The sequence below is a fragment of the Camelus dromedarius genome, unplaced genomic scaffold, assembly GCF_036321535.1.
Source record: "Camelus dromedarius isolate mCamDro1 unplaced genomic scaffold, mCamDro1.pat HAP1_SCAFFOLD_114, whole genome shotgun sequence".
In the NCBI taxonomy this organism is placed as follows: domain Eukaryota; kingdom Metazoa; phylum Chordata; class Mammalia; order Artiodactyla; family Camelidae; genus Camelus; species Camelus dromedarius.
Window position 1 is genome coordinate 3118430 of NW_026989787.1, and position 105217 is coordinate 3223646.

A 105217-nucleotide genomic window follows, 5' to 3' on the forward strand; every position below is an offset into this window, starting at 1 on the left:
AAGGGCTGTTACGTTTACTGCACGAGTCCCTTCCAGGGCTTAACACCAGCTATAAACAACAGGTTTGAGTTGGTGTTGCTCTTCTTGGAAAGGCACTGGGAGTCCACGTGCAAAGCCAGCTCTTCTTTTTTCTGCGTGGTCTGTGCGCTGGACTCACCTGTGATAGGCAGCCTCTCGAGGGGTCCCTCACTCTCAGCCCCCTGTCAGCGGGGCGCCCATTTCTTGATGTTCCCACACTTCCCACGAGGGGCTTCAGTTGGGTGACTCTCAGGGAACATGTCTCCAGATTTGGTGCTGACAATTTCCCATGCTCGGGTGGATTGTGTGTGTTCTTGAAGGCTCTTTCTTGGAGGGTCTCCAAGGAGTTGAGCTCACCAGTCCGATTAGGACAACTTCTGTGGCCTGGGCTGTCCGGCCTTCCAGGACAGCTGCACGGTGACTTGTCTGGAGAGCCAGCTTGGCCCACTTTTAGGATCTGGCTGTGGTGGGCCCACTCTCTGCTTGGAGGTGGGCTCCTAGTGGGCTCAGGAAGTCAGGACCCCACCCCTCTCTCAAGAGTAAGTGCCACTGTGAGAAACATGGCATTTCTTTGGAGCCAAGAATGGTACCTAACTTTGAGGGAAGTTTAGGAAGTAAATCTGAAGGATGCGGGGCCATAACTGCAAGGCCTCTGAGAGTGGGGTGGGGTAGCTGGTCTGGAAAGGAAACTGGTACCCAGGGCAGCAGGGGTTCTGCAGCCCTTTAAAGCAACCAGACAGCACCTGAGTCTTCAATTCATCCACTTGCTTGTTTCTCTAGTGATATTGTATTAACAGTCAAGGCAGGCACTTAGTTTAAAAAAAAATCTTTTGCATATAACTAGTCCCAGCAATTTCACTTCTGGGAATACAGCCTAAGGAAATAATCGTGAATTTACAGGAAATTAGATAAACAGATATTCACTCCAGCTTTGTTTTGTTATGGAAACAACAGGCCAGCCAAGAAACAAGCACCACTCGGAGGGTTGGAGTACTCAGATTTATTACGCCGGCGGGCTCAGAGGGGCTTCTGCTCCAAAGCTCTGAGCACCTCCAAGACATGCGCATGAGGTTTTATAGGGTTAATTACAAGTATGGGGCTATTAGCCAATAAGGCTCAAACAACAAAAAGCAAGGAATCAGTACACTGGAGCTTATCAATTCAGAACAGATCACGTTACTGACACTTGTTGAGCTTGGATTTATGAGTTAGCTTGTTAGCCCAGTAAACTGACACTAAACTTCAGATTTATGAGTTAGCCTGGCAGAACTTAGATCAGTAAGCCGACACTTATCACACTTAGAATTGTGACTTAGCTTTTTAGCCCAGCTGGGCTTTTCCTTCACAGTTTCATAGTAAAATATTGGAAACTAGCAGTAAGTGGAGAGTGGATACATTCATTATGATACAGCAGTTTGTAAAAAAATACACATCCATTACAAAGACGAAATTTCAGTATTTATAATGCTACAGAAAGGTGTTCCTATTATTTTAAGTGGAGGAAGCAGGCTGTAAAACAGGATACACAGTGTGGTCCCCTTTCCCTGAAGCTGCTGAGCAGAGGGCAGTCAGGAAGGACCCCCGGGGCCAGGGAGGGAGGGGCTGTTCTCCCAGTGGCATCTGCACCTTGCTGGGGCAGTGGGGTCTCTTTTACCACAGTCTGCACTACCCAGAGCCCCCGGGGGCTCTCTCTGGGCTGTTCCCTGAGCTGTCAACAAGGCCTTTGCACCGGTCTTGCCAGTGTGTGCTCCTAGGTTATCGAGGGTCACTTCCCACTCGGCACTTCCTCAGTGAGTGGGCTCCATCACTCCCCTACCTCCCTACCTCCTGGTTGCCGGCTAGTGAATCACAGGCTTTACACACTCACATGTGGGTGTGTGGTCCCCACGTCTGCTGGTGTAACTGGCTTTTACTGAGCTCTTGGTGCCACGTGCCCTGCGGAGCATGGTATGTGCACTGGCTTGTTTGCAGCACGAGCCCCACGAGGCCAGCCCCTTGGATAAGGGGCCAACCCAGGAGGAGGGTCAGTCCTGCGTGGGCTCTGGCCCAGCTGGATTGTAGCCACGGCCCTCAGGGCCCATCGCGGCTGTGCGGTGTGTCTGGGTCCGGGCGGGGTGCCGCATGCAGTGCTTGCTGAGCGAGGGGACAAAATCAAATACTGACACTCCTTATCTGGGGACGCGGAGCCTGGAGGTGGTTTTGGTTTCTTTTTCCTTTTTCTCTATTTGGCCTCAGGTCAAAGAAAGTCCCAGACAAAGTGGCCTCAGCAGGACTGTTAGCTCCTGATGAGGCTGGGGTAGAATGTGTGAGAACCAGGGTTCTCCTCGCCTTCCTGCTCTGCGGCTCTCTCAGTGGTGGCTTGACCCCCCGCATTGCAGAGGGCCATCACCATTCAAGGCTGTCACTCTCAGGTGTGACAGCTGGCGGAGCAGGGGGACTTGTCCCTTGCTGAGGTCCCCGAGCTGCCATATCAAAGACCCTCTGGAGCATGTGTGCAGAAACAGAGCACAGGTTGTCCTCAGCTCAGGTCAGTTCAGGGGAGGCTTTCTTGGTCCCCAGAATGGTCGTTCTGCAACCAGGCTCTTCCTGCCTTGTGGTTTTGCCACTGTCACCCTGATCCAGCCCAGAGGGGGGCAAGCTGGGGTGCATGTGGGCTCTTCTGCTCCAGCTCCCTTGGCCTCTGTCCTGTGCATGCTGGCCTCAAGGCCTCAAGGGAGGCAGGGAAGATGCAGAAGGAGGTTGTGGTGGGCTGTTCTGTGAAGCCTTCCTGGTTTCATCTTTGGAGTGAAGAGATCTCACCTGGAAGTTCCTCAGAAGTGCTTCCCTCCTGCTCTGTCATGCCGGACCAGGTGTAGCAGGAAGGATGGGACCATCATTGGGGTTTAGATTAATCTTAAGGCAACTTTGGGCTGAGCTGCGCCTGGTGCCCTGAGGCCACGTGGAGGAGGCCCAGCCCTGGGGGCCAAACCCACTTCTCTTAGAAATCAGGAGGGGGTGGCTCTTTGGTTATTTACTAACAATGTCTAGTACGCAGCTGTTCTGGATTTATAAACTGCCTAGGGCATGTAACACATGTAATTTAATGTCTTAAAGGAAACTTTATGCATCTTTCTGGTAAAGATTTCAAAGATATTATAAAATAAATAGGACAGAGAAGCACCTTCTGAGGACCCACTGAACCCAGTGTTGAGAGTCCCCCTTTGCTCCTTCAATCGCAGGGTCATTGTCCGATGGATTCACTTGTCTGTCCATCAGGATTCTCTGCTCACAGCTTCCAGAAACTCTGGCTAACGCTAGCACCACAGAATCCACAGGAGCTACCGGAAGGACCTGGACCAGCCTCTGTCATGAGGGAAGGTAGGAGCCCTGTGGCAGGTCCTTTGGGAGCCTCTCCGCACTCTGTCTTGTCCTTGCTCTGCCAGGTCAAGCATCCACGGGCTGCTCTCTTCCACCCTGAGGTGTGCAGGACACGTGGATGGGGTGGCACTGGGCCAGGCAGACCTACCCAGTCTGTTCTGTGGCCCCAGGGGATAACCCGTACCTGGCCTTGAACACTGCAGTGCAGCCTGAGGGAAGGGATGATGTCAGGTCATCATCCTAGAGCGTGTCTGGTTCTGTTAAGACAGATGCCACTTAGGCTGGCAGGTGAGACCAGGGTCGTTGGTACTGAAGTGCAGGGGTGTCCCCGGAGACCACTCAGCTTGCTGTGGGCATGCACATGCCATTCTTGGGCGCTACCTCTGAGCCACTGTCCCTCCTTTATAGTTCCCTCTGTTCTAGGTTGAGGGTGTGCTTTGCAGGGTATTTAGTGTTTTCCCGGGAAGCCAGAATAGCCAAACCCGGAGGTCAATGTTTTGTTGTCAGAATGGGTAACTCTTTTCCTTGGCTCCCAGATCTTCTCCTTGTCATGTTTGTCCCACTTTTGGAAGCTCGTCGTCTTTATCTTCCCAGCCTGCCTTATTTAACAGAGCCCTTGTCCATTTTACCTTGCTTGCTTTAGTTGTCTGTCTGTGAACCTTCTCCAGCTTTGCTTTTAATGAAACATGTAGCTAGAACTGCGTCCGTTACCCTGCGGTCAGGAAGCACCATAATTTTTACCCAGACAGGGTGATGCTTTCTGATTTATTCCAAATACCTCTTTTGATGAGGGCTAGCATTTTGTTTATGTTTTGGAGGCTGTCGTATTTCCTCAGTTAGCCTGAGAGAGAGGTGAGTTTTTCACTTTTACTCATCCGACTTGCTGAGCTCCAGCAAATGGGTCATACCTGTTACCATGTTCGAGGTGTTAGCAGAGGTGGCTGCTGGAAGTGGTTACAGGTCTCTGTACTGCACAGTAAGTGGGTTTAGCTGAATCAGAGACCCTCCTGTCCCCAGTGTGACTTGTGAGTTGCCGTGTTGTGGTTTCCAAAGAACTAAACTTAGTATGATACACTTGGATTGAGAATCTGTCCTATAGGTTATCAATAATAAACTAAATAACCAGTGGTCATCAACTATCTTGTATATAAAAGACACACATGATGGATTGATATTTTAATGACAGAAACAGAACTTTTGTCTGTGTCAGGCCAGATTTAGGCAAAGCTTAGCATTTCTGTTGGTGATACTGAAACTCCAACTGCTGCTCTGAGTCTCTTACTGTCTCTCACCTGTTTATCATAATTAGAAGGTGGCTCATAAACTTATCCCGTGTAGCATGTTAGCTGATAATCCCTTAAAATATGTTATTCTTTGGCATATTTGCATTTCACTGCTAGTCCAAGAAATAATCAAATTGGTGACTCCCTGGTGCTGGAATGATTTTGGAGAGTTGGATGGGAGAAGTAGACACACACCCTTCTGCTTCCTTATGAGGCTGGTTCTACTAAGTTGATGCTCTCAGATCGTCAAGTAACAAAAATGTCATATCGATGCTTTGCTCTCATAACCTCACACACTGAATTTTTCTAGTGTTTTTTTTAATTGAGGTATGGTCAGTTACAGTGTGTCAATTTCTGGTGTACAGCATAATGTCCCAGTCATGCATATATATACATATGTTCATTTTCATATTCTTTTCCATTAAAGGTTACTAAAAGATTGAATATAGTCTCCTGTGCTATATGGAAGAATTTGTTTTTTAATGTGTTTTTAACACTTGCAAATCTCAAACTCCCAAATTTACTAAAGTTGTCCAAATTCACTGCTGTAGCTCAACTTGCTCATCATGAGCATGAGCCCAGTGATCCACTGAGGTTTTCTCTGAAACTCAGACTGTTTGAGTGGAAGGTGCTCAGTGGGAAACACCTGGACTGTGCTAGTGCATCCAGCCCTCCACATGTGCACCCGCTGTGGGCAGCCTGCCATTTTCATGTGATTTAAATTTGTATGGCATAAACATCTGAATTCAGTAGACTGTTAACGAAGCATCTGAATTTTCTTTCAACAGGATAGCTAGATGGCCATAAGCAGTGAATTAAAAAAAAAAACAAAACCTTCAAACTCCATAATTGGAAGATATTGAAAATTCTTCATACCAGCGGTCTGAAATCAGGGAAAGGACTGGGAGGCCCTCCCTGAGTGTGGCCTGGCAGGGGGCCCTGTCACGGATTCTGCATGGGTAACGCTGGCCGTGGAGAAGTTTTGGAAGGGGAAACCAAAAAGCTTTGGATCTTTTCCTGAATTTTTTTGATGTGCTTCTAAAGCAAGAAAAACCATCTGTAAAAAGGTGAGAATAATACTGAATGGCCTCTACTATTATGCAGATCTTTGCTGTCTTTTCAAGGTCCTTTGCAGCTCACTTAGGACTTACACCTTTTTGGAGAAGAGATCTGTGAGACGTGTTTTGGATGGAACTTTGCAGTGCTGGCCACTTGACAGTTGAAATATCTCTTTAAGACCACTAGTTTAAGGCTTAAAACCCTTTTTATGATTTAAGGGGCCTAGTTTACATTTAAAATGATACCCTAGGATATATTTTAAACTTTCACGGTGGGGTGTTTCCAGATCTTGGGAAAGGTCTCAAACAGAGAAAGAGCTTTTCCTAATGGATGAGTGAGCTGGAGAGAGCAAAGCTGACACTTATCCCTGTTTTACTCCAGACCAGGATAGGTGGACAGCAGAACAGTGTGGTCCTGCAGAAGCTGAAGCCTGACACTCCTTACACCATCACTCTGTCCTCCCTGTATCCTGATGCAGAAGGAGGTTGGATGACAGGAAGAGGTGAGACCAATAAGTGAACCTGGACTCCTGTGGCTTTTATAGTAACCATCATGGGGATGGAATCACATCTTCCACTTGGAACACTGGGGTGACACAGAGTTTTGCTAGACTTTTAAAATGCATGTTAATAATGCTCTTCTTTTATTCTTTCTTTTCTTTCTTTTTTTTTTTTTTTTTTTTTTTTTTTGGTCTCTGTTGGAGGTGGGGGTAATTAGGTTTTATTTATTTTTTAATGGAGGTACTGGGGGTTGAACCCAGGACCTCGTGCACACTAAGCATGCACTCTACCCTTGAGCTATACCCTCCCCGCAAGATCTAAATTGTTTTTAATATCCTTACTGGAGTTATCTGCCTCTGGTCTTGGAAAAAGTTGTTTATTACCTTCTAGGATAACACAGACAAAAAAAAATTGTGTAATCTGAGGCTACAATACCATGTGGAGGGATGAGACATGTACCCGATGATCACAGACATTTTTTCCTTTATTCACTACTTCAACAGATAATTGTGGGGCACCTACTAAAGGGATCCTGTGTTCTAGGGTTCCCAGGACCCCTGAGTAAACCTGGTCTTTGTGTGTGCTGGTTTGTTAGGGTCACGCATGATGTGCTTTCTGTGCATTTCAGAACCTTTGAATACAGTGAGGAACCTCAGTGTATGACCCTTCCACCAGCACTTTGCACGTTCGCTGGGAGCACACAGAGCAAAATCCTGGTCAGTATAAGCTCTTATATGCACCCGCAGCAGGTGGTATGAAGGAACTGGTCACTATTTCTGTAAGGAAAAGTGTGTGTTAGTTTCAACTGTAGATTGCAAAGTAGAGATCAAGAGTTAACCAGTTTACTGTAGCCCTGAAGAAGTTCATGTTCCTTCAGTAGAACTTGATGGAGGGTGGTCGGTTGGGGCCTCAGAGCCTGGGTGATGGGGGCTTTTGGGGGACTGGGGCTGGGGGATCAAATCATTCCAGGGGCTTTTCAAATAGGAGTTGGGCGTGTGCAGAGAGGTCATCATCACCTCTTAAAACAGTTCATATGGGGGCATATCCTTAGGTCCCAATACTCCGGAACCTCCTTCGTGACTTGGTCTTGAGTTAGTATTTTGAGTATTCGGTTGTTCAAAGTATTATTTCTTGTACAAGGTTTTCAAATCAAGTACTTTACATTTTATTAAAATCTTTAGGTGCCAATCCCTGGGAACACCAATGATGTCGTTCTAAGGAATCAGCAGCCGGATGCCCCAGACACCATTACAGTGGTTCCCCTCTATCCTGAGGGTGATGGAGTGCATACACCAGATACTGGAAGGACATGGAAGTAAGAAGACAGACAAATTTAGCGTTTTCATGATGCATTTTGCTTTTTAGTATAGCATTAAGTTTAAAGTATAAAGAAAATTTGGGTAATTCATAATGATGGAATAAAAATGTAACAATTACACATAGTTTACCTCCCAACCCCCACCAATCGTTAATATTTTAGTGTATGAAATAAAGATGGCATTCTGAAATGGTAACTTCAGGATTTGTAAATGTGTACATAGTTATCAGTATTCTCTGTCACTGACAAAAGTTCATGAGTTTTGCTTTGTGCTTGATAAATTTGAAGCAGCGTTTTGTTACTGGATTTCAGTGTCAGTTGTTGAAATCTTGGTCATGTTACTCGATAGCACATTTCTCTGCTGATGAACTGTTTTTTTTGCATTGAAAATCTCTGCTTTCATTTGCTATTAACATCTCGAGAAACCAGTTTATAGTGGTTTTGCAATTCTTTGTAGTATTGTTTAAAGGCTTTGGTGCATACATCTAATTTTTTTTTTTTTGGCTTAAAAATATATGTGCTGTGGCTAAAAGAAAACAAGTGTGGATGAATTCTTTTGGCAAAAGATTAGTGGTCTAGAAAAATGATGTTATTGCTAAAGTGGGGTTTGGGGATAATATATGGATTTAATTTGCATGTTTTCCTAAGTCCCTATTGGGGCAGTTAATTGAGAACTGAGTGTATCTTTGATTTCTCCCTATGTTGCCTTTTCTTTGAATCACAGAAGACATTCAGTGTCTGTCTGTTCAATGAGAAGAAACGAATGATCGAAGCCAGGTAACCTAGCTGCCAGTTAGTTGGGCGTCCTCGGTGTTGTCAGTTCTCATTTAGAGGCAGAGGTGGTAGAATCCTCTTGTCTCTCTCTCCATGACCTGTGCTGGAAAACTGAAGCTTCTTTTCCAATTTCTTGCCCTTGACCCTTGTCCTTTTGTGGCCAACCAAGTACTACTAATTTTACTCCTTTGTTTTTTATTGGCAACAACTTAGCATCCGTAGAGACCAAGACCCTAGTTGGCAAAGTTTGGCTAAATGTGGATTTGGAGAGTTTTCATCTGCTTTTTTATGCAGGTAATTCAAAGTTTAAGGAGGACAGTATTTTATCCTGCTACAGAGCGAAAGTTCAGGAGAAGTGATTACAAAATCTTGACATGTATAAATAGACGTAAGAAATACATGTTGGCTTTTCTTTCCTCAGTGGTGAGAAGAGTGGCCAGAGATGCCCAAGTGTACAGTCTGACCCCAAACAGCCAGGCTGTTGGCTGGGCCCCGCCCCTGGCCAGGGCCTCAGCACCGCGCTGTGTGTGCTCCCCTGGCTGGCAAAAGGCCCCCGAACCTGTAAGTACTGTTGTCATGTTAGAGCTGGCAGAAGAATTTTGTAGATTTTATGGCGCCTCCTGCTGTAGTTGCTGGCGCAGGACAGTAGGTCAGGTGTTGTGGCCCTGTGTCACGTGCACACTCATTTCCTGATGAATTTAGTCCCATGTTTGTGTTGTGCTCAGCAGCCTGTGAGAATGCAGGCCACAAACATGCCCGCGTACAATGCTTAAGTGATTGCTTTTCATGAATTAAATTGTAAGGGTATGAACTGCAGGGTTAGTAAGCAAAAATGAATTTGGGGAAAATGTAAATTAGCTATATGAGTTAAAAAACCCCAGTAGTAAATGCAAGTCATTGATAGACCTTGTCAATATGGGCTTTCATTGTAACACACACGTCTTTGTTAGGAACCTACCTGAAAGTTTGCCTTCATTGGCTCTTAATAGACTGCCCAATCTGTCTTAGTACTATTCTATTTTCTAAGTAAGTTAATAATATAAAGAGCAGAAATTACTAATTTGAGTAGGGAGAGTGTCAGAAAACCTGAGGGAAAGTAAATTTATTAGACTTTACAAAAAGAAGCAGTGACCGTAAACAAACATAAGCACACGAGGAGCCTGTCCGAGTGTTGATTTACACCCTTGTGTGCGGCAGGACGTGTTCAGAGAGCACTGGCCTTGTCCATCGCATGGAGTAGCTCTTATTTTAATAGAAAAACCTCTCCCTGAGAAGTGTCTCTAACACTCGGGGTGCTTTGGGGTCACTATCATAAGCCCTGGATGTTGTATTTGAGAACCTTCCCCAGGAACATAAATGGGAGGTTGTTGAGGATGCCAAGGGCCAAGTGTGAACTCACATTTAGTGGAGAGGGGATTTCTGAGGGAAAAGTGCATGTAATGCTGTGGCCTGGGCAGATGTCACAAAGTAGCACAGAGGTTGCCTTCTGCTGAGTCTGGGCTCAGTCCTTTACTATAAACATTATTCTGCTAATAAAAGTGTGAGTAAGCATTTGGGTTGTTACCAGACAGAATTTGGCATGTCCTCCCCTCCAGGTTGTGGTGCCAGGAAACACCCCCACGGTGCACTTCGAGCAGCTGGTTCCAGACGCACCCTATTCCGTGAACATCACTGCGCTCTACTTGGATGGAGGGGGAATCCCAGCCCCAGGCGGGGCCAAACACATGAGGCTGAAATCCTTCCCGTCCAGTTCCCTTGTGACTCAGTGAGGAAGGCTGGGCAGGTGGGTGGTGAGGGGGGTGCTGAGAGCCTCCGCCACCTTGCGCAGGTGAGGGGAGGCCTGGCGCCCACTTCTGCCCCGGTTCCCACGTTCACATTCAGTCTGAGGGCCCTCTGGGCTGAGTGAGTGTCATTGGGCTGTTTTCTCATCTGGGGCCTGGGTTAAGGAGAGGTTTCTTCCCTTCTCCTGCCCTGCGTTGGGTCTTCTCACCAACTGAGCACTTTTGAAACGTGAGGGCTCAGCCTCTGTGTTTCATTCAGCGGGAAGTGGTCAGCGTAGTTAAAATCCTTTTCTCTCCCAGTCTGTACATTTAGGCTCCAACCCAGTCTCTGTCCCGAAAAGCTCAGCACGTAACTGTAGCTCTGAATGGAGCACTTTCTGCTGTCTAGGGGTCTACGTGAGAAAGGTAGGAGATGCGGATTTTATCACAGGGGTGGAAATACCCCAGAGTGGTGACATCCCTGGATGCAGTTACTCTGACCTGTGTACAGTTCTTTTATAACCCTCCCTCCAACCCCATGCCCACCTGCTCACAGACAGGCCACTAACTCTATTGTGTTGCTTTATTTAGGACCATGCAGCAGACCGAGGAATCTGAGTCTTTGGAGAGACAACCATCAGCCTGTCCGCGCACTGGGATCACGCTGATGGGCCAGCTCAGCAGCACAGGGTCATTTTTTCTCCCACCGCTGGTGACTCAGTTGATGAATATGTGAGTCTGATACTCGTTCATTTGAGCATTTTGCAACTTCTTGCCTGGTTGGACGCTGAAATTAAGCTTTCTTCTTTAGAAGTGCTGTGATGACAGTTGAGTCCTGTCTCTTGTGTGACAGACTGACAGTGTCCAGTTTGACTCTTGTGTGACAGCCACATTTTATATGACTTTCTCTGACCTGGCCAATCAGAATCCTCCCCAGCTTGGGGGTGGTGATGTGGGGCTGTGCTTGGTGATGCAGTGGGGGCCGAGACTGAGGCAGAAGACCTGGGGTCCCCACTGGAAGTCCTGGACCCGGACCCTCCCACAGCAGGGGGCGCTGTCACCTCCCTGGTGGTCCTGCCTCCTGGCTTCCTGTCCTGGGCTCCACTGGGATCCTCTCACCTGGACCTGCATCAGGGGATTTACCTTTTAGAAAGTCTGTCAGCCTCCTGGGCTTATTTTCCTTCATACTGCCTGCTCACTTTCCTGTTGGTTTTTTGTGTTTTTCTTACATTGATTGTTTTTAAAATTTCTATCACCCAGAGCACCTTGGCAAAGAGGCACTGGACATCTGACCAGGGCCAGTGTGGTGAGAGCGCCAGCTGCAAAGGGAGGCCGATGTTGGGCCCCTGCCGGCCTATGCACAGCGCCCCGCAGCCCGGGCTGGACCCAGACTGGCTGGGGAGACCTCACGGCCCCTGTGGTTTGGGCAGGCCAGGCCTCACAAGGCCTGAAGCTTTTTTTTTTTAATGTTGTATAAGTTAATCCTGTATTGATTCTTTTTCCTGTTGATACTTGTTTGCCGGTCTGGTGTTTGCAGGTTAATTTTATTTCATTTCTTTCTTGCTCGTGCAGAATAATCCAGTTGATTTTATACACTGATCCTCAACGCAGTAACCATGCCCTAATTCACTTCCTAATTGTGAATGTCTCTGGATTATGATGGGTTTTCCATGCATATAATAATGCCATGCACACACAGTGGCAATTCTCTCACTTAAAGTTTGATCTTTATGCTTCCTATTTTGTTGTTGTTATTGCATTATTATCCTGACAGTGTCTTCAGTACAGTATTGAATAGAAGAGGTGAAAGCTGGCATCTGGTTCATTACAGAGAAAACTCTTCCAGTATTTGCTCATTAATTGTATTGTTGGTTATTGTTACTGAATCCAAACTCATTCTGCTCACTGCATGACAGGCCAGTAAATCAGGAGATGAGGTATAAGGGCAAAGAATAGTGACTTTATTCAGAAAGTTGGCTGACCCAGGAGATGGTAGACTGATGTCCTGGAGAACCATCTTCTCCAAGTCAGAATTCAGGCTCCTTTTGTACTACAAAGGAGGGGGAGTGCTTGGTTGCTGCAAACTTCTTGATGTAGGAATTCTTTGTTCTTGGAATCCTGTGTTCTTGCAGCTGTCCAGGTGGGTGAGATCATGGTGTCCATGTAAGCCTCCAACAAAACAAATGTTGTTTTTTATTGCAACTTGTTATCTTCACATGAATGGAAAAGTGTAAATATCCTTAAAGGTCAGAGCCTTGGGAACAGGCTCTCCTGTATATTTCAGACTATTGGCAACATTGTTTTACAAAAGGTGCAGAGCCGGCAAGTCTGAGCCTAGGAAACAGGGCACAGGGTTAAAATCAAAGGAACAGGTCTAGTATGGAGTCACATTTATTCTTTTCTATTCCATCATCAGTTCACTTAGATAATCAGATTCAGAAAGCTCCCTTCTTTCCTTTTATTTTTTTTTTTTCCCAGTTCATGTTGCTCTGAATGTGTTTCTTCCTGTCTGGATTCTAAATATTGTTGGACTCATCATGCTCACTCATGTTAGATTCAGTTTTCTGTTTCCTTTGTCTGCACCTCACTTTGCATTTCCGTCTAGTAAAAAGCCAGTTTTCAGTCTCTTTCCTTCCAAAGAATATGGACAATACTTTGAGTGGAATTTCTATTGGTAAAGAAATAAAGATGGAAATCTTTATTAGAGTTCTTCCACAGGAGGAGGAGTAACTACAGCTGAAGTGACCTGGATAATCGCAACTGCCTGCAGGACCTGCCTGAATGGTTGCAGATTTCTGTAAAGCAGAATTGAACTGTCTTTATGTTTTTGAACAAAAGACAAGAACTTGCTGCCTTTTTATGTTCCTCTGCTGTGCTGTTTGCATTTTCTTAGACTGCTGAGTGTGTGATTCCTGTACTTGGGCACCTGGGCTCTATGAAACTTAATGCCTGGTGCAGGATGCCTTCTCTTTATTCCCACATTGCTCATCCTACAGTGCTGCACTGACTCATCAGAAAAGGGTGTTAGTGTGGACATACGTTACTGTGCCATAGAGTAAGCCCGTCCCTGCCACCCCCACCTTCCTCACCCACTCCAGAAATTGCAAGAATAGGACCCAAAATATATTTTTACTACAGAACCACAATTAGACAGTTGCTCAGAGTTAATAATAGCAGCCCTCTTCTGTGTAGCAAAACAAAACAGACACACACATCAAACCCTCAACACTTTTAATGAGCTGATTCTGGATGTGCTGTACTCTTTTCAGTTACATTTAGATATTTTTACTTAGCAGGAAGATCCCTAAGAACAATGTGCAGAGATGATAACTCACCTGTGCTGATGCTCTTACCAGGCTGCTGTGGCTGGTGGTACCACCACGCTGTGGCGACTGCCTGTCCTCCTTGTATCTATCCATCTTATTATAGTTTTCAAAGCAACGTTAACACTGTTCTTTCTCAGTACAACTTTGCAGGATAGGCAGTGCAGGTTTTCGTATCCTGTTTTGTATATAAATGAACACTGAAGTTTAGAGACTTGAAGTGTCCGGAATCAGAAGTGATTAGGTGGCAAGACGTAGTCTAGTAGGATGAAAATCAGTCTGTGCACTTTTGTTCTGGTTCCAGGTTCTAGCTGCTTGAAAGATAGGGCTGAGTTCTGGCTCTGCCACTGGCTGTCTTGGGAAAATTGCTTAACTTTTCCAAGCCACAACTTCATTCTTTGTAAAATTGTTTGATACAGATCTTTTTATGATTGATGGTCTTGTAAGTGAGATAATGTGAGTTAAGCCAGCACAATGATCACCAAAGGAAGTGCCCACGGTTACCATTATTATATTATTATTATATTATATTATATTATATTATTATTATTATTATTATTATTAATTATTACTAATGTTGCTAAATGTTCACATTATCCCAAGTATATCCTTTTACAAATTGTATAGCATTTTTATTTGTTTTGTGTTTGTTTTTATTGAGATATAATAGGCATATAACTTTATATTAGGTTCTGGTATACAACATGATTTGATAGTTACATATATTGTGAAGTGATAACCACAGTAAATTTAGTTAACTTCCATCATTGTATATATTTACATTTTTTTCTTGTGATAAGATTCTATTCCCTTAGTAATACCAAATATTTTATGTGGTATTATTACTTATAGTCACCAAACTGTATGTGTCATGACCTCATGTTATTTATTTTGTAAATGTAACTTTGTATGTACTGGCCCCATTCACCAATGTTTCCCCTCTTCTCCTCCCCACGCCTGGCAACCACTAGTCTGTTCTCTGTATCTATGAGCTTTTTTTGATTTTGTCTTATTTAGCTCCAACCTATAAATGAAGCCATGCATGTTTATCTCTGTCTGATTTATCTCATTTAGCATAATGAATGCCCTTAGGGTCAATCCATGTTGATGCAGATAGCAAGATTTCATTCTTTTTAATGACTTAACGGTATTTTGTTGGATATATACACACATACCAGATTTTCTCTGTCCATTCACCCACTGATGGATGCTTAAGTTGTTTCCGTATCTTGATTATTGAATTAATGCTGCAGTGAAAATGAGCGTGCAGATCTCCTCTCAAATTAGTGTTTTCATTTCTTTCAGAAAAATAAGGGTGGAATTGCTGGATCATATAGTAGCCCTACTTTTAGTATTTTGGGAAAATTCCATGTCGTTTAAATTTGTGGCTCCACTAATTTACGTTCCCAACAGTCACAGGTTTCCCTGTTCTCCATGTCTTGCCAACACTTGTTATGTCTTAACTTTTTGATAACAGTCTTCCTAACACATGAAAGGTGATACCTTGTGGTACTGATTTCTGTTTCCCTGATGACTAGTGATACTGGTCCTTTTCATGTGTAATCAGATTGGGTTTTTTTAATGTTGTTATTATTGAGTTGTAGGAGCTTTTTTATATATTTTGTATATCAGCCCCTTTTCAGTTATATTATTTGCAGTCCTTTTCTCCCATTCAGTTAGGTACCTTTTCATGTTTTTGTTAATTTCCTTTGCTGTGCAGAAGCTTTTTAGTTTGATATAATCCCACTTGCTTATCTTTATTTTTGTTTCCTTTGCTTTTGGTGTCAAATCCAAAATCTCATCAGCAAGATTGATGTCAGGGAGCTTACTGCCTACATTTTCTTAACAGTAGTTTTATGGTTTCTTCATTCATTTTGAGTTGACTTTGTTTGGTAATAAGATAGGTGCCCATTTTCATTTGTCTGCATATACTTATACAGATTTCCCAACACTGATTAGTAAAGAAACTGCTCTTTCCCCATTATATATTTTTGGCTCCCTTGCCATAAATTGTTGATATATGCACAGGTTTATTTATGAGCTTTATTCTGTTCCATTGATATACGTGTCTGTTTCCAAGCCAGCACTATACTGTTTTGGTTATTTTCACTTTGTCATGGAAGTTGCTTTCTTTCACAGTTTTGCTAAGAGTTATTTTCATGACTAGTCAGTGAGTCTTATTAAATATCTTTTTACACTTATCCTACTTAATCATTATTTTATCATTGTACTTTTCTGTTAAGGGGATAATTCACAGTAATTTTTTAAATATTAAAAATACATGTTTAATGAAGTCATATACTTATTGAACATTTAAATTGCTACATAATTACTGTACAGGTATTAGTAACAATATAATGATGACTACATTTTTAACTATTTAGTAAGCCACTGTAGTTTAGTTATATTACCATATTTTAATTTCATAGTAGGACTACAATGTGATTAATAATAGTATTCTCAATTTTAATATGTGGAAAATGAGATTTATATGGATTAAGTCACCTGCCTAACAAATAGAGTATTGAACATATCAATTCATGATGGTCTGGCTCTCATTCCATCTCCTACGCTCTGAACCGTATGAACAAGAAAGTGACTGAAGTTATTTTGGGGATCTCAAAATGTTTTGCATATTTATTTAATTATTTTTATTGTTTACCTACTTTTTAAAAATTTTTATGTTATTGAGTTATAGTCAGTTTAAAACGTGTCAGTTTCCAGTGTACAGTACAATTTTTCAGTGATACATGCACATACATGTATTCATTGTCACAATCTTTTTCACCAAGAGCTACCACAAGATCTTGTATACATTTCCTTGTGCTGTACGGTGTAATCTTGTTTATCTATTCTATATATAACTGTCAGTATCTAAAATTTCGAACTCCCAGTCTGTCCCTTCCCACCCCCCTCCCCCCAGCAACCACAAGCTTGTATTCTATGCCTATGATTCTGTTTCTGTTTTGTGTTGATGTTCATTTGTCTTTTTCTTTTCTTTTTTTAAGACCGCATATATGAGCAATCTCATATGGTATTTTTCTTTCTCTTTCTGGCTTACTTCACTTAGAATGACATTCTTCAGGGACATCCATGTTGCTGCAAATGGTGTTACGTTGTCTTTTTAATGGCTAAATAGTATTCCATTGTATAAATATACCACATCTTCTTTATCATCTATCAGTGAACATTTAGGCTGTTTCCATATCTTGGCTATTGCAAATAGTGCTGCTATGAATATTGGGGTGCAGGTGTCTTGTTGAAGTAGGATTCCTTGTGGATATATACCCAGGAGTGGGGATTACTGGGTCATATGATAAGTCTGTTCCTAGTCTTTTGAGGAATCTCCATACTGTTTTCCAGAGTCGCTGCACTCCCACCAGCAGTGTAGGAGGGTTCCCTTTTCTCCACAGCCTCTAAAGCATTTTTCATTTGGAGACTTTTGAATGATGGCCATTCTGACACGTGTGAGATGATACCTCATTGTAGTTTTAATTTGCATTTCTCTGATAATTAGTGATATTGAGCATTTTTTGATGTGCCTATTGATCATTTGTACTTACTTCTTGGAGAATTGCTTGTTTAGGTCTTCTGCCCATTTTTGGGTTGGGTTGTTTGGTTTTTTTTTTTCTTATTAAGTCATGTGAGCTGCTTGTATATTCTGGAGATCAAGCCTTTGTTAGTTTCATCTTTAGCAAAAATTTTCTCCCAGATGTAGGTTGTTGTTTTGTTTTGCTTATGGTTTCCTTTGCTGTGCAAAAGCTTGTAAGTTTAATTACGTCCCATTTGTTTATTCTTGCTTTTATTTCTATTGCTTGGGTAGACTGCCCTAGGAGAATATTTTTGAGATAATGTTTTTCCTATGTTCTCTTCTAGGTTTATTGTATCTTGTCTTATGTTTAAGTCTTTGATCCATTTTGAGTTTATTTTTGTGTATGGTGTAAGGGAGTGTTCTAGCTTCATTGATTTACATGCTGCTGTCCAGTTTTCCCAACACCATTTGCTGAAGAAACTGTATTCTTTTGTATATTCTTGCCTCCTTTGTTGAAGATTAGTTGATCAAACGTTTGTGGGTTCATTTCTGGGCTCTCTATTCTGTTCCATTGGTCCATATGTCTGTTTTCTACCAATGCTGTTTTGATGACTGTAGCGCTGTAGTATTTTCTGAAGTCTGGGAGAGTTAATCCTCCAGACTTTTTTCCTTCAGTAATGCTTTGGCAATTCTGGGTGTTTTGTGATTCCATATAAATTTTTTATTATGATGTGTTCTATTTCTGTGAAATATGTCCTGGGTAATTTGAAAGAGATTGCATTAAATCTGTAGATTACCTTGGGAAGTATGACCATTTTAGCAGTATTGATTATTACAATCCAGGAGCATGGGATATCTTTCCATTTTTTTAAGGGTTCTTTAATTTACTTAATCAATGTTTTAGAGTTTTCTGTGTATAAGCCTTTCACCTCCATGGTTAGATTTATTCCTAGGTATTTTATTAGTTTGGGTGCTATTTTAAAAGGGATTGTTTCTTTACCTGTTGATTCATCATTACTGTAAAGAAATGCAACTGCTTTTTGAACATTAGTCTTGTAACCTGCTACCTTGCTGAATTCTGTGATTAGTTCTAGTAGATTTTGTGTGGAATTTTTAGGATTTTCTATATGTGGTATCATATCTGCATATAGTGAGATTTTTACTTCTTCTTTTCCAATTTGGATCCCTTTTATTTCTCTCTTGCCTGATTGCTGTGGCCAGGACATCCAAGACTATGTTGAATAGGAGTGGTGATAGTGGGCATCCTTGTCTTGTCCCAGATTTTAGTGGGAATGTTTTGAGTTTCTCACCATTGAGTACTATGCTGGCTGTAGGTTTGTCATATATAGCTTTTATTATGTTGAGATATGTTCCCTCTATACCCACTTTGGTGAGAATTTTTATCATAAGTGGGTGTTGAACAGTTATTTTTGAATCTTGACCAGTACTGCATTTTCAATATAGTCTACTGTTATTCTGTTATGTTTATATAATGGCTTAATTCAGATAATAATATTTTGTTTGAATATGTACAGCATAGTCCTTTAGATAGATAGATAGATAGATAGATAGATAGATAGATAGATAGATAGATAGATATGCATATATATTCCTTTTCTTATTCTTTTTCATTATGGTTTATTACAGGATATTGAAAAAGTTTCCCTGTGTTATACAGGAGGACCTTCTTTTTATTTTTATTTTATATGTAGTAGTTTATATCTATTGGAGTTTCTATCTGCTCGTCTAAAACATCTAATTTATCCCCCTTCCTGCTTTCCACTTGGTAATCTTAAGGTTGTCTTTTAAGTCTGTGAGTCTGTTTCTGTTTTGTAAATAAGTTCACTTGTGGCATGTTTTAAATTCCACATAAAAATGATATCATACGGTATTTGTCTTTCTGTAACCAACTTAATTAGTACAATTTCTAGATCCATGCATTTTGCTGCAAATAGTATCATTTCATTATTTTTTATGGCTGAGTAGTATTCTAGTATGTATATATAAAATACTTTTTCTTTATCCATTTATCTGACAAGGGACATTTAGGTTGTTTTCATGTCTTGGCTCTTGTAAATAGTGCTGTTTGAACATTGGGATGCATGTATCTTTTTAATTTAGTGTTTTCTCTGGATAAGCCCAACAATGGGATTGTTGGATCACGTGGCAGCCTACTTTTAGTTTTTTAAGGAAATTCCATAGAATTTTCCATAGTGGTTTACCAATTTGCAGTCCCACCAACAGTGCCAGAATGTTCCCATTGCCCAAAGTCTCCACATTTGTTATTTGTAGACATTTCAATGATGGCCATTCTGACTGGTGTGAGGTGATACCTCATTGTAGTTTTGTTGTGAATTTCTCCAGTAATTAGCAACATTGAGCATCTTTTCATGTGCCTGTTGGCCATTTGTAGTTTTCTTTGGAGAAATGACTAGGTCTTCACACTGTTTTGGGATTTGTGTCATTTGTTTTGTTGTCATTGTTACTGAGCTTTATGTGCTATTTGTATATTTTGGAAATTAAGCCCTTTTTGGTCACATTGTGAATATTTTCTTCGATTTCATATTTTGTCTTTTCATTTTCTTTATGGTTTGCTTTGCTGTGCAAAAACTTACAAGTTTGATTAGATCCCATCTGTTTATTTGTGCTTTTATTTCTTGCCTTGGGAGACTGACCTAAGAACACATTGCTACAATTTATGTCAGAATGCTTTGCCTGTGTTCACTTCTAGGAGCTTTATGGTGTCATGTCTTACATTTTGATCTTTAAGCCATTGTGAGTTTATTTTTTATGTATGGTGTGAGGGAGTGCACTAACTTCAGTCATTTATATGCTGTTGTCCAGTTTTCCCAACACCACTTGCTGAAGAGGTTTTCTTTTCTCCATTATGTATCTTGCCTCCTTTGCCAAAGATTAATTGTAGGTCTGTGTGTTTATTTCTGGGATCCTTATTCTGTTCCATTGATCCATGTATCTGTTTTTATGACAGTACCACATTGTTTTGATGACTGTAGCTCTGTAATATTGTCTGAAGTTTGGGAAGGTCATTCCTCCAGCTTTATTCTTTTTCTTCAGTAATGCTTTGGCAATTCTGTATCTTTTATGATTCTATATAAATTTTAGGATTATTTGTTTTAGTTCTGTGAAAAATGTCCCGGGTAACTTGATAGGGATTGCATTAACTCTGTAGATTGCCTTGGACAGTACGGCCATTTTAACAATATTAATTCTTCCAATCCAAGAGTATGTGATATCTTTCCATTTCTTTAAGTTCTCTTTAATTTTTTTAATCAATGTTTTGTAGTTCTCCATGTATGTCTTTCACCTGCGTGGCCAGATTTATTCCTAAGTATTTTATTGTTTTGAATGTGATTTTAAAAGGGATTATTTATTTATTTATTTATTTATTTGCTTTCTTTTCCTATCATTTCATTGTTAGTGTAAAGAAATGCAACTGATTTCTGTATGTTAATGTTTTATCCTTCTACATTGCCAAATGGTTTTGTAGTTCTTCTCTGTCCTTCCTTCATGCTCTTCTCTTATGGTTGGTTGATTTTCTTTATTGTTATATCTGTGTTTCTCTCACTTGCCTTTGCATATCTAACGTAGGTATTTGATTTGTGGTTACCATGAGGTTCATATATTTCGCTCTGTTACAGTATCTAATTTCCTTAAAGTAATTGTTATTTAAGGACATATAAGTTCTAAAAGATTTACTGTTTTACTCCTCTCCCTTTTTTTGCTTTTGCTTTTATTTTTTATATCTTCATATGCCTTGTATAAGTGTTTGCTGTAATTATAGTTGTTGTTACAATTTTTGTCCTTTAGTCTTTGAAGTGGCTTATTTAAGTGATTGATTCACAGCCATTGCTTCATTTTTGCCCTAAAAGTGGGATTTTCCCCCTTCATACAAGTTCTTATTTTTTGGTCTTTTTCAGGTAAAGAAAACCTTTCTTTCAATACTTCCTATAAGGTCAGTTTAGGATTGATGAACTCAGGTTTTGCTTATCTGAGAAACTCTTGAACTGTGTGTCAATTGTGATTAATAACTTAGCTGACTAGGTAGCCTAAGTTCTAGGTTTTTCCCGTTAATTACTTTAAATATATCATGGCTGTTCCTTCTGGCCTGCAGTGACACTTTGCTGAAAAACAGCTGATAGGCCTCCATGAGCTCTCCTGTCCTCGCGATTACAGTGAAACCACAGCTGACTGCTAAACAAGCATCAAAAAAATGAACCTAGCAAAAAAGATCTTCAACTGGAAACATAAAGAGGGGACCACAGCAGGATGGTAGGAAGGGCATGCTCATAGTATAATCAAGCCTTATACCCGCCTGGGTGGGCTATCCACAGGCTGGAGAGTGAATCACAAAGACCCTCCCACAGGAGTTCTAAGCCCCATGTCAGGCTCCCCAGCCTGGGATTCCAGCATTGGGAGGAGGAGGAGGCCCCAGGACATCTGGTTTTGAAGGCCAGGGGTGCTTAGCTCTAGGAGCCCCATGGGACTGGGGGAAACAGAGACTTCATACTCTTGGGAAGTGTATGCAGAATCTCACGTGTGCCAGGTTCAAGGGCAGAACTAGTGATTTCATAGGAACCAGGGCCAGGCCTGCCTGGTGGTTTTGGAATGTCTCCTGGGGACATAGGGGAAGGCTGTGGCTCACCCAGGGGATATAAAAGCTGGTGCCTGATATTCCAGGAGTGTTCATCTGTGTGAGCTTTCCTGGAGGCTGACATCTTGATTGGATCATTAGCACCAAAACCCAGCCCCACCCGACAACCTGTAGGCTTAAGGGCCGGGAAGCCTCAGGCCAAACATACTGGGTGGGAACACAGCCCCACCTGTCAGTGGACTTGCTGACCTAAAAATACATCTAGACAAGGCCCTACCCACCAGAGGTCCAGGAACAATCTACAGCCAGCAGTGGGCAGACACTGACTTCTCCTGCCAAGAAACCTGCACAAGCCTCTAGTCTAGCCTCATCCACCAGGGAGCAGATATCAGAAGGAAGAAAACAATCCCAAAGCCTGTGGCAGGAGCCCACAAACACAGGCCAGAGTCTACAGTGGGACTGGCTGGACCCTGGCTCTTGGGTGACACGACAGAAGTGCATTGCTGGGACACATAAGATGTCTCCCACAGAGGGCCACTTCTCCAAGGTTGAGAAACATAACTATCCTACCTAAAAATATAAATAGAAAGACATACAGAATGAGGCAACAGAGGAGTATCTCCTAGGCCAAGGTACAAGGTAAAATCCCAGAAGAAATAAGTGAAGAGATAGACAATTTATCTGAGAAAGAAGTTAAAGTAATGATGGTGAAGACGCTCAGAGAACTCAAGAGGAGTACAGATGCACAGAGCAAATTTTTAGCAAAAAAGTTGGAAAATATAAAGAATACCCAGAGTTGAAGGATAAAATCACTGACATGATTTTAATGATCTAACACACTAGAAGAAACTAATAGACTAAATGAAGCAGAACAGGTCAGTGAGCTAGAAGACAGATTAGTGGAAATCACTACTGCAGAACAGAAGAAAAATGAAGAGGAATGAGGATAGTTTAAGAGAACTCTGGGACAGCATGAAATGCACTAATATTCACATTATAGGGGTCTCAGAAAGAGGAGAGAGAGAGAAAGGATGTGAGAGAATTTTGGGAGAGATAATAACCAAAAACTTACCCAACTTGGGAGAGGAAACAATTACCCAAGTCCAGGAAGCACAGAGTACCACACAGGATCGGCACAGAGAGGAACATGTGAAGGCACATAGTCATCAAATTGACAAAATCAAGGATAAAGAGAAAATGTTAAAATCAGCAAGAGAAAAGCAACAAAATGACATACAAGGGAGCTCCCATAAGGTTATGTCAGCTGATTTCTCAGCAGAAAGTCCACAGGCCAGAATAGAGTGGCACGACACATTTAAACTGATGAAAGAGAAAAATTTACAACTAAGACTATTCTATCCAGCAAGGCTCTTGTTCAGATTTGATGGAGAAATCAAAAGCTTCACAGATAAACAAAAGCTAAAAGGATTCAGCACCACCAAGCCAGCTTTACAACAAATGTTAAAGGAATTTCTCTAGTCATCAAATCATAAGAAAAGAGAACAAAAAGAAGAAAGAGAGGGGGAAAAAAAGACATATACAAGATTGCTGTGGTTGTCCAGGGTCTTTTATGGTTTCATATAAATTTTGGAATCGTTTGTTCTAGTTCTGTGAAAAATGCCGTGAGTGTTTTGACAGTTGTTTGCTTTGGGTAGATGGCCATTTTGATAATGTTGATGCTTCCAGTCCAAGAGCACAAGATATCTTTCCATTTCTTTGTATCATCTTCAGTTTCCTTCATCAGTGTGTTTTACAGTTTTCAGAGTATCTGTAACCTCCTTGGTTATATCTTTCTAAGTTTATTTCTAGGTGTTTTGTTGTTTTTGATGCAATGGAAATGTTTATGCCAGTTATAAAATTCTGGTTTTTGAAGTGAAAAAAGTGAATGAAAAGCCAAAATCGCAAAATCTCCTTCTCTCTTATGGGTGAGTTGTGCTCCATTACCTGTATGTGGGGCATCTTCTTTATCCAGTCATCTGTTGATGTGTACTTGGGATGCTTTCACATCTTAGCAATTGTAAATAGTGTCGCTGTTAATAGCGGGGTGTATATATATTTTTGAATTAATTCTTATTTTGTGGTTGACTTTATTCCTTTAATAACTATGTAAGTTAAAAAAGCTAAGGCTCTAAACCTTCTTAGACAATGAACAGCAGATACATGCAAATTTTAAAAATACATGCAGTAAGAAGAGCTGATAGGCTTATGAGGGATTTCCTTTGATGTGACATTTCCCTCTTGCTGCCTTTAGAATTCTGTCATTGTCTTTAAATTTCACTTTTTGAATAATGATATGTCTTGGTGTGAGTCTGTTTGAGCTGATCCCTTTTGGGACTCTCTGATTCCTGTGCCTGGATATCCGCTTCCTTCCTCAGATTAGGGGAGTTTTCAGCCACAATTTTATCAAAGATTTTCTCACCCTTTCTCTCTCTTCCTTCAGGGACCCTTATAATTTGAGTGTTACTCTGCTTGGTCTGCCTCAGAAGTTCCTTAACCTTGTGTAGCATGCTTTTTCTTCTTGCTTTTCTGATTGGGTGCTTCTCATTATTCTATCTTCCGGGTTGCTAATGGGTCATCTGTGTTGCCTAATCTTCTGTATTACCTATACTTCTGCTCTGGCTGGTTCTTTTTTTATATTTTCTAGTTCTTTTTAAAACTTCTCCCTGTGTTCTTCTGTTCTTTTTCCCAGTTCAGCTATCATTCTTACTACTATTGTTTTGACCTCTTTGTCAGGTAAATTACTTATTTCTATTCATTATGGTGATTTTCTTATTCTTTCACATAAAACATGTTCCTGTCTTCTCATTTTAACTTTCTGTATCTCTGTGAAATTAGGTGAAACAGTTACCTGTCAGAGTTAAAGATGTGTCCTTGTGTGAGCGTGTTCCTGTGCAGTCTGCTGTGCCCAGCGGGCTGGTTGGGAAGAGCTGGACCTGAAGTGATCCTGGGCTGCGCTCTTCCCCGGGACATGCTGGCAGCCCCTGCAATGGGGGCCACAGGGCTGGAGTCAGGGGGACTGGAGCCAGTTCCAGGTTCAAGCAGGGGCTTCTCCTCTGCTCAGTGACTGTTCCAGCCCTATCAGGTGGCACGGTGTCCCATGGGGCTGAAGCACGATCTCTGTGGGAGTTGGGGTCTCCTGGGTGTGATGGCAGTCTCTGCTTTGGTTTAGGATGTGGCTGAGGCCTGACGGCTTGCAGTGGCCCTTCTGTACTTTAGTACAGAAGGATCTGTATAAAGGTTATGTATAACCTTTTCTCCGGCGTGAGCAGCTTGGCTAGAGGGTGGGTCAGGGCCGGAGATATTGGGGCTGCAGCCCTGAGCTGCCCCCCCGCCTGTCAGGTGTGCACAGGAAAGTGAGTTCTGGGGATGGCAGGCCCTGCACTGGTGCTAGTGCTGTCCCCTGCAGAGGGTGTGCAGGGACACACTAGCTGGCCGTGACTGCCGGCTGTCTTTTCAGAGGCAGGGCCACACCCAGGCCAGTGCCACTTTCTCCCACAATGCACACGCTCACTGGCAGTGGAAGCCTCCGCCTGAGTGGGGAGCAGCACCGAACAAGGAGGGTGGGGCCAGGAGCCTGGGGGAGTCCAGGGGGCCCGCCTGAGCCACCCCTGACAGCCGGCCGGAGCCCAGGCAGCGTTCAGCCTGCTGTGTCCCTGCCATGATGGGGAGTCAGTGGGTCTCTGCCCAGGCTCTTCAAGAGCAGGGGCTCAGCTTCTCACAGCCCTCCAGCAAGCCCACTGGTTTTCATCCCAGCTGAGGGGGCTCCTCGTCCCAGTGCTGAACCCTGTGCCTGGGGTGCCTGATGCGTGGTTCAAACTGTGACTTAAGGCGCAGGTGATTGTCAGGGCTGGAGCACCACTGTGACCTCATGCTGTCTGCACACGGATGCCCACAGCTCCTAGTGTGTGTGATTGGTGGGGGGCCCTGCGGGGAGCGGCTGTAGGTCTGTCTGGCACAGACAGATGGGGCTTGTCATGATTATTCCTCACAAAGATGGTATAAGGCCAGGATATGCCGTCTCATTTTCCAAGGGCTTGAATATTATAATGTGTGATGTGCCTCAGCTGCCTAGTGTGAGCAGCATGACTGCAGGTGCTCTGGGTCCAGGAAAGCAAACTCCAGTTATGCTCTTGGGAATCAAAGGAGCTGGTCCTAAAGGGGGCATATTTACCATAAACGCTTACACATGTCAGTCATGGGGAAACCAGATTAAGAAATGGATGCTGCCTGAGTTTAGTATTGAATGATTAGAGAATGTAACGAACCTATAAGATTCTGAATCAAAATTAGAGGGGAAGGTATAGCTCAAGTGGTTGAATATGTTCTTAGCATGCACGAGGTCCTGGGTTCAATCCCCGGTACCTCCACCATAAATATAGATAGATAGATAGATAGATAGATAGATAGATAGATAGATAGATAGATAGATAGATAGATAGATAACCCCTCCCCCAAAAAAGATTCTGGATCAAACTTAGTGCAATGGCAAGTGGAAGTGATCCAAGGAGTACTTACAGTAAGAAATAAAGTCCTGAACTTAATCATCTTGTTTGATTTTCCCAGTGGGTAAACAATGATTACGGTTTTGACTGTTGTTTTGATTTAACTATAGAATGTGACCAATTGTGAAGTGTGAAATCTAAGGATACTTGTAGTAAGATTAGCATTGTGATGATGTGGTTTTGGGGGTTAATGATTTCTGGGATAGATGAAATTACTGGCTACGTGTGCTGGGGGAAGAAGACAAGTTGCTGATGGGAGAGGAGGCACTGACAAATAGAGACGAAGGCTTGTGAAAAATGAAGGCGGGGACCACTAGTAATACGCCAGCTAATGTAGAATGGGTGCTGAGCATGGTGACAGTTGCTGTAATGAATAACGGTGATATTATGCCATCTAAGCATAGTAACGGGGATATTAAATGTGATCGTATGTTAGTATCTATATAGGATGCTGTAAATGCAAAAATGATAGTAGTGTAGACTAATGCCATTTGATAATTATGAAGTTAATTATAATTTTATGAGTCAAAATATTTTTATTTAAACTAATTATCATACATTCATTCTAATCCTTTTAAATTCATTCATAGGCCACCCTTATGGCTACTAGTAATGAGATTACAGTTTGTGGGATGAAAACTTTAGTTTTTTAGGTTATTCTTTTGAGATGTTCAGGGTAGGGGTAGGAGGAGGCCAATTTCTAGGTCAAATAACAGAAAAGTAGTGACCACTGAGAGTAAATAAATGGAGAAGGGTGGGTGTACTGACACTGTAGAGTCAAATCCACATGTGTGTGGGCTTGATTTTTCTCAACAGACACTTACTAGAGGAGGTCAGAGTGTGATCAGGACAAGCTGTGAGTCTACAAAAAGCCATAGGTTGGAAGTCAGTTGTATTGTTTAAGTCTAAAGAATAAAATGATCACCAATAGATAGCGACCTATAGGACAATCACACTTCATCTACAAAACGCTGTATCAGGCCGCTGATTGAAATCCAAACTGATTAGATGTAAAGGGAAATTTTAGCTGGCATAGAAAGCACAGAATGAGAAAAGTAGAGCCAATAATTTTGTGTGGTCAGTGGGAGCTTTTAGCCATGAAAACTACTGAGCCAAAACTCCATCTGAAATTGTGAATTTTATATTCTGACACTTGCAATAATAGAAAATAAGTTCCTAGAGGAACTGTGATGAATCAGACTTGAAATATTGTTTATGATTTCTATCTGTTAGCTGATGGTGAGCGCAAGTGAGGGGAACTTCAGAGGCTCACAGAACTGAAGTATTAAGAAGGTATTAGGGGACCTGTATGTGTGGTCAGTGTGGTGGTGTTAGGTGGTGTGTGCATGTATTTTTATCATTTTTCTGATCAGGAGGTAGATTGTAATTTTAGGATCTATGTGCATTTGCCTGTGTGTGTGGGTGTGTGTGTGTGTCTGGTGAGAGTTTGGTCGTGGGGTGAAACATTGTAAACATACCCGCTCTGTACTGAGAGCTGTAGGACCTCCTTCCCTGCTAATAATAACCCTGTTCTTGTCACCACATTCCCATCCATCACAGCACTACTTTCAAATGAATATATGTGATGTCCTGTTTGTCATGTATCAAAGCAGTGCACCCATTTATAGTTCGTAAAGTTATTTATATTTTAAATTAAAAGTATTCATATATATGATGGATTTTATATTTTTATGCTTATTTACTTTGATGCTCGGCTTAATGATAATAGAGGACCCATTTCCTGAGACAAAGTTGACTTGCCGTTAGGAGTCAGGAGCGCTCATGAACACATCCTCACTCTGTTTGTCCTGACTGCTGCGTGACTTAATGTCATTGGAAGGAGTTTACCAAGACAAAGCCAATGGTCTCCCTCAGAACCTCAGGGAGCAGGTCACAGGACGGGCTCCAGGTGGATCCCTTTCCAAGGTAGACCTTGGTTCAAGGCAGAGTTACAGCACTAACCACCCCTGAGACCCATAGGTGATTCACATCCCCTCTGTCTTCTCGTCCATAAAATGGGTTATTGACAGTGTTGTGTAGTTGGAACACTGCACTTTGAATTTGGTCCGTTGGTACATTTTATTGCTTAGTGTGAGACCTCAATACATTTGACATGATGTTAATTGGTAATTTATAGGGGGCCCCAACTCCTGAGGGTTGGAGGGAATTCTGATTGACAGTAGGAGGAGACCCAGGATCCCTGAAGCCTACTCACCCTGGATGGGACTCAGTCCCTACAGGCTGGGGGACCCTGGGGCCAGCACAGTGCCAGAAGCCCGGCTGTGGGACCAGGAAGGCCCACGGTGTGGTTGGAAACACAACCCCACTGGGTCTGTGAGGAGTCGGTGTCAACTCCCCACAGGGCAGGCTCCAGAGTTCGCTCCCCAAGGACAGCCCATGCTCCTGGAAGTCAGCCCCAACAGGGACAGACACAGGCTGCAACCAGCAGTCCCAAGAAAAGTGGGAGGTACCAGTGTTTGCAAGTATGGTGACCCCTGGGGACCTCAGCTCCAGGGAGGTCAGAGCCTCAGAGCAGGAGGGCCTGTGAGGCCAGGGTTCCTGCCTTTTCTGCTGCCTCCACTCTGGGCCCCTTCCCAGAGTCAGGCCACCCTGGCCCTTCATCCCCCACCATGCACCCTGGGCTGGCTCCCTCTTTCCTTCCTGCCTCCTCTTGTCTCTGCTTCTCCCTACCCAGTGCCTGCTCACCGTCTGTCACTCTCTAGGACTTGACCCCCACCTCTCTCTCCAATTCACTCACACACTGTCTCTCTCCCTGCCTGTCTCTCTGTCTCTCCCCCCAGATCTCCAGGCCCTGGGCTCTGGTCCAGCCCTGTCCAGGACCACAGGGCCCCACCTCTCCGAGCCCCCCCACCCTCACCGGCAAGTTGTGGCCCCGGCCCTGCTCACAGTGGAGGAGCCCGGTTACAGAGGCTGCTCCTGCTGGTACTTACTGCTGCACCACTGTATCCCCGGTTCCTGGGCAGCACAGTCTCCCCTTGACCTGTTGGTGACCTTTGACCTGTTGGTGGCCCAGCCTGGACAACAGAGCTGCTGCAGGGCTGGCCACCTGCCCCAGCTGGAAGGAGGGAGGGCCCTGCGGGCTTAAGGGGCTCCTGGGGGATTGGATTGAGGGGCATCTAAGGAGCCAGGTATTTTCACCCAACTCTTTGTGAGTGGCAGAGCGTCCCAGACCACTGACTGCCCCCTGCCCGTTTCTCACTAAGAAAACTGCTGGCAGGTTGGGGAGCTCCTGAGACTTAGGAGGGAGCTGCTGCCTGGAAATGGGGCACCTGAGGGCAGCTGGGAGGGCAGGGCAGGGGCCCAAAGCCTGGATGAGTGCGGGGCCCTCTCACTGGACTCCCACGGCCACTCCAGGCACCTCACTCCTTCCTCGCTGTCAGCAGTTGGCCACTTCACGGGGACAGATATGAGGGTCTCTCTGACCCTTGAGACTGGCAGGCCCCACGTGCTCAGTATTCCCCGACTGAGTGAACCCCAGCCCCCGCATCTAGACACCAAGTCTTCCCACCGCCCCAGAAGGGTTTCTCAGGCCCCCTCGCAGCCAGTACTGCCCCAAAGCACAACTTTGTTTCTGCACCCCCCCCCGGGGTAGGTTTCCGCCTCCTTGGACCTGTGCGTACGTGAATCACTGAAGTGCAGAGTAGAAGGCATGACAGTATATAGTTATACTGTATAGTTATATATATATATTTGGCAAAACTAATACGGCTTATTTTTATGTATGTATCACGTATTTTAAAGTAATGTGTCGTCTACAGGTGTACTACCAATAATAAAGGCCATATGGGTGTGGTGATGTGATTAAGATGGTTTGCTCTTAAGGTCTTCTCTGTCTTGTGGACATTCTCTCTGCCTTTTGTATGAAGTGCTGAGTGAGGGGGAGTGAAGACCTCCCGCTCTGCTTGTGCAGGTGATTCCTCTTGGTTCTGTCATTCTTTACCCCACAAGTTTTTCAGCCACTGCCCAAGGGAGACCCTGGGAATTTGGAGAAGGAGGAGGGAGCACCCAGCAGTAGCGGACAGGGGACCTGGGTTGGGCAGGACCAGAAAGCATAAGGTCAGAAAAGTTTGCAAAGAGGACCCAGGGTTGGATGGCAGTTGGTGGTGGGGGATCAGGTAGGTGGGACACATTCTAAAAGTGAGGTCACCCGGAATGCCCACTGTGAGGTGCCGGGGCAAAGGCAGGTGATTGGTCAAGAGAGGGCATAAAGCACTGGCGTTGCCAAGGCAGCGTTCAGACAGGAGAAGGCTTGGAGGGAGGTGGCTCATCCCCTCCAGCCGCTCTTAAGAGTCCGCTTGACCTGCCGTTTGTTTTCCTGAACTGCTGACCTTCTGACCTGACTGAACCCTCCTTCCTCCCCTCAGGAGCTTGATTAACCCTCATCCTTCCTGTGACCCCCTTCTCCTCCCAAGTGCCCAACCCCTCTTCCTGTCACACTCCCTCCCCAATCCCATCTCCAACCCCTCCCCACCCCACCCTGTCCCTGTCCCTCCCCACCTCCCCACCTCCTGCCTGGGGACTCAGGGCCCTGAGAGGACCAGGACATGGAGGTCATGAGGCTGCTGTTCTGGCCCCACGTGCTGGGGTATATTGGATACGGAAACACAAATGTGAGTAAACATTGGGCATCAGGTGTCCTCCTTTTTCTTGGGCTCCTTCACACTGTGCTTAACTCACTGCTTTCTCACGGGGTCCTTGATGGTAACTCATCATTGGTGGAGACCGAGGCCCTCAGGGCAGGTTTCTTGACCAGCCTGCAGCGGCTCTGGCCACCAGCATCCTCAGCAAGATCTGGGTCCTGTCAGGACCTCTTAGACCAAACACGGCAGGTTGACAAGATGAAATCTGAAATAGTTACTTTATTGCATCAAAGAAGGAAGTGTAAATGTACTAAAAGCCATTGAGTTGTATACCTAAAATGGGGGAATGTGTGAATTATATCTCAATAAAGCTGTTTTTTAAAAAGTGAGAAACTCTTATTTACTAGAAGTCATAGTGAGACTGGCTCCTGGAAAGCTTGTCAGGATCCTGCTTCAAGCTGTGCACGTTCGGGTCCAGTCCCCATGCAGTGCACTCTCCTGTGCATGCGCCCTTCCTGGTGGTGATATCTGGGAGCAGTGGGGTCTCAGAATTGGGTTGGTGCTGGTCTGTTAAACAGTGAAGTGTCATCTGTTCTCTGTGGTTTCTGGTTTGTTAAATTCTAGCAACTTTTTTTTCTTTGAAGTGTATTCTTTTTAGAAATTTAAATATAACAAAAATATTCAATAGCCTTATAATTTTTAAAAATATTTTTATTAAAGTATCGTCAGTTTACAGTGTGTCAGTTTCTGGTGTACAACAGAATGCTTCAGTCATATAGGAACATAAATGTATTCATTTTCATATACTTAATTTTACCATAAATTACTACAACATATTGAATATAGTTACCTATGTTGTACAGTATAAACTAGTTGTTCATCTACTTTATATAGATTAGTGTCTGCAAATCTCAAACTCCCAATTATTCCCTCCCAACTCCCTTCCACCCTGGTAACCATAAGTTTGTTTTCTATGTCTCTGAATCTGTTTTCATTTTGTAAATAATATTGTCTTTTTTTTTTTAAGATTCCACATATGAGTGATATCATATGGTATTTTTCTTTTGCTTTCTGACTACTTCACTTAGAGTGACATTTTCCAGGTCCATCCATGTTTCTGCAAATGACATCATTGTATTATTTTTTATGGCTGAGTAGTATTCCATTGTATAAATATACCACAGCTTCTTTATCCCATCATCTATCAATGGACATTTAGTGTCCATGTCTTGGCTATTGTAAATAGTGCTGCTATGAACATTGTGATGGATGTATCTTTTTGAATTAAGGTTCCTTCTGGATATATACCCAGGAGTGGGATTGCTGGATCATATAGTAAATCTATTTTTAGTCTTTTGAGGAATCTCCATACTGTTTTCCATAATGGCTGCACCTAACTACATTACCACCAGCAGTGTAGGAGGGTTCCCTGTTTTCCTCAGCCTCTCCAGCATTTATTGTTTGTGGACTTTTGAATGATGGCCATTCTGACTGGTGTGAGGTGATTCCTCATTGTAGTTTGGATTTGCATTTCTCTTGATAATTAGTTATATTGAGCATCTTTTCACTTGCCTATTGATCATTTGTATGTCTTCATTGGAGAATTGCTTGTTTAGATCTTCTGCCCATTTTTGGATTGAGTTGTTTGTTTTATCTTATTCAGGTTTATTAGCTGTTTATATATTCTGGCAGTTAAGCCCATGTCAATCTCATCTTTTGCAAATATTTTATCCTACTTTGTCGGTTCTCTTTTTGTTTTGCTTATGGTTTCCTTTGCTGTGCAAAGGCTTCCAAGTTTAATTAGGTATCATTTGTTTATTTTTGCTTTTATTTCTATTAGACTTCTAGTAAATTCTGAGTTATCCCTTTCCTTCTCATCTTGGAGGCTGCCCCCAGGGTCTTTGTGTCTAACTAGGTTGACGGGAGCCCTGACAGCCCAGCCGATGCGAAAGTGAGTGGCTGCAGCCTGCTGGGATGTTTATAATGGGGAAATGCCTAGGAACGACATGACCAGGAGGTGGACAAGTTGTTGTACTTTCTTTAGTGAAGTGTCCATGTGCAGAGTGTTGATTTCCCCAAAGCTGAAAGGGTCCTGCCTGTCCTTAGAATTGTCCAAATATAAAGAAAATTCCGGTACATACTGTGAAATTTTCACTCTCAAGAAGAAATACCTCCACATCCAAGAAAAAGAAAGACTGAGAACACAGCCCATGGATGTAAGAGGGTTTGTTGTGATGGGCGTGCACCGGATTGTTAGAGACCTGGAAAGAACTCATGTCGGGAACAACCTCGGCGCTGAGGCAGAATCATGCCACGTGGACCCTCCACTCAAGGAAGAGTCTGTTCTGTGTCTTCTGAGCCCACTGAGGGTGTTTATAGGTGATCTTTGTTAGAATTTTTTCCCTCAAAGGGAATGAGGATGAGTTCTCATAGGTTAGTAAAGCTCTCTTTCCTACCACATCTTTGAGCATTTGGATAAACTTGTCCTCCTCCACCGTTGCTCATGGCCGCTGACTGTCCGAACCTGAGTCCACCGGCCCTGGTGGGTAGAGTCTAGGTAGGAGGCAGCCACTGACGCCAGCGCTCAGTGCCATGTGTGACAAGCATGCCCACTACTGAGGGGGTTTTACCAGTTAGCGACTAGATGCTGTTTGTCTCTCTGTGCCTTTGATCTGCGTGTCTGTCCTTTGTGCTGAGACCCACTGCTCTCTCAGACAGCGGCTACGCAAAGACAGTGCATGTTTCCCACCAGCAGACATTTTACTGATCTCAGCTGTGAGAGCAGCTGGCAATGACAATGTTACCGATTTCAGAGGTTGCTTTCTAGAGAGGTTTTATTTGCACAAAATGGAAGCTTGGTGTCTAGATTAGTACAAATTACATTGTGTGTTTATTTCCTCCTATAATACTTAGAAATCTAGCTTTTACAAAACTATGTGTTTGCCTTCTGTTTTGGTAACTGTACATTCCAGAAATACAAATTAATTTTTGTGGTGGCTGTTAATGGACGTAGGTGCAATACTGTGAAATATGCATGTGAATGATTTGTACTGATTATTTTGAATTCTCTTTTTATGTAACTTCATTTTCATAGTTTTGAAAATATTATACAAGATTATTCAATTGTACAAATGCTTATTTATTTCAGAAGTCTGACATTACATGCTCTGGTTCAGAAACAAAGTGAACATTGAAAGAAAACCTCCACGGTTTTTAGAAAGTTGGGCTAAAATAAATCATTAATTTTTGCCAGAATAGTAATTTTGTCATTATTGTAAGAGCTGATTGGCTTTCTCATTCATGTCTAATCTATAAATGTACAAATACATCTCTGTACATCTCTCTGTATTTGAACACATATCTTCATTGCTCTTACCCCATACATTTTGGGTGTATTTTTGAGGATATTTCATAGGAGTCTGTCCAGGTACTTAATGAACATACAATAGAAGATGTAGGCTTCCCATGCCCTGTAGGTTTGTATTAGCTTATTTTTTTATTTCAAGTTGGCTTTGCCTTTGTAAGTTAAGTTTTGTTAACTATTTTAAAAATATTTGCAATATATCTGCCAGCAAAGTCAAATCTCTAACATTTTGTGTGTCAGATATTTGACATACGTGAGCAGCAATGAAACTATCACCAAATGAAGGCAGTAAACATGCGCACACTCCCAAAAGCATCCTCCTGCCCCTTTTGAACTCAAGTATCCCTTCTCGCCTCTCTGAGGAGCTGTTTGAGGGTGTAGTTTAGGGTTTTTAAAGATGATTCCCTGTGACAGATGTACTGCAAGCGTCTTTGAGGTTCCTCATTGTCTCCAATATCTTTTCAGGTCCTCCATACTCTGGTTCTCCTTTTCCATCCTCGGTCTGATCTTTATGAACTTCTGTGGAAGCTTACTCTTATTACTGCCTTCTGGGGAGTTTTTGGTTTTCTCATGTTCATCTGGAGGACCATCCTCGCTGTATTACTAAAGTACCTGATAGTGTCCTTTTAGTCACACATAACAGGAAATTTTATAGTCACTGGACATTTTATTTTCATGCCTGGGCCAGAATCCAGGAGTCCAACCCTTTTCTTTTTTCCTTTTAGATTACTAACTTGGACAGAAATTAGTTTTGAAATGGAAATTTGTTGCAAAATACTATCTTTATAGTAAGAATCCAATGAACAAAACCACAATATGTTCTCATTGAGAAAATGACAATTTATAAACCCTTCTCTTCAATAGCAAGCAAGAAATACTAAGTATTTGGTGAGCCCATCTCTCTGCCCACCTGCCCCTGCCTGTGTGTTGGGTGACGGGACAGGGACGCTCAGTGTACCCTGAGCAACATGTGAAAAGGGAACACCCATGATTTCCTGTTTACCCTCCATAGATGCATTCTTCTACAGCCACATTGTAGCCACTGGAGTGTTGACACTGATGATATTCCAATAGATTGCCAAGGTTGGGGGCAGGCCTCAGTCTCTGGTAATCATTTAAAGTTTTGAATGAAGAAGTATGTTTTAAGGGTCAGGAAAATGTGTCTTTACATGGTATTACAGTGGAGTCCTGCCTGGATCTTACTGAGCTGTAATTCCTCACATGATGACTCGTGTCTGAGTCAGGAAGCATGTCCACTTCCTGACAATGGTCGCTGTCTGTCCTGCTGCTGGTGCTCTTTTCTGTCATCCTACTGTCCTGTTCCATGTGCTCTGTAAGGGGCCTAGATGCACAGCAAGGTTCCTAGAGAAAAAACAAATCTCTTCTGTACAGCACAGAGGACTCTAGTTGATATCTTACAGTAAGTTATAGTGAGAAAGAATGTGAAAACAGACATAGGTACATACACGTGTGACTGAAACATGATGCTGTATGCCAGAGACTGACACATAGTGACTGACTACACTGCAATAAAAAAACAAATGTCGTAGATGTAAGGCACCACTTTCTGTATTAGTGGAAGGGGTCACACACAAGATACGTTTGGCTAGCAGTGTAATGAATATTTGTAAATTCTGTTTCCTTTATTACATATTTGTATAGACAGATGAATGACGCAAAGAAATGCTTAGAGGAGGCCATTAGGCAAAATAAGATGCTCTTTGATGAAGCACTGAAGTTTAAGGCAGAAACCTCTTCTTTTCCCAGATTACATTCTGAAAACGGAAATGAAAGTAATGGGTAATTGTTACCGATTCAGTATGTTTTGTTGAAGGAGAACTTGAAAACCATTGAGAGGGATAATGAATACTTCAATGACATCATTCTGATTGCTCGAGCTTAGCTGCAGGCAGCGAGGGGTCAGGATGCCAAGCGTCCACGCTCAGTGAGAGTTTGGCTGCTACGTTGACCACAGCTGGGCTTCTGAGGCTCTTTGTGCCCTGGGCGAGCTGCACGCTCCCGCTCCTCCTGCTTTTGGCCACAGCAGAGTGTGGGAGCCTGGGAGCGGAACCTCCATGTGAACAATGACCCAGAATTTCACGGACTAAAGCCTCTGTGACTTTTTAACTTCAGAGACTAGGAAATACGTCTTATTTCCACAACTTAGGGAGATTTCTCTCCACTCACACCGCTTTCCAAGATACATAGAAAATGCCAGGAAACTCCTGAGAGGTGAAGGAAGTTACTAGCCGAGCTGTGCAGCCCCTTGCCTTGTTTATGTTAAACAGAACTTTCCATGTGAATTTGGGAAAACTTTATATTCCACTAGGAACACTCATTTGTGAGACCTTTGGCATGAGCAGTTTCCCACCCTTGCTTTCCTTTTGTCGTCCAGTCATGTCTTCCATTGTCCAGTGAGGAGGAAGTTTGTGGAGGCGAGGAAATATTTGTGCCTGAAGGTCTCTCTTTGTTCTACATTTCTTCATGGGCTTGACATTTGTCCTGGGCCCAGCCTGGGTCAGCTGCTATCACAGGAAACTTAGGGGTGGCTGTTGATACTGGCTGAGAAGGGACATGATTCCAGTTGGGTTAAAGAGAAGCAACTGCCCATCAGAACAAACCAAGACTTGCTGGAAGAGCTTGACAGGCTGGCAATGGAAGAGGACCAGCTGAATAAGGAAACACAAGATGCAGGGGGTCAGAACGAGCTGCTAGGATGCCCAGTGCTAGTACTTGTAGGAAGCGGCCCTGTCTGTTGTAAATGGAGCAGACGCTGTCTTTGACCCCAAACCGAAATTCAGGGAAAGTCCCAGATGCTTTCAAGCTTGTGTAAGGGGACGTATGACACTTGTATTCTTTTCTCTTTTTTTTTTTTAACATTTTTATTGATTTATAATCACTTTAAATGTTGTGTCAAATTCCAGTGTTCAGCACAATTCTTCAGTCATTCATGGACATACACACACTCATTGTCACATTTTTTCTCTGTGAGTTATCATAACATTTTGTGTATATTTCCCTGTGCTGTACAGTGTAATCTTGTTTATCTATTCTACAATTTTGAAATCCCAGTCTATCCCTTCCCACCCTCCACCCCCCTGGCAACCACAAGTCTGTATTCTCTGTCTATGAGTCTGTTTCTGTCCTGTATTTACGCTTTGTTTTTGTTTGTTTTTGTTTTTGTTTTTTAGATTCCACATATAAGCGATCTCATAAGGTATTTTTCTTTCTCTTTCTGGCTTACTTCACTTAGAATGACATTCTCCAGAAGCATCCACGTTGCTGCAAATGGCATTATGTTGTCGGGTTTTATGGCTGAGTAGTATTCCATTGTATAAATATACCATCTCTTCTTTATCCAGTCACCTGTTGATGGACATTTAGGCTATTTCCATTTTTTGGCTATTGTAAATAGTGCTGCTATGAACATTGGGGTGCAGGTGTCATCCTGAAGTAGATTTCCTTCTGGATACAAGCCCAGGAGTGGGATTCCTGGGTCATATGATAAGTCTATTCCTAGTCTTTTGAGGAATCTCCACACTATTTTCCATAGTGGCTGCATCAAACTGCATTCCCACCAGCAGTGTAGGAGGGTTCCTTTTTCTCCACAGCCTCTCCAGCATTTGTCACTTGTGGATTTTTGAATGATGGCCATTCTGACTGGTGTGAGGTGATACCTCATTGTAGTTTTGATTTGCATTTCTCTGATAATTAGTGATATTGAGCATTTTTTCATGTGCCTTTTGATCATTTGTATGTCTTCCTTGGAGAATTGCTTGTTTAGATCTTCTGCCCATTTTTGGATTGGGTTGTTTATTTTTTTCTTATTCAGTCATATGAGCTGCTTATATATTCTGGAGATGAAGCCTTTGTCGGTTTCATTTGCAAAACTTTTCTCCCATTCCGTAGGTTTTCTTCCTGTTTTACTTCTGGTTTCCTTTGCTGTGCAGAAGCTTGCAAGTTTCATTAGGTCGCATTTGTTTATTCTTGCTTTTATTTCTTCTAGGAGAAAATTTTTGAAGTGTATGTCAGATAATGTTTTACCTATGTTTTCCTCTAGGAAATTTATTGTATCTTGTCTTATGTTTAAGTCTTTGATCCATTTTGAGTTGGTTTTTGTATATGGTGTAAGGGAGTGTTCTAGCTTCATTGTTTTCCATGCTGCTGTCCAGTTTTCCCAACACCATTTGCTGAAGAGACTGTCTTTATTCCATTGTATATTCTTGCCTCCTTTGTCGAAGATGAGTTGACCAAAAGTGTGTGGGTTCATTTCTGGGCTCTCTATTCTGTTCCATTGGTCCATATGTCTGTTTTGGTACCAATACCATGCTGTCTTGATGACTGTAGCTCTATAGTATTGTCTCAAGTCTGGGAGAGTTATTCCTCCAGCCTCTTTCTTTCTCTTCAGTAATGCTTTGGCAATTCTAGGTCTTTGATGGTTCCATATAAATTTTATGATTTGTTCTAGTTCTGTGAAATATGTCCTGGGTAATTTGATAGGGATTGCATTAAATCTGTAGATTGCTTTGGGCAGTGTGACCATTTTAACAATATTAATTCTTCCAATCCAAGAGCATGGAATATCTTCCCATTTTTTAAAGTCTTCTTTAATTTCCTTCATCAATGGTTTATAGTTTTCTGTGTATAATTTTTTCACCTCCTTGGTTAGATTTATTCCCAGATATTTTATTACTTTGGGTGCTATTTTAAAGGGGATTGTTTCTTTACTTTCTTTTCTCTTTAAAATGTGTATGTTCAGAATCATTTCACTGCCTTAATGTCTTCTAGAGAGAATGCTCACCGAAGTCTTTGGACGTGTACCAGAGCTAATATATTTATTTTCTATGGTTTGTTTTGCACTTAACAAAATAACTTGGTTTTGAAAAAAGTAAGTTACACTTTTTAAGTATATCACCCTGAGTTTTCATTGAAATCTTAGTACATGCTTTGTTTTGTCCTGTGTGAAGATATTGGAAAAAGGAACATCTCCAGAGAACTTGAAAGATGCTGTTTCAGTGAGCACTTCAGGAGTTTCAGAGGAAAATGCCTCCATTAGCAGCAGGATTTCCACTGTACACATTAGCTTTCACAAGGAAAAAAATTTCATATCTTAGAAGATTAAATGTTGATACCTGTTCAGATTATTTTTGTTGGGAATTTAGTCATCAATGGAAATGTTTCATTTTAGGTTGAAATTGCTCTTAATAAAGCTCATGTCCACGAAGCCACAGTGGAACCTGAAGAAGTGCGTGTGCAGGAGGATGTCCAGCTCAGCAGCGAGAGGAGAGTAAGAGACGTTCCTCACCCTTTAGATGCTTACCTCAGAGGACTGATCGTCACTTTGTCAATGTTTAATTGTACTGTAATGCACGTAAAGAAGATGACCCATCTTAGCCGTTTCCAAGTGTACGATCCTCTTGTGTTAAGTACGTTCACATTGCTGTGGATCAGTACTTCCTGAAAGTCTTTTCTCACGTCTGTCTTGCAGCCAGGCATTTTGAAGCCCAGATCGAGGGTCCGATGCAGAGCGCCATGATGACTGAGGACTGCAGCCTGGAAGGTATGTTGCTTATTGGGAAGAAAACCTCATATGCAGGCTTCCTGGGAGATGTTGTGGCTTCAGTTCTAGACCCCTAGAATAAAGTAAATAAATATAATAGAATCAAATGATATTTTTGGTTTTCCAATGCATGTACCAGTTATGTTTACACTACACTGTAGCCTATTAAGCGAGCAATACCACTGTGTCTAAAAACCCCAATGTTCATAACTTAATGAAAATATATTTTATTACTAAAAACTACTAGCCATCATCAGAGCCTTCAGTGAGGTGTTGTCTTTTCGTTGGTGGATGGTCTTGAATTGATGTTGGTGGCTGCTGACTGATCATTGTGGCGGTTGCTGAAGATTGGTGTGGCTTTTGCAACTTCTTAACATAAGACCACAGTAAAGTTTGTCACAGTGTAAACTCTTCCTTTCAGGAACAAGTCCTCTGTAGCAGGCAATGCTGTTTGATACATTTTACACACAGGAGAACTTCTTTCCAAATTGGAGTCAGTCCTCTCAAACTCTGTGGTAATTTATCAGCTAAGTTCATGCACTCTTCTAAGTCCTTTGTGATTTCAGCCTTCTTCACAGCATCTTCACCAGTAGATTCCATCTGAAGAAAACAATTTCTTTGCTCATCCGTAAAAAGCAGCTCCTTATTCTTGCACCTTTATCATGAGGTTGCAGCCATTCAGTCACATCTTCAGGCTCCACTTCTCTCTTGCTATTTTCAGCACATCTGCAGTTCCTTCCTGCACTGAACTCTTGAGCCCCTCTAAGTCACACATCAAGATTGGAATCAATTCCTTCTAAACCCTGGTTCATGTTGATATTTTGACTTCTTCCCAAGAATCATGAATGTTCTTAATGGCCTCTAAAATGGTGAATCCTTTCCAGAAAGTTTTCCATTCATTTGCCCAGACCCATCAGTGGTATCACTATCTGTGGCAGTCAAACCTCCCAAAATGTATTTCTTAAATAATGAGACTTAAAAGTCGTAATTACTCCTGGTCCATGGGCTGCAGAATGGATGTTGTGTTAAGCATGGAAACAGCATTCATCTCATGCATCTCTATCAGAGCTCCTGGGTGACTGGTGCATTGTCCATGAGCAGTAATACTTTGAAAGAAATGGTTTTTTGTTTGCTTTGGTTTTTTTTTTCTTAGCAGTGGGTCTCAACAGTGGGCTAAAATATTCATGTTGTAAACAGATGTGCTGCCATCCAGGCTTTGTTCCATTTATAGAGCACAGAGTAGTTTTCCCATGATTCTCGTGGGACATAGGATTTTCAGAATGTTAAATGAACACTGACTTCAACTTACAGTCACCAGCTGCGTTAGCCCCTAGCAAGAAAATCAGCCTGTCCATTGAAGCCTTGATGCCAGGTGCTGACTTCTCTCCAGCTATGAAATTGCCGGATGGCCTCCCTTTGTAATTTTCTGCATTGAAAATCTGTTTAGTGCAGCCACCTTCATTAGCTGCCTTAGCTTCATCTCCTGGAGAACTTGCAGCAGCTTCTGGGTCTGCTCTTCCCGCCTTACCTTTCACAGGTATGCAGTGGAGATGAAATCTTGCCTTAAACTTCATGGGCCAACCCCTGCTGGCTTCACTCTTTTCTTCTGAAACCTCTTCACCTCTCTCAGGGTTTGTGGAATTGCTGAGAATTAGGGACTTATGCTAGATTAGGGTTTGCCTTAAAAGAATGTCATGGTTGTCTTAATTAAAGTGATAAAGAATGAAATATTTCAAGAATTACCAAAATGTGACACAGAGGTAAGAAATGAGCAAATGCTGTCAGAAAAAAAGGTCATTGATAAAATTGCTGGACTCATTGTTCCTACAAATCTTCAATTTGTTAAACAAAAAAAAAATGCGTTACCGTGAAGGGCAATAAAGTGAGACACACCTGTAGTAAAAATGAGTTTGCACTGGGAAGGTAACAAATGGGTTCCTGCCTTCAGGATTCTCTCCTTTCTTCACTCCCCACCACAACCAAGCTCTTGAGTGCACAGTGCACACACAAAGACAATTGTTTTATGTTTCCAGAACATAAAAAGAAAGCACAAGACCACCATGCTGCGTCTGGATCTGTGCAAGTGGGCGAGGGAGCCAACTTCCAAAGGCTGCGGCAAAGCACACGCTTCCCTAGAGATACTTGTGGACAGACGAACAGGCGCGTGGAAGAGTAAGACGCTCCCGTGTTAATTATGACACATAATGTCGTGTGAATGAATGTGTGAAATTAAGTAGATATTTTAATATGTTTCAGAATACTTACCACCATATTTTCTTTACCATATTCAATCAGTACAGATTTGCATTTATTTTTCGACCTTGATTTCTGTAATCTGCTGCTTCTGTTCATCCTAACTGGTTACCAGAGTCTTGTTTGTATTTAGTTTGAGGTTTTAGTGGGTTCTTGGACCAGATTTAGTCACTTCATTATCCGGATCCCCCAGATCCATTTTTATTGTCCTTAGGTTTCAACCACATCAAAGTGTCATGACCTGCCATGTGTCTGTCATTTTTATTAAACTCTAGGCATTGGGTAGAAAATAGGAAAATTTGAGGCCTCGTGTGAGGTTAACTTGCTGCAGAGAAGGTGGGCGTTATAGCTGGCAGGTGATCAGGGCACCAGCAGCGCTGCATCCTGTTAACCCAGTTAGCAGCTGAGATCAGTCAGTGCAGCCAGCCCTCCTGAGGCCCGTGTGTCTCCTGTCCACTTTTGTTCCTGGCATGTAGCGCTCGTGGATCCCAGCTAAGGCCTGTGGGTCTCTCTAGGGATCACCTTTTCTGACGGGCTGTGAGCTCCAGCTGCCTTGACTGTGGTCCCCATGCATGGGGGGCACCGGCTTCGGGGCTGCTCTGCATCTCAGTCATTTCCTCTGACCCCCGGGGAAGGTGGACCCAGTTCGGGGCTTCCTTCTCCATCTTGGCCTCATGTTCCTTCCTGGCTTTTTAGCAATTTGGTACGTTCTATCATGGATTTCATAATTTGCCCAGATTTTCCTGTCATTCTCAGGGAGAGGTCATGGAATTCACACCTATTAACCTGCTTTCAAAAGAAAACATTTTCTTATATTTGCTAAAGAACCAGGTTTTGCCCCAGGCTTTGACTGAAGTCAGGGCTCTCAGTGGGAGAAATCAGGTAAGTCATGGGCTCCTGCTCCATCCTGTGTGTTCTGTTGTGATGACTTGGTCAGGCCCTTATTCCCACGTTGAAACACAGTGAGCCCGCGCTGTCCCCGTCACAGGAGCCTGAGCCTGGGGGGGCACAGAGCACACCTCCCGTGGGCTTTTCCTGTGTGTTTACATTATGCACAAATGAGTAGGGGTGGGGACGCTGAAGGAAAGCCCTGATACCAAACTCTTGCCAGAGGCCTGAGTGTAGTTTTCTCATATTTATTAGTGGGGGACCTTTAATTCTTTCCTGTGTATTTATGAGCCTGAGCATTTATGGGGAAGGGCGAAAGGAACATGGAATTCTTCCCCTCCAATTTCTGGGAGGGATACTGGCAGAATTTCACAGAGTTTCTTTCCCCTCTCAGGAAGATGACATGAAAGGATGTGAGCGGGTGGAAAAGAAGCAGCTGTTGGCCTCAGAGGAGAAGGTGAAACTGGCTGAAGAGGAAACACGGCAGTACAAGTGAGTTCAGCTCCTCAACACCCGCAGCTCCGAAAACCGCTGTTGGATTTTTTAAAAACTTTTCTAAAATATTTAGACACAATATCACACACAGACCAAAACAAATGTTCAGAAGACATTTGTATACATGCTTCACACAGGAGAAAAAATGTTATGTTTACACGTGTTAAGTTAAAGGTTTAACTTCACAAAATATTAAGTTGCTAAGAATTTCCTGGTCCCCAGTGCTGGCCAGACTGTGTGGAAGGACTGTTCACAGAGATGTTTCTGAAGGTGCTATAAACTCTTCTCAACCTGAGAACAGCAGTTTGGTGTAGCGTCAGTCGGACCAATAAATATGCCCGTGCCACTGTGGAGACCGACGTGTTGTAAGGCTGAGAAATAGAGTCAGGTGTAAGGAAAGGAAGAATCAAGCTTTATGATGAAAGACGCTCAGCACAGGACACGTGAGGGAAATGCTGAGAACGGGACAGGGAATTGTGTCCGCGCAGGACCCGGCAGGCGTTCAACAACAGTGACGGGAGGAGTGGCTGCGGCGACAGCTTGGCACCCGCTGTGCTGCTGCAGCCGTGTGCAGTGCGCCGTATGCGGTGAGATGCTGTGTGTGAGTGTGCAGTGCGGATAACGTGGGATGGGGCAGGGTATTTAACAGCATACCCAGCGTTGTGTCTTCTCTGATGGAACAATTTGTAACTCGTAGGAGAAGACTTGAAGAATGTCACTGGCAAATGCGGGAAGCAGAGATCACTTGGAGACACCAGGTAATCTGCCTTCCTCCTGACACACTGAGTCCTCAGCACCTGAAGCAGACGGTTATCGTGGCCCTGAGAACCCCTCACCATGGGGTGTTTCTTGATGTGTTGACTTTTTAAGGTTGCTCTTGCTGAGAAGAAGGCCCAAGACAACTGGGTAAGAATTTGTTAACTTCCTTCCTTTTGTGCACAGTTGGCCACAACTGAACCCAAGACAACTGGGTAAGAATTTGTTTCCTTCCTTTTGTGCACAGTCGGCCACAACTGAACGTGGATGTGTTTTTCTCCCACAGCTCAGGGCTCAGGAGCTGGAGAGGGAAAATGCTGAGTTGAGAAGGGAGAATGCCCACCTGAAACAAAGGTACAGAATTTTGACACATTTTGAAGGGTGTTTTGAGATTCTTAAGGATTGGCTGTTTTGTATCTAGTAGAGGAACTGATGATGTAATACTTATTGAAGCCATTCTTTCTCCATCATTAAGACTGGACATAACATTCAGAGAGAGGCAGGCAGAGGAATACATGAGGCAGGAGCCCACCCCAGGAGGACCACACAGGCTGTCTCCTCCCCTGAGAGGTAAGGAGCGCACTGTGAAGTGTGGCAGCTTCATTTCTGCTGCAGAAGCCACCGAATGGGCTTCTTGTCCCCGTGGGTAATTGTTGGCTTTCCTGGACACCACACCACACACTCACCACAGGGAACAGTGTCTCAGCTGGTTGACAGGATGCTGTTTTCTTCACTTGCCACCACCTAGCTGGGCTCTGTCCTCTGTGCCTCTGGAGCTCATGCCCCTCCAGGGACTGTGAACTGCCCCCCAGGCCCTTGGGTGGCTGGCGTGGCTGGTTTCTGTGCGCTGGAAGACATGAGCGTCAGCACCCTCTTCCATCCTGGACACAATATTGAAGGCTGAATTCTCCTTGTCATTGAGAAAAATAACATGCACAGGGTTTTAGAATGAAGGCAGTGTGTCCTGGTGAGAAAAAATTTTCTCTTCACTTGTCTTGGTGGATAACTAACTATTCTATCCAAGATCTGCTTTAAGACAGCAGGCATTTCATCACTAATTTTGCAGGTCCCTTTGTTCTTATAAAAAAAGTTGCACAGTGACCTAGAGTAGCCAGTTAGCAAGTGGCATTACTATGTGGAGTATCACGTCTAGAGTTAAAAGTGTAACTCTAAAATCTGCCAGTAGGGTTTCCATAAAATTCACTGTTCTTTTGCCACTTATTAGAACACTAGTCTTTCTCAGGCCACTTCTGTCGTAAAGATTTACATGACACCTGGTTACTTACACAAGACATGTGCTGCCAGAAGGATTGTAACAGCTTCCCAGCGGGCTGAGGAGGGAGAGGTGGAGCTCATGGTCAGGGGTTGTTGATACTCTTCCAATGAAAGACTCTTCCTATTTCAATATTTAGCCTGTGTAGAAACTGCGATTTCCCCTCAAGTGTGAGGTGAGTTCCCTGTGTTAGTGCTGATGTCCGGGCATCTGAGCCCTGCGCTCCCATCCTGGGCGATTAGTTATGGAAACACCTGAACCAGGGCTCTGGTCTCTTCCTCAAGGGTCAGGAGACCTGTCTCCCCCTGGTTCTGGTGGGGGGAAGAGTGTAATATGGTGAAGGGGGTCTTGGAAGCTTTGTTTTCTTCAGCAAAGTCTGCAGCAAAGCGTAATCTTCCATCCTTTCTTTGTTTTTTTGTTTTTTTTTTTTATCAGATTCAGGACCTAGTGTAGCTCCGGTGCAGAACGGCAACTCCTGCCCTCCTGAGGCGGCCACAGAGGCCCAGGTAAATGGGGTGATCATTCTCTGTTGGAACTCTTTCTGGCAACTTTGATTTTTTTTTTCCCAGCTGCCCTTGCTGGCCTCATCTCCAGATTGTGTGTTCTGTGACAGGTCTAGCGTGTCATTCCTTTCCAAATTCAAACCCTTGCCCAGGAGCCAGAGGGCTTCTCCCCTCAGCCCGTCACCTTTGGTGGTGCCTGCAGAAGCCATCAGGGAGTGAGTGCTTAGGGGCTGAGGACCGCAGGCTTTGTGTGTTTCTTGAAATAACAGGAGGAGGGGGACCCCTCACTCCAAACTTCCTTCTCTTGGCACGGCTGACTCCTTCCTGACCTCTGTCACCCGGGATTGCCCCTCGGTCACTGAGACAGATTCCTGTCATCATTATTTTGCTCTTTTCTTGTCTCAGACCAGGTGATTCGCCTGTTGAGAATGTTCATTCAAATCCTCGTAACTGAAAACTGAGCAAAGCCCTCCCTCCAGCTTTATCCCATGTGCTAGGGGCAGCTTTGAGTCCTCTTGGGTGTAGTAAGTGTCACAGCCCATCATTGTCTTTCCTGGGGAGGTAAATGTGTCTTCCACGCTCCCTCCAGTTGTCCTCTGGGTAGGAAAGCCTGACTCTCAGAGATGTTGCATTTGTAGTAGGAGATAGATGCCGGAAGGGATAGGGCCCGCAGTGAAGAGGCCTATTTCCCTGCAGCGGGATTCCGATTGACACCACAGTCCTTACCTTGTGCTCCCCATCCTGAGCTGGGCCGGTCCTGCCCTGGAAGCTGTCAGAGCTGCTCCTCTATCTCATCACACACCATGGGATTTTGCGCATGAGCTGAAATCCCTTCTGTGTCAGTTGTGGGGTTGAGACTTCCCGCTTTGCTTTTCCATAGGACACACGTACTGTGCGTTTTGTAATGAACTTAAAATCCAGAGCTACCTGAGAATCAGGATGATTGACTGCCTTCTGAGGACAGCCTTGTCCCCTCAGAAGCACTTTGCAGGCTCCCCCGCAGGCCTCCAGGGTGCCCAGCTCCCCAGGGCTCTGTGTGCCCAGGGGCAGCCCCTGCGGGGAGGACAAGGGCCCTTTGCGAGGTGGGGGCAGAGAGGGCCGGGTGGGCGCCAGGTGTGGCTCTGCTTCCACATGTGGAGAATGGGCTCTTCACGTCCATCCCTTCTCCGTGTTCCTGGTCACGCAGAGCCAGCTTCTGTGGCGCCGGGGAAGGTGGCGGGGAGGGCCGTCCTGCCCGGAGTGGCTGCCTGTTGGGAAGACGCTACTTTGTCAGTGTGCTGGCACCTGTCTGTGCATCCTCTAGGGCAGGCCGCTTTGCTTCCTCCACTTACAGACACCGGCGGTGACGTGCGGTGACCGTGTCTTATCCCCGTGGCAACCTGTGCAGGCAGGCCCCCGATGGGAGGGTGAAGTGTGTGACACTCTGCTGCTGTCTGGGCACCCGGGGGAGGGGAGGGTGCCTGGTGCTGACGGCTGCTGCGTTGGGTTCCAGCTTTTGTTGGTGTTGGTGCTTTTGTCTGTCATCCAACACTGCTCTCCATTCTGTTCTGCAGGTTACTTTTGATGCAAGAGGGCCCCATCCTTTCCCTGGGCCACCTCCACCTGAGCCACCCTTGTGCCCTGTGCAGCCTCACCCAGCACCACCAACTGCTCCACTTGGTGAGACGAAAGCGTATTCCTCTGTTCTTTCTTGAGTCACTGAAGAAGAAGGGGAGATCGCTCTCCAGGGCTTCATAAAGCATGGGGAAACCTGACTGAGGACATTGTCATGTTCCTCTAGTCTGTTTGCACACACATTTGGACTGTGACTTCCCCAACCTGACATGGGAAGGAGGTGTCTCTTGTAGAGTAAAAAAGAGTCCTCTGACAGAAGGCAGAAGTGTCAGGTTTGCACATGTGCCTTCAACATGCACCGCATTCTGAGTTTTGAGAAGCACACCCGTATCATTTTCTCCAGTGAGTGGAGCCCTGGCCTTCCGCAGTTGATCATTAGTTAGGAAAACACCTGAACCAGTGGTCTGTGGTCGCTCCCTCAAGTGATAGTAGACCTGTCTCCCCCCTTGTTCGGATGTGAGAAATAGTGCAAGATGGAGAAAGAAGGCTCAAAAGTTTTGTTCTGCTTCAGCAAATTAACATCTTAACTACAATAGTGAACAGGGAAGGAGTTTTTCAGTTTTAGTTTTCTCTATGCTTAGAAGGTAGCGTGCAGCAGGGAAGGGCACAGCTCATTAGTAGATGAAATGCATGCTTAGCAATCAGGAGTTGCTGGGATGAATCTCCAGTACCGCCATTTAAAAAAAACTTCAAATATCAAAAATATAAATTGTGCAGCTCCAAATATGATATTAAATAATTTTACGTGTTTTTTTAATACGTCTTCAAAAATATCCAAACCATAACTAAGCTTTTCTTTTGGAAAATACTTTAATTCTCTAAAGTTCTTTCTGCCAATTTTTATATTGAAATATCCATGAATGTACATAGATGAACATGGGTATATAAAATTTACAGTGGTAATATTCTTACTAACATATATGTAACTACATTTTACAGATGGAATGTCAATCTGCCAATTTGGAGAAGGCAAAGATAAAGAATCTACTGATAAGGAGGTACTGTATTCCTAGGTTAATATTTTTCTTAGTTTAAAATATAAGCATCACGGAATGCTTAAAGATAAACAGATGGTTGTTTTCACTTTGCATTTTGACGTTAGCAATTGACGATGAAAATTTTTGACAGTTTTTAATCTATACTTCAGTGAAGTCTGTGCTTAATGTCAGATGCCTGCATCATGTACTTCTGATAATTTTCCTGACTCACCTGATGAAACCAGTGTCTGTATCTAAATTTTTGTTTTTGAGTTCTTTTCTGGTATGGTTTATTACAGGACATTGAATATAGAGTTTACTGTGAAAGTGAGGTTGTTTCCTTTTCTTCGTGTTTAGCAGTCCTCATGTGAAATTAATCTAGTGATATCCCTTGCTGAACCTAGGATATTGGGGCTTTGCATTCCCTTCCAAGCAACAGTGTTCTAGTTTTCCTTATACCTTATGATGTTGTTTCACACCTCATCCTTTTGCTCAGGCTGCCTTTCCTCAAAACCCCTTCACGTCCCCCTCCTCTGCACTGCGGCTGTCTTTTGAGACACAGTCATGTTCCCAGCATTCCCTGAGCCATGGACGTGCAACAGGCTCTCCTGTCCTTTGTGCCCTGACATTGTCCATTCACTTCACTTTTAGAGCTGTTCAGACTTTTCTGTGGTGATTCACTTTCATGGATCTGTGCCTCTGGCCGAGTAGAGAGCCGCATGTGTCTTTGATTTGTATTGCCAGCTTCTCGCAGGATAGTGCTAGTGACCTGATAGATACAGTACTCAACTGTTGTGTTCCTGACTGATTGAATGACCATGTATGAATATGATGGTTTCTGAAGTTTGGTTCTGGTTTTACTTTGTTTTCATAGGAAGGGGCGACTGAGCCAGAAATTGAAACACCAGAAGATGTTCCTGAGACTGTTGAAATTGCTCCAGAGGAAGTAACACTTCCTAATGCGTTGACCTCTGTTGATGGAGCACAGCAAACTAACATGTCGGTAAGTTAGTGAACATGTATTACCTTGTTTTCTCTCTGCTCAGAAGCTAGTTTCCTCTGTGGGAAGGGTATAGATCAGTGGTAGATAGAATGCTTACTTAGCATGCAGAGGTTCCTGGGTTCATTCCCCATTACCTTCATTAAAAAATATAGTTCATTGAATACTCTGAGTTGTCTAGATTTAAATATTATATGTGTTAGTTTTTAAGTGTTTTACTCGTACCACATGTCTTTATAAATATCTCAAGTATACCTTAGCTTTTCCTACAAAAAATGGTACAAGTTTTTGAAATTCTTTTGCGCTAGTTTAGTTTATAGAGATATCCATAATTTGCAATAGATGCATATGTGTATTCAAAATTTACATTGGTTAATATTCTCATTCATGTATCTTTAACATCATTTTATAGATGGCGTATCAGCTTTCAATTTAGGAGTAGAGGGAGATACAGAATCCCTTTCTCATCTGGAGGTACTATTGTATCATTATTATTATTACTATTTTCAAGTAGAAGCTTTGAGTTATGTTAATACATAAATTAGGGGATGCCCTGAGATTAGTTACTCACCTTTGCATTTGCCCATCAAACTTTCTCTTAGTTTTTTCATCCACAATTAAGAGCTTCATTGTGTGCTTGATGTCATACCAGTGCCTATGACACTCTGAACTTTCCAGGCTCACCTAATGAAACCAGTGTATGTAGCCCAGAAAGCAATGTTGAGAAGTCCTATGGAATTGAGTCGGCTTCTTGAGTTGTTTTCTCTAAAAAGTAAAGATGTATTCTTTTTCAGCCTGTGACCAATTGTGTGTTTCTTTTGTATAAATGGATTGGTCAGACTCTCAGGCAGGTGCAGAGAAAAGTAGGTTAGATTAAAAAGAAGAGTGTTGTTGTGTTGTTGCGTTTTGTTTTATGTTTTTGCCACATTGACCTTGAAAGCAAATCCCTGTGAAATGGAATTATTATAGTTTCCTTGTCATAGATCTTCAGGGATTACTTCACGAGAATCAGAAGCATGGTGAAGAGTGATAAATATGTGGGGTTAGTATACCAACAGTTTGGGTTAGTGATGTTTTAATGAGGTGAGCCCCTTTTGGATAGTTAGTGTGGCCTGCGTGTTGTGTTTTGATCATGACCGTAGTTGAAGCGACGTAAGTAACAGTGATGACGTGTTCGAAGCTGACAGCTGTGGGGAGAGGTAAGGAGGCCCTGAGCTCTTGGATCTGGGCGGCTGCTGCCTAGTGGCCCAGCACTGTGTTTGAAGTCAACAGATATGTCGGCATGCGCTAGCTGTGGGGACTTGGGAAAACTTGTTGGAGCTGTTTGAATGTCAGCGAGTTTGTTGGTAAATTGGTACTGACACCTGCGAGGTATGTGCAATGAACAAACGTGGTAACAAATGTGAAAACATGTCGTCTGTAACTGGTGCTATCGAGTGTAAGACAGAGTGATCACTGGCAATGCATGGCTAAGTGTTGAGGACGCTTTTTTGACACCTGAGGACAATAAACAGCAGTGGAGTTAAGAATGGGAAAGTCAGAGTGGGCACGTGGATTTCTCATTTGGGGTGTGTCACGTTTCAGTGGACTTAGTGGAGATCTCTGATAGGTACAGAGTGTTTTGGTACTTGAGGCCATCTTGAGATTTTAGATGTTTTCACCTTAAAGAAATTCCTGCTCCTGAACACCCACTGCGTGCCGGGCAGTTAGACACTGAATGTACCGGTTGAGGGGTTAGGCTGTAGGGGTAGGAACAGAAGAACCAGTAAACAGGAATCCTCTGTCAGTCACAGTAAGTCCTTCAGGTAAAGAAAACGGAGAACGTCAGTTTTTTACAAAAGTGAGTGCTTGTAGCTAGGATGGGGGTGGGGCAAGAGTGGAATTTACATAGTCGGCACAGATCGGAGTGTGACCACAGCTGCCAAGGGAAGGACGGGAAGGAGCCAGTCACATGATGGCCCAGAGGAGTGACATTTGACAGATAACAGGGGGTCACTTCTGGTTATCATTGTTCCCCAGCACCTTAGAGTGACGAGGAAGGAGCAAGTGGGTAGCTGTCCTTATAACCATTTTTATTATTTTTTGTGTGTAGAAAAGAAAATGTGCACAGTGAGGGCTGGGCACGTGCAGAGGGTTGGGAAATAAATGTCCTCATCCTTCTCTTATGACAGTCCCTGTGCTTTTTTGACGAGTCACATAACTACATTTAAAGGTTTTTGCTGTTATTAAAACATCAGTGTTTTTCTTACTACTTTGCTAATTTATTCAACTAGTTTTCCTAACTATAAAAGTTTTATCAAATAATAGATTGTGCTGAGCCGTTGTTTACTGAAATGAAGCAGCTTCTACAGTGCTGTCAGGACTCAGTGTGACACACTCCGAGGTTTGTTTTCATGCCAAGTATCTCATTTTAATGCTAAATCCGTATATGTCCTTAGAAATATTTTAAATTTATAGCAAGTATACTTACTAAAATATTTGTTTAAAAATAAGTGTATTTTAAATTTTGCTTTTTTATAGAAGTGTAGTCAGTTTACAATGTTAGTTTCATATGTACAGCAAAGCAATTCAGCTTTACCTACAAAAATATGTATTTTTAAAAATGTCTTCCTCTTTGTGGGGGAATTCAAAGTGGAGTTAGGTGTTTTGAAGTTAATTCTTTGTTGAAATGTGAATATAAGTCAGTATTTTGCATGTGAAAATACTTGCTCTGGCTTTCCACGTTCAGTTTACTGAATCAAAAGCCAAATGAAGATAAAAGATAGACTTGATCTAGACAATATATATGAAGTTTTCTATTTAAATGTTTGGTTTCCCTAGATATTTTTCTCTTATTTTAAGTATAATTGCTTTCAAAATAGGAAAATTTTTTAAAGTTAGAAAATGCAGGGATTTTTTTACAAAGGGATCCGGAAATCTTTATGCAACTCATTATTGATATTGATTTTAACAGAGTATCTCTGAGAGTCGACCACAGAAGTGTGTGGATAATTCATCTGGAGCTGCAGGTCAAACAGGAAAAAATACATTAAGTGAAGAAATAGAAGTTAAGAACTGTATTTTATTAAAAAGTCATTTGACAGAATGTTGATTTCAGACATGAATTCTGATATATTCTAAAAGCCAAAGAAAATCACCTGGTGAAGGTATAGTGAGGGGAAAGGTGAGAAAAGGAGGTCAGTTACATAACTCAGGCACCCGCAGCAGGTCAGACTGAGATGCCGCTTAAGGAGCTGAGTTGGGTTCACTTCAAGATGCTCTGTGACCAAAGGACAGTCAGGAAATGAGGGAAAGAGGGGATGAAGAATGAGCACAGCAGAAGGGACATGAAGTGAATGAAGGGAAAGGAAGGAGGGGACTGTGGGGGAGGGTGGGAAGGCAGAACAGCTCTTTGGAAAGAGGAAGAGTGTCTGAAATGTGAGGTGGACCTGAAGTGAGCTTCCAGCACCACAGCTTGTCCGAGAAGCACGAATGTTCCCACTGTCCCCATCCTCCTCACTGTTAGGAGGGCAATGAGGGCTGAGGTGCCTGATCAGGCAGAGCTGGGTTCTCCCTGCCGTGGGTGAACACAGGCAGGTGCGGGCAGCTGTAAATGTCTGGACCTTCATGTCATGTAGTGTGGTGCTGCCTTGTAGGATGGTGTCACCTCGGCCAAGAGAAGAGAATAAGGAAGAGGAAGAGAGCAGGGTGTGTTACGGGGGGCGCAGGGAAGCTGCTTCCTGATTAAGAGACCGTTAGAAAGTGTGCGCCTTCTAATGCAGTCTCAGGTTGGGGAAGCGTTACAGTGGGCACTTGAGGCGAGATTTCAGAAGGATCAATTAAGTCGAGTAGACTCAGTATAGACCAGGGTTCCTCAAATTGTAATTAGTCACCCGGGGACCCAGTGAACAGTGCACATTCTGAGCAGCAAACTTGAGATTCTGCATTTCTAACAAGTTCTAAGGTGACACTCTTGTTGCTGGTCTTGAGACCCCGCTCAGAGCAGCAAGAGGGTAGACGTGTGTTTAGAGTAATCAGGAAGAAGAGCCCCTGGAGAGTTCAAGACATAACAGCATCAGGAAAAGCATGGCTTTGTTTTTCTATCTGAGCACGTTTATAGCCAGAGGGAGGCAAAGAGCTGAAGTAGAAATTACCCATGTAAGGTACTGTGATCAAGCAGAGAGGAAAAAGAAGTGGTGGGGGCCATCCATCCAAAGAATCCAAAAGGGGAAGAATTACGACCACAGATCTAGGGATACCTTTGAAGAGGGAAGGATGCAATGAAAGGAAGGAAGGAGGAGAAAAGGTGGAAGGTAGGTGATGTGGGAATTGATGAGGAAACTTGAGAGAACTCATTTTAGGTGGCGTCATATGTTTGCACTGAAGCAAGATTAGATCATTGCCACTGCAGAGAATTCCAGAAGCAGGAAGGGGCTGGAACTGGGGTAAACCACAGCCACTGCTCACAACTATCAGGCATCAAGGATGTATGTTGCATTGGTATTTGTTATTCAAATGAGATTAGTTTGAGTATGGAAACACTGGCTTTTTTTCTTTTAGGATAGCTAATTTTTTGATAAGTTGGTTGTTTCACAAAAAGCCTTTTAAACATTAGCATGGGATACCAAACCAAACTAACTTTGGAAACAAAAGAAATTAATAGGGTTCATTCCCTAAATGCTAAAATTGTTGTTTTCAGTAACTACTACAGTGACTTTGAAATATAAAAGTCTTTTAGTATCTAATAATTCTGTGGCAATCAAGTTTATTTTTTCCTTTTTTGATAATCATATTTCAATGTGGAAAACTTAATATACATTATTTCTTAGGTGTGTCTTATATACCGTATTGCACTAATGGATCAAGAAACTTTGAGATGACAGCTGAGACCACGTCCATCCCGACAGCACGGGCCCCTCATTGCTCCGCCGTCGCCACTGGGCTGCACTACCACCAGTTCACTGTGGGCAATGACATTGCTGCACTTGTGGTCGACAATGGAAACTGGCATGTGCAAGGCCGGCTTTGCAGGCGATGATGTCCCCCGGGCCATCTTTCCCTCCATCGTGGGACGCCCCTGGTACCAGGGCATCATGGTGGGCATGGGCCAGAAGGACTCCTACATGGGTGATGAGGCCCAGAACAAGAGAGGCAGCCTGACCCTCAAGTACCGCATTGAGCATGGAATTGTCACCAACTGGGACAACATGGAGAAGATCTGGCACCACGCCTTCTATAATGAGCTGCGTGTGGCCCCTGAGGAGCACCCCATACTGCTGAACAAGGCCCCCCTGCACCCCAAGGTGAACCGTGAGAAGAGGACGCAGATCATGTTTGAGGACTTCAACACCCCAGCCATGTACGTGGCCATCCAGGCCGTGCTGTCCCTGTACATCTCTGGCCGCACCACTGGCATTGTGATGGACTCTGGTGGTGGGGTCACTCACACTGTGCCCACCTATGAAGGGTATGCCCTCAACCATGCCATCTTGCATCTGGACCTGGGTGGACGGGACCTGACGGACTTCCTCATGAAGATCCTCATGGAGCGTGGCTGCAGCTTCACCACCATGGCCAAGCAGGAGATCATGCGTGACATAAAGGAGAAGCTCTGCTACATCGCCCTGGACTTGGAGCAGGAGATGGCCACCACCGCCTCCAGCTCCTCCCTGGAGAAGAGCTACGAGCTTCCTGACAGGTCATCACCATCAGCAGCGAGTGCTTCCGCTGCCCCGAGGCTCTCTTCCAGCCCGCCTTCCTGGGCCTGGAAGCCTGTGGCATCCATGAGACTACTTTCAACTCCATCATGAAGTGTGATGTGGACATCCTCAAGGACCTCTACGCCAACACGGTGCTGTCCGGCGGGACCACCATGTACCCCGGTATGAACAGCAGGATGCAGGAGGAGCTCACCGCCCCGGCCCCCAGCACGGTGAAGGTCAAGATCATCGCGCCCCCCGAGAGCAAGTACTCCGTGTGGATGGGCGGCTCCATCCTGGCCTCGCTGCCCACCTCCCAGCAGATGTGGATCAGCAAGCAAGACTACGACGAACCCGGCCCCTCCATCATCCACCGCAAGTGCTTCTAGGCGGACTGAGTTACCGTCCACCGTTCTCTTGACAAAACCTAACTTGCGTGGAAAAGGAGATGAGAGTGGCATAGCTTTATTTTGTTTTGTTTTTTATTTTCTTTAAAAATTTTTTTTTTTTGGTACTTGACTCAGGATTTAAAAACAGTGAACGTGACAGCAGGCAGTTGGATCAAGCATCTCCAAAGTTCTACCTTGTGACCGAGGACTTTGTACATTTTTTAAAATAGTCACCCCAAATATCATGAGATGCATTGTTACAGGAAGTCCCCTGCCTTCCCCAAACTACCCGGCTTCTCTAAGGAAGTCCTTGCGGAAGCCCACAAGGGAGGGTGATGGCATTGCTTTTGTGTAAGTGATGTTCTGCAAATTAAAAAAAAAAACTTTACCTTAATACTTGTTTTTGTTTGTTTTATTTTGAATGGTCAGTCCCCCTTTTTTGTCCCTAAACTTGAGATGTATGAAGGCTTTTGGTCCCCGTGAGAGTGGGCTGAGGCATGGAGGCAGCCAGGGCTTACCTTTACACTGACTTGAGACCAGTTCAATAAAGTGCACACCTTAAAAAAAAAAAAAGGAAAAAATTTAAGTTGGTTAAGCTAGAGGATCCAAGAAATGTAGTCATATCAGTAGCCCACATGGGTATGGGAAAAAATATTTTTATGAACTATTATTCACCAATTGTGTACACAAGCTGATCAACTCATAACACTTTCTCTCATGAGAAGTGAATTACACATTCAAATAAAGTATCATCACAACTGTGGGCTTCCTAAATTACAGGGGAATTGAGAACATGATACATCCTCGTGGTCGATGGTGTCAACTGCTTTAAAGATGTGCTTGCTGCATTAGTCTTCTTGGAGTCATGACTTATTCTGATTAAAGCTCACTTTTCTTCTCATCAATCAGCATGTTCCCATTGGTATATGTGCACTTTTCTATTTTATAAAGTCATTTGAAACATAATCATACTTTTGAAATCTTAACCTATATTCCTGTTTTTATTCATTATCTGTAATGGATTCATGTTTCTGTCTTGTTGCTGTCTTAACTGCCCCTCAAAAATAAAAACACCAAAACCTAACGTGTTCATTTCCAAAGCAAGCAGAAGGGTTACGCTCAGCAGTAACTCTGCGTCACTGTACAGTTGGCTTTCGTGTTTACATATCATTGGTTAAGTGTCCCTTTTGTGTTTAAGATTCTACTGAAGAATATCCTCACTTGAAGGTAAAATATTTTATACTTTTATCTTGAATTTTTTAGTGGTGGTACTGGGAATTGAACCCAGGACCTCGTGCATGCGAAGCAGGTGCTCTACCCCTGAGGTGTACCCTCTCCCCTTGAATTACTACTATAGATTATAGCAAGCGTACATTATGTATTAATCTGCTTCAAAACCATTCAGCCTACAGTTGGAGTGAGATTCTGTTCTTAATAAAACAGGAGGAATGGAGGATTTACAAACATCCAGATCAGGCAAATTTTGCAATACAAATTTAACTCTGAAAAGAAGTACACTAAAATATTTTAAATGCTCACAGTCTTCTCATTTCTAATTCCTTTTTGTTTGTAAATTTAATTGAAAGATTTGACAGAAATAAGACAGATTTTTGTTACTATCTATGTTTGGGAAAAGATGCTCATAAGCATAAGAAAAAGATTTTTACAATGTCAGCTTTAGCTCAGAAGTTCGCATTTCTGTTGGGATACACTAAAGTGCTCAGTTTGGAGTCCCTGTACTTCTTACGGATTCTAAGAGATTAATTATTAGATGCTGAGGTTTTTTTCCAGTGTTTTAAAATCCTTAATTGAATTCTGACCTCTATGTAGAGTAAAGCTTCACTTGCTAACATGTTAATTGTATTTCAACTTTAAAATTTCATTTTAGTGTTGTTACATTGATGATATTTATTTTTTTTATTTAATGGAGGTACTGGGATTGAACCCAGGGCCTTTTTCATGCTAAGCACATGCTCTACCACTGAGCTATACCCTCCCCTCTGAAGGAGATTTTCTGAAATAAATGTTTTACTCATATACAGAAAGCAAAATACATTTGTTTAATTTTTCCCAGTAGAATTTTCACAAAACATTACAACAGAACCACTTTCTTCATTTTATGTATTTAAGATTCTGTGCTAAAAAAATTATTAGCACGGAACATACATTAACAATTTAGTTTTATAAAAGGCAAGAATGGAAAGCTCATTTTAAGGAAAAATCCATTAAAGTAAAAAAACTGACCAAACTTTTATAAAGGGAAATTTTTCTAAGAATTGCAAGGTAATGCATTTAGTGTAAAATATGACTTGAATTGTTTAAGCAACAAAATCTGAAATTATATATATTCAATAGGCCAACATTTATTGTAGTTTTCATCAGATGACTCTAAATAGCATTACATATATATGTTCTCTATTATCTAAAACCAAAAAAGGTAGGAATTTATTTTATTTTATTCATGTGATTTTTTTTCTATTTAAGCAATCCCCAAGTTGATCTAGTCTCTAAAAGTATTATTTAAAAGTCACATTTTATAAGCTAGCTCTCTTTCCCATGATACTGTCTCTTATTTAATTTAAACATTATAAATATTATTTGACTTATTTCAGATGCAGCAGGAGTTGGAAAAAATATAACTAGAGAACTAGAAGAAGGTATGTTGCCAAAATGTATGAATTACATTTAGACATTGATTTCCGAAATAAACTGTGAATAGTAAATAACATCTCTTTCCATTGTTTGAATAACAGACACTGTTACATTTTTTCTTATCCATACCTAGTGAAAATTGTGAAAACAAAACCATCCATAATGAAAAATATACTTCTCATTTATTCATTATGATCCATAGCTTTAAAAAATCTCAAGCCTATGTTCTGTGTTTATTTCTGGCTGTATCCTTCCTCTCCTCCTGCTAGCCCTGTGGGACTGTCACCCTGCACATTGATACTGTCATCAGAAAACCTGGAGGGCATCAGCTTCTTAAGTTTCTGGTCGTGACTGAGGCCAAAAACCCAGACTCAAGCAATCACAGTCCATGTAGCTGCCACTGGTGGATGACAATTAAGTTTCCTGTCATTGGTTAATCTTTTGCCCTCAGGAAAAATTCCAAATTCCTTACCTTGGAATAAACACAACAATTGGTTTCTTGCCAAATATTCAGATGTATCTCTTTACTCCCCTGCTCTGCTGCTTTGCTCCAGCGTCTGGCCCAGCTAGACTGCTTCCATTTCCACATGTGCCCTTCCCTGCCTCTTGTCTTTGTGTTTGCTTCTTCCCTCTCCCTCCCACACTTTGTCCTCGTCCTCCAGGTATCTGCTTACATATCACTGCCACCAAAAGGGGCAGTATTGGCACAAAGCTGGATGTCCCTTCTAAGTGTTCCAGTTGTGCCCCCTTTTATACCTGCCGTGCTGTTTATGACTCTGTATGGAAGTTGCCTGTTTTTCCAGTTTATGGTTTGTGATTCTTCAGGGTGGACTGTGTCATCTTCAACTTGCAGTTCCAGTGCTTTTCACAGTGTCTCAGCACATGGTTGTTGAGCCAATGAATAATGAAAACCAGAAACTTCGTTCCTCAGCCACATGAGCAGGTGATTCAACGTGCAGCCCCGGGCAGATTCTAGAATCATCATCTTGCATTTTGTATTGTAGTCGTATACAGATACTTTTCATTCTTCATAACACTTAGAAAGGTCTCAGCTTTTTAAAAAACTAACATATTTAGTTACCTATGAAGTATTTTAGATAAAGAATCTTAATTCTGTTTCTTTCCAGCTACTGCTGAACTTGAATCTGGGTCCTATAGACCTTCCCCTCTAGGACCCTCAGCAGCGCACGGGGAAGCCGCTCTGGGCGGCTTTGTGTGGGGCCTGGAGGCTCCCTCTCTCAGCTCTGGGTGCCTCTGTTGCTAACCCTTCCTAGCTGTCTGGCCGCTGGAAACCCACTCTGCCTGCTGTACCCTTAAGATGGGTTGTTTGTAACTTACTTCTACTCCTTGGAAAACAATTCCATGAAAACTCAATTGGTTTTCCCCCAGCTGTGGGCAGGGATGAGGAATAGCAAATTATTTTTTTTTTATAAAAGATATAAATAATAAAAGATGTCATAAAACAGCCCTGGGAGCAGCAGAGTCAGTAATGCCTCCCGGCCTAAAGCAGAAGTGACGGCTCAGTGTTCCATGGCTGCTGGGCATGCTGAGCTGGTTACTCCTTTCCTTCCTTACACTTTTTTCACTGAGAAAGAAATATGTGCATATGGTAAAAAAATTCAGAGCACAAAAATACACCAAGGAAAGATTTCCCTCATCCTGTTGTCTCAGCCCTCCCTGGAGATGTCACTGTTTACAGCCCTTTGTGTGTTTTTCCAAATAGGCTGTGCACATTCACACCTATGCATGTAAGTTCCTTTAACATTTTACTTATTTTTAACCTAAAGGAATTTAAATCCTTAAGTGGCTTCTGCCTTGTGATAGAAAAGAACAAATCTGATTCTGTATTAGATCTGTTCCTTTGACTTTAACCCTGTGTCCTGTTTCCCAGGCGTAGACTTGCCGGCTCTGCACCTTTTGCAAAACAATGTTGCCAATAGGCTGAAATATACAGGAGAGCCTGTTCTCAAGGCTCTGACCTTTAAGGATATTAGTACTTCCACATTCATAAAGATAACAAGTTGAAGAAGAGAAAGTAACTTTTGTTGGATTTACAGGGGCACCATGATCTGACTCACATGGACAGCTACAAGAAAGAAGGATTCCAAGAACAAAGAATTCCTTCACCAAGAAATTTGCAACAAGTGACCACACCCCCTCCCCTTTTCAGTATAAAAAGAGCTTGAATACTGACTTGGGGAATATGGTTCTCCAGGACGTCAGTCAGCCATCTTCTCAGTCTGCTGGCTTTCTGAATAAAGTCTCTATTCCTTTCTCATTAATTCATTGTAGTTTTGTTCATCTTTCTCCAGTGATCCTTTCCTTTGTAATATGGAGGAAGATAAAGAATCTTTTATTTACATCAATTCCATTAGCTTGTCATCATTTGTGCTTGTGTATTAGAACAGATATACAACATAAAGAATAAAATAATTTCTATTTTCCTTTAACAAAGGAAAATTAAAACAAAAATCCCTTGGGGTGCAAATAAATTTAGAGTCAATTTTGATTTAATACTGATTCTTTACAGCTCAAAAAAGACAGGGGAAAACAAAATACAGTTGCTCTCTCCTTACCTTAAGCAACTTTTGCCTAAATGTTGAAAGTGATAATGATTCCTGATTCACCATTTTTCCCATGTTGAGACAGTGCGAGACCCTTTATGTTTAGCTCTCTCACTTAATCTTGATAACATAAAAGGGAGTGATATTGTTCATACCATTTTGAATATGAGGAAACTGAGAATCAGGAAGATAAGGTAACTTACTCAGTGTCACCAGGCCTGGAAGTGGAGGGGCTGGGATGAATCAAAGTATCTGATGTCAGAGTTCATACATCATATGCATTCACTATTTGATAGAGATCTTTGTGTGTAGATTCTGTTTTGTGTGATCTAAGATAATTTTTTTTTGGGGTGGTGGTGTTGAGTCCTCAGGCTGCCCAGAAGGATGCTCAAATTAAAGTACTTGAAGGTCGGCTTTAACAAACTGGAATAACCAGTGCTGCACAAAACCAGCCCTTATTCTACATGTCGAAAGAGAAAGCAGAATTACATCCTGAGCTAGATGCGCTACCTGGCCATGCTTTACAAGGTAATTTGGATGAAGTTTTTATTTAAATAAACTGCATGGTAATTTTGCTCTTTGAGTTTGCTATACTGTTCCCTTGTCCCCTGTAGCCAGATTGAACAGCTGCTGTATTTACTTACGCTTTTAATAATCATTCCTTTAATTTGCAAGCATAAATTTAGGGGGATGTAATTATTGTCATTGCAAGAAATGAGTAGCAACTTAAAAGGGCTTATTTAACAGTATTAAGCAACTAGATTTAGGAATAAAAATATCAACCATGTTTCTGAATTGGTTATTTAAATTGTTTAAAGTATTAACCAGTTTCATTACTCTGCATATCTAATTGCCTTAAAAATAAGTTTATAAGCGTTTGCTGTGGCATCTGTTCACATACCTTACAAATGGTGCATAATCTTGTCTTACGTGGGGGGTTTTAACATTGGGTCTGTTTTGGTTGGAGTGTTGCTGTTTGTTTCCCTTTTGCTGTTACACAGATCCAGATGGTGCACCTTTAGGTAAGTGGGTTTAGCTTTCTGTTTACCTACAGCTGCATGAATTACCAATTGTTCACATACACTAATTGTGGTTCATCTTATTTTAAACATTTTTATTGGCGGCCAGCTGGTTTCTGCATGACCATTTTTTGAAATGTACCTGTGACCACAAACATACTAAGTCTTTTGCCTTTCTTACACATTTCTTGATTTTTAAATTCTTAGATATTTAAATAAGTACGTTAGTTAATTTTCTGTTTCATTATTTGAACTCCAGGTTCAGCTCCTGTTTCATAAGCCCTTCATTTTTTTCTTATAGGAAAAAAAGGGAACATATATTCCTTTTTAATTTTTAAATATATCTGTTAACTCGTATCTGTTGTTTTACCCTCATAAATAACTTTGTTATTTATCTTTGGCATATATTTTTTTGGCATATATTTGCTAGATTTTTAGCTGTTCTTAAGTTTTATAAAATTAAGCACATATATTATAATTTGAAAAAAAAACTATCCAAAGGATTTTATAGGAATAGATTGAAACAATATTTATAATCGTAACATGGTATTTTCAGGTTGGAAAGAGCTTTAGGTTTCATTGAATATTGAGATTTTCAGTTTTTTTCTCTTGTCACTGCAATATTCACGTGAACCACACCCAGCCTGAGTAATATCTATGCTCCTCCTGATGATTTATATACACAGAGGGCCAAGCGTATCAGGGTAATTTTATTACTTGTGATTTTTCTGAATGATTATTTTGGAGCAGTTTTTATTAAAAGTATTTCAAAATCTGATCTTAATTTTTTTTTCTAATCACACAACTGTCAAGATTTTTCTAAATACTTATACTTGAAGGAGAGGAATGTAACTGAAAGATTAAATGTAAGTACCTTTCTAGGTCATTAAACATAATCTATGAATCAATTTAAAATAAATTTATGTTAAATAAGTTGTTACACAAATAAAATAGATGAGCTACTTGATTTTCTTTACATGTTTACACTGTGTGTTAATCTCAAAATAGTATTTCCTTGAGATCAATTCTGTAATATAGATACGGACAGAAAAATCTCAAAACAGTATTTCCTTGAGATCAGCCCCGTAATGTAGATACGGACAGGCTACTCCTTTGAACCCGCTCAAGCTGTGACAAGGACGGGTGGAGAGCAGAACCGTGGCTGTATTAAGGAACCATGTTAGACTGCCCACGGTCCTGGATCATAACCTGAATTTTTACCATTCCAAGTTTTATCAAGCACGTTTCTGCTCCTCTTCCTCCTTGTTCTTGTTCTGCTCCCACCTTCCTCCTCCACCTTCTCTTTGTTCTTCTTCATCCTCATGGCTCCTTTATCCCTTTTAACTTGGAAGAAAAATGCAGTGCCTCCTTTGATGACCTTTTGTGCAGAAAAATATTAAACTGCTATTTGATGAGTGCTGTTACTTTTCACAGCTTTCCAACATCTGTAGCTTAAAGAAGGGTCAGAAACAGAAAGGGAAAACGCATTTAGCTAATATGACCTGTGACTCGTGACAGAAATTTTCCCTGAGGGCTGGGGCCGTGATCCAACCCCCAGGTTCCTGAAAGAAAGGGTGTGGAAGGAGAAAAGCACGGACGTTAAATCCGTGGAAGCTACATAGTCACAAATGCATTGCTTTGAAAAATACTTATTTAGTTCCAATTTATCTCAAGTATTGGACTGGGTGCTGAAATTGGAAGATAAGACAAAAAATCTTGCACTCACAGACTTGATGCCTTGCTGAGGGTGACAGGCCGTGAACAGCTTATGATACATTGCAGTGAGGGCAGAGACTGAAATTTGTACAGGGAATTATGGGGGTACAAAATGGGGTTACCCAGCAAGAATGGAGGAACTGGTGAAGGCTTTCTGGAGGGGGTAAAATTTGAGCTGAAATATAAAGGAAGAAAAGAATTAGGCAAGAGACAATGTAGAAGGGGGTGCAGTAAAGAGTTGCTCTGCGCAGTGAGTAAGTTAAAGCGTGGGCATTTAGGCACAGTATTATAGGTGTGACCCCTTCAAGCAGGTTGGTGCCCGGGAGCAACAAGGCTGTGGTGTAGGGTGATGGGACATGAGGCTGCAGGGGGAGCCGGGCCAGTACCTCATACCTAATAGGTTTGTGTTGTAGTCTTTGAAGAATATTTTTATTTCCCCTTCCTTTTCCTCCTTTTTTAATGCTTCTAGAATATTTCCGTTTTTGGAGATTTGCTAGAAGACTCACGGGGTTCAGCAGATAGTTGTATTCATGGCAAAGATTCATGAGAGCAATGTAGGAAGGATCCACAACAGGACTATGTGGGGAAAAGATGCAGATAAGCGTTGGGGGGAATCCATGTCCAGGCTTCCTTATGCGCTCTCCCTCCCATGAGAGATCACACAGAGCGCACGCTTCCCCCTGGAACAAAATGCAGCAACGTGTGTGCATTGTTTGTGCCCATTGTTATTAGCTTACATCCAACTGAAATATTCATTTGCATTACCTAGCTGACCACTGTAATATTTTAATACATTTATCTTGTTGCATCAATTACCATAAGAGAAATAATTTTGGAGTTTATGACAATAAATTTGGAGTTAAGTGAAGAGCACCAGAAACAGTAATATCGAAACGAAGCTGAGTAATGCTTAAACTTCAAAAACTTTAAAAAATAATGGGATATTTAAGGAAGGAAAATGAATTATTTTAATTCATTTGTTTTGATTTTGAATATTGTCATTCTGTGTTTTCCACAGGCATATACATTTTCCCCCATATTTATACTGAGAGAGGACATACAGTTTTCTATAATAAGTTCCCGTTTCATCTTATGGTTAATTATCTGCACATAGCTCACTGTCTTCAGACCTTATGAAGCTTCGTGGTGAAGTGAAACCTAAAAACAAAGTAAGGAGATTTGAAAATACCACGTGAACACTCTTAATGCTGTTCTTCATGATTCCTATTGAACATGGAGGGCGCAGGCTCGGCTCTTCACAGGCTCGCAGGTGGGCATGTTTTCACCAAAGGTCTCACGTGTGGGAAGGTTAGTGCTTTATCGTGTTCCCCTTAGAACAAAAAGCTATATTGAACAGTTTTCTCCTTTATGGGGCTTGTGACCTACTCTATTCTTGCACTTTTCCCACCAGATAAGAGATGATTATGGAGAGCAGTCCTTCAAAATAGTTTAGATTGATAGGAGTTTTTTGAAATTTTAGCTTTCTAATATGTTCTTAAGTGTTCCTTATTTATTTTGTTTAATTGTCTCCAGAAGTGGTTTGAATAGGCCAACTCTTAATCATCATTTTGTTTTAAAAACTGAGGCTATAATGGATACTTGTGAAGTTTAAAAAATATGAGTAATACATACTGTTAAATGTGTAAGACGCACATGATATATTTCAGGCTGAGTGTTGGCAGCTGCTAGGTGAATTATAACCACCTTAAGATGTTTTTGGATTTTTGCAGTGCTTAGTAAATATCTGCTGAATGAATGGGTGGAATCAGGACCTGAAAGAACAATACTGTGCTACTGGGCAGGGTGGATTCGAGGCCCACAGTGGTCAGCCAGGTGATGCAGGTGAGTATTTTGGTTGGATGTAAGACAATTAGCAGGGGGATCAGTGTGGTTACCTGAAGAGGACATGCCCCATCTAAAACAAGTGCCACCACTCTGCCCTTGCTCATTTTTGCCATGATGGAATATGGGCCTAAGGCTACCAGATTCTCAATTTTTTTCAAGAGAAGCCTTAAATATGAATTTCAACGGAGAATTTCTTTATCTTTAAAATAATGGCCTTGCCAATCAAAGCACATTGACAGGCTTCATGAGTGGTCCTTGAGCCACCGGCTTGGTAACATGTGTTTTGCATTTTATTATTCTAAGTGACTAAGCAGAAGGTACCCAGACTCAAAGAAAACATTCTAGTGTAGTTTGGATCCAGTCTTAAGTCGGGGAGATAATCTCTTAAGGTAACTTTGTGTCTCGGGCCCTGTGAAGGCCTTGTTATTCATGCCCTTGTAGGATCCCCAGGAGAGATGTGAAGGGGTGGCCTCAAGGCCATCTCCTGAAAACACCACTGTGGTTAGGAAGGCCCGGGAAATGATTCCACTGGCAGCGGAGAGAATTGACAGGACATAAGACTGGCCTGCAGGGCTTTTCTTTCTTTCTTTCTTTCTTCTTCTTCTTTTTTTTTTTTTTTTTTTTTTTGGCAGTGAAGGGCAATTGTCTTTATTTGCAATGGACACACTATTTAAAATGTGAGCCTTGCCAGTTCTGAGAAGAGAAGTGCCCCCCAAACCTGTGCATCCATCACTCTCATCTCCAAGCACAAAATAGACCGCAGCATTTCTTCAGAGGATGCTCAGCTAAAAGCACTGAAGGCAGCTTCTGCCAGGGCCTGTGTGCCAATAATGAGAACCAGGAGGCCCCCAATGCCTTCTTCCTGTGGTTCTGGGCTTCGTGAGGTCTTGGTCGAGGGCTGCTTTCTAGCAAGCCTCGATCCTCCAGCCCATCGCTGAACTGGCCGCCCTCGCTGATCCGCAGCTGCCGATTCCCCTCGGGCCCGGCCGGGGACGGCTGCCAAGGGCGCGTGGCCCCTGGTGGAGGCGGGCCCGCGGGTACCGCGGAGGATGCGGCGCTCGCTGCCCGCGGCCGGCTCCATGGCGCGGGGCGGCAGATCCCGGCGGCGAAGACGAGCGCGGCGGGGACTCAAGTCAAGTGCGAGGCGCCGCAGCTGGGAGCGAGCGGAGGGATGGACCGAGGGCGGGCGGGCGCCCTGGAGTGGAGGTGCGCCGGCTGCAGGGGGCCTGGGGTGGTGGGGGATGCGCGTCTGCAGGGCTTTTTCTTTCCAAAAGTTTTCTCTTGCTCTCTGCCACCCCTTTTGAACTGCGAAGATGCCTGAAAGGATCTCAAATCATTTATTTTTCACTCATTGAATAAACGAAGTTGGCTATGTATTTTAAATAGGTAATGCACTATGTTAAATGCAAGTGATGTAAAGTTGAATACAACAGGGTTTCTGCACTCTAAAGGTTTATAATGTGGCAAACACCTTGATTATCTAATACATTAGTGATAACATCCAACTCTAAGCATTTACAACAAGGTAGTCCCTTGATTTTCCTGGAGTATGGAAGGGAATGCTTATGGTGAATTTAGATTCTAGGGAAAATTAACCTTCACCTGCCTCACCATGCTGCCAAAAGCTAGCATGGGCTGGCGTTGGATATCCAACAGGCAGATTAAACATCCAGTTAAGACATCAGGGGGCAGGGTCATGAAAATTGGGCCACAAATATAAAAATCGGTATTAAAATAAAGTTTACATTAAATAAATCATCTAAGCATGGGAAAAATCAAAATTGAGTTGAAATCCCCTGCAATTATCTGTTGGTTTAATTTCTTTCTTTCTTTTTATGAGACATTGAGGGAGCGGGCCACGAGTGTCAGGAGAGCGCAGTAATGCTGGAGGCAGATTGCCTGGTTTAGAATCTGGCTTTACCACTTACTAACTGTGACTTCGGACTTTTAGCTTCTGTGTGCCTCTGTTTTCTCACTTGTGAACTGGGATAATGATAGTATATGCTAATATAATAAAGTGTTTACAACAATTTCTGGCATCCAATAAGCATATACAAATGTTGGCTATGATTATGACCCCCAAAAGTCTTCCCTGGCTGTAGCTCTGGCTTGTCACTGTCATACGTGCTATGTTTGACACACTTGCTAGGGAAAGACATGCTAAATGTTTTTACCTTCAGACACTAGTGCAGGAGATGCCTTCTTGCCTGGCCCTTTTACACCTGTTGCAGAAGGGCAAGAGGTTAGAATGAATACTGAGACCAGTACTTGTGCTAGGGAAAAAGAGCTCCCTCCCCCTTCTGGCTTCGATTCTAAGAGAGGCAGCATGCAAGTCTGGCCCAGCTACACTAACTTCCTTTCTTTTGACTTTTCTTTTCTTTTTCAATATATATATATATATTGCTAATTTCTTATTTCTTTTTTTAATTATGTAAATAAGATCTCTAGTTTTCAAAGTAATTTCTGCCAGGTGTCGTGTCCCCTAACTTTTTGAATATTCGGAATAATCTAAATGAGATGTTCTTTGTTGAAATTGCTGTGTCCTATTTCTAAGTTTTAGGGTCTTTCTTAAAGATTATCATTTTTATGAAGGCTGAGATGTGAATTACAGACAAAACTTATTTAGAAACAAATGTAGGTTAAAGTGCCACCTGTAAAATCATTACAGCAAACAGAACCTTGGAGCCTCTCCAGTTTGCTCTGAGTCATGAGTACATCCTCATTCTAAGAGCCTGGGCAGGTGAGTAGACTTTTGCTGACACTGTTAAAGAAAAATGCAGATGTCAGTTACCAACTTAATCCATTTTGAACTTTCCTAATCCTTTGCCTTGAAGACATTGCATGTCTGGGATGAGTGTATACACAAAGAATTGTTGTTGTGTTATTAAAGAGTTGAAGGAGGGAACGTTTCCCAACTGTGATCATCTTAACAAGAAACATTCTACTCAAAACAGATTTTATTTAGAAATTGTTCATAATTATCTTGAGAAGAAAGATTTTCCTACACAGGCCAGTGTGTGTGTTTTGTTTGTTAGTTGTATTACAACTACATCAGTCATTCACTGGTAAAGATTTTTAATGACTTTTTTCAAACTAACCCTCATATATGATCTAGCAAATGATTTACTATATGAACACATGACTGCATTGAGAAATAGTGCCAAAAAATGGCACATACTAGATGACTCTGCAAATAATAAAATATAACAAACTCCCCGCCCCCAACTTGAATATCTGTTTCTCATAACTTTCTTCATCTTATGAAGGTATTTTCATTGTCTTCCATTCAGTAAGCCCATCTGCTACCTTTAGTTCCAAAATTAATTTTGAAGATGGCAGAACTTTCTTGCTTGTGATTGAGGTGGCCTATGTGATTAACTATTGAATTTGCTGATAAAGATTGCTAACTAGTATGGCTTATGGCTTCAGTGCTTTTTTGATAAGATAACAGTAGAAGAAAAGCTTTTGGTGAAGGTAGTGATACAGAACTGAGACCAGATTTTAGGAACTCCCATGTGTTCAGCATTTAGTCTGTCAGATGAATAGCGACTTTTGGAAATTCAAGACTAAATCTATGATCTGGAATCCAGAATATCTTCTTTTTGCCTTTTTCTTTTTAAAAATGTTATCATTCATGACAGGTTGTAGAAAATATCTTTTAGATACTGTCTCTTCACATGATTTATTTTCAAGTTTTCATCAATTAAGATGCTTGTGTGATTCTGTACAAATTTAAGAGCTGGTCACATGCTGGTACGGTAACTCTTATAACACATTAATTCATGACTTTTATTGCATAAAATAAAATTATTCACCTAAGTAGGCCTATGACTTAAATGATCCAGAACTTCTAAAACGTGATTTCCTTTGATTAGAAAAATCAGGCACATGAAGTTTGGTTACATTTAGTTTTCACTTTCAGGTAGGAATCACTTTAAGCCCGTTCTGAGGATCTGCTTTCTAATTCCTTGGTGTTTTTTTTCCTTATTAGTATAAGTAGCCAAGGATAGCAAAATTTCATTTTTTTTCCAATTAAAATTCATTACCACTGTACACAAAAATCAGCCTTAAATTATTAGTTACATAGCCATTATTCAACATTTAAAATTTATAATAAAACAAGAATATTTTTAACCAAAACTTACATAGCTAACTAATACTTAAATACTAGTTAAGTAAAACACTTTTTGTGCTCACCTGTAGTATTCTTTTGTGACTCTGTAAATAATAATTCATTAAATTTCATTGTTTCTCATATTCTGATATTCTAATATTTTTGTTCTTGAAAAATTGTAAAGACAATTTTTCTTCACCTAAAGCAGTTTTAATCAAACTTAAAGACATTTAAAATTTAAAAATTCATGTTAGCTATTTCGCAGTAGAGCATTGATGTTTATGTTCAAAGATAATAGGCTTATATGTTTTTGATAAGATTGCCAATTTAAAAATTAAATATACAGTTGTCAAGCTCCCATTAATTAAAAATAACTCATGTAATATTTTCCTATCCTAGTTCTATCTTTTATTCCCAAGTAACCTTTTTCAAGTTCTACTTAGTAATCTATTAAAAATTTAGGTTCAATTGCCAACATTCTATGTATATATTTAAAATTAGATGATTACAGAATCTTTTTCTCTCTTAGTTCTAGACAGTCATCTCTGTCAGAAAAAAACCCACCAGAGCCTCCCCCCATAGCAAGAAGAAAGGTGTGTGAGAAAGCAGAAAACCCAAAGACCAAGGAACAAAGGCAGTCAGTTACTATTGCTTTTTTATCTGATAGGGTGTATAAAACATCAGCAGCACTGAGATGCTAAAGGACAGCAGTGGAATTATTCTCCATATTTAGGCTGACTCTGGGATTGTGACTGATTTGACTTAAGACAATTGAATCAGCTGTCAGCTTGTGGTCTTCTAATTTTCTGGGTCTCACACATACCTGTAAAATAAATTGATCATGTACTCTTATTTTTCAATTATCTGTGTATCTCATTGTGAAGTTAATATACCTTTGAGGAGAGGTTTATTAAAACTGTAACTCAAATAGTCTTCTAGAAAAATTTGAAATTAATTCTGACTGTTACTGTTATCTGAATAAAACACATTGATTTCACCGCTTTAAAGTGGTTGAAAAAAATCTAGTGTTAGAAGATGTGTGAGTTATGGTGCTTTCTTGCTGTTCTTTCATATTTAAATTGGTATTATCCTTAATTTTTTGTTGTTGAACTCTTTTAGAAGCTATGTGTGTGTTTTGTGAGAGTTTGTTTTGTGAGGGTTAGTCTGCCTAACGGTATATAATATAATCCGATGGTCCACTTACCTGGGCATTTGTAAATTGCAACACCACAACAAGCAGAAAGTTACAAATGGGTTAGAGCCCCTGTATCCTTCTACCTGCGGCACACTCACATTTCCCTCAGGTCACCTCACAGGCTGCAGAAGGCAGGTAGATCTCTGACATGGTCTTAAGTGAGATCATCAATGGCAATCTCTGTTCAAATATTGGCAAAGCCAATTTCTTCAGTATTAAATATGAAAAGAAGTTTTTGGGTATTTTCTGTACCCAAGTGAGTGATCTTATACCATCCCCTCCCCTGTACCATCATGCACACTCTCTACTTTGACCACTGGTTTAGCTGCCTTGAATGTCATGGAAATTGTCCTAATCATCCTTGCTTCCTGTATTTAAAGATGTAATTTATCGGTTTCTAATGAATCAAATATCTCAAAGAATAACTAGGAGATAAGGGATGGAGCAAATAAATAATTAAAAAATAAATGAATTAATCAGTTGAATAAGCAAATCCCTCTTAATCTCTCAGGGTCTCTTCCCTCATCTGTAAAGTGAGCATCTTGATCTCAAGTGTAAAATTGTATAATTTTAAATTTGCCTTGATTTATTCATACTGAGTTTAGATTTTAGCCAACAGAACTTTTTCTTTAGTGCCATCTTTTGGCCAATGTAACACAATCCAGTAGGGGAAAAGAATTAAATTGTTCAGAGTGCATTTTATCTTATGAAAAAGGAAGAGAGGAAGAAAGGAAGGAAGGAAGGAGTTCTCTATTGAGAAGCTTTTTTTTTTTTTAAAGCATGTTTCTTACAACATTTCTAACAAATAAATAGCCACCTATTTAACTTTTTTTCCTTGTAGCTCAGATTCTGGAACTTCAGAGGCTAGCCTTCACCTCCTTCTTCCCCACCAAGCTGGCCCCGTAATGAACTGAATGTTTTTAATCGTCTCACTGTTTCTCAGGGAAACACATCAGTTCAGCAGGATAAGTAAGTCATTATGTTAAAGAGTCCCAACTATAGGTTATAATATTCCTGAGCATTTCAATACAATCCAGAGAGAACACTTAGCTCTCTCTGTGTGGGAGGTGGAGTCTGACTTGTGAACTCATGCTGTATTTTATGTGTTTTTCCAATGGGAAATGAACCATATACACAAAATTAGATGAATTTATTTTCCTGTTGAACATTATTCCCTGCTGTAGATTTGCATTGCTTCACTTCAGCACTTGCCTTGCCTTTTCCTTTTGCAAGTCAATTAGAATTGAAATATCTTTGTGATCACTTGAAGTTGAAATTTCTTGGGACTCTTCATGTTCATTGAGCCCATAGAAGCCTCTAATCCAATATCCTGCCTTGAAAAGTGGCATATTATTTTATCTTTGGTGGATATAACAGCTGACAAAGACCGTGTCACATATGTGTAACATGTTACCATTTGCTTGTTCTACAAATCCACCACAAAACTTGAGTCATTGTGTTCTTGAAAAATAAGAGTACCTTTATAGGTGGAGAGGTGGAGAGGGTAGAACTCAGGGTGGGCTGTTGGGGAAAGAAAAGTTGGAGGGGTAGGGAAAATACTATTTTCATCAAAGTTGAAGTGAAAAAGTATCCCCACATTGAGCCAGAATCTCTCTTGTAAAAATTTCATACTAAAGGTGTTGCCATAAAGTATTTATTAACTCTGACTTGTCTGCTTTGATTTTGAATTATAATGTTGTGGACGTATGTACTTGATATCCAGCCTCCCATGCCAACTTGTTTTCTATGCTATGATCTTCCTACATATATCAACAATTTCTGAAATTACAGGATACTGTTTAAGATCTGTCTGGCATGTTTGATCATGCTAAATGGCTCTGTAGACTTAGATACATGATTATTTTGAAGTAATCTTTAATCTACTTAATTTATGGATAAAATTCTTGATTAAATTTTAATATAGTTTAATCAGTATATGATATGTTCTTTAAGGTGATCTAGTTAGGTGATTTTTTAAATTTAAAAACAAGTATTAAAAGAGTCTTGAATGTTGTTAAATCATACCTCTCATTTAACTGAGAAAAGAGCACAGCATTAGGAATGTCTGTAGGAATTCCATTTTCACTAGTGATATGAAGAATTAGTAAATTTTGTCCACCTTGTATTTACGGTCATAAAAGTTTGTCAGTCTTTTGATAATCTTGACAGTCTAATCATAGTTCCATGTTTTTTACTGAAACGGTTTATCAGCTACCAATCATTTAACTGCATTGTCATCTCTATAAATTAAAACTTAGAATAACTGACTTAACCCAAACCCTCACCTACCTTCTGAATCACTTTCTTTTGGGCTCCTTTTTGAGACTAGCATATTTCACCTGCTAGAAGTTAGGTCAAACACATTGTTTCTGATGACATGACATGCCAGCACTCACTCTGTCCTCATTCTTCCCAAGCCTATTGTATGATTCTACATGCTAAATATTTAATATAATAACCAGACTTACTGTCAGTACTGGAGGATTCAGGGTCAGGCTGACAGGAATGGCTCACTTATTTTTAAAATCCCACCAAAACCTCCCTGCTGTTGCTGAGGGACTGACTAGGCAGAAGACCTCCACGTTTTTGAGATGAGTTAAATCAAAGGTTATTAAATTTTGACTGACTCACTCCCCACACAGACATGTATTTGTGTAATTTTCATATGAGACTCTAAAGTAATTATCAAGAGGAATAAAATTCATTAATGGTTATTGAAATGGGAAAAGTTTTCTAGTACTAGTCAGATTAAATAGCACCTTGAAGTGATGGATTTCATTTACTTGATGGCGTTCCTCTTCAGGGGCTACATTTTAGAAAGCGAGGACAGATCGGTTCCATGGATCAGTAATAGAAAGTTCCCCCTCCCCAAATCTTGGTAGAAAATATAAGAACAAAATATTGTAGCTAATTTAGGTGTATATTGAATTTGCTGATATCCAGTGCAAATAGGAAAGCAGGGCCCATTAAAGGAAATGTTTGCTGTGTTTCTATTATTCATACCATTGCATCAGCTCAGCCTCAGTGTCCGCCTGTTACCATCTGCAGTCTTTCTCCTCATAATTCTGACTCTTTCCCTGTAGATCTGATAAAAGTGACTCTTCTGTGTCAGAGATACACAGGTTCTTTCTGTCTTTCCTACCTTCTGACCTTTCAGTGATGTTCTAAAATGCCTTCCTAGAAACTTTAAGCAAGCCCCATTTTTGTTGCATTCATAACTGGTAAATGTCAATGCACTAACATTTTTAACCATAAATTTTAATATATATATATATAATATATTTTTGTGATCATAACTCTCAGACAAAGTAGTGGCAGACTTTTTTGTATAATAACATAAAAAATTGTGCTATTTGTTTTCTGTCTATAATCTAAAAGTTTTCTTTAAAAGAAATTTAGATCTATGAAAATTAATTTCCTCAGTGAATATTGCCCCCTCAAATTGTGGGAGGTGAATAGGTAGTTTTTCATGTTGGTTTATTGATTTTAAATAAGAAGTTTATGGCAGGGTTTGTGATGAAAAAAGGTATGCTAGGGGAAAAAGGATACTATGGTACCTAAAGTATAGAAAGAAATAGAAAGAAAAAGAGGTTTTAAAAAATAATTATTATTTTTAACTAGTAAATGCTATTTTAGAAATAACAATGTTGCATTTTTTCATGTTACAGATTTTTTGGACCCTTAATTTCTTTTTCTTTCTATCATTTCCTCTTTCCACTAATCATTTTGTCTCCTTTCCCTTTGCACTTCCCCCCCCCCACCATGTCTTATGGCCATTTTCCTGATCATCAGTAGATCCTCCAGAAGGCAAGTGGGGGAAGGGGGAGGAAATTAATCTCATTCACAGCATTGCAAGACTGCTGGTTTTGAATGGAACAAAAGTAAGCATTATTTTTCCTTCAGATCAGATCTGTTGTGTAAGTTTGCAGTGTTTAACCTTAACTTAAACAATTTTGAAGTTGATTTATATATTCCAGAATGTGAATAGATTAATTTTAATAGAAAAGAAATACCAAGGATGTATGTTTCCAATTTCTGTATTTTTTCTATTATCTTTTATATAAGGTAATCTCTATAAAATATTAACCCTAATATTCTGAGAATATGAGAGTATTTTTCAGTATCTAATGAATAAAATTCTTTATTTAGTGTTGAAATTCTTTTTCTTCAAAGGTCTGAAAAAATAAAAACAAGTAAGAATGAAAAAAAGGCATCCTGGTCTCTAGGCTGGGCCATACATTAAGTCACTGGAGGCAAGTATTTACTTTTGTAATATTACAACCTTTGACATGACAGAATTGTGTTGGATGTTATGTCATGAAGGGAACATTTAATAGATTCTCAGGATAAAGAGAATGATCTGAATGAAGGAAATTTTTGGAGACATAGTATTATATAACTGAGGGTACTGTTTAGTTTTTTCTTTTTTTTTTTCCTTAGGGTGATTTGTGTCATTAAATGCAGATCATGCAACTCTTAGGCTGTTATCATGGATTTTTTTCTTTATAGTCAGCTTCTTAAAATACACATACATACGTACATACATACATATATACATACATATTCTGTTTTCGAAGTAACAGTAGCAGTTGACTGTGTATTAGATCATAACTTTTCAACATATGAAGCAATAGTTATAATTTGATGGCTTCAGTTCATAGCTTTTAAACCCCACATCAGTTAAGCTTTTGAAATGGCAGATTCAGACTTTTGAGGAGGTTTTGCTCCCATTACAGTTCTGGTTAAATTTTTAGATTACCAACAAGTTACTGAGCATTAGTTTCAAAAATCTCAAACTGATGCATGTATGCAAATAATACTTTGGATTTTGTCATTACACATCCATGTGGTAACAGTTCCTGGTATTATTTCTAGTAACGAGGAACTCCCTTCATTTTTTGAAATCAATATAACTAAACCCTAAAAATAAAGGATTTTAAAAAATCCTGAGCCTAAATTTACCTCCTTTAAATTTCTATCCATTGGCCTTTCATCAGCCCTCTTGAGCTCTAGTAGAATTAATCCAGTACATCTTTTTGTGGGTATCTGACAGATCTTTTAAATATTCAGCCATTTAACTGTGCTTTTGTATGCTCTCTCTAATGGAAGTTCTCTTATCATCTCAATAGTTTTAGATTCATCTGCTCCTAATATGATATAGTCTAGGATCCTTCTTTCTGCTTCCGCGGTTTTGGAAAAATCTCCCATTTTTCAGAGTTCTTCTTAGAATGTGGCATCCAGAGCTCAATCTCATTTCAGATGTGGCCTCAGCAGAATATAGTAACTCTCTTGCTTTCTTCTGAGATATTTACTTGTATTGCACAAGTCATTGAAAATGTTGGTAGAGGAATCAAAAATTGTTAAGCCATTGATCTCATATAAATAAACAAATTTATTTAGCTTGTAAAATTGAGTTAAGCCCCTTTCCTACTTGGAGCATTCTCTTCTATCTTCAACTTAAATTTTATGCTTATTTTTTTTCCATTGAATATTTTAGTGGTAGGTATGTACCTAAATGAATTTTGTTTGTGATTTTTTCTAGGCAGTGCATCTCTTTAATATATCAATTTAATAAACATGCCATGTCTGTCTTTGTTTCTGAGGAAAGACTGACTAGATATTGAAGACCTCTTTCCAGACTGACAGGAACATGGACCCTTTAGGTGTGGTTCTTCAGCACTGATGGAAAACTACCTTACTTACTACAATAGTGTTTTTCTTACTCACCACATCTACAAGGATGTCATTTGAAAAGCTTTTTGTATGGACCTTTCTGGAGTCAACATATATTGTAATATGACATTCTCCTAACATGCTGTCTATTGATTCTACAAAGAACTTCCCCATGAGATTAGTGAACTTCCCCATGTTATCTTATATGAGCATTTATATAAGCATTTAAGTGTTTATATTTATTTAATGTTTTCCTCTGTGAGACTCAACAAGAGTTACTCATCTGTAACCTCTGAAATCCACTATTTTTCTCCTTCCTAGAAAATTGGGTCTATGTGTTTTATCCCTTTTATTGATCCAGTGTACCAACAATGGTTTTGCCTCCACAATAGTATATATTTTCAAAACCCTGTGACATAGTGTTTCAGAAACAGAAGCACTTGAACTCATTGAATAAGTCTTAATTATCAGTTCTAACTTATCTTGGGCTTACATTTCTTCTTAATTATCCCCGCACCTTGCATCATGAAGGCTGTTCTCATTCATCAAGAAGATGGAAACAGAAAGCTTGGTTTCATGCCCGCATCTGCCCTCATAGTATGCCATCTGTCTTAGATGATGGGCATATTTCAGCGTAATTTTTCTTCCTGCTCTGAAGCACAGTTACAGTCAACCTACATATTTATTATGTCTTAATTCACACTCATTTTTAGTCTTCCTCATACAGTTATTTCAATTCAGATCCTGTCTTAAATTCTTGTAGGATAAGGACAGTGTTTTGATAAACTTTCTATTTCCACAGTTCACAGTCCAATGGCATAAAGCAGAAACTTAGAAATATTAAATTTATCATAAAGCTCCCTAAAGAGCCTCACTGTTCTCTTAACATTTTACTCTTAATTTTTTTTTCTTTGACACTGTTAAGAGTTTTAAAGTTTTTGCTATTTTTGAGCCATTCTCCCTTTAGAATTTCTGTCTATACAGATATTCTTATATTTCTTCAAATTGGTTTCAAATTTGGTTTCTTAGTACTTTAGGTGATATGTGTTATACTTTCTTCAGAATGTCTTTTTTGATGTAGAATTATACTCCAGCCTGACAGAGTCACATCTTCCAGTTAATCATCATTTATACTTTCTTACCTGTCAGAATTCACTATACTTGAATAGCTCCCAATATTACTTCATTAAATTTGAAAGAGATTAAATTACTAATAAGAAAATCCAGATGCAGCACTGGCTTTGCTCCTTGCAGAAGGCACTTGCTAGCTGACACCTGATTAGTTGATGCATGCCATCACGGCTTTTACTGTTTCACATTGTGTCCCTTTGCCTAAAAAATGAGACAAGGGACCAGTATGGATTTTATTACTAATTGCTTGGAAAGACTTCTTAAAGTCAGAGAAAAAAATTAAAAGTAGTTTCATGATACAGCTACTGAAGTAAAGCTCTGTTTATTTTTCTCCCAGCTCAGGGGCATAATCAACCCACTTCCAGCTTCAAAATGAATCAGAACGCCCCCACTTCAGTGTGTGCACACACACACATCTGAAGGGCGCACAACAGCTGGGCTCTGTGTGGGGGCTATGATTTCTCCTCACTGGATCAAAGGTGCTAGTTGTTGTGTCATTAGATACATAATAGATCTTTTAAAAATGATTACGTTGAACAGGTTTTGAAAAAAATGTCAAACTGTTTAAGACTCATAAAAATCTGAGGGATAATATGGTTCAACCCCTGAATTATATAAAACATAAGATCACTGCATGGTAGGTAAGAAAGGAAAACCTCTGTTGATGTGATGTGAGTAGAATGGCGAGGGGATACATCTCTTCGGTAGTTGAGCGTCTTATGTATGCAACGCCCTGAGCTTAGTAACGCAGGCTGCGTAGAAATCTACAAAAGGCCATTGCAATGTACAGTGTGGCAGAGAGAGTAAGGTGGGTAGCAGCCCCCGTTTCTTGAAAAGTTCCTGTATGTCAGAGGCTGCACTGGACAGTATGCAAATTACATCTCACTTAATTTTCACAACAACCCCAATGACACATATTGCATCCTCATTTTTACAGATGAAGAGACTGAAGATTCAAGAAGTTAAATAATTTCCCCAGATAAACTTAGCTAGAAAGTGGAAGAGCCAGGATTGGAAACCTAGGTCTATTTGTCTCCAAGCCTGTGCTCTTAACCCCTTTGGTAAAATGGCAGGCAGCTAAAATAATCAACTATAAATGAGATGAAAAATTAGAGACTAAGGGTTTTGGGGTTTCAGGAAAGGGAGAGATTATGCCAAGTTGTAAAAATACGGAAAGCTTTGATAAGGAGGTATTTAGGATGAACCTTACAGGATTGTTGCTATTGACAGGTAAGGACTGGCAACCAAGATCACAGAAGAGCAGAAGCAGAGATGTGGAGGCAGAAGTGGATTTGGGGGGAGGGGGCTGTATAGCTCAAGTGGTAGAGCACATGCTCAACATAAACGAGGTCCTGCGTTCAATCCCCGGTACCTCTTCCAAGCAGAAATAAATGAATAAATCTAATCCTTAAAAAAAAGAAAAGAAAAGAAGTGGTTTGGAAACTAAATCCAATTGAGTTGAAAGGTAGAATATACATGACAATGGGCAATGAGACTAGGACGATGAGAAGGAAGCATGTATAGGAATTTGGGGAGCTAGGTTTTTTTTTGTTTTTGTTTTTGTTTTTTAGCATTTAGGGATGTTCCAAGACTCAGTTTAATCAGCGAACATTTTTGTTCATTGTCTATGAGGGAAATACAAGAGTCTAGCTTATGCGTTGTGAATAATGGCCAGCAATTCCCCCATTAAAAAACAATTTACTCTGTAAAAATATAATTTCCTAATGATTCAAGTTAAATTGATTTCTCCAGTATAATTACACATTCAGCATGTCAGAAAAACAAAATAGAATAGTTTTACAATTATGTTTTTTGAGTCAAAGATAAAATCCATCAATGACTCCTGGAAAAGAAACGTGTGTGTATTTATGAGTATGGAGTGTTCAGGAGCTAAGAGCAGATTTTGAAACAGCTGATTTAGGATGGCTGTTTAAGATTCAGGGGCAATTTGGCGTAAGACTCTTTTCGTATGTCTATTTCAAAATTTTGTGTAATTATTTTTTTAATACCTCATGATGCATCCCTAGCTTTCATCCAATCCTTCACACCTCCTTTGCCCTTGAACCTGCTGCAAAGTGTCAGGGATGGAGTTAGGATGCCTGTTTCAGGTGAATGGAATAATTACTGTTTTCTTATCTCATTTTTTTCCTCATAGAAGAGAAATTGTTATTGTTAAGCGAGTCTAATTTAGTTCATATCGACAGTATTTCCTCTTTTTTCCTTGTTTTAGATCGTACTTGTAAAGTATGGGATAATGTCACTGGGGGGTCATCCCAACAATGTCATATCTGTAAAATACTATATTATACAAGTTTGGTCTTCACAGTGTCAACATCTTATATTAAGGTGTGGGATATCAGAGACTCAGCAAAGTGCATTCAAATGCTAATGTAAGTAACTTAAAGGCAAATAGCATAAGGGGCAAATAGTCCTTGTTTATAAATATGAGAAAAGATAGGTCTGTGAGTGCATTTTTGTTTATTTATACCTGTCTACTTGCAAGGAATGTTAAAGTGTTTACAGTAAGAATGCCGATAAAGTAAGGTGAAAAAAACTATTGAGAAAATAATATATAAGAGCTCAATATTAAACAGGAAGGGAGAAGTCATATTTGGTCTGTGACTAAGTACACATTTCATATTTCCTCCCTAACCAAATAACTAAGGAATTAAATTTTCATAGTATTTATTACTTGTATAGTTAAATGATTTACATGCTTCAAATGAATACCACTCCCTGGAAAATGGCTGGAATCACCATTGTAGATGGTGAAGAAGTACTTGCAACATTTAATTAGCATGTATTGAATAACTGAGAGGGCTTTTTTTGTTGTTTTGTTTTGTTTTTTTTAGGACTTATCACTGCCTTGAGGTTAGACCATATTTTATAACTTTAGGTTGTGTTGGATAATTGGACGATGAGTTTGTTTCCTGTGTTTCTTATCATGTATGTCTTTAAAATGTAGAGCAGATGATTCTTTTTGCCATAAGGTTGATGAACTGTTTTACATAATTAAAATTAGGGTGAACTCTGTTGGTTTAAATAAGAGTAGGGAGCATAGGAGTGGTTAGTTTTTACTAATTTGTACAGTGGGGTTTACTAACATTAAATTCTATTTTGCATGTTGAGAACTACTAATTATTTACTGTATTGAATACAAGTCTCTTGAGGGAAGTTTTGTAGAAAAAGAACACTGTTATCTTATGTTAGAAATTTACCCATCCAGTTGACTGACTAAAATCTAATTTGAAAAGACTGATTATAACTTGATATTTTAGAAGTTAACTGAGAAAATGTTCCCAAATTTAAAAATACACTTGCCATTTAGAATTTAGCAGAGGAAATAGAAGTAAGTTATGGTTAAGCAATAGTAACTAATCCATATATGATTGGGTTAAAGTAAACAAAAACTAAAAATAATTTTAAAATTCCTCAGTGTGTTTAACTGAAAAGGGCAAATCTTACATATGAAAGAATATCGGTAGGCTTGCCCCTCAGGGGGCTTCTGGAAACTGCAGGAAAATGAATTACCTCTGTGGCACTGCATCACTTGCTGAGTTTTTAAATCATTGTCATCTAATCTTTTCTGAATCATATTGAGGTCATCCTTAATTCAGGACCCATAATTCCCAGTGTTTAAGAGACTTGCAAATTGAGTTTAAAGCCATGTCATCTTGTTTTCTTCATTCATTCATTTATTTATCTGTCAAAATGTTTATTTATAAGTGCCAGTCACGTGTGTGTGAAGTGCTGTGCTGGGTAAGCTGCTTACAGTGACCAGATCTGGTTGCCTGCAGCCAGTTTCCTAGGAATTTAAGGCATTCTAAGCCTAACTGTTACCCAGAAATGTGACTTACCTTGCTGTTTCACCTCTGTTAAGGTCTTCAGGTCAAGTTCCTCTTGGAGATGCCTGTTCTGCAAGTACCAGCCGGACAGTTGCTATTCCTTCTGGGGAAAACCAGATCAGTCAAATTGCACTAAACCCAACTGGCACCTTCCTCTGTGCAGCTTCTGGAAATGCGGTCAGAATGTGGGATCTTAAAAGGCAGAATTTTAAAGGAAAATATATTTCTTTTATATGGCAAATATATTTTTTCACTTATCATTAGTGCATGTGAAGTCTAATTTTTATAACCCCAGAAGTTAATATAAAATCTTGGGCTTTTCTGCTGAATACAACACTCCTAAATATCTCTTCTTTCCTCATTAGCAAACTCCCAATTTTCCTTCTTTTATCTCCATTGCTGGGGAAAATATATATGAAGGAAAACAGCCTTCCTTAATATATGTCTCCAGTTGTACTGTTTACTAAGAAGAGACCAAGACTCCCATCCTAACTGCATTAGTACCTTTGAAAGAATTATTTTTTGTAACATCAGTCATGCATCTTATATCTCAAATTTTTCAGTTTATAAACTTTACAACTTTGCACATAAATCCTCACAGGATTTTAGTGAATATGAAATAATATATATAAAAGATGAAGTCATAAGAAGATGGAGTGAGTAAAAAAAGAAAAATGATATATTGAAGTATGAGATTTTATCCACTATTTATTTTAGTTCTTTCAATTTTGGCAGCAAGAGAATATTTATTTATTCATTAACAAATATATATTCAAGATCAATTATGACAGACACTGTACCAGCACCATGGTAGGTACTGGGGATAAAGGCTAAGCCAGACAAACGTGGGGTCCACCTTCTTAGAACTCATCTCATAATGGAGGATAAAGGCCACTGAACAGGCAATTACAGGATACTGAGTTCAGTCTGCAATTCAGGAAATTCAGATAATAATCCAATCTAGAAGGAATCTGTTAGTGGTAAATAAAGGGCAATTTATTTTAGAAATTTTGAGGAATAGCTAGTTATAACTTGTAATATTTTAATGCATGTTTGAGAAAGTATAATAAACCTAATTTATATATAAATAAATGAGAGAGAAAGAGAAAGAAGAAACACAGCCCTGAGTACTGTTTTAAAAATAAAAAGAAGAAAAATAAAATGAGTGTTTGTTTAAGAAAATTAGGAAAGAGAGGAAGACTTGGTTTATTCTTGAAGATGTTAAACTTGTAGCCAGAGCACCATGGAGGAAGAAACTTAGTCACCACAAGAGGCAGAAAAGATCAGGTTTTGAAAATCTTCACACTTTCTTTTCTGCTGAAAAGTTAGATCCTTTGAAACCTGCCTGATTTCAGCAACATGATTAAATACAGATTCATCTTAACAAAGTAACTAAGAAAAGAGTGTTCAAGAAATGGTAATATTCTGGAAGCCAAATATATCTCTGTATCCCAGCAGCTTGATTTGAAGCAGGACTACGAAAAAAAGTTCATTGTCACCCCTGACATTTGACATCATATGCTTTTCTACCAGTCAGATACATTCCTGGTAATTTTCATATCTTTAAAATAACTGATGAAATGGACTACCTATGTCCTGGTGCACATGTGTACGCACGTAGTGCCCACACATGTGTGTATACATGTGTATATAAGATAGGTGTACATATACGTGCATGTGTATGTGTGAAAATATGTGTGTGTAAAAAATAATCTTACTTTCTCCATATTGCTATTTTCTAGTTATATCAGTGACATAGTTGTTTTAATCCAATTTCACATCGGGCCTGATAACATCAGTCATATGTCTATAACATATGCAGACATTTAACAGGTTAAAGTTTACCTGGACTTAGGGTGGAGTTAAAATTAACCTGTAGCAAGTTTTTGGACTCTTGATGCCCTTTTGTTTACTACTTGAATGACATTAGTCACTTTGGAATAACTTGTTTAGGACTTCTGACACTTCCATCGTAGTTTGGCCATTTTTTGACTGTTAATTTGAACAGACTTGTATAGAGGTGGAGTTAAATCAGAAGAAAATGAATGAATAATTTTATCAAAGAATATAGATTATTTTTGTTGAGACTTAGCCTCAGCATGCTAAGAAATATTTCCAAACAAAATTTTTTTCTTTCTTTCTTTCTTTTTCTCTAAGGTTTCAGTCCACAGGAAAGTTAACAGGAAAACTAGGCCCTGTTATATGTCTTAACTGTAGATCAGATTTCCAATGGACAAGATCTAATCATCACCAGCTCCAAGGATCATTACATCAAAGTGTGTATAATACAGTTGTTGAATTATATTCTCCTATTGATAGACTTAAAGTATTCAGATACACCTAGGACCCTGTTCTCTTAATCATATTTCTTTTTTCTCATTTCTAGCCTTTGCTTTTTCTTCCTGATCTTCCTCACTCATAGTTCCTGATTTTGTTCTTATTATTTATACGTATATGATCACTTGTCACAGAAGATAGGTTGGGAGGGATTTTAAAGATTTCTTGGCTCAGTCATCCAACTACTGCTTAAGTCCCATCATCACCATCTTTTATACTGAACATATTATGGTCTTCAGGTTTTATGCAAGTAGCAGATGAAGAGAGATGCATAATTTGATTTTGGAGATGTTAAGTTTGAGGATTTCCTTGTGTAGACCAGTAGGCCATTTGAAAGGCAAGTCCAAGGCTCAAGATAAGTTATAAGTAGACATGTGTGTTTCAGAGCCAGTCAAACAGAAGCAGATGTTCAAGAAGTTAGAGTAGTTGATATGGCCAAAGGAGCAAGAAGTTGACATGACTCAGCCTTGGGAATCCTATAAGAACCAACAGGAATAAAAGAGGATACAGTGATAAAGAGATCTAGGAAGCATATAAGTGCTCCTTTTAAAGGAACTTTTATTAAAAGATGAGAAATGAGTTAGTGACTTGAAAAGAGAATGGTTAAGGGGATGGGATTTGTATTCTATAGACTTGAGCATGTTTAAATGCTTGGGAGATGGGCTCAGTGGAGAGGGAAAGTGTGAGCAGAAAAGGGGTGGCAGTTGATGAATCAGACCAAAAAAGAGTCCGACCAAAGATGTGAACCTTGGAAAGAAGTAAGTACACTTTAGCAGCTGAAAAGAAGGGATGGGAAAGAGAATGTCTGAGGATAAAAGCAAACTTTTGTAACTGGGAGGAGGGTCCAGAAAGTTAATTTTTGATCACACTAGCCTTTGCAGGACATCACAAGGTCAACAGCTGAGAGAGATGAGGGCAACTGAGGGGAGGGAAAAGTTCGGAATAGCAGCTCTGGGGTATTTGCGATGACCAGCAGGACCGCTGAGCCAACTAGCAGTGTTGAAATAACCATCATGTCACTTATTTGAATAGCAACTGGATTGATAACCAGCATTTTTATTATTGAACATACCATTTGTGCACTCATACGTGAAAAAATTGTTGCCTTTAAAAGCCTAATATGTCAGCAAAAGTAATCTGAAAATAGGGCTCAGTTTCATTCTGAGCCATTCATAGCCAGTTTTTTTTTAGTTAACTTAGTAAAATATCACAACAAAACAAATCATGTCTTGTTAATATACATCTCATGTATTTCTATGAATGGACACATATAGGTACTTATATGTAAGTTAAATAGGATGACTGCTTTCTTTCTGCTTTTATTTAGATGTTTGATGTAACTGAAGGGGCTCTTGGAACTGTGAGTCCCACCTGCAGTTTTGAGCCCCCTCATTATGATGGCACTGAAGTGATAATCATACAAGGGGATAACCTAGTTAGTGGGTCCAGAGACAATGGAATCAAGAAACGGGATCTGGCTCAAAAAGACCTTCTACAGGTAATGCACGGGACAGACTGGGTGCTTCAAAGTCACCAGTATCCTGTATAAGAACTTGAAGAGCCTCTAAGTAGAATTTCATCATTTAAGGATGATATCAGTCAGGGCTTCCTCTTCAAGAGTGTTTCATTGTCATCCATCAGGGTTATTAATTATGAAAAGGGCAACACTTAGCATTGAATGATAACCTCTTAGATAAGAGGAGAGTAGGCCCTGATAAGAACTGGAAAGTCTGGGATTGCCCTGTGCATTTGCTTACTAAATAAAATCGGTCTCAGAGTAAAGCAGTTACAGTTTCTCATTTTGTTTTGTTTTTGATTTAGGTATGCACAGTCCAAAGAAATCTAAGTGTAGCTAAAGTCAGAGCAGTGTAAATGGTGCCTCCTCTGCAGGAGCATGTTCATACCTCCATGAGTGGTGGTTCTCTCATTTCCTGTGGAATGATGGTTGGGTTGAAGTGTTTTGTCAGTACAATCAAATATTGGTGGCTTTCCCTAATTCCCAGAGGAAGAAATGAATTAGCATATGAACTTGTTCTCAGGTTCCAGCTTTCCCTTCTCTCCGTGTGGGCGCGTTTGTCCTGCTGTTGCTGTCACTTTCCTGCTGACAACCAGATGAAAAGCAAATAAACAAGTAGACTGTATGTTGATAGAAAAAACCTGGCAACAGATGCAGACATTGCGTTCAAAAGCTTTTCTTTTATAGATGTACATTCTTGGATGTAACTTCTATATTATGCATAGGAATATTTTTATGCATAAAATATGGTCATAATGTATGAGCTTATAATTATTGCCTACTCATTTTGAAATGTATAGTTTAGCTCCAGCCTTCAACAGAAAGCTTTAGGCTCTTGTTCTTGTTCAAAATTTAAGGCAGTGACTTTATGAGATAATCCTTAGAGACTACATACCAGGTTAAAGTTTCCAAACTTGCATGAAATACATGTTAGAGAAAGGTGAGATAATTACTCCTTTGAAGAGGAAGTGATGTTTGAAAAATCCTGTATACTTTCCAGGTCTTTTAGATTCTATAGATTTTTAATATTCTAACCCTTTAATGCTGATAACACTGATGATAACTAGTGAGGCAAATTGCAGAGCAAATTATAGACTTATTTCTTTAAATCACTAAGAGTGATTGCATACCAAAATTTTTTTAAAATAGTTTCCAGGCCAATTCAGTGTTCCAAATATTGAATTTTGTCAGTAAAAACTTTTGTAACTTGTTTTCATATGAAAATTTTCTTTGGAAGCCTCCTCTTATGCTGATAATTTTTCCTTTTTCTCTCAGCAAGTTCCAAACACACACAAGGACTGGATCTGTGCCCTGGGAATGGTGCCACCCAGTTTTGCTCAGTGGCTGCAGAGGGGGTATTCTGAAACTCTGGAACGTGGATAACTTTGTGCCCGTCAGAGAGATGGCAGGTTATGATGGCCCCATCAAAGCCATAGGAGGTAATTCCACCCACACTTTTACTGCTACTGAGTCAGCTTTCCCGTGTGATATTTCTCTACACTGGTTGCTCGTGTTCAGATTTAATGAATGCTCTGTTGTCAGCATCTGGGAATGCAGAACATGCGAAATCCTTCTTTTATTGCAGTCACTTTAATGGCTGTTCATGCTGTCTTATTTCTGTTTTCTGAGGCCCACTGTGGGCACTGAGTTCGGGCTCCCCAGGTACAAGATACTAGTGTTACTCCTGTATCAGCTCTCTGTTTACACTGGGAAGTCTCCTGCCAGATCTTCTCCTGGTGATTTTAATTTTTTTTAATCATTGATAGGTGACTAATTTCTAAAGTTTTTTTTTTTTTCCCAGAAAGGCAACAAACTTGCCATTCTTCATATTTAGAACAAATTATTTTAAAAAAAAAAAGAAAAAACCTCTTTTTACCTCTCCCAACTCTTCTAAAATACATGGTATGAATATTTGCTTCCTCCCTATTCTGATGACTGTATTGATTAATTTATTTGCTCATTCATGATGACTCTCCTGTGTGCCAGGCACTGTCCTAGGCTGTTGGGAACAGCAAAGTGAGCAAAACATGAACAAACCCCAGTTTTATTCTAAGGAGATGAAAAGAAAATAAATAAGTAAAATATGTCAGATGGTGATGGGCGCGATGGAGAAAAACAAAGCAAGGAGGAGAGTACAGGGTGGGGGTGGGGACATTGCGCAGTGAGAGTGGTCAGTGAGGCCCTCCCTGAGACAGTGACACTTAAGAAGGTGCTTGAAGGAGGTGTAGAGATGCGACCATAAAAACGACATGATATGTGTATAAGCACTTTGGGAAGGAAAGCATATGTACTATAGTGTGAGGTGTTTGTCTCCTTCAAATAAAATGTGATTTCTCCTGAATATCTATCTTGAAAACCTCCCCATGTCATTTGTGCACCAATTATGTTACTTAATTTAACTTGAGCACCTTCCAGATTCTTTTATCCTAAGTGCATGATAACCCTGATTTTATTTTGAAGCCTCTGTCCTATTTCTGTGGTGTCTCTTATTATCTGTGATATTTTCCTCAAATCCCTCTTTTCATTTAGATTTGCTTTCTCTCATCTTTAAAGAACATCAAAGCCAATTTATTTTGTGTTTTTCTAGGGTGCTTACTTTTGATGCTTCATTGATGCAATTTCCAAGATGCATTACTTTCCTAAGAGTCATCGCTTTTGTTTATCCCCTGGGAAACTTGTTGTGTCCTTGACAGTTTACTGGAAATAACTTAATAGCCCTCAAAGTCATAGGACACTCAGATAAGACTATAAAAGAATTGTGCGTCCCTGAGGCCTGTCCAGTGAGGTGTGAGGGTACTGTAGTACCTTCCATGACCCAGTTTTATTTTTAAAGAACTGAAATTTCCCTCAGTTTACTCCTGGTGCATCAGATGCAGATGCATTTACCACATAACTTCAAATCAGGAAAACAGACAATAAAATCAGAGGGGCTATTTTCAAATTAGTTCTACATATTTGCTGTTTAACAAACGTGTACAGGGCTTAGTATCTGCCAGGCATTGTTTTAAGAGTTTTCAGGCACTAAAATTTTGTCCTCATGAGAACACTAGGAGGGGAGCATTGTCATCATCCCTGGCTTACAGGAGGGAAAACTGAGGCACTGTGTAATTCCCAGTCCCTGTAGAAGTGATTCTGTCATATCTGATTCCTGGATCTGTTGTCATTGATTTTTCTTATGATTATGGGTCTCATTTTCCCTCCTTTTTTATGTCAAGTAATATTTTATTGACTGTTGAACATGACAGTGTTGTGTTTGAGTATCTGGATTATATTATATTCCTTTAAAGAGTGTTGGGCTTTGTCTGTCAGGCAGTTAAGTTGCTTGTGGCTCAGCTTCATCTTTCTGAGACTTGTTCTGAGCTCTTCTTGGATCCCTACTGACTGTCTTAGGCGTGTGATGACACTCTCTGCTCTACTGGTCAGAACCTGAGCATCTCACAGCCCTCAGTGCGCCCTGGGAGTCATCTGACTTACACTTAACTAGTGATTGGTTTTGGGCCTGGCTTTACTCATGTGCAGCTTCGCCTCTATGTGTATTTATGGAATTTTTTCCCTGTAGCTCCACAGTTGTTTCTGCATGCTCTCTCCTCTTCTCCACTTGGTCTTACAAATTCCAATGACTTCATACTTCCCAGGTGTTTCTTACTATCTCTTCACCTCCCATTCTGTGATTTTTCTGCTTGGTTCCCCCGCCCCCTGCTGTAGTCTGGAAGGTGATTCCAGGACCAGAACCAAGTCCGTCACAGAGCTTACCTTCTCTGTTCCCCTTTTCTCAGGGATCACAAGCCTGAACTACCCATTGCCCAGTGTCTGAAAACAGATGTTCCTTACATTTTCTCAAGTTTTCACTTTGTTTACAACAGGAGAGAGAACCTGGCACAAGTTTTTCTCTCATGACTAGTAGTGGTGATCATCTTACATTTCATATGCTGAAAATTGAACTCCCAGCCTTTCTGAGGCTTGCTCTGTAAACTTCTCCATCTCAGTCAATGGCTTCTCTGTCTCCTCTGTTCCTCAGACTTGAAACTTTCATTCCTCCCTTTCTTTCACACTCCATAACAGCAAATTCTGTTGGTGTTGTACCTGTAAATTACATCTAGAATCCAACCACTTCTCGCCATGTCTTTTGCTGCCTCACTGACCCTAGTCACCATCAGCTCCTGGATGACTACAACAGCCTTCTAAACAAGGGTCTTTGCCCTTGTGTGATATATTCTCAGTACAGAAGCCAGAGTAATTTTTTTAAAACACAAGTCAGATCATGTTTCTGCTTGGCTGAAAAGCTCATGGTCATTGTCCATCTTACGTAGCAACGAGCCAATACTGGGCCTAGCCCCCTGAGCATCTGTTCTCTCTCATGTCACCTTCTAGCACCCTCTGCTGGGCTCCTTCTCTGACAACACTGATCACCTCTCTGCTGGTCTTTGAACAGAGCAGGCTCACTCCAGCCTTAGGGCATTTGCCCTGGCTGATCTCTTTGTCTGGAATACTTTGCCTTCAGACATTTTTCTAAGTTCTTTCTTCCTCAAGAAGAATCACCTTGCCATTTTATTTAAAATTGTGATCTCTCCTCTGACCTGCTATTCCTGCTCCCCTTTGCCATGCTCTTTTATTTTTCTACAACATTTATTACTTTCTAATAAACTTTATAATCTAATTATTTATTGTGGTTTGTTGTCTGTCTCCTTTTGCTAGAATGTATGATCTATAAAGGCAGAAAATTCTATTATTTATTTATTTGTTTATTTTATGTTCATCCCAGGCACCTAAAATAGTGCCTAGAGCACAGCAAGCTCTCAATGAAAATGTGCTGAGTGGATGGTTGAATGGGATAAATGAGATGGATAAATGGGTGGATGGATGAGCACAGCCCCTTACTATTTTCAATGTACATGTGCTGTGTGGGTGGATGAGATTATTATTTGTCCCCAAGTTTTATTGAGATATAATTGACATACAGCATTGCACAAGTTTAAGGTGTGCAGCATAATGATTTGACTGACATGTATAATGAAATGATTACCGTAATAAATTTAGGAATTAACATCCATCATCTGATGTAGATACAAAAAAAAAAAAAGAAAAAAGAAAAAGTGTGCCTTTTATTCCTGTGATGAGAACTCTCACAGGAGGGAAGACTATTGATTAAGAACTGGAAACCCTGGATTCTAGGCTCTGCTCTGTGCTCCACTGTGTTACACTGGACAAGTCAGTAAATGTCCTTCATCCTTGAAATGGACTGCATAACATTTGAAAAGCTTTTTAACTATAAAATTCCATGGCAAATCTTTCTTTTTGGCTTTGGATTTATTAGGAAATTAGAGAAAAGCAACACTCCCCTTTTAGAGCCATGAGAGACATGGTAGAAAAATGTGACTGCCTAGTGACTGGTCCCCAGTGCCCACATGTTGGGTCAACAAAAATAGTTTTCTCAGAAAAATTTTGCATCCTCTGTGTTCTATGATAGGTAGAGTGGTATTCCACTTCTTAATACCCTCGTTTTTCCTGTGGGCTTCTGCTGATTTCACTGGAACATGATTCTTCCTGACTGTTGACAGAGTCACTAGCTCCCTGGAGTCCCTGCCCGGCCCCTAAACTCTGACCTTACTCTGGGCTCTTTTGCCTAAGGACCTCTGACCTTGTCATATCAGTGTGATGTTTAGGAGACAGGAACCTGGAGCCAGACTGCCTAGATTCAGATCATGCCTTTATCACTTACTTTATGATCTTGGGCAAATTTCTTCACTTCTCTAGACCTCAGTTTCCTCATCAGTAAATAGGGGATAATAGCATTATCTGTATCTTTTGGTAGGCAAGGAGAATTAAATTCATTCATCTTTGTAAGGCACACATAGTGACAATGCTGGCACATTGTAAGCCTTTGATAATAGGAGCTATTTTAAAGTTCATTATTATGGGTAACTTTGATATAATTATAGTATAATGTATATTTTTACTTACACCTATTAAAGGTCTTTTCAGAAAATGTTTCCATGATAAGTAATTCTAAGAACTTATTTCTTTATATTTCCACATCTTTTCACATGTTCATTTTTAATTTATTATTTTGTAGTCATCGAACTGTGAGAATTTGGAAGGCTCAAAATTTACAAGATGGTCAAATGTCTGATGCAGGAGATCTGGGGGAAGATATTGCCAGTAATTAAACATGGATGAAGATAGTCATAAACTGAACACTGAGATAACACTCTGTGTTCTGTATGGAAAATGTCATCTTGCATTTATTAGGCAAAATTGTGAATGGGATTAACTGGGAAATATATCTGAGTCCAACTGCTGAATGTAAAGATATCTGCTTTTGTGACAGAAAATACATCTGGAATACAATGCAACCCGCTGTTTACTGTTCAGCCGATTTACCTATTTAAACATGTCAAGAATGTTAGTCAAAATGTGGTCTCTTTGTCTGGTATTTATATCAGTCTACAGAGGGTTCCCAAATTTGAAAGCTCTTTTAATGTAATGGAAAAGAGAGGTGACAGTATATTGATGATTTTTCACAAAATGGAGTTGACCTTAATCTACTCACAAAGACTGTTACACAGTTTGTGTTAAGTATTGCTGTTTATTTGTCGTGACCAAAGTTGTGCAGCTGCGCTGTACTCTGTGCTCAGGACTAAAATGCTGTTAAATTGTTTCATTAGTGCTGGGCATACATTCTGTGATGGAAACGTTTTAATTTCAGTTTTATTAGATAGGAATATTTCTTTCCCTTCTTATCTGATTTTTAGGGAGGGGCAGGCCTGTCTCAAGCACTGGGACCTACAGATCAGTGACCCCCTTGGCCCCCATCATCCTGGTTGACTGTTCAGAAAACATGTTAATCACACTGGTGTCGCCTCTAGGTTCCAGGTGGCAAAGGGGAGGGGTTGGGAGCGCACACTTAGACACCAGACTAGTTGCCTTCTGACCCAGGCTCTCCCTCTCCCTGGCTTTGCGGCCTCCGGAACTTCATTCTCCCTGCCTGTTTCCTTATTTGTAAGTGGATGTAAATGCAGTGCCTCTTTCCAGGAGCTACTGTGAAATCAAACAAATTAATATTAGGGCGATCAGCTGCCCTGCTTTGCCCAGGACTGTCCCAGATTTAACGTGGGACGTCCGGCATCCCAGGAAACCTCTGAGTTCCCGGACAGCAAACAGGGAGGGTCACCCTCATTAAAAATCTATACATGACCTACACGTGGTAAGTATGAAACAATATCTTTTTCTAAGAACTTGAACTGGTACCAGTGACATCACTTGCCCAGATAGGCTCCCCAACTTGCCCTCTCTCTCACCCCCTGGCAGGCTCACAACACTGAATGGGGAAAGGGTGGCTGGAGAAGGTATTTCCAGGCCCCTGTATGAAGCAATCCCTTCCTCCAATGGCCAGGGATGCCTGGAGGGGTCCCCCATCTGGAAACAACCTGTCCTGTGTCCCCTCTTCTGGTGCCAAAGTCTTTCTGCTCCAAACATCCAGCCCTGGGGGGGCCACCCCCGCAGCCCCGGAAGCTCCAGGAGCTGCTGCTCGGCCAGGCCCCCGCCCCTTTCACACTCAGGTAAAACTTTACCCGGAGGCCTTTGGCGGCAGCACTGGGCCCTGAGCTCCCGTTCAGGGCGTGGTAAGTGACCACTGTCACAGCGACATGAATGCTCATATTGAAAAGCCCGGCTTTCTGTCTCCCTCCCTTTCAGGCCAATGTCTTCCCTCTTAAGTCACTGGGCGTCACTCACATATCACCCTGTGCTGAATGCCCCCTAGTCAGGGACCCTTGCTCCCTCTGCCCCTCGCCTCCCACCTGTCCCTCCCCTCCCCCTTTCTCTCGGGTCTCTTTCCTCACCCCCTCCATCCTCTCCTTCTTCCCTCTTCCTCCTCCCCAAATTCTCTCCTCTTCCGTCCCCATCCCTTTCCTCTCCTCCCCACCCCCCACCCTCCAGCCCTGCCTGACTTGCCCCATCCCAGGCTCTGGGCATGGGAAGCTCATGCTCTGGTCCCTGTCACCTGTGCTGTCATCACCAGGATGGGGGATCACAGATGGAGGAGCTGGTTGGTCATTCCTGTGTCTCATCCCCACTGTCTTGGGCACAGGCACGAATGCAGCCCTAAAAGGAAGGAAGGCAACACCAAACAGGGACTCCAAAATGGAAATGAGAAGAGAGCAGACTCATAGTGCCCTAATCTAAGGGATTTTACCCGAAATGCCAGGCCTACTATATGTGTGTCAGTCTGGCTTGTGTTTCTCTGGGGAGAGGAATCAAAGATTCTACCTGCTCCCCAAAATAGATCAAGAACTGCCACTCAGAGGCTCTGCTCATCCCAAGATCGCCCAACAGCCCTGGGAATCCCAAACTAACTCCACACTATGGGTACCAAAGCTGTGGGGCCGGGGCAGATAAACCCTGAGTCTGAATCCTCGGCCCAACAGGCTTCCCTTCCTTCACCCATAGCTTTTTCTGCCTTAAGAAGGAGCTTCCCAAAACAGAAACAGGCTCATGGACATAGAAAACAAACTATGCTTACTAGAGGGGGAAAGGGGGCAGGAAGGGGTAAGCTGGGAGTCTGAGATTCGCAGATACTATATATAAATAGATAAACAAGTTTCTACTGTAGAGCACAGGGAACTACATTCAATATCTTGTAGTAACCTATAATGAAAAATAATATGAAAATGAATATATGTTACATATATGAATGACTGAAACATTACACCACAAACTGACACAACATTGTAAACTGACTATACTTCAATTTAAAAAAAGTAAAATATGGGGGAGGATATAGCTCAGTGGTAATGTGCCTAGCATGCACGAAGTCCTGGGTTCCATCTCCAGTGCTACAATTAAATATATATATGTATATAAATGTGTGTGTGTGTGTGTGTGTGTGTGTGTATGTATGTATATATATATATAAATAAACCTGATTGCCTCCCCAAACTAAAAAAAAAAAGCAAAAAAGAACACACACAAATAAAATAAATTAGCTAACCTTGTTGTTAGCCCAGGAAATTATATTCAATATCTTGTAGTAACCCATAATGAAAAAGAATATGAAAAGGAATATATATATATATATATATATATATATATATATATATATATATATATATATATGTATATGTATAACTGAGTCACTAGGCTGTAAACCAGAAATTAATGCAACATTAAAAAACTGACTATATTTCAAAATTAAATTAAATTTTTTAAAAACAGATGCAGCCTCACTGGGACAGCCAGGGACAAAGGAGGCCAGAACCCACCACAGAAAGGGTGCTGCAGCACAATCTCAAAGCCAGGAGAAATGGTTGTTTTCTCTGGGGGAGGAAAACAGAAACTTGGGAGGAATGGCGGGGAGTGGCTGTGTGCTATCCTATCTGTGTCAGTGCCCTCTTCCGCCCTGATGCCCATCAGCTACCCTGGGAGCTAAGGAAGCTAAAGATGGGTTCTCCATGACAGTGTCCACTCAGGAAGCACCTCATCTGGCATATGGATTTTAAAGGTGCCTTTTACTTAAAGGTGATCATGTCATCCTTGAGCTGAATTTCCAGGGGCTTTTGTTTTGTTAACAAATGGAGCTGCAAGACACAGGTGGTAAGAAGAGTATGATGTGTACCCGGGCCCCTCAGGGCCACCTGCCAGGTGCATTTCCACAGCGTGGCACCAGATGCCCAGGGCAGTCTTGAGACTATGAGCCCCTGTGCACTATGGGAGACAAGGGAGGTACAGGTGAGGCCACTGCTAAGTCTACTCAGCCCAGAATTCACACAGGGCAGGAGGAAAGGTGGGGCTCCACTCACTGCACAGGGCCTGCCCTCCACCTCAAACAGGAGAGGTGCCAGCCACGGACCCACCACAGGACACGGGTGGCCACAGGTGGCTTCCCTAACACAGAGCTAAGGCAGTGGACACAGGCCCATAAAATGCCCTCAAAAGTAGGACTCTAGGGTCAAATGTACCAAAGAAATGCCACTTGATAATATGCCTTCCTTAGATGGGTGCAAGGAAGATTAGCTTATTCAAGGCTCTGAGTAATCCTACAGCCAACCAGCTTAACTCAGAGATTCCCAAACTTACTTGACCAACAGCTGAGTCCCTGTGGGTGCAGAATGACCATCAAAATTCCTGGAAACACTGTCTCCCCCGAGGCATGCTACCAGCCTGACCTCACTCTACTGATAATAACCCCAGGAGGTGAGTGTGAGCATTACCCCATTAGACAGATGAGGACCATGAGGATCTAGAGGAACTTGCACTCAAGGACAGGGATTTATACTCTACCTTTTGAAGAGCGGCGTGCCAAAGAGTTTCTATTCATATTTTAAAACCACTCTGTCCCCTCTATCCCTTGATTGCACCTCTTAAACTCCGAGATGGAGTCTAGTTCCTTCTAGCTTTACATCCCTTGACATAAGCAATTTCCTCATCCAAAAAGCCAGTTGGAATTTGATTGTTACTTGCAGCCAAAGGATTTCTTACAGACACAGATTTTTAAACAGATTATTATGACACAATGTGACAAGTGCCTTAATCAACATATTCACAGTTTTCTACTGAGACAGAATAAAGAGAGAGAGAGAGAGAGAAAATCAGCTAGCTTGGCTTGTGGGAGGACCACAAAAGGTGATCCTTGAACAAAATCCACAAAGAACGTTTGTTCCCCAAACAGCAAAGTGGGGAAGCATGAACCATGACAGGAGCAAAGCACTGTGAAGCATGTGCTTGATGTAATACCTTCAGATACGTCCCTCTGATGAGAAAACAGAGTGAGACAGACAGTGCCCAAGGGGCCATCTCTGCTGATTGGCTGGGCCAGAATTTGAGCCTGGGTCTGTTTTATGTCAAAGCCCCAGTGAGTATCCCCACAGCATGCTGCCTCATCGCCAAACACCCAGCCACAAAATGGACACCTGCTGCCTCTGTGAACAGACACCCCGTCAGTGCCCCAGGGATGTGACTGTTCCTGTATTTAGTAAGGAGAATCCAATTCTGGTGGTTCCAGAGGCTGTGACAGCAGGAGGAAAGGTCCTAAGAAGCTTCTGAGAGTTCTGCATTTGCACCTAGAAGGTGTCTTCCATAGGCACAAATTCTTTGAGCTTCGAGGGACTGTGAGATCTTCCATTCCAACTATTACTTTAAGAGCTTCTGTGATTTTTATTATATTCTCAATGCCCAAGTTTCACCCCACTCCCATTGAATTTTACTGAATAATTTCAGTGTCTTCATTTAACCCTTTGTGCTGAAAAAAAAAAAAAAGGCAGGAAATTTAGAAAAACAAGCCTTATGCTGTAATTCTGCTCCACCACTTGCTAACCTGAGTAACACCTGTCACTCCCAGTTACTTGGTTATTTGATTCTACACAAATTATTTTACAGCTCTTGGCTTCCTCAGCTGGGAAATAAGGGTCATATTCCCAACCTTGTATGACTTGGAGGATTCAATGAGATAATGACTGGTCCACAGAAGGTTCCAGAGGCCTATCAGTTCCTACTTTCAACCCCTACAGTCTTTTCTTCTTACTTTCTCAAAGACTGTGTCAAATCAAAGGCAAACTATCTTCTCAGTTTGACTCATCAGGAGTTCCCCAGACAAGGGCAACGTTAAAAATGGTTAACAACCGATGCCACACAGGCATCATCAATCATGTTACAGATAATCGATCAAAAGCCAAATTACAGTCAAGACTGCTTAAATATTTTTTCTGTTCCTGAGAAAGAAGAGGAATTCTCCCTCCTGACTCTACCCTCCCCACGTAGAAATGACAACTGGCCACCAGGGGAGACAATGACATTGGCACACACAGTTACAAGTTGGGGACAGAGCACAAGCCAAAGAACAATGACAGCTTGAACCAAACCATAAGCTGGGCCAGTACGCACTGGGTACTTGCCATGTGCCAGCACGTGCCCAGCACTACACACGCACGTGCTTCCTTCACGCTCACAACCATCCCGCAGAGCATGTGTGACAATTATCTCTATTTTTCAGAGGAGAAAACTCAGATCTAAAGAGGGTAAGCAAATTGCCCAAAGCTACAGGTAGAGGGTAAGTGACAGAGCCAGGACAGCAACATGGGTTTGCCTGATAAAGCCTGTGACCATAGCCATCAAGTTCTATCGTCTGACTGTTTCCATGATTAGAAGCTGAGTCTTTTACTTCCCCCCTCCCCACCCCATGGCTGGACATCTGTGTCTTAGATAACACGAACTCTTCACAGAGGCAGCCCCAATCTCCCATCAATGCCCATGTCTTAGGTCAGGTTCCAAACAGGCAGACCTCAGGACAAGGATTTGGGTGCATGTGACTTATTAGCAAAGTGCACCCAGGAGAAATCAGTAAAGGACAGAGAGAAGCAGGTCAGAGAAGGGCAGGAAGCCACTCAAGGGTGTGATCACAGACAAAGGCCCCACCAAGGGTAGCATTGCCCTGATTCCATAGGGGCAGAAGTTGCATCCCAGGGTGGTCCTGACCCAAGACAGGAGAGCTCCACCAGGAGAATGGTGAGGATGTAAACTGTAGATTCCCAGGAATCTTCTGGCTCTCTGTGCACTTGAGCATAGTGACTCCAGGAGCCTAAAGGCAATTCTCCAAAGAAGAGAGAAAAGACACAGGGCTGGCCTTTGAAAACACACCCAGTGGTCTCGGGGGCAGAAGGTTGTGATGAGCAATGAAATATTAAGGGTCCCAAAGAAATTGGGGCAGATCTCAAAGCTGCTGCAGGTGGGGCTGAGGATAGACCCTGTTCTGTTGAAGTCTGTCAGCCGTCATGACCACATCATTTGAGCTGTGCTGGAACAAGGAGGTGGAGAGCAGACAACTTTCAGGCAGAGAGGTTCTGGCTGTGACAGACAAGTATGTCTCCTCTTTCTGAAGAAGTTACGACTCTGGGTCAGGACGGCACATGGGGCTCTTCACTCAGTGAGTGGGTGCTGCAGGACCAGCCAAAGCAGACTGATAAGTGTGGGTGCTTTTAGGCAGGTGCCCTGAGACTGCAGTCAGACTAGGGGGCTGGTATTGTTGACTTTGATTTTACTTTACAAGAAGAATTGGCTTCTATGTCTAGACTGTGGCCTTAAGATGAAACATTCAGGCATCTCTCTTGATGAGTAGTTCTAGATTTCTATGACAAAAGAAATCCTCCATTATTCAAAAAAATAAAAAGACGACAATTCTGGAAAATGGTGTTGCCCAGGGAACGGTGCGTTTCCACGCTGCTGACCTCCAGAGGATAAACTTGCAATATTTTTCCAAGTCCTGGAAACCTCTGATCTACTTTCTGCCCTTTTAAAGCACAATTTTAAAAAGGATCTACCCATGTCAAATAGCCCTATGAAGAGCTCACATGGAGAGCACTAAAGCTTGCTGCCAATAGTCATTTTCATGGAGGAGGCCAAGATGGCAGAGTGGAAGGATGCTCGTAGCTCACCCTCTCCCACAAATACACCAAGACTCACATCCACAGACCCACTCAGCCAACCAGAGCACCTGAGGAACTCCGACAGAACATCGTCCTCTTCAAAAGACAGAGGGGCCAAAAATATGTTTTATACCTACATAGGCATTAGATAGATAAATAAATAAACTCCTTAAGGACCACAATAGATAACTGATACTCCATAAGCCACAGTGCCAGAGAGGTATGAGCAAGATGAAGAAGCAGAGAAACCATTCCCAATTAAAAGAACAAGAGAAATCCCCTGAAAGAATGATCAATGAAATAGACATCAATACCCTACTAGATCAAGATTTCAAAAAAGGAGTGTTCAAAGTACTGAAGGAACTAAAAGAGATAATGTTTAGATATATAAAATATGTCAAAAATGAAATGGAAGCTATAAAGAAGAGCCAAGTAGAACTGGTAAACTCATTGGCTGAGGTGAGAACTGATCTAAATGCTGTGCAAAGCAGAGTAGAAAATGTAGAGGAAAGAATAAGTGAGCTAGAAGACAGGACAACAGAAAGCACCCACTCAGAACAGCTATGAGATAAACAAATAAAAACAAATGAAAACAACATAAGGGACCTATGGGATAATATAAAGTGTGCTAATCTTCATATAATACGGGTCCCAGAAGGGGAAGAAAGATCAAAGGGGATTGAAAAGGTATTGGTAGAAATCATGAATGAAATCTTCCCAAACTTAAAGAAGGAATCAGATATCCAAGTACAGGAAGCTCAGAGAGTCCCAAACAGGAAAAACCCAAACAGACCCACACCAAGACATCATAATCAAGATGGCCAGAGTCAAGGATAAAGAAATGATCCTAAAGGCAGCAAGAGAAAAACAAAGAATGAATTACAAGGGAAACCCCATAACGCTCTCAGCTAATTTCTCTACACAAACACTACAGGCCAGAAGGGAGTGGCAAGGTATATTCAAAGTCCTGAATGAAAAAAAGATGCAGCCTAGGATACTTTATACAGCAAGGCTATCCTTTAGGATAGAAGGAGAGAAAAAGAATTTCACAGACAAGCAAAAAGTAAAAGAGTTTAGCAACACTAAACCCATGCTAAAAGAAATATTGAAAGGTATACTCTAAATAGAAAAGCATCAGGATGCTACAGAAATGAGAATCTCCTAACTGGAAAGGTGATAACTCATGAATTACAAATAAAATAAACACGAAATTTTAAAAGAAGACATCTAAATCATTAAGAGTGGGAGATGGAAGCAAGAAAATATAGAGTATTTTTTTCTTTCTTTTAAAAATTTTTGTTTTCAGTAGGATGAGTTCGAATATACTAATGGGCTAAGGACTTACAGAAAAGGGTAACCACAAGCCAAAAACTTATAAGGGAGTCACAAAAACTAAAAAAATCCATGATAATACAAAGGAAAATTACCAAACCACAGAAGGAAGAAGAAAGGAACAAAGAGGAAATACCAAATCAACTCAAAGATAAGTTCAAAATGGCAATAAACACACATCTATCATTAATTGCTGTAAATGTGAATGGACTAAATGCTCCTGTCAAAAGACACAGAGTGGCAGACTGGATAATAAAGCAAGAACCTTCAATATGCTGCATACAAGAGACCCACTTTAAGGAGAAGGACACATATAGATTGAGAGTGAAAGGATGGAAAAGGATATCTCATGCAAATGGAAAAGCCAGAAAAGCAGGTGTTGCAATACTGATTTCAGACAAAATAGACTTTAAAACAAAGGCCATAAAGAAAGATAAAGAAGGACATTTTATAATGATTAAGGAGTGATACAATATGAGGATATTCCACACATTAATATATATGCACCCAATATAGGAGCACGTAAATAAATAAAACAATTACTAACAGAGATAAAGGGGGATATTGATGGGAATACAATCATAGTTGGAGATTTTAAAACCACATTAACATCACTAGATAGATCTTCTAGACAGAAAATAAATAAGGCAACAGAGAAACTAAATAATACAATAGAAAACTTAGATTTGGTGGATATTCTCAGAGCATTACACCCCCAAAAATAGGATATACATTCTTTTCAAGTGCACATGGAACATTTTCTAGGATTGATCATGTACTTGGGCACAAAACTCAACAATTTTAAGAAGATAGAAATTATCTCAAGCATCTTTACTGACCACAATGCCATGAAAGTGAAATCAACAACAGAGACACAAAGGAGAAAAAAGGAAAGCATGGAAATTAAACAATATGCTATTAAAAAACCAATGGGTCAATGAGGAAATCAAAGTTGAAATTAAAAATTACCTTGAGGCAAATGAAAATGAAAGCACAACCACACAAAATTTATGAGACACAACAAAGGCAGTGCTAAGAGGGAAGTTTATAGTGATGCAGGCCTTCCCCCAAAAAGAACAATCTCAAAATAAACAACTTAATCCACAAACTAAAAGAATTAGAAAAAGAAGAACAAAACACCCCAAAAGGCAGTAGAAGGAAGGAAATTATAAAGATCAGGGAGGAAATAAATAGAGATTTTAAAAACCATAGAAAAATTAATCAAACCAAAATCTGGTTTTTTGAAAAAGTAAATAAAATCAACAAACTTCTGGCCAAATTCACAAAGAAGAAAAAAGAGCACAAATTAACAAAATAAGAAAGGAAAATGGAGAAATTACAAGTAAAAAAGAAATACAGAATAGCATACCAGAATATTATGAAAAACTATATGGAATGAAAATGGATAACCTAGAGGAGATGGACAAGTTTCTGTAAACATACAGCCCAGCAAGACTGAATCAAGAAAAAACTGACCACTTCAACAAACTGATCACTAAAAATGAAATCAAATTAGCAATAAAAATCCTCCCTACAAATAAAAGTCCAGGACCAGACAGCTTCACTGGAGAATTCTACCAAACGTACAAAGAAGAACTCATACCAGTCCTTCTCAAACTCTTCCAGAGGATTGAAAAGGAGGGAATACCCCCAAATTCATTCTATGAAGCCAAATTCACTCTGATACCAAAACCAGGCAAAGACACTACCAAAAAAGAGAATTATAGGCCAATATCACTGATGAACATAGATGCCAAAACCCTCACCAAAACATCAGCAAATAGAATCCAACAGCACATAAAAAAGATTATACATCATGACCAAGTGGGGTTCATCCCAGGGACACAAGGGTGGTTCAACATACACAAACCAATCAATGTAATACATCACATCAACAATAGAAAGGACAAAAACCACATGATCATCTCAATTGATGCAGAAAAAGCATTTGATAAAATTCAACACCCATTTATGATAAAAATTCTCACCAAAGTGGGTATAGAGGGAACATATCTCAACATAATAAAAGCTATATATGACATACAGCCAGCATAGTACTCAATGGTGAAAAACTCAAAGGCTTCCCACTAAAATCTGGGACAAGACAAGGATGCCCACTATCACCACTCCTATTCAACATAGTCTTGGAAGTCCTGGCCACAGCAATCAGGCAAGAGAGAGAAATAAAAGGGATCCAAATTGGAAAAGAAGAGGTAAAAGTGTCACTATGTGCAGATGACATGATACTACATATAGAAAAACCTAAAAGTTCCACACAAAAACTACTAGAGCTGATTGAAGAATTGAGCAAGGTAACAGGTTACAAGATTAAATTCAAAAATCAGTTGCATTTCTTTACACTAATGATGAATCAACAAGAAAAGAAAGTAAAGAAACAATCCCCTTTAAAATAGCACCCAAAGTAATAAAATACCTAGGAATAAATCTAACCAAGGAGGTGAAAAAATTATACACAGAAAATTATAAATCATTGAATAAAGAAATTAAAGAAGACTTTAAAAAGTGAAAAAATATCCCATGCTCTTGGATTGGAAAAATCAATATTGTTAAAATGGTCACACTGCCCAAGGCAATCTACAGATTGAATGCAATCCCTATCAAATTACCCAGGACATATTTCACAGAACTAGGACAAATCATAATAAAATTAATATGGAACCATCAAAGACCTAGAATTGTCAAAGCATTACTGAAGAGAAAGAGAGAGGCTGGAGGAATAACTCTCCCAGTCTTCTGACAATACTATAGAGCTACAATCATCAAGACTGCATGGTATTGGTACAAAAACAGACATATGGACCAATGGAACAGAATAGAGCCCAGAAATGAACCCATAAAATTTTGGTCAACTAATCTTCAACAAAGGAGGCAAGAATATACAATGGAAAAAAGACAGTCTCTTCAGCAAATAGTGTTGGGAAAACTGGACAGCAGCATGTAAAGCAATGAAGCTAGAACACTCCATTACACCATACACAAAAATAAACTCAAAATGGATCAAACACTTAAACATAAGACAAGATACAATAAACCTCTTAGAAGAAAATATAGGCAAAACATTATCTGATATACATCTCAAAAATGTTCTCCTAGAACAGTCTACTCAAGCAATAGAAATAAAAGCAAGAATAAACAAATGGGACCTAATGAAACTTACAAGCTTCTGCACATCAAAGGAAACCATAAGTAAAACAAAAAGGCAACCTACGGAATGGGAAAAAAATTTTGCCAGTGAAACCGACAAAGGCTTGCTCTCTAGAATATATAAGTAGCTCATACTACTTAATAAGAAACAACCAAACAACCCAATCCAAAAACGGGCAGAAGACCTAAACAAGCAATTCTCCAAGGAAGACATACAAATGATCTATAGGCACGTGAGAAAATGCTCAGTATCACTAATTATCAGAGAAATGCAAATCAAAACTACAATGAAGTATCATCTCACACCAGTCAGAATGGCCATCATTCAAAAATCCACAAATGACAAATGCTGGAGAGGCTGTGGAGAAAGGGGAACCCTCCTACACTGCTGGTGGGAATGCAGTTTGGTGCAGCCACTGTGGAAAACAGTTTGGAGATTCCTCAAAAGACTAGAAATAGACTTACCATATGACCCAGGAATCCCACTCCTGGACATATATCCAGAAGGAACCCTACTTCAGGATGACACCTGCACCCCAATGTTCATAACAGCACTATTTACAATAGCCAAGACATGGAGACAGCCTAAATGTCCATCAATGGATGACTGGATAAAGAAGAGGTGGTATGTTTCTACAATGGAATACTACTCAGCCATAAAAACCGACAACATAACGCCATTTGCAGCAACATGGATGCTCCTGGAGAATGTCATTCTAAGTGAAGTAAGCCAGAAAGAGAAAGAAAAATACCATATGAGATCGCTCATATGTGGAATCTAATAACAAACAAACAAACAAACAAAGCATAAATACAAAACAGAAACAGACTGACAGACATAGAATATAAACTTGTGTTTGCCAAGGGGGTGGGGGGTGGAAAGGGGTTGACTAGGATTTCAAAACTGTAGAATAGATAAAGAGGATTATACTGTATAGCACAGGGAAATATACACAAGATCTTGTGGTAGCTCACAGAGAAAAAAATGTGACAATGAGTGTGTATATGTCCATGAATAACTGAAAAATTGTGGTGAACACTGGAATTTGACACAACATTGTAAAATGATTATAAATCAATAAAAAATGTAAATAAATAAATAAATAAATAAATAAATAAATAAATAAATAAATAATAAATCCTCAATAATAGTGTGCTACCCATTTTGCTATTTTGTTATTTTCCTAAGCTGAATGAAAAGTGATGTCTCAGTGTAGTTGTCCTGTGAGTCAGATTTCATACTGTCTCATTCTCTTAGGAACCATTTGTATTTCTTTTTGTATGAACTCTTCACATCTGTTTCTCATTTTTGGTTGAACTGTTAGTCTTTTATCAGTTTCTATAACTTCTTTAGATATTAGATTAGCCTTTTGTTTGCGATAAATTAAAACAAAATGAAAATTATGGTATTTTAAAAATAAGGTTTTTATTAGTTTGCTAGGGCTGCCATAACAAAATACTATAAACTGAATGTCTTAAAAAACAGAAATTCATTGGCTCACAGTTCTAGAAGCTGCAAGTCCAAAGTCAAGTGTTGGCAGGGTTGGTTCCTTGTGAAACCTGGGAGAAAATGATCTGTTCTAGGCCTCTCTTCTTGGCTTGTAAATGGCTGTCTTCATGCTCCCAGGGTGCTCTCCCTGTAGAGGTGTCTGTCCCCAAATTCCCCCTTTTTATAAAGATACCACTGATATCACGTTGGGGTCCACCTTAACAACCTCAGTTTTAACTTGTTCCATTACAGCTGCAGGGTATTGATGCTGTTTATTAAGCCTAAAAAGTGTACTTCTCTCATCAGGTATTGATGGGAAGAAATTTTTTTTAATTTACTATTTTTTGTTTGTTTTTTCTTTTTTGGAAAGGGTAATTAGGTGTGTTGGTTTGTTTATTTTAATGGGGGTACTGGGGATAGAACCCAGAACCTCGTGCATGCTAAGCACGCACTCTACCACTGAGCTATACCCTCCCCCTCTCCCCAGGCAGAAACCTTAAATCCCTGTCAATACTGGGTCTTTAGTGAAGCAGGAATAGTTAGATATTTGTGTCCTGTGCTTGGAAAGACTTGCAGTGATACTTGTTAGCTTTATTTTGATGACTTCAAGATAAAGTGCAAAACACTCTGCAGATTTCCCAGGAAGCTCGGTAACTGATTTAAAATGTTCACATCGCTGCAAAGCTGCTGTTTAAGTCACATGATCCACTTGCTAAAATTACCTTCTGTGATTGTCCATTTTTATTTTGAATGCTACCTAGTCTTTACAATCTCTAGATGCTCTATGAGATAGAAATGACAAGCAGGGTACAAAGTGTTC

General features: G+C 40.9%; 2 protein-coding genes and 2 pseudogenes across 2 annotated transcripts; all 4 read left to right on the plus strand.

Moving 5' to 3' along the window:
• The first annotated feature begins 6853 nt into the window (after positions 1-6853).
• On the plus strand, positions 6854-39563 carry LOC105091828 (collagen alpha-1(XII) chain). The gene is made up of 7 exons (XM_064483801.1): positions 6854-6933; positions 7399-7532; positions 8731-8870; positions 9905-10092; positions 10661-10801; positions 39192-39290; positions 39492-39563. Exons 1-5 carry the CDS (start codon positions 6877-6879, stop codon positions 10685-10687), a joined length of 546 nt encoding a protein of 181 aa, XP_064339871.1. The 5' UTR covers positions 6854-6876; the 3' UTR covers positions 10688-10801; positions 39192-39290; positions 39492-39563.
• Positions 39564-42577: 3014 nt separating this feature from the next.
• LOC135320681 (cTAGE family member 6-like) lies at positions 42578-47334 on the plus strand. Its single transcript, XM_064483802.1, has 6 exons — positions 42578-43196; positions 43897-43957; positions 44070-44105; positions 44242-44309; positions 45664-45734; positions 47285-47334. The coding sequence occupies exons 1-5, from the start codon at positions 42991-42993 to the stop codon at positions 45674-45676; spliced, it is 384 nt and encodes a 127-aa protein (XP_064339872.1). The 5' UTR covers positions 42578-42990; the 3' UTR covers positions 45677-45734; positions 47285-47334.
• Positions 47335-51629: 4295 nt separating this feature from the next.
• On the plus strand, positions 51630-55716 carry LOC135320680 (actin, cytoplasmic 1-like; annotated as a pseudogene).
• Positions 55717-65091: 9375 nt separating this feature from the next.
• Positions 65092-91502, plus strand: LOC135320678 (kinesin-like protein KIF21A; annotated as a pseudogene).
• Positions 91503-105217: the final 13715 nt, after the last annotated feature.

What these genes read in the sequence shown, in the direction of transcription:
- LOC105091828 (XM_064483801.1), top strand. Translation starts at nt 6,877, where the DNA reads ATGACCCTTCCACCAGCACTTTGCACGTTCGCTGGGAGCACACAGAGC. An exon ending in GCACACAGAGCAAAATCCTG is followed by an intron (nt 6,934 to 7,398) that starts GTCAGTATAAGC and finishes TAAAATCTTTAG; the next exon opens with GTGCCAATCCCTGGGAACAC. An exon ending in CAGTGAGGAAGGCTGGGCAG is followed by an intron (nt 10,093 to 10,660) that starts GTGGGTGGTGAG and finishes TGCTTTATTTAG; the next exon opens with GACCATGCAGCAGACCGAGG.
- LOC135320681 (XM_064483802.1), top strand. Translation starts at nt 42,991, where the DNA reads ATGAGCCTGAGCATTTATGGGGAAGGGCGAAAGGAACATGGAATTCTT. An exon ending in GAGGAAACACGGCAGTACAA is followed by an intron (nt 43,197 to 43,896) that starts GTGAGTTCAGCT and finishes TGTAACTCGTAG; the next exon opens with GAGAAGACTTGAAGAATGTC. An exon ending in AGATCACTTGGAGACACCAG is followed by an intron (nt 43,958 to 44,069) that starts GTAATCTGCCTT and finishes TGACTTTTTAAG; the next exon opens with GTTGCTCTTGCTGAGAAGAA.